The sequence below is a fragment of the Panthera leo genome, chromosome E3 (assembly GCF_018350215.1).
Source record: "Panthera leo isolate Ple1 chromosome E3, P.leo_Ple1_pat1.1, whole genome shotgun sequence".
Taxonomy (NCBI): Eukaryota; Metazoa; Chordata; class Mammalia; order Carnivora; family Felidae; genus Panthera; species Panthera leo.
In genome coordinates this window covers 17,413,531-17,521,523 of record NC_056694.1, presented here as the reverse complement: position 1 = coordinate 17,521,523, position 107,993 = coordinate 17,413,531, and the positions used below count along the sequence as shown (strand labels likewise).

At 48.0% G+C, this 107,993-nt stretch overlaps 5 protein-coding genes and 2 long non-coding RNA genes across 12 annotated transcripts; 3 read left to right on the top strand and 4 right to left on the bottom strand.

The window, feature by feature from the left end:
- Nucleotides 1-46,819: 46,819 nt before the first annotated feature.
- BCL7C (BAF chromatin remodeling complex subunit BCL7C) lies at nucleotides 46,820-50,850 on the bottom strand. The gene is made up of 6 exons (XM_042922141.1): nucleotides 50,588-50,850; nucleotides 49,997-50,075; nucleotides 49,563-49,671; nucleotides 49,301-49,462; nucleotides 47,572-47,657; nucleotides 46,820-47,015 (listed from the first exon to the last, which is right to left on the bottom strand). Exons 1-6 carry the CDS (start codon nucleotides 50,677-50,679, stop codon nucleotides 46,890-46,892), a joined length of 654 nt encoding a protein of 217 aa, XP_042778075.1. The 5' UTR covers nucleotides 50,680-50,850; the 3' UTR covers nucleotides 46,820-46,889.
- Nucleotides 50,851-50,945: 95 nt separating this feature from the next.
- Nucleotides 50,946-53,168, bottom strand: LOC122209921. 2 transcript variants are annotated; one of them, XR_006197833.1, is made up of 4 exons: nucleotides 53,089-53,168; nucleotides 52,530-52,699; nucleotides 51,414-51,525; nucleotides 50,946-51,280 (listed from the first exon to the last, which is right to left on the bottom strand). It is a non-coding gene; the product is annotated as an uncharacterized LOC122209921 (long non-coding RNA). The 2 variants fall into 2 exon arrangements; XR_006197834.1 differs by having other exon boundaries at nucleotides 52,590-52,699.
- A 107-nt stretch (nucleotides 53,169-53,275) lies between these two features.
- On the top strand, nucleotides 53,276-58,062 carry LOC122209379 (cardiotrophin-1-like). Its single transcript, XM_042921160.1, has 3 exons — nucleotides 53,276-53,348; nucleotides 54,523-54,641; nucleotides 56,161-58,062. The coding sequence occupies exons 1-3, from the start codon at nucleotides 53,324-53,326 to the stop codon at nucleotides 56,623-56,625; spliced, it is 609 nt and encodes a 202-aa protein (XP_042777094.1). The 5' UTR covers nucleotides 53,276-53,323; the 3' UTR covers nucleotides 56,626-58,062.
- LOC122210300 (cardiotrophin-2) lies at nucleotides 57,883-62,301 on the bottom strand. Its single transcript, XM_042922916.1, has 3 exons — nucleotides 62,286-62,301; nucleotides 60,100-60,236; nucleotides 57,883-58,439 (listed from the first exon to the last, which is right to left on the bottom strand). Exons 1-3 carry the CDS (start codon nucleotides 62,299-62,301, stop codon nucleotides 57,981-57,983), a joined length of 612 nt encoding a protein of 203 aa, XP_042778850.1. The 3' UTR covers nucleotides 57,883-57,980.
- A 9,375-nt stretch (nucleotides 62,302-71,676) lies between these two features.
- On the bottom strand, nucleotides 71,677-79,664 carry LOC122209380. The gene is made up of 2 exons (XR_006197576.1): nucleotides 79,185-79,664; nucleotides 71,677-72,076 (listed from the first exon to the last, which is right to left on the bottom strand). It is a non-coding gene; the product is annotated as an uncharacterized LOC122209380 (long non-coding RNA).
- A 592-nt stretch (nucleotides 79,665-80,256) lies between these two features.
- On the top strand, nucleotides 80,257-100,942 carry FBXL19 (F-box and leucine rich repeat protein 19). 5 transcript variants are annotated; one of them, XM_042921155.1, is made up of 11 exons: nucleotides 80,257-80,614; nucleotides 81,932-82,132; nucleotides 83,537-83,680; nucleotides 83,784-83,870; nucleotides 83,964-84,182; nucleotides 84,689-84,721; nucleotides 85,961-86,472; nucleotides 93,115-93,278; nucleotides 93,370-93,531; nucleotides 98,896-99,114; nucleotides 99,214-100,942. In XM_042921155.1, exons 2-11 carry the CDS (start codon nucleotides 81,956-81,958, stop codon nucleotides 99,390-99,392), a joined length of 1,896 nt encoding a protein of 631 aa, XP_042777089.1. In that variant the 5' UTR covers nucleotides 80,257-80,614; nucleotides 81,932-81,955; the 3' UTR covers nucleotides 99,393-100,942. The 5 variants fall into 5 exon arrangements, with proteins under 5 accessions (XP_042777089.1, XP_042777088.1, XP_042777090.1 ...); XM_042921154.1 differs by having other exon boundaries at nucleotides 84,689-84,850; XM_042921156.1 differs by lacking the exons at nucleotides 83,964-84,182; nucleotides 84,689-84,721.
- Nucleotides 100,943-101,396: 454 nt separating this feature from the next.
- Nucleotides 101,397-106,723, top strand: ORAI3 (ORAI calcium release-activated calcium modulator 3). The gene is made up of 2 exons (XM_042921159.1): nucleotides 101,397-101,841; nucleotides 105,235-106,723. Exons 1-2 carry the CDS (start codon nucleotides 101,614-101,616, stop codon nucleotides 105,892-105,894), a joined length of 888 nt encoding a protein of 295 aa, XP_042777093.1. The 5' UTR covers nucleotides 101,397-101,613; the 3' UTR covers nucleotides 105,895-106,723.
- The last annotated feature ends 1,270 nt before the right edge of the window (nucleotides 106,724-107,993 follow it).

The following is a 107,993-nucleotide window of genomic DNA, read 5'->3' as shown; positions in this document are numbered from 1 at the left end:
CCATTTTTATTCCCTTCATATGTATTTTATTATTTTTTTTAGTGGTTACCATGGGGTTACAATTACCCTTTTAAACTTGTAACAATCTAGTTTGAAAAATACCAACTTAGTTTCAATACTATACAAACATTCTCCTCCCATACATCTTTGTTCCTGGCTTTTATATGGTTATTGTCACAGTTTATATCTTTATACATTGTATGCTCATTAACACAGATTTATAATTATTATTTTATGCATTTTCCTTTTAAATCATACAGGAAAAAGAGATAAGTTACAAACCAAACCAAAAGTACAAAATGCTAGCTTTTATATTTATCTATGAAATTACCTTTATTAGTGTTCTTTAATTTTTTTTTTTTTTTTTTTTTTTTTTGAGAGAGAGAAAGAGTACACATGAGAGGGAGGGCTAGAGAGAGAGACACACAAAGAATCTGAAACAGGCTTCAGGCTCTGAGCTGTCAGCACACAGCCCGATGCAGGGCTTGAACCCACAAACTGTGACATCACGACCTTAGCCAAAGTCAGACGCTTAACTGACTGAACCACCCAGGCACTCCTCTTCAATTTTTTTCTTTTGCCTTTGAGTTAATATCTAGTGTTCTTTCATTTCAACCTCAAAGACTGCCCTCAGCCCTTCTAATAGGGCAGGTCTACTAATAATGAGTTCCCTCAACTTTTGTTTATCTAGAAATGTCTTAATTTTTTCTTCATTTTTGAAGATATTTTTTTTGAGTTTACAGGCTTTTTTTCCTGACAGAATAGAAAGAAGTAGACAATTCAACAATAATAGTTTGAGCCTTCAATATCCCACAATCAATAATAGATAGACCTACTAGACAGAAGATCAGCAAGGAAATAGACAACTTGAACAACACCATAAACCAATTAGACTTAACAGAAATCTGTAGACATCCCATACAACAATGGCAGAATATACATTTTTATCAAGTGTGTATGGAATGTTGTCCAAGGAGAGAACAAATTTGGGTCATAAAACATGTCTCAGTAAATTTATTTATTTATTTATTTATTTATTTATTTATTTATTTATTATGGTCTCAGTAAATTTAAAAGGATTGAATTATATGACTTTTGTTGAGATACAATTGACATATAACATTATATTAGTTTCAGTGTACAATGTAATGATTCTGTATTTGTACACACTATGAAATGAGTCACACAACTTTGACAAAAATAGAGTGATATTAGAAATCAATAACAGGAAATTTGAGAACTATACTCTTAGTCAATGGATCAAAGAAGAACTTACAATGAAAATTAGAAAACATTTTGAGATGAACGAAAATAAAAACATTACATACCAAAATATATAAGATGCAGCTTAAGCAGTGCATACAGGGAAATTTACAGATGTAAATGCCTACATTAAGTCCAATTTGCCTATTTTTTTCTTTTGTTGTTCATGATTTTAGTATCATACATAAAATTTCGTTGCCAAATTTAAGGTCATGAAGACTTACCACTTTGGGTAGCCTGGTGGCTCAGTTGGTTAAGCATCCGATTTCGGCTCAGGTCCTGATCTCATGGTTCATGTGTTCGAGCCCCGCACAGGGCTCTGTGTTGAGAGCTCAGAGCCTGCTTCAGGTTCTGTGTCTCCCTCTCTCTCTGCCCCTCCCTCGTTCATGCTCTGTCTCTCTCTCTCTCAAAAACAAACATTAAAAAATTTTAAACAGAAATTCTGTACCCATTAAACGATTCCCTATTCCCATTGCCATAATCCCTTGTCTATTTTCTGTCTCTGTGAATTTGCTTATTCTAGGTACCTCACATAAGTGGAATTATACAGTATTTGTCTTTTTTGTGACTGGCTTATTTCACCTAGCATAATGTCCTTCCTCCATGTTCATCCACATTGTAGTGTATGTTACAATTTCTTTCCTTTTAAAGGCTGAACAACATTCCATTGTGTGTGTATATATCACTTTTTACCAATTTGTTGATGGACATTTGAGTTGTTTCCACCTTTGGCTCTTGTGAATGGTGTTGCTGTGAACATGGGTGCACAGGTAAGCCATGCCTTTTTATGTCCACTGTTCTTTTCATCCAAGGAACTATGTGGTGAGCACCAGCCTTTTTTTCTGTCTAGCACCCCTCCCTTCTGCCACAGCCCCTCCTTCACCAATAATAGAAGAGAATCTATAGTCAGGAATCACCCCAACTGTGCTAAATATCTCTTTTGCCTTGATTGTGGCCCTTTGATCCCAAGCTGAACAAAGCAGGGCAGAGCTGAAGAAAGTGAGTTAGGACACTGTTTGCAGCCTTACTACCAGCTATTGGAAATGCAGCTCTTAGGGAATAAAACAAACCTGAGTAAAGCATCAAGAGATTTGGGGGTAGAGAATGCCCTGGTTCCAGATGCCTCTGTGGCCCAGGTGTACTCTTTTCCTTGTTGTGATGACTTGGGGTACTCCAGCATCCTTCTAACCTGCCCCCTCTTCTTGTCTAAGCCAGTACCTTCTGGAGTTATGTCTCTTGCAACCAAAGGGACAGAAACTCAAAAAAAAAAAAAAAAAAGGAAAAAGAAAAAAGTGACGTAAGTTCACCACTATGCTCAACCCGTATCAGAATTCCTCCTGTCATGAAGGAATGAAGCAGTTTGTCTTAGGTCGGATTCTCCCAGAAGCTTAACCCAGGCCAAGGATTAAAGGGCAAGTGATTTGTTAAAGAAGCGTTCCTGGGAGAAACCATCAAGGGAGTGAAGCGGGCAGGTCAGCAAGGTAGGCATGTGACGAAGACTAGCAAGTATGTGAGCAGCTCTCAAGTATAAATAGCACCGTGGACTTTGTCCTGCTGCAGCCAAAGGAGCTGGGCTTTGGCACTAACACACCGACCACTGACTGCAAGCCCCCCTAAAGCGGGGAGGGTGTGAAGACATAAAAGTTCCCAGGGATATATGCCTCCAGTGTCCAAGGGCAAACCTCTGAACGTTGCAGGTGTAAGCCATCGGCAGGGAGACATAGAGCATCCCGGCACACGGTGCTGGTGAAAGGGATCTGAGGATCTGAGGTGGAGGACACGGTGTTTGAAATGACATCTGGGGAAAGCGTGGGCCTCTCTCTCTTCCTCGTCTCCCCCCATGCGAAGCTGGAGCATGCCACTAACACTCACATGCTGATACTCGGGCTGACCCAGGGATCCCGCCATCAAAGCTAAAGGGTGTCACTTCGTGTTTGCATGCTGCAAAGCTAGCTGTTGGCTTTTTCCCCTTCCTGTTTTTCATTATGACTTCTAATGTCCTACACGAGGCATTCTGTTTACCAAATGTGTACTAGAGAAAAAGAAAGAGGTTCTCCAAGACCCTTTCTCCTTCCACAGCAGAGGCTTCGAATGCCAGCAACGGTCAGCCAGGAGGTAATAACACTGATCATAATAGCGAATTCTAGCTTTACTCAACACTTACCATGTGCCATCCTTTGTGTTCATCTCCTTTAATCCAACAATTATATAAGGGAGTTACCATTGTTATCTCCATTTTCTGGATAAGGAATCCAAGCTAATAAACGGTGGAGCTGGGGTTTAAATCCAGGAGGTCTTGACTCCAGAATGTGAGCTCTTAACCTCACTTTCTAAAAGATTCAATTAACAATAAAAGAATTTAATTTCTCATGTGTTAAACAACAAAGATCCATGAAATAAAATATTGAATAATACTAGGAGAAACATGAGAAACAGTTTTATTGGAAATATGCTAACACATTTTCTGAACAAGTAATCCAAAAATAAATAAGGATATGGAGGATATGAACATATAAATTGTTTTAACCTGAAAACAAATAGTATACCTTCTATTCAAGTTCCGTGGACAGTGACAAAATTCAATAAATAGTAAGCTACAGAGAATATTTTGGTAAATTTTGAAAAGTGGAAATTCTAAAAGTCAGTCTCTGATCAAAATGCAATACAACTAACAATAATACAAAACACACCACTTAGAAATGGAAAAACATCAATAGCATATCAAATCACCCTTAGGACAAGGAGTAAATCAAGAGTAAAAAACAAACTATTTAGAAAATAATTTTAAAAACAGGATACAGTCCAAGCTATCCGCGGAGGTAAAATTAACAGCATTAAGTGCTTTTAGTGTCAAGAGGAGAGAAATAAAATGAATGAATTCAGCACACAAGTTGAGATTTTGGAAAAGAGCATAAAACTAGGTACTCCCCCCCCAAAAAAAAAATTGGGGAAAGGAAATATTTGAGATAGAAAACAAAAAAAACCCAAACACCCAGAAGCCTAAGAGTAGGAGAGACGTGCCTTCCAGCCTGTGGACACAGAAGTATGCAGCCATGCTCCAAGTGAACTTGGTCCTCTGACCCGTCCTCAAGCTTCCCCCTTCTCACTGCACATGGTCTGCCTGGTATGCTCATCTATAGCCGAGGCTTCTGTTACCCCAGCTCCTTTGCCTATGTCAGCACCACATCTTGTACACAATGTGTAGTGTGGCATCTTCACGTGCTCTACGATAAATTCCCTCCACTTGTGACTCCTGTTCTGTTAGACTTGAGGTCTTTAGAACAGGAACTGTGTCCTGATCATCTTTGTATCTTCAGGGCCTGGGACTAGCGAGTCGTTAATAAACGTTTGCTGAATGAAACAATGAGTGGATGGGCTCAAGCACTGATTCCTGAGTTGCATTTGGTCCCTAGTTGCTTCTGTCCCCACTGCCCAGCCACAGACCCCAGGCCAATGTCTTGAGGCCCGGAAATGAATTATTCCAACAGTAAGAGGACTAACTATAAAGTAGCTGCCTAATGGGGTATTTACATAACCATTAACGATTGTGTGCACAATGTCAATAAAATATGAGGAAGTGGGGGCTTTCATTTTTTTTTTCTTTCCTGCTTGAATAATCAAATATTTCCTTCGTGAAATAGAAAATAGTCCTCGCTGTCCTCAAGGCCCAGTTCAAATGCCACCTTCTCCAGAGAACCTTCCCTAATTTCTCCAACCAGAAACAATCTTGCTTTCCTGGACTTCCGGAACATCTGTCCCTCCCTCTTGTCTCTTAAAATTCTGCCTTGCTTATTTGTGTCTCCAGTGGGCTGTTGACATCCTCTAGACAGGATCGTACGGCACCACCCCTGGGAGGTGAAGGATGCGCTAGGATGTTCATCCAGACTCAAACTTGTCTTCCTCAGCACGGGTAGGGGTGTGGAGGGGACAACGTACTTTGAATGGGAGGTTGCATGGTTGACAGAGACCACCCTGAACTCAAAGCATGCCAGGGCAGAGGATCACAGTGGCCAGATTCCCGCAAACCTCAGAGACCCGCTCCTGTGTACTCCCACCTACGATGTGGCTGGCTGAGAAAAGGTCCCGGAAACCATCTGTGCAGCTCCAGCTAAAATGAAGCAGGGAGATGGGGGCTGCAGTCATATTACTGGAGGCTGAGAAGTGCAGCTGAGGCAGATGGCTGATCATCTTTTTTGTGCCCAGGTGAACAAGGAGAGGGCATTTCAGACACAGGGATCCATCTGAGCAATCTTCAGTGGCCAGAGGATGGCAGATTTATTTTAGGAAGAACCATAGTGCTGCCTGGGTGGCTCAGTCAGTTAAGCATCCGACTTCAGCTCAGGTCATGATCTCACGGCTCCTGAGTTCGAGCCCCGTGTCAGGCTCTGTGCTGATGGCTCAGAGCCTGGAGCCTGGAGCCTGCTTTGGATTCTGTGTCTCCCTCTCTCTCTGCCCCTCCCCCAGTCACGCTTTGCCTCTCTCTGTCTCTGAAAAATGAATAAACCTTAAAAAGTATTTAGGAAGAACCATAACATTAGCCACTGCCATGGCCCTCCAAATCATCTTTACTTGGCTGTCAGAATCATCTTCCTAAAACTCAGATCATACCCTGTCACTCATTCCCATACTCAGAACCCTTAATGGTTCCCCATAGCCTCAGGATTTGGCTTGACATTGTAGGCTCTGTGTGATGCGCCCCCACCCCCCACCACGACCCCATGCCTCCAAACAGTGAACTCTCTTAGGATTCCCAGTCTGGCCCCTCTCTTTCCTCACTAGATATTCTCCCCTTATAGCATTTCATCCAGGACCATGGATTTCAAAATCATTCATATGTGGCAACTCCTGAATTTTCTTCTGGTCTGGATTTCTCTCCAGAGCAATATATCCAATTACTACTTGACATCTTGCCCTGGATGTCAAAGACATCTCAGACTCAGCTGCTGTCTAAAATACCCATCCCGCGCAGCCTGGGTGGCTCAGTCAGTTGAGTGCCCGACTCTTGGTTTTGGCTCAGGTCATGATCCTAGGGTCATGGGACTGAGCCCTGGTTCAGGCTCCCTGCTGAGTGTGGAACCTACTTGGGATTCTCACTCTTTCTCTCTCTCTTTCTCTCTCTGTCCCTCTTCCTCACTCCAGCTCTCTCTCTCTTAAAAAAGTAAAAAAATAAATAAAATACCCCAACTGACGCCCTTACTCTGCTTGTCCTCCCCATATCAGTAAATATCTCTGTCATCCACCCAGCTGCTCCGGTCATTAACTCTATGACTCCTTACACATGCCCTCCACTGCTAGTTCCTGCCAATTCTATCACCAAAGTTTCTTGAACATCCAACTTAGTTCCCTGGTCTAAGCCACATCTCCTACCTGGACTACACAAGAGCCACCTGCCAGGTGTCCTTTCTTCCTCCTTTGTGCCCCTAGAATTCATTCTCACACACAGTCAGGGCCTAATACGCAAATCGAACAATGTCACTCCACTGACGCTGGGATAAAACCTAGCCTTCTAGTTGTTTTTTTTTTTTTTAATGTTTATTCATTTATTTTGAGAGAGAGGGAGAGTGAGAGAGAGCAGGGGAGTGGCAGAGAGAGGGAGAGAGAGAGAATACCAAGCAGGCTCTTAGCTATCAGCACGGAACTGGACACAGGACTGGGTCTCACCAACTGTGAGATCATGACCTGAGCAGAAATCAAGAGTCGGAAGCTTGGTCGACTGAGCCACCCAGAAGTCCCCAGCCTTCTAGTTTTAAGGGGCTCCCACTGGCCAAATCTGGGACAATTTGAGCACCAAAAGAATTAAGGTCAATAACTAAAATTATTGGAAAATAGTAGAAACCCCAAAGTCCTTGCTAACAATAAATACGGAAATAAATGGGCAGAAGAATGTCAAGGGGAGAGAGAGCTGAAGTCATTTTGTAACCCTCCGGACACAGACTGATGTGCTTCAGGCAAAAAGCCTCGGTGGATGTTACATTTTATCTATTCAGTAATCTCTGGAATAGGATATCTGCAGGGTTTTAACTATCTCCCTGATCACATATCAGTTACGAGGGACAAACGGTAAATTAACCAGGCAAAAATTTCAATCACCAAGGAGGAGGAGACAGTGTGTGCCTTTTGTTGTCATACCACAAAGACACAATAACATTTATGTCGTCTTCTAGCAGGAATGTGTAATGAAGAAACAGCAGACAAACCCCAAAATGAGGAAGGGGAAAACTGAATTTTCCATAATGTCAGTGTTATAAGAGACAAAGGCTAACTATTCCAGATTAAAGGAGACTAAAGAGAAATGACAACCGAATGCATTACTTCATTTCTAGACTGGACCCTGGACTAGAGGGAAAATGCTATGTAAAGGACATTATTGAGATCATTGACAAAATGGGTGGTAAATGAGATACTGTATTGCATTAATGTTAAATTTAGTGGATTACTGTACTTGTACACATTGTAACTGTCTGGGGGTAAAGGGTGTGTGTTTGATGTGTAAAACTTATTCTCAAATAGTTCAGAATAAAAGTCACATGTAACATTCCACATATAGAAAGAACAAGTAATTTTAACAGATGAAATTAGGATAAAGGACAGACAGATCTCCACTGTACTATTCACTTTTCTGTAACTTTGAAATTATTTCCAAATAAAAAGTTGAACCAAAAAACCCAGTGTCCTTACCATGGCCTACAAGGCACCTGTCATCACCCCTAGCCAGCCTGTCCAGTCTTAACTTGACCACTCTTATCATGGCCAGCATACTCCGCTCCATCAACATGGCTGCCTTTCAGTTTCCCCAACATACCAAGTTCCTGCCCACCTCTGGGTCTTCGTGCCTGCACTTACTATTGCCTCAATATGGAATTTTCTTCCCTCAACTCAGTTCTCAGGGGTACAATAATTATCATTTCTCAAAATGGCCTTTGACCACCCACTCCAACCATTAGGCATTATATTCTTTCATAGCTCCCTGAACTTTTCCTTCATGATACTTATCACAGTTTGCAAGAATTCATATTTTGGGAGGATTCCTAATGCCCATCTTCTCTAGTAGCCCGAAAGCTCCCTAAAGCCAGGGATCCTGCCTGTTTCACCCCTGAATGTATCCTCCACCCCTGCTACTGGACTTGGCACACTGCTGGGCACTTAGGAGCCAGTTGATTAACTTCCACCCTCCAACTTTACTCCCAAATTGTTGGCAGCTCTCACAGAACACACTCTACGGTCCGCCTCTAGCTCCAGGAATGGATTCATGAGGCTTTGTCTAGGAAGGCTTCTTGGCTTCTCGATTGCTACACCAGTACTTGAAACTAAGAGGCCATGGTAAGGAGGAAGGGAGACTCAGGAGGAGACTTATGTTAAATAGGAATAATATTGGGAGAGAAAGAAAGAGAGAGAGAGAAAGAGAGAGAGAGAGAGAGAGGTCACAGAAGGCAAGAGAGGAGGCCAGTTAGGTGCTCAACTCCATACGTTTGTGTTTCCTTTTTCCTTGTTCAAGCTCGGCATCTGGCAGCTCGTGAGTTGAGGTGGCCTGGTGGGCGCTAAGGGCTTGGACTCTTGTCTGAATCTTGACTCAACAACAAATAGGCTGTATGACCTTGGGCAATGGTCTTAACTTTCCCAGACTCCAAGCCCCTGTCTGCAAAATGGGAGTACTGCTAGTATTTACTTTACGGGGCTGCTGTCAGGATTACCTGAGCTCATCTCTGGAAAGCGCTTTGATCGTGTTTGGTCTGTAGTCTAGGGAGGAATGAACATCATAGGTGCACGCACAGCAGGAGCAGGATGCACCGGTTCCAGCTAATAGGATTGTTTTCTAGGTTTAGGCAATAACAGGGCTTCAGACAATAGTCAAAGAGCCCCCTCACCACTCCCTATTCCACCACGCCCCCTGCCCCTGATTCAATCCCTATTAAACAAACCTATAGTGTGCAGGCTCCATCTACACAGTCCTTTCTCCGAGCATCTTTTGACAATCATCTTTTCCACTGTCCCCCACGTGTGCCCCAAGTCAGACGATGCCAGAGTTCACCTACTTGATTGCAGCTAAACCCTGTTTTCCGGGTAACCATGGTGACACCTCTTCCTCAACACTGCTACCTTCTGTGGGGATCGGTAAGTATTCCCAGGCCCCTTACTTGGAGATAGCTCTAATGTCTGCCAAGGAGCTTCTGACCATCCTATCTCTGAAGGAAAGACAAACATGTGGACACCACTTCACAGCTTGGAAAGCAACCCCACAACACGACCTCCCTTTCATCCTCACAATGGCCCTGTGAGGTAGATACAGCAGATAATAACTATACTGGCCCACGTTTATCCAGCATTTACACTGTGTGAAGCATTTACGTATGTGCTCTCATTTAAACTCACCCAAATCCTGTGAAGTGGGCTCCGTTTTTCCATTTTACAGAGGAGAAAAATGGGGTTCTGAGTGGTTAGCACTTGCCTCAAATCAAAGAGGTAGTAAGTAAACGAATTTAAACCTCAGCCCATCTGACTCTAAAGCCACACTTTTAACCTTTCTACAATACCGCCTCACAAAACACGCATTATTATTTCCAGGCACCATTCTACTCATTAAATTGAAACTCAGAGAGTTAAAGTGACTTGCCCAAAGTCTCACAGTCAGGAACTGGGAGAGCTGAGATCCACAATTGGATCTTCTGGCTCTGAGGCCCCTGAAAGCAGGAAGTATCAGTGACTGGGTCTGATGATATCCTCAGTAATTATTTCTGTAACAGACTTGCCTTGCCAATCCTGTTCAGCCCAGAATAGTATATCTGGGCAGGAAGTCCTTCCTGGTGTTTTCCGGGAAATTTATGTTTTTCCGAATCCCAACAAAAATCAGTCAAGAGATTGGGAAAACAGGAAAAAGTGTTATAACTCTCTTGTGAGAATTCGTGCTTAACAATAAATACAGAGGCATTCCTGGTTTGAGGGAATCCACTGACATGAAGTAGAAAGCAAGAGAAGGAAATGCTGATAAACGGCATCCCAGGTTAAGGGAGACATGTTGGGAACTTGGGTTAGAAGCACTAAATAGGAGAAAAGTGGTTCTGATCATTCTTTTTCATAGCCGTTGCCACATTACAAGTGTATCTGTGGCCCCGTCTGCTGTAAACAGTCATTCTCACAAATAGAATATTAATCTGTTTACATGCATCATGTATCTCATGCAAATCCTAGGAATGATGTTCCAAGAAGCAAGTTTTGGAAACAAGTCCTCAAATTGGCAATTTCAACACCTGCTTCTGTGTAATACAGTTATCTTGCTGAAGATTTAAACATTTGTTATTCAAATACTACCCAGTTGTGTTGGGTAGTTGGTATTTTCTGGTTTTTAATATTTGCTGTAGCCTACAGTTTTTTGTAACTACTCTTATTAAAAATATATGCAAAGTTATGAAAATACAGAATAACATGATTTCAGGAATTTCCAAGAATTCCAATTTTTCACTTCCAAATCCTGAAGATTAATATCTGTTGGGAAATCGGAAATCTTAGCCCAGGGGAACTGCATGAACTTCCCAAGCAGTTCAGTGGGATGGCAAACTATGGAGTGGCCATCTTTTGGCTTCCAGGAAGGCTCTGCCCAGGAGCAGGTCCTGGAGTAGAGCTTCCTTGGCCAACATCCTCTAAAGGCAGAGGTCTTAGAAGAGGTTACTTCAGGATCCATGGGCAGAGCCTGAAGCATTGGCCTTAGTGTGAAAAATCTGGAGTCTCAAGTTTCATCTCAATCATTGGTGTAAATGTTAATTTCATTCCAGAGAGTATCTGCTCATTTTAGCATAAAAAGTGTTTTATTTAATTACCATGAGAAAAAAATGGATGCTCCATAAATGAATGCCCTGTCAAACCTGCACCCTTAACTCTTGCGCCAGCAGAAGTGGTGCAGCAAGGCCGCCTGTGGAAGCAGGCGGGCAGACCTGGGTCTGTATGCTGGTCCTGCCACATACTGGCTGTGTGACTTTGGGCAGGTCCCTTAACCTCTCTGAGACTTAGTTTCTCCATCTGTAAAATGCTGATAATGAGAACACCAGTGTCACTGGGATATTGTGAGGATTAAATGTGATAATCGCTGTAAATCACAATGCCTGGCACAGAGTAAGCTCTCAATAAACGCGAGACGTTATTCCCTAATATGACAGGCCCAGCAGTGGAGTTGGGAGAGAAGAGCTTAGTGAAAGCCCTTGGAACCACTCACAGGGCCCATGTGCTCAGGGCCTTCTCCAGGTGGGGATTTTCCAGGGCTCTGGGCCCACCCCCCTGGCCCAGGACGCCTTTCTGCAGGCTGCAAGGCGGGCACCAGGGCAGAAAGGCCTCTGTCCCATGTGGGTTCCCAGGAGACTGGCGAGGTTGGCACTGGCTAGGAGCTCTTGAGGCATGTCCTCTGGCGCTTGAGGTAACCTTGCCGCAGGTTTGGCATCCGTGGGCCTGCCGGTGGACGGGGCTGGGGAGGTGGGGAGGTGGAGTGAAGGTGGGGGAGGTGGGGTTTGGGGTAGGGGTGGGGATAGGCCTTGGGGTAGATGGGGGTACGGTGGCGGGCGGAGGGGGTTTTAGGGTCTCCGCGCCAGCGTGGGCCTCGCGGGGCCTGGCCGGGTGTCGCGGGAGGCCGGAGGCCGGCGGACACAGGGTGGAGGCGCTGGTGCCAGAGGAGGTGGGCACTGCGCCCCGGCGCCCACCCCGCACCCCAGCGCGGCCTGGGCCTCTGGCGGCGAAGTGTCCTCAGGTGCTGGGTGTGGTCTGAGTTGTGCCCAAGCCCGCTTGACACTTGCGGTGCCGGTGGGCTCGCTCACTGTTGCAAGGGTCATTAGCGAGCAAGATGGGTGCTGTGACCTTAGGTTTGGGACAGGCTAGGGCGGCTCGCCGCCGAAGGTCCCGCGTTGGCTGTAGGGCCGGGAGGCTCTTTCCACCCCCGGGGCACGGGGCGGCCAAGAGAGACCCAAAGGCCTCGCCTTGCCTGCGGAGCCGGCTCACCTCCCCTTCCCCTGGGGGATCGTCCTGGGTGCCCTCGGGGCCTTGCTTCCTCCCCCGGGAGCTCTGGTGTCTGGCAGCACCGTGGAACTGGGCCTGGCATTTGTCCGGAGGCCTCTCCTGGGAAGGAGCCTCCTGAGGGGCTCGGTCTTCAGACCTTTCTCGTGGAGGGCTCTTCTGGTCATTCTCACTCCCGAATCCTGCAGGGGGAAAACAAGAATCTGGGTAGTGTTTTCTCCTCCCTCTACCCAAGACTAGGAAAACCCTGGCTTGGAATCTTAAACGGGGCAACCTGGTGGAAAATCTTTGCAAATGACAAAGTTGTGTGTTTCTGATGGCAGGTGGAGGTTGAGGCAGGGCCTTGTGAGAACCGGGCGGGTGAAATCTGACAGAGCTGGGCAGCTCTACAATTAGTTGTGGTGTGATTTTAGGTAAGTGTCATAACGTCTTGTGTCTGTTTGTTCCGCTGTAAGGTGGGGATAGTGGTAAAGGCAGCCTCAAAGGACTGTCAGTGTGATCAGGGGGTCTACAGACCATCAGGATGGCAGGGCACAGCAGTGATATGTTAAATCATTGATCAGATGTAAACTTGTGCCTTAAACAAAAATGTTTCCAACTCTGTCACCCCCCCTCCCCCCCCGCCCACTAACTATCGTGGATATCCCTAATGCCCAGATATTGGTGCCTTATATTATTTACCATTAAAATAACCGGAGTCCTTGGGGGTAGCTGATTCCATTTCTTAGACAAGAAAAATCAGAATGGGTCTCCCAGCATCCTGTTGATGCCAGATAATAAGGATATTTTCAAGGATGCCAGGGGTAGTGTTACAAAGACAAATATGCTTTTAGTGAATGGACTACTATTGTCAAAGCTGTAAGTGTTTGAGCACCTAAAATATATAACAATCATTATGCTTCAGGGAAATGTCTGAGAAAGGCTGTGAGTCCCTAAACTACTCAAAAGTATTAAGTTAACATAAAATCTTCAAAAAGGTAGTTAGTTGTACTATAAGTATACTATACTATACTATAGGTAGTTGTACAACAAAGGTGTGAGAATAGAGATGTAGAATTTTGATGATTGTTATAAATAGGAGAGTGTGAATGTGGTATTTTGTTACTTGCATTATTCCTCTACTTCTTTTCTTTTCTCTCTCACTCTCTCTCTTTTTAGAGAGAGCAAGCACATTGGGTAGAGGGAGGAGGAGGAGAGAGAAAGAATCTTCAGCAGGCTCCACACCCAGTGCAGAACCCGATGTGGGGCTTGATCTCACGACAATGAGATCATGACTTGAGCTGAAATCAAGAGTTGGATGCTTAACTGAGTGAGCCACCCAGGTACCCCTATTCCTCTACTCCTATTTATAAGGCATGAATATGAACTCATTTCTATCTGTGCAAGGAGGGAAGGATAGATCCAGGGAACTGTGAGCCCAGTGACCCTGGGAAAAGCAGGATTACCATGACTGAACAGCACTGATAAATACATGTAGTAGCCAGGTAGAAGGAGATGTCAGCACTGTTCTGAGATGATGATGTACCCATTTGTTGATGAGAAATAACTTAAATTTATTTGTTACCTCATCTCCTAAGGAAATAGTTCTCAACCTGAGGAGCTCTCAAAAATATCAAGCTATAGGTCCCATCACAAAAGATCCCCAGATTCTATAATAAATAAGGGATTAATATTCAGAACAAAGAACTCTCACAAATTAACAACAATAAAAGTAACAAATCAATTGAAAATGGGCAAAGGACTTGAACAGACATTTCTCCAAAGAATACCAAAAATGGCTAATAAGCACATGAGGATATGCTCACCATCACTATTAGAGAAATGCAAACCAGAACCACAGTGAGAAAGCCACAAAACCACAAAAATCACACTTGTTTGGATGGGTGCTATAAAAAAACAACAACACAGAAAATGACAAATGTTGGTGAAGATATGAAGATTTTGAAACCCTCGTATGCTGTTGGTGTAAAAGTAAAATGGTGCCACTGTGGAAAACAGTATGGCAGGCCCTCGAAAAAGAGGCAGCAGGGACACCTAAGTGGCTCAGTTGGCCAAGTGTCCAACTCTTGATTTCGGCTCAGGTCATGATCTCACGGTGCATGAGATGGAGCCCCTCACTGGGCTCTTCGCTAACAGCTCAGTCTCATGAAGTATGAGATCATGACCTGAGCCGAAATCAAGAGTCGGATGTTTAACTGACTGAGCCCCCCAGGCAGCCCAAAAACACAATCTTAAGGAAAGAAATGTTTGAACACCTGTGTTCATAGTAGCATTATTTGCAATAGTCAAGGGATGGAAGCAACCCAGTATCAATGGATGGATGAATGGATAAACATGGGATATTATAGACAATGGTACCCAGACTTAAAAAGGAAGGAAATTCAACACGTGCTACGACATGGACGGACCATGAATATATTATATTACATGAAATAAGCCAGTCACAAAACAACAAGTTCTGTATGATTCCACTTATAGGAGGTACCTAGAGTAGTCAAATTCAGAGTCAGAAAGTGCAGTGGTGTTGGCCAGGAGGGCTGGGGGTAAAGGGGAGAGAGGAGCTATTGTTTAATGTATACAGAGTTTCAGTTTTGCAGGATGAAAAGAGTTCTGGAGATGGATAGTGGTGATGGTTTCACAACAAGGTGAATGTACTTAACGCTACAGAACTGTCCACTTAAAAATGGTTAAATGATAAACTTTATGTTATGTGTATTTTATCACAACCAAAAAAAAAAAAAAAAAAAAAAGATTCCCAAATTCTAATGTGTAGTCAGGTTTGAGATCCTCTGTCAGGGGAAGGGCACAGACGGGTATTTGTGAAACTTTGGCCATCTTACCAATTATAAGTTAATAACGGATTTTATTAGTGCCAACAGACCAGGTCAATACATCATAATGAAAGGACAATAGCTCAGGTATTAATGGCCATACCAAAATTGAATGTACCATCTCTGAGAAAGACATCAAGGTTCAAAAATTCATATCTGTATAAAAATCAGTTACATGTATCAGATCTTATTTGGATTCTGATTCAAACTGGAAAAATTTTAGTTGGCATTTATGGGACATTTTCAAACTGAAAAATTGGAATATACTGGATAGTCAATATTAAGGAATGATTATAAAAAATTATAGTTGTGGGATGCCTGGGTGGCTCAGTCAGTTAAGCATCCAACTCTTGATTTCAGCTCTTGTGGTTCGTGCATTAGAGCCCCATGTCAGGCTCTGCACTGACAGCCAGGAGCCTGCTTGTGATTCTCTATCTCCCTATCTCTGCCTTTCCCCCGCTCATCTTCCTTCTCTCTTTCTCTCTCTCAAAAATAAATAAATAAGCATTTAAAGAAAATTTTAGTTGTAGGGGCACCTGGGTGTCTCAGTAGATTAGGCATCAACTTCAGCTCAGGTCATTATCTCATGATTTGTGGGTCTGAGCCCCACATCAGGCTCTGCTGTCAGCACAGAGCCTGCTTGGGATCCTCTGTCCCCCTCTCTCTCTGGACCCCCTCTCAAAAATAAATAAACATTAAAAAAATTTAGTTGTAGGGGCACCTGGATGGCTCAGTTGGTTACGCGTCTGACTTTGGCTCAGGTCATGATCTTGTGGTTCACAAGTTCAAGCCCAGCGTTGGGCTCTGTGGATTCTGTGTCTCCCTCTCTCTCTGCCCCTCTCCTGCTCTCTCTTGCACACTTTCTCTCTCTCTCTCTCTCAAAAGTAAATAAACATTTAAACAATTTTTAAAAATTAATTATAATAATGATACTGTGGCTTAAAATCCTTAATCTTGGGGTGCCTGGCTGACTCAGTAAAGCATGTGATTCTTGATATTGGGGTTGTAAGTTTGAGCCCATGTTGGGTGTAGAGATTACTTAAAACTAAAATCTTAAAAAAAAATAATAAAACCCTTAGTATTTTAGAGAATCATACAGAAATAATTCAGATGACATTCTATTATGTATGAGATTTGCTTCAAAATAACAAGGGAAGAGAGTCAGTAGCCATGAGTTGATATTGTTCAAGTTGAGTAGGGGGTTCGTGGAGATTACATATACTATATTTACTTTTGTATTTGTTTGTAATTTTCCATAATATGTTTTTCTCTAAAGCATGAAAAAGAAATAGAGAAGGAAGGAAGGAAGGAAGGAAGGAAGGAAGGAAGGGAGGAAGGAAGGGTAAGAAACAGAAAGAAAGAAACTTAAAAGCCACACAAGGTAACAAGAAAATTTTATACAAACAGGCCCAGGGGCTAATGATCAGCAGCTCAGTTTTCAGTCCTCAGAACTGTGCAACCTGATCCCATGTCTCTGGCCAGACCTGTAACCTAAGCTTATTCTGAGACAGTTTCCTTTTTCTTCTGGGTCTAGTAGGATTACAAAAACTCTAAGAAGGTATAAAAATAATAACTGGTAGAATTACTGGAACCCTAGAAAAGTAGAAAAATTAGAACCTCAGGAAGGTTGGAATAAGGACAAGGTGTTGGAATAAGGACAAGAGAAGGTTAAACCCATGGTTTTAGCACTTTTATAACCAGTTTTGATGGTGGGATTTTAGTAAATTCTGTAATTACTCTATTTGTATATACTTAAAGCATATGAGGAGTCAAAAGGATCCTCCATATTGACTTTGTATTTACAGTTAAATTATTGAACATAATTTAATTGATCAAATTTGTAACCAAAGCCTAAGGCCCTTTTGAAAAAAATGGTTTTCAATTTTTTTTTTTTGGTTATATAGAGTCTAATAATTTGAGCATTAAACAGAACACAGAAGGTATTCAATATTTTTCTCCCGCCCAGAAGCCTCTTAAATATGAAATCACCTACTCTGGGTTCTTACTTCACCTTAAACAAGCAGATACAGGTACAGCATTTGGCACAGGGCCTGCAGCATAGGACGATCTCAAAGCCAGTGCAGATGAGCTAATTCACTGGAAAGGGAAGGGGTGGTGGCAAGAGCAGACATCAGACAGGCAGAGCCACAGAGAGGGGCTCACACAGGCATGTCGTTTGTCTGGTTCATCGGGTAGCTATTCGGTCATTCAGCAACTGCTAACTGTGCACCAAGAAGGTGCCAAGCGCTGGAGATATTATGGTCAAAAGGACAGGACCTACCATTTTTCCTCCTTCTAAGTCCCACTGGCCATTCTTATCTTGAGGAAACAAAGTCCTGCCACACTTCTCCCTTCAGGCCATTCCCGTGAATACAGCTAAGACATTCCAGGCCACCGAGAAGCAGCCCTGGCTTCTGTTCAAGAGGCAGAGAGTAAAGGTCTCCATTCAGGGCACAGGCACTTAGCTAATTTCCACCTAACTGGTTAGAAGCCTGGGCTTTGGATATAGGTTTGAGTCCTGACTCAGCTGGGTTTTTTGTTTTAGTTTTGTTTTTTGGCTAGGTGGCTCAGCCTCTTTTATCCTTGACCCTGGGCAAGTGATATAACATCACTAGGCCTGTTTTTTTTGTTTTTGTTTTTTGTTTTGTTTTGTTTTGTCTACCTAGTCGGAATAATAATCCCTACTAGACAGGGTTCCTCTGAGGATTAAATGAGATTGCGTATATATGTGAGCATATGAGTGTGTGTATTACATATACAGCTCATCTATGTCTACACGTGGATAGAGACATAGCCACTGAGGAACATTAGTGGCTGCTACTATTACCTTAATATTGTTGTTACTTCAGGATTTGCTCCTTGGAAGATCTTGGGTATTTGTTTATGGATATAACCAAACAGGTTAGATTTCACTGGCAAAGAAACGTTTATTTTTTCTTAGTTTATCACCCTGTTCAGGCCAATTGATGGCTATTCCAGTTCACATTTCCCCCCAAATCATCAGCAGATAAAAATAGATGAAGAATGTCAGAAAGAAGGTTCTGGGAAAACATGTCTCCAGAGACAACAGTGCAGGCAAGGGGTTGGAATGCAGAGGGTGTATCTGATCCCACTGGGATTGGGGCCATCGCTCACAGCTGTGCCCTTCCCCTTCCTGGGAAACAGCGATCCGTAGAGTTATTACAACAAATTTCCAACAGATGGAGGTAAGTTGTTTTAAGAAAGGGGCACCTTTTTAAAATTCACATGATCTTGCTAGGAATTTGCGAACCATTTGAAGAGTTGATTGTGGTCTCTCCAGAGGAGAGAGCATGTAACACACTTTCTTGTTTTTTGTGCCAGGCAAGGATCTAAGAAACCTGGAGCAGGCTGGAACTGCCTTCTCTCAAGGTCTGGGGCAAAGATGAGGATTTCTTGTGTGGTAGACAGAATTTGAAAGATAACCCCCTAAAACTCCTGCCCCGTGGTTTTTCAAACACTAAGGGATTCTGCAGATATAACTAAAGATGTAATTAAAGTTCCACGTCAGTTGATGTTAAGATACAGAGATTACCACTCAATCCGGTAGCCACTTAAAAACAGAGTTTTTGGGGTGCCTGGGTGGTGCAGTCGGTTAAACCTCTGACTCTTGTTTTCAGCTCAGGTCATGATCTCATGGTTCGTGAGTTCCAGCCCTGTGTCAGTCTCCGTGCTGACAGTGAGGAGCCTGCTTGGGATTATCTCTCTCTCCTCCTCCCCTGTTCTCTCTCCCTCACACACAAAATAAATAAACTTTAAAAAATAAAAAATAAAAGCAGAGTTTTCTCCAGCTGGTAGCAGAAAAAGAAGTCAGAGACTTGAAGCAAGAGGAGGATTCTGAGCTATTGGTGGCTTGAAGATGAAGGGAGCCACGTGATGAGGAAAATGGTGGCCTCTAAAGAGCTGACAGCCAGCAAGGAAACTTCGAACACAACCCTACACAGCAAGGAACTGAATATGGCCAACAACCTGAATTTGTTTGGAAGTAGAATCTTCCCCCAGATTCTAGGTAAGACCCCAGCCCAGCCAACACCTTGACTTTGACCTTAAGAGACTCTAAGCTGAGAACCTAGCCAAGCCAAAACCCTGAGCTGAGAACCCAGCAAAGTCCCTAGGACCTGACCTACAGAGCTATGAGATAGTGAAGGGGTGTTGTTTTAAGCTGCTAAATTTGTGGTCATTTGGTGTGGAGCAAGATAAAATTACTGTAATATGCTTGGTGTCATGAAAGAGCTCAGCTGGTAAGAACCTGGGAACCTCTTCAGGAAAAGGCTATAGTATCCCTCTTGCATAACATTGGTGGGGAGGTCACATTTTCCCACCCCTAATATTTCCTTTTACGTAAAGGGAGGACTATGGGTCTATACTCCTGCCTTTCTCCATCTCCTGACTTACTTAGGAAGGAGAAATGTATCCACATACCAGTTCCTTCCTCTGGTTTCCCCTTGAGAGTGATTTGTTGGCTAAAACTTGGGTTCTGCTCTACTCCTCCATGTTCCACGTTTTACAAGGGGAAGGTGGTCATGGTCCATTGCTGCCAGTGACCATGAATAGATAAATAATTAATTCTGGGATTTAATAACATGGCTCAGAATGCAAGAACTAGGGTAAAAATATGGCATCCCTCCCCCTCCCCTGATGTGCAACCCTGGAAGAACCTATCTAATCTGCTCACTTTTTCAGACCTGGGAGGGAGTTATATGCGTAAACTGCTTACACTTGACTGCTTGATTACTGCCTGTACTTGAACCCTATAGGTGAAGCTTCCTCTTAGTGTCTTAGCAGTCAGATAATGGCCTTCAAATTTGTTCAGTATCAGTTCTTATGGGCCAAATTGTGTTCTCCCCCCACCAAAAAAGTTATATGCTAAAGTCCTAACCCCTAGTACCTCCAAATGTGACTGTATTTGGAGATCAGGTGTTTAAAGATGAAATTAAGTTAAAAATAAAGTCATTAGGGTGGGCCCTAAGCCAATATGACCGGTGTCCTTAATAAGGTGAGATTAAGACACAGACACACAGAGGGAAGATAATATGCAGACACAGGTAGAAGACAGCCATCTACAAGCCAAGAAGAGAGGTCTCAGAAGAAACCAACTCTGCCGACACCTTGATTTTGGACTTCCAGCCTTTAGAACTGTGAGAAAATAAATTTCCCACAGCCACCAGTCTGTGGCACTTTGTTATGGCGGCCCTTGCAAATTAATACAGTGGCCCACTAAGAGGAAAATGTTTCCCTATATCATTTGCCTGTTTGCAAGAGCCTAGTATCCTGTTCTTACTGCTAAGAGTAAATAAAATTATGGACAGTTAAAGAAAAGCTAACAGTCCATCTACGGGGACTCAGAAACCAAGCTGGGCCCCTGAATGAAATGGCTCTAACTGAAGTAAAATTGATTGAAGAAGACTATTTTTTTTTAAAGTTTATTTATGTTTGAGAGAGAGAGAGAGAGAGAGAGAGAGAGAGCATGAGCAGGGGAGGGGCAGAGAGAGAGAGGGGGGGGGGACACACAGAATCCAAAGAAGTCTCCAGCTGACAGCTGACAGCTGACAGCTCAGAGCCTGACGTGGGGCTGGAACTCGCGAACCACAAGATCATAACCTGAGTCAGACACTTAACCAACTGAGCCACCCAGGCACCCCTGAAAAGGGCTGTTTTAAAAAAAAGGTTGAAGAGCTCAAACTTCCTTGTTACCAGTCTTCTAATCCTGCTCCTTCCAAGTCCCACACCATCCAACCAAACCATTAGCAACTGCCCATGAATTAGTATACTTGTGTACTTCTGGCCCTTTCTGATGTCAGACAGAGTGAACAACTGTACTGCTTGAAGATCTGTCCACTGCAAGGACTTTTCTTCACCCCCGTCCTTCAGGTTCACCCTAGTGGGGTCGTGGGGCTAACAGCTGTCCCTGTCAGGCCATAACTACATATCAGACAGATGCATCTATACAGGCTTGAGTTTTTTCTTCCTCAGTTGGCTGGGAATAAGGGACATCTCAGGATGTCATAGGCATTGGTTGATTGAGGGAGAGAAGACAATGCAACAGGAACCATCTGCTCATGTACATGGGTCATACCTTCTGGATATTTCCAAGCCTGGTCTCTTATATGCCATTTTCACTTGATAATACACTACTGCTGTTCACGCCCAACCTTATGGTTAGGTTGGTCAGACAACACCCCATTCATGATGAGAATCTCAGGTGGCATGGTCACCTGAGGTCACCTAGGTAGCTGTTCAGTCCCTGCCAAGTCCCAACAGCAAACCAGAAACTGTTTCTCAAAAGTAGTATAGTTGTCTGTAGAAAATGGCCTACATTTATCAAATATCCCATGAATCTGTGCTTTAATTCTGCTATTAGTGAATACTCGTTCCCGCTAGAGGATCCATATGGCATCCCTGTTTGCCATGGACACTTTGGGTATCACTGGCTCTGCTAGATCATCAGCACCAAGTGGTAGGGCACTGCGGCCTGAACTGGCAGCAGAGTCTATTCTTGCTCTGGTCCCTACTCAAAACTGGCCCCCACACGTGACTCTGTTGAGGAGTTATGTTACCTCCAAAATCCATGGACCTACAACCAATGTGCCTCCTTGGGGGTGAGTAGGTTGTATGAGGTGCAATCTGTCTTTCACCTTGAAAGAGACATCCTTATATACTTCAAACCATTGACTTTCCAGAAACTTCACTGAGGTGGCAGGCCTCTGAATTTTTTGTGGGGTTTATCTTCCACTTTCTAATTGTGAATGTCTTACTAAGACAAGCAAAGTATTTGTTACTTCCTGCTCATTAGATCTAATAATACTGTCAATATAATGGACCAGAGTGATGTTTTGTGGGATGTTAAGATGACCAAGATCTCTGCAGATTATATTATGTCAGAGCAGAACTGATACAGCACTGAAGCAACCTGAAGGTACATGATGGCCTTGCCAGCTAAAAGGAGACTGCTCTAGTGGACGCTGCACACTGTCCCGGAGAGAAAGCCAGGTCAACAGCTGTATACCAAATTCCATGGGCTGTACTGACTTGCCCTGGGAAAGATACCAAATCTGGGATGGCAGCTACAATTGGAATCATCACCTGATTTAAGTTCATAACCATCCACAGCCATTCTCCAAGATCCATCTGACTTCTGCACAGGCCAGACTGTGAGTTAAGTAGGTATGTGATAGGTCTCACTGCAACTGCTTCTTTCAACTCTTTGACCATGGCATGAATCTCTGCTTTTCCCAGGGATGTATTTTTACTGGGTTGTTGTCTTTCTAGGGAAAGGACTTTCCAGAGGCTTTCACTTCGTCCTTCCTACCACATTGGCCTCCAGGCTATGGGTGAGAGAGCCTATGTGGGGATTCTGCTACTACATCAGTTTTCAAGGTATTGTCTCTTAGCTCCAAATTCACCCTCCAGTATCTGCTCTGAGATAACGGGCTGGGCTACTTACGGGTTTCTCGGTGTACGGAGCATGATGTTAAGCTTTGTCAGCAGAGGGCGCTGGAGGGCCATTTAAAGAGCAAGGAGATGCCCTTCCTGGTTCTAGTCCAGTTGAGATTTCATTTTTCTTGCTCTTGCCGCAGTTTTGCAGGGCTACTGTATGTGGGCACATCCAGTGGGCTTCTGCCTTAGGTGTGTGACCAGGGTGAGGAGTTCTTTGGTGGGAGCTCATTAGATCCCAGCTTGCAACCACCTTGCTGCACCTCCTGTACCTGGACTCCCAACACCACAAACCACAGACCACATGCTGCCTTTGTGGTAAGTGGATTCCTTGCACTTGGACTCCTTTTGCACACTCACCTACCAGTCTTCACCCTCACGCAGCTTTCTCTAGCATTGGACTTCTGCAAAGCAAGCTTCCTCTAGCACTTGACTTCTACAGTGGTCTGGTTTTCTCCAGCACTGTGCTTTACCAAGTGCGCTTTCTGTTTGACTCTCTACAGTACTTGATTCCTGCACTGGTGAAGCTCTCTCCAGCACTGGGCTCCTGCAGAGTATATACTTCCTATAGTCTTAGTTCCAGCCGTGCTCAGTAATTAGCAACTTCACCTGACACTCCCAGGGCAGCTTTCCAGGAAGCTGCATTGTTGAGGCACACGGCTGAATTTTCTGCCATGCCCTTTCTTCCTTCCTTCTTTCCTTCCTTTCTAAGTTTTCTTTTTCCCCTTAAGTAATCTCTACACCCAACGTGGGGCTCAGACTTACAACCCCTAGATCAAGAGTCCAAGGCTCTTCCAACTGAGCCAGCCAGGTGCCCCTCTACCATACCCTTTCAGATGGAGCCTGGATCTTAGACCTGGTAGAAAAGGACTTTTCCTTGGGTGTTTTTTCTCAGCCCTAGGGATAGTAGCTGTTGTTTATGTCTGCTACTTCGATATTCTTTAGAATTCTCTTTAGCTCTCATTAGCCTATTCCCTAATATTCCAAGCCCCTGTTAATAATTCTTTATGTTAAACTTTCCCATTGTGGCTTCTGTCTCCTGACTGGAGCTTAACTGATCTAATAATTGGTACTGGGAGTGGACCTAGGAACAAACGCACAAAGATGGGGTTTTGCAATTGATTTGATCATACTTCAGCAGTGCTGAGTTCTTTGCCAATGGGAAATGGTATGCTAGTAACCCACAGTATGCAATAGCATCACAGTTAAAGCTGTCACCTGTGGTTCATTGTGATGCAGCACATGCCTTGGGAACCCAAATGACGGCTGCCCTTGACTGCTTTTGGCAATAGTAATGACGAATGACTGTGGTGTAGCATGGATTCTTTTCAGTGCATTTGAGTGATTACAGAGAAAATGACAAGCTCAGGTCTACTAATGCCCAACACAAGTCAGTCTAAGAACCAGGGTGTTTACATGACACACCTAAAACAATATCTTACTTACCTAGACCCAGAGCTAATACTGCTAAAAGTCAAACACAAAATATGATTGTGTAGGTTGCTAAATTATAATAGCAGTTGATTCAGTATTATCAAATTTGTCATGAGATAACTAGGGCATTGATCAGGAAGGAATAGGATCTAGAAATTGGGAATGATGCATCTGGTTGGACCCATTTGAAGTGGACAGTATTGAACTTCCCTGCTATTTTGCATTATCCCTTGCCAGTGGAAGTAGCTTACCCTCCTGTCTGAAGAGACTAGCTTTCCTGTTTGAAAACTGTGATAACCTCACTTAGGGCAAATGCCTTGAAAAAGGGCATTCATTCCCCTTAAAATACACCACAAGTTCCCTGTTGCCAGTAGACCTTTTTTTTTTTTTTTTTTTTGAGAGAGAGAGAGTGCACATGTGCAAGTGGGGGGGGGGGAGAGAGAGGGGGGGGGAGAATATTAAGCTCAGCATGGAGCCTGGTGTGCAGCCCAATCCCACAACCCTGGGATCATGACCTTAGTTGAAATTGAGAGTTGTACGCTCAACCCACTGAACCACCAAGTGCCCTGCCATTAGGCCTTTAACTAGGATTAAATCTCAGCATGTTCCAGGTACAGTGTGTACAGGTACACACTATGGGCCAGGAGGAAACAGTTTATATATCAAAAAGAATTGCAATATGTTGCTAATATGTTGGCAGAAACCTAGGGAGTGTGTGAGAATGGACTCTAAGGGTGCTAAATTAATGAGAGTAGACTATGACACTAAAGGGCTAAATTCATAGAAATGGGTGCATTTACTAGGGAATCCAGACTTAACGGGCTAGCTCCTGTACCTGAAGTTCTAAAGTTCTAAAAAGTTATGTGATTCATTGACTGAAATTTGGGTCTGGGGTATCTGGCTGGCTCATTTGGTAGAGCACGCAACTCTTGATCTTGGGGTCATGAGTTTGAGTCCCATGCTGGGTGCAGAGATCACTTAAAAACAAAAGTCTTAAAACAGAAGAAGAAGAAGAAAGAAATTTGGATTTGAGGGTGGCCTACTGTAAGCGAAGTTGAAACCCCAGAGTTTTCCTGGCATTGCATGGAAGAAGGAATCTGAAGGCTTAGGGTAATAGACTTGGTTTATCATGTACAACCTGTCAACTGTATTCTGTGAGAGGATCCAGAAGATACTTCCTTTGCTAAGGCATTGAAGGGAGGATCTCCATCCTTGAAAAGTTCTATGGTTATTCTCCTTTGTAGGCCAGGAATGGCTGTAGACATATTATTAACAACTAATGAATACCCACATTGAGATAGGCTCCGTGATCTCAGTGGATATGATGAGATCTGACAAGGTGAACACATCAACTGTAAAGGGCAGCAAGGACTATCAGGCAATCTGATTTCTTGGCTTGCAGAGGTCTTTGATAATGGGCAATTAAAAAAAATTTTAATGTTTATTTTACTTTTGAGAGAGAGAGAGCGAGAGTGAGCACACACAGGGGAGGGGCAGAGAGAGAGGGAGACACAGAACCCAAAGCAGGCTCCAGGCTCTGAGCTGCCAACACAGAGCCGAACGCGGGGCTGAACTCACGAACTGTGAGATCACAACCCGAGCCAAAGTTGGACACTCAACTGACCGAGCCACCCAGGCACCCCAATAATGGGTAATTTTTAATATTTTTATTTTAGTAATCTCTACACCTAATGTGAGGCTTGAAGTCAAAACCCTGAGATCAAGAGTCACACATTCTGCCAGTTGAGCCAGCCAGGTGCCCAGGTAATGGGAAACTGATCACAGTGTCCCTAGGAATGAAATAGTTAGGCAACCTACTCTAGTATTGCTTGATCTATTTCCTTGTTGATCTTCTGTCTGGTTAGTTTATCCACTATTTAAAGTCAGGTACTGAAGTCTCCTACTATTATTGTTGAATTATCTATTTATCTTTTCAGTTCTGTCAGCTTTTGTTTCATGTATTTGGGGGCTCTTTTGTTAGGTACATATAGGTTTACAATTATTATGTCTTCTTAATGGACTGACATTTTTATCATTATAAAATTTCTTTTGTCTCTAGTAACGACTTTTGTCTTAGATTGTCTTGTCTGATTTTAGTATAGCTACTCTGCATCTCTTATGGTTCTTGTTCTATCCTTTTACTTTCAACCTATTTGTGTCTGCAATTATAAAGAGCATATAGTTGGATATATTGGTTTTTAAAAAATCCATTATGCTAATTCCTGACTTTTGACTGAAATTTTTAGTCCATTTACATTTAATGTAATTACTAATAGGATAGGATTCATGCCTATCATTTTGCTATTTATCTAAGTGTCATCACTTTTTCCCCTATATTCCTCCATTCTTGCTTTCTTTGGTATGAAATATTTTCTAATATTCCATTTTAATTCCCTGTTTCTTTTACTTTGTTCTTTTGAATTACCTTCTCAGTGGTTTCCCTGGGTATTACAATTAATGTCTTAAAACAATCTAGTTTATGTTAATGCCAACTTAATTTCAAGAGTATATAACAATTTTGCTCCTATATATCTCTGTTCCTTCACTCCTTTATGCTATTATTGCCGTATAAGTTAACATTATATAACTCCATAAACAGTTTTACAATTATTGCATTTTGCAGTTGTCTTTGAACATGCAAAAGAAAAAAATTATAAGCAAAATATTTATTCTGTCTTTTCTAATATATATAGTTTCTTAATGTTCTTTATTTCTTAATGTGGATTTTTAAAAATGTTTATTATTTTTTAATGTTTATTTTCTTTAAAAAAATTTTTTTTAATGTTTATTTATTTTTGAGAGAGAGAGAGAGAGAGAGCCAGAGCATGAGCAGGGAAGGGGCAGAGCTGTCAGCACAGAGCCCGATGTGGGGCTTGAACCCACAAACCGTGAGATCATGACCTGAGCTGAAGTCAGATGCTTAACCATCTGAGCCACCCAGGTGCCCCAATGTTTATTTATTTTTGAGAGAGAGAGAGAGAGAGAGAGAGAGAGAGAGAGAGAGAGAGACATAGCACGAGTGGGGAAGGGGTAGACAGAGAGGGAGACACAGAATCTGAAGCAGGCTCCAGGCTCTGAGCTGTCAGCACAGAGCCCAAAGTGGAGCTCCAACTCACAAACCGTGAGATCATGATCTTAGCCAAAGTTGGAGGCTTAACCGACTGAGCCATTCAGGTGCCCCTCTTCATGTGGATTTGAATTCCTGCCTAGTCCTTTTATTTCAGCCTGAGGGACTCTATATTTCTTGTAGGATAGGTCTGCTAGGAACAAATTCTCTGTTTTTGTTTATCTTAGAATGTCTTAATTGATTCTTTTTTTTTTTTTTTTTTTTCTTGAGAGAGGGAGAGAGCTCACATGTGAGAGCAGGGGAGGGGCAGAAGGAGAGGGAGAGAGAGAATCCTAAGCAGGCTCCATGCCTAGTGTGGAGCCCAACACAGGGCCTGATCTTATGACCATAAGATCATGACCTGAGCCAAAATCAAAAGTCAGACACTCAACTTACTGAGCCACCCAAGTGCCCCTAATTCTTTAATTTTGAAGGATGGTTTTGCTGGATATACATTTCTTGGTTGATGGGTTTATTCTTTTAGCAATTTGAATATGTGATCCCACTTCTGGCCTCCATAGTTTCTGATAAGAAGTCAGATGCTAATCTTATTGAGGCTCCCTTGTGCGTGAATTACTTTTTCCTCTTGCTGATTCCAGTATTCTGATTTCAATATTCTTTGTCTTTCAGAGTTTGACTATGATGTGTCTAGATGTGAATCTCTTTCAGTTTATCCTATTTTGAGCTTCTTGGATATGTAGATTAATTTTTTTTAAATCAAAGTTGGGGGTGCCTGGGTGGCTCAGTTGGTTGAGGATCTGACTTTGGCTCAGGTCATGATCTAACGGTTCCTGAGTTTGAGTCCTGCATCAAGTGAGCTTGAGCCCCACTTCAGGTAAGCTCATGCCCCACTTTGCTTGAGCTCATGCCCCACTTTGGGTGAACATGAGCCCCACTTCCAGTGAGCCTCATTTCTCTCTCTCTCTCTATCTCTCCCTGCCCCTTGTAGGATTCTCTATCCCAGTCTCTCTCCACCCTTATTCACTTGTGCCCTCTCTCTAATAAAAAATCAAAGTTGGAAGGTTTTTTGTCTATTATTTCTTTCAGTATTCTTTCTATCTCATTCTCTCCTTTCCTCTAGGGCTCTCATTATATGTATATTAGTACACTTGATGTTGTCCCACCAGTCTGTGGGGTGCTATTCATTTTTATTCATTCCTTTTTCTTTCCGTTTCTCAGACTGAATAATCTCAACTGATTTGTCTTCAAGTTTGCTGATTCTGTCTTCTTCTAGGTTAAATCTGATATGGAGCCTCTTTAATGAATCTTTCATTTCAGTTATTGTACTTTTTAAGTCCATAATTTTTATTTTTTATTTTATTTTTATTCTTTTTAAGTTTATTTATTTTGAGAGGGGGACAAGGGCAGAGAGAGATAGAGAATCCCAAGTAGGCTGCACACTGTCAGCTGCAGAGCCCGACATGGGGCTCAAACCCACGAACTGTGAGATCATGACCTGAGCTGAAGTCAGATGCTTAACCAGCTGAGCCACGCAGGCGCCCCCACCCCCCCAAGACATTCTTATACTCATGATTTTCACACATTTTCGTTTAATTATTTGAATATATTTATAATAGCTGACTTAAGGACTTTTTCTAGTAATTTCAATGTCTAGACTTTCTCAGGGACAGTTTCTTTTTACCGCTTTCTCCCTTTGCATGGGCCATACTTTCCTGTTTTTTTGTATCTCATAATTTTTTTGAAAGTGACATCTTAAATAGTGTAATGTGGCAACTATGCAAATCAGATTCCACCTCTCCCCAGACTTCGTTGTTGTTACTGTTTGTTTGTTTAGTGACTCTCCTAGACTAATTCTCTAAAAATTATATTCTTTACTGTGTGGCCATTGAAGTCTCTACTCAATTAGCTTAGTGATCAGCTAATGGTTGGAGAGATTTCCTTAAATGCCTTCAAACAATAAGTCTCCTGTGGGCCCTATCTGTGTGTGCAATACTGCTTTGATCTTTACTTCTTGCTTGTACAGAACCTCAAGGTCAGCTAGAGGTGAGAACTTAGGATCTCCTCAGATTTTTCCTGGGTATGCACACAACCCTAAATATGCTTGTGAACATCTAGGAATTCCCAAAATATGTCAAAAGTTTTCAAAGGCCTAAGAATATCTCAGTCCCTAGTTTTTCCTTTTAAGTTTTTTTATCAGCCTCTTGTTACCACCAACTGATATTGTCACCTCAGGTAGCTGCAGTGTTAAACAATTGCCACTGATTGTTTTCAACACATGCCCTAGGGTTTTGGCTTTTAGCACAGTGACAGTTCTGACTTAGGTCAAATAAAGACAAACTCTGAGAATAGGCTTTTCAGAGAGCTAATGGGTCAAATAGTGACACTTCTTTGGGGATGGAGAAGTTGTAGAACTTCAAACCTGTTCTGCCCCCTCTGGTGGCTACTAGGGCACTGGTTTTCACAGCTTCCTTAGTTATGAGGCTTTTAGTTTTCAAGGTTTCTGCGGACCTGGGGAGAGGAGAATGGGACTGTAGCAAGTTAAAATTCCACAAAATTTACTGCTCTCAGTAGGATACAGCTATTTTTTCTTAAAATAAACATTCCTTGGATTGTAACTAACCTTTTGTTAGTTTCCAGAGTTCTGAAAAAACTTATTTGGACAATGTTTTGCCAGAAGTTCTTGTCGCTTTTATGGAGGAGTGGATTTTTGGAAGTCTTTACTATTCTGGAAGTGTTTCTCTCCTGCTTGATCTACACAATAGCACAAATCCTAGGTCTGGAAGCCAAAAAAAGTGGACAGTCACAGACTCTTATCACTTCCCATACACAATATAGACCCGTAGACCCTGAGCCCCTTGATTGAAGGTGATGCTGAGTCTTCTAGAGGAAGGAACCTCCATCATTGCTGCAAATACTCATCATAAATCTTCCTGCAAGCCTTCTCCAAAGGGACCTATAGCCATTTAGTAGGGTATCTGTGCACTGGATAAAAGGACATACCCAGACCTTTCTGGGATTGTTAGACATTGGCTGTAAATGGATTTATTCCTGGGGACCTAAAATGCCACTGCGGTCCACCATTCCAAGTAGGGGCTTACAACAATCAGGTGATAGATGGAGTCTTTAGTCCAGGCCAATTCAATGGGCCCAGATGGCTCTTGGACCCATCCTGTGGTTATTTCCTCAATGCCTGAATTTATAGTTAGAATAGATACACTTGGTAATTGGCACAGACACTAATGAGAGACTCAAAAATACTGGAAGAAACCTTACAAGACATCAAACATATAAGCGAGAGGAAATCATGCCATTAAATGTAAATTTTAAGGACAGATCCAGAAGACCTAACATGCAAATAATAGGAGTCCCAAAAGAAGAGAAAAGTGACAGATGGAAAGGGAAATCTGAGACTGAAGATTAAAAGGACTGACATGAAGAAAGATAAGTATCTAGACATAGCCTGATGAAATTCCTGAACTTATGAAATAGGAAAAACAACAACAACAACAACAACAACAACAACACAAAAAAAACCTAAAAACCCACAAAAAAAGCTTCTGGACTAGGTTATTTATAAAGGAATGAGAATCAGACCAGTTTCAAGCCACGCATCTGCAATACTATAATTTAGGAGACAGTAGAATACAGACTCCAGGAGAAAAGAATGTAACCCGAGAGTCAAAAGCAGCAATCGTGTCACTTTCCAGCCAGGGCAAAAGGAGGACATCTGGCATACAAGATCCAGTGCATATATCACATGCCCTTTCTGAGGGAAGTGCTCAAGAAATTCAGTAGTGGTGGAGAGCCAAGATAATGACAGATGAAGAGGTGACGTAGCAAAGTGAGCAATGACTCTTGCAATCCGTATTTATAGAGAGAGAGTTCAGTTTAAATGATAGCAGTAGACTGGGAACTTGGGCTTTAAGTGTTAAATAAGGATTCCTTTGCATAAGTGATTAACTTTAATGAAAAACCTAGTAATAGATTAAATTAAAAAAACTAAGCTATCATAGTAAAACTCTAGGAGTAGGGAGAGTGAGGAAGAAGCATTCTAGAGCTATCATCTTTTGGGGGTTTGTGAAAGTGGGCAAGTAAAATATTTGATGAAGGAGTAGGATTATGACCATGCACAAATACAACAATTTAAGAAAAATTGTGATTGTAAGGAAAAAGAAGATAAACACTAGCAAGTTTACAAAGAGGGGGAAAGGTAATAAATAGAAACCAGACCAAACCCACAAAAGTTAAAAAAAAAAAAAAAAAGCAAACAGGAGAATATTAATGAAAAAATAAATACTACATGTAAAATAAGGTGGAAAGAAAAAAAGTGTATGGATTAACACAATAAATATGAACGGATTGAATAAACATTATAAGACAGAACCTGTCAGACTAAGCTACTTTTAAGATCTGCTATAAGCAAAAGAAATTTTATTTATGTATTCATTTTTATAGAGGGCACAAGTGAGCAAGGGGCAGAGATAGAATCCCAGGAGGGTCAGAGAGAGAGAGAGAAAGAGAGACAGAGAGGGAGAGAGAGAGAGAGAAAGAGAAGCAGGGCTTGTGTTTTTTCACCCAAAGCGGGGCTTGTATTCACTCTAAGTGGGGCTTGTGCTTACCCAATGTGGGTCTTGAACTCATGAATTGTGAGACCATGACCTGAGCTGAAGTCTAGATGCTTAATGACTGAGCCACCCAGGCACCCAGCAAGAGAAAAATTAACAACAACAACAACAACAACAACAACAACAACAACAAACTTTTAATCTGCTATAATCAATTTATAAGAAACACACATAAAATGACAAAATGTTTCAAATAAATAGATGGACAAAAAATTTTCAGGCAAATGCAAACAAAAAATATGATTAAGTGGGGGTTTGCTGAGATTCTTGCAGTGTTTATTTCTTGCTTTGGGTGATGGTGGTTAGGGTATTTTAATAATATTATATTAAACTATTTTTCTATGAATGTTTATGCATTTGCATGATATTTCATTACTGGGATAGGCAGAATAATGGCCCTTGCTCTAATTCCTAAAATGCCCATGCCCCAACCCCCAGAACCGGTGAATGTGTTACTTTACATGGCAGAAGGGACTTTGCAGAGGTGATTAAGTTAAAGACCTTGAGATGGGGAGATTATCCTGGATTATCCAGGTGGTCCAGTGTAATCGCATGGGTCCTTAAAATCAGAGAACCTTTTCTGGCCGCGGACAGGGGGAGGTGTGACAGTGGAAGAAGGGTCACAGGGAAGTGACATTGCTGCTCTGAAGATGGGGGTAGAGGATCATGAGCCAAGGACTGTGGGTGGCTTTTGGAAGCTGGAAAAGGCAAGAGAGTGGATTCTCCCCTAGATCTTCAGAAGGAACACAGTCCTGCCCACATCTTGATTTTAGCCCAATGAGACCCATGTTGGACTTGTGACCTATAGAATTGTGAGATAATAAATCTGTGTTGTTTTAAGGCACAAAGTTGTGGTAATTTGTTACCATAATAAAATACTAATACCACACACACAAAAAAAAAGATTTTAAGAATTTTCCTTCCTGTTGTGACTTCTGTTTCACCTTCCTTTTCTTCTCAGTATCACTTTTAAATTAATCTATAGTTTTTTCATAGCCATAGCTTTGGGGGGCAGCAGTCATGGGGAGAGAACAAGTGGAAAGGCATCGAGCTGAAGATTAAGAGACCAGAGTTGTAGCTCTGGCTTTGCACTAACTTGCTGTGTGACTCAGCGTACTGCTTTCCGTCTCTGAGCCTATAACTTTAATTATTTTAATTGAATTTGTGATTATAATTATATATTTAATAAAATATTTAGCTCCTATATATATTTAGCTAGGCATTGCTCAGGAGTATAATCCTTCCCCATTCACGAAGTCTACTTACACAAATTTCTTAAATATGTGGGTTTACTTTTAGGCAACTGTGAGAATTTCAGACCCAGTATATACAAATCTCAAGTCATTCTTTGTCATGACCTGGGGACTTGAAGCGGTAAAATTAAAAAGACAGGAAAAGAGGTGCCTGGATGGCTCAGTCAAAAGAGTATACAACTCTTGATCTCAGGATTGTGAGTTTGAGCCCCATGTTAGGTGTAGAGATTACCAAAATAAATAAATAAACTTAAAGGGGCGCCTGGGTGGCTCAGTCGGTTGAGCGTCTGACTTCAGCTCAGGTCGTGATCTCACAGTCCATGGGTTCGAGCCCCGCAATGGGCTCTGTGCTGACAGCTTGGAGCCTGGAGCCTACTTCTGATTCTGATTCTGTGTCTCCCTCCCTCTCTGCTCCTCCCCTGCTCACACGCTGTCTCTCTCTCAAAAATAAATAAGATTAAAAAAATTTTTTTTAATGTATACAAAATAGGGGCGCCTGGGTGGCCCAGTCGGTTAAGTGTCCGACTTCGGCTCAGGTTGTGATCTCATGGTTTGTGGGTTTGAGCCCCACGTCAGGCTCTGTGCTGTCAGCTCAGAGCCTGGAGCCTGCTTCAGATTCTGTCTCCCTCGCTCTCTGCCCCTCCCCCATTCATGCTCTGTCTCTGTCTCAAAAATAAACATTAAAAAAATAAAATAAAAATAAAAAAAGAGGGCATGCTACCTGTCCCAAAGTAACCTGTGGAAAGAATGAATCCTAAAATATTTCAAGAAAATAAGGAAGGGTATGCAGAATACGCATTAATAGACAAAATGATTTTACATTATTTAAAATGTCACTTATTGCCTCTTCACTGACTTTCAATAAAAGAAAAAAACATTTACAGGATTTTTCATAGGTCTAAAAACCATCTAGCTGCTGAATGCTCATGGTAGAGTCTTACAGACACCTGGGACATTGACCATGCCCTCTGAGGCACACGGAAGTTATGGGGTCCCTAGAACCAAATTAGAAGTGACACATTCATTGACAGAACGGTGACCCCACCAGACTTCTGATATGGACTCTCATGGTTCCCTGTTTCAGTCCACTTTTTCTGGGTCTGCTTTTCAAAGTTCCCAAGAGATCAGCCAATCAGCTGGGTAGGCACAATGCAATTAAGCAGTATTTCCAGGCTCAAACACTTCACCAGGTCATCAGGCCACCCATAGGAGTCCAGTGTCATTCTGGACAGGATGTTTATTGTGTGGGCTGCCTAGTGAGTTACAAGATGATCGATCAGCATCCCTTGGCCTGGCTCCCTGCATGCCTGTAGCGTCCTGAGAAATTATGACAATCGAGTCTGCCCTCGTAACTCTCCTGATGCTCATGCCCAGGGACCACCCCGTTAAGAATCCCTGCTATGGAAAGTTGGGTTCAGATGCCCATCCCTGGGCCTAGCGTGGATTTGAGACAAAGGTGGGGTGTCACGACATTTAATTCCTTTACTCAAGAAGGAAATGCAGATGTGGCTGTCACTTGAATTAAGGGGACACCTCTCTAATACAAGTTCTTGCTTGACTTCTTTAACTGGAACTTCAGAACTTTCAGAGGCATGTAATCATTTTTGAGAGAGAGAGGGGGACAGAGAGAACGAGCAGGGGAGGGGCAGAGAGAGAGGGAGACAGGGGATCTGAAGCAAGCTCCAACCTGACAGCAGAGAGCCCCATGCGGGGCTCTAACTCACGAACCTTGAAATCATGACCTGGGCCGAAATCAAGAGTTGGTCGCTTAACGGACTGAGCCACCCAGGTATGTAATCATTTAAATTGAAGAAAAAATACTATAACAAGTAGAGGCATTCTATGAGGGAAGAAAATTGATCTTGTATTATAAAAGCAGTATATACGCATTGTAGAAAGTTAGGAAATACAGATAAGCAAAAATAAGAGTAACACTATATTCATACCATCCTTATTGCTAACACCTGGAATTGGTCTTTTCTATCTTTTCTTAGAGCTTGGCCCGGGGCCTAGCAGAGAATAGAAGCTCCGTGACTGTTAAAGGAGTGAAATGATTCTTCACCTCTAAAGTAGGAGGTAGGATGAGGTGATCTCAACAAAACTCCCATCCAAAAATCCAGAGAAGTCAGGTGGTGGATAGAATAAAAACGTGACCTCTAGCATATGTGTGTGTGTGTGTGTGTGTGTGTGTGTGTGTGTGTGTGTGTGTCTGTGTGTGTGTGTGTGTGTGTGTGTGTGTGGAGAGACAGAGAGAGAGAGAGCGAGCAAAGGAGTGCTTAGCCCAGGGTCTGGCACATTATGAAGACCCAGTAAATAGGAGCCATTGTTACCATCATGTCCTTGCTCCCCACACAGGCTCAAGTGTCCCCATCTTTTCCCCAAACTCCAAGCCCCCCAGCCCAGTTGCTGTTCTATAACCCTAGGCAGAAAAGGTCTCCTTAGAGCAGACAGTATGACCCCCCCCAAAGAAGTGAAACTCCTTTCTTTATGAGAACACCCTCTTTTTTTATTAAAAAAAACCTTTTTGTAAAATGTTTTTATTTATTTTTGAGACAGAGAGAGACAGAGCATGAGCAGGGGAGGGGCAGAGAGAGAGGGAGACACAGAATCCAAAGCAGGCTCCAGGCTCTGAGCTGTCAGCACAGAGCCCGATGGGGGGCTCAAACTCATGGACTGTGAGATCATTACCTGAGCCGAAGTCGGACGCTTAACCGACCGAGCCACCCAGGTGCCCCGAGAACACCCTCTTTACAGTGGTCTTTGAGTCTAATTTTGAAACTGAAAACAAAACGAAAACTTTTCCCAAAATTTCATTAGGAAGTTGGGAATAGGAAGAGGGTAAAAGGAGAGATTTTGCAAATAAGGAAACGGAGCCAGAGTGTGAGACACTCGCTAGGGCACCACAGCCGGTCATCGCCTCCCAGGAACTCACTGATGTGGCCCTCAGGTCTGTAAGGTCACTAAAGCGTTAACAGAGCATGAGACTCAGAGATGAGCATCCAGGTTGCAATCCTGTTGCTCCATTCACTAGCTGTGTCATCCTGGGCAAGTCACTTGGCCTTGCTAAACCTATTTGCTTGTCTGTAAAATGGGGATGATTCCTTGTTGGGCTGTAGCAAAAAACAGAGAAATTATACATGTTCCTAGCCCCGCATGGACACCGGACACGTTAACAGTAACTTGGGGTGGCAGTTTTGGGGTAAGGGGAACAGCTATTAGTTAACTCATGTCCAGAGAAGCAGGAGCTGGGGAGGGAGAAATGTGTCCTGAGAGATCCAGGTCTGAGAGTAGTCAGACTCCTCTTTGGGAAGGAGAATCCTCAATCCTGCTTCCCAGGTAGCTACAGACTACTTTCCACAATATATGGGACACAGAAATATTACTGTAAATGGAGGAAATAGTCTGACTTCAGAGTGTGTGCTCTGTGTTTGAGAGCACATACTCTGAAGGCAGACTATGTGGATTGAAATCTGCCTTTACCTCTGTTGGGATGAGCACTGGGTGTTGTATGGAAACCAATTTGACAATAAATTTTGTATTAAAAAAATGAAATCTGCCTTTGTTATTTACTAACTGTGTGGCCTTGACAAGAAACTCAACTTCTCTATGGCTCGGTTTTCCCATCTGTAAAATGGACACAATAATAGCACTTACCTCACAGAGTTGAAATGATTTTTGTGAGATTATGGCATGTAGAGCTCTTAGAATATTACGTGGATCAACGTTAGTTATTTTGTTTTATATGGTCAAAATTACTCTCAGATCTAAGTTGTGTGGAGTTAGGGCTGAGACTCACTCAAGCTGAGTAACAACAGATGGACCCCAGTTGCCTTTGAAGGAGGACGGGTATAGTTAACTTCAAGTTTGGGTCCAAGTTGAATTGCACATCTATGAGATGAGAGGACTGAGTTACGAAGGTGATGACAACAGTGTGGCAGGATTTAGTTGTTCTGTCTTCCCCTTGCTACTTTTTGCTTAAGGTTTAAAACTTAAGCTCTCTCTCTCTGCCTTTGAGGAAAAGGAAACTAGTTTTTTTGGAAATGGGCTCTGAGTTTAACGTGCTATTGAAGCCCAGAGTGAAAAAATAAGAAGTGGAGTAAGGTTTTGTAAGGGAGGCAGAGGCTCTTAGTGAAGGTCCCTGGCCTGGAAAAGGGGAGAGAGAGTCCTGGTACATGCCCCATAGCCATGCTCCCGAAAGTAGCCAATCTTGAGAGTAGGTGGTTGCCTGATGTTTCAGGAAACACGGGACCCTACCTACAGGGAGTCTTGGCCAACCCAGAGATTCTGGTGCCCCACCTGTGATATAGCGCAGAAGTCACGAACTTGAAGGGAACACTGTGGGCGTAGACAGGGATACCAACATCAGTCAAGATGAACCAGAGATTAGTCTCCCCAGCACCAACACACACATGTGCTTGCACACACACACGCACACATACATCCTGGCTGTCCAGGCAACACCTCCTGGATTCCGGTGTGCCCTTAAGACAGGAAGAAAGCCCCAATGATGACTGAAATGAGATCTCTATTTAAAGTCACAAATTATTTATAAAAATATCTGCATACTTGTTTGAAGGGGTACCGAAAGCAATGTAACCAGCCTGGTCCCCACATGTTTTGCTATAGTGGCTAGAATCCTCCCTCAAGCCTGCTAGCCCATTCCTCACCTTCAATTTTATGTCCAGACTTGGTAAGTAGGTGGTCTTTGGAATTGGACAGACATAGGTTAAGTCTAGGTTCTGTCACGAGCTGTGTGACCTTAGACAGGTTACCATACTTAATTTTTTTGCACCTGTTTCTTCATCAGTAAGATGATGTGCTTCCTCACAGTAGTTGTGAAGAGAGTGAAATGGAATAGGAGGGTGGTTTTCAAGCCACATTCTGGAGAACCTCAAATCAGACAGTCTAGTGGTTTCCAAACTTCATTCATGTCCTATCTTCCCAACTTTGAGACATACTTATGTGCCATCTCTACTACTATTTACTTAATCTTGTCCTTTAGAAGTATCAACTCAGTTTTTTTATGGAAACAAATTTATTCAAAAAAGAAAATTTTATGTCACTACCACAAACAGGAAATACCTATCATTTGCTCTAGAGTGGTAAAAATAAATACAACAAAATCAAAACAATGCTGTTCAATTCTAGCTGGCTATGGCTTCAGGCCAAAGCTCTGAGGTCAAAGCCTGGACTTTTGTTTTAAAAAGGAGATTATCTTGGGGAGCCTGGGTGGCTCAATCAGTTAAGCTTCTGACTTAGGCTCAAGTCATGATTTCACAGTTAGTAGGTTCGAGCCCCACGTCAGGCTCTGCACTGACGGTGTGGAGCCTGCTTGGGATTCTCTCTTTCCCTCTCTCTCTGCCCCTCCCCCACTCAAGCCTACACATGCTTGCTCTCTCTCAACATAAATATTTTTTAAAAAGTTAAAAAATAAAAAGATTATCTCAGTCACAAAAGGCCATGTATGGCCTTATAGGAAATGCCCATAATAGGCAAACCGACAGAGACAAAGTAGATTAGTGGTAGTTTAGAGCTAGGGGGCAGCAGGAGGGTGATAAAAATGTTCTAGAGTTCACTGTAGTGATAGTTGTACAACTCTATGAATATACTAAGAACCACTGAACTGTGCATTTTAAATGGGTAAATTGCACAATATCTGAACCTTATTCTTCTTTTTTAAGTAGGCCTCATACCCAGCACAGAGCCCAATGTGGGGCTTGGAGTCAGGACCATGAGATCAAGACCTGAGCTGAGATCAAGAGCCGCTTAACCCACTGTGCCACCCAGTTGCCCCTGAATCTTATCTTAATAAAACTGTTACTAGAGAGAGGTGCTAAATCTGATTCTTTCACCTTGAGGAAAATGAAAGGACACAAAGACACTTGACCCAAGACCACTATTATTTAACTTAGCCAGGTCTGTGACATTGCCCCCATCATCTCTCAGCTTTTGCTCCTCTGTGAAAGGATTCAGTCGTAAGCGCTCAATATTAGCTAATATTCTCAAATACAGATCTGCCAGGCAAGTGAGACAAACCTGAGTTTATACGTCTCGCCACTCAGCACTGACCTGCATCATACCTGAAGAAAATCGCTCTGAGCCTCTCTTTTCTTACTTTTAAATGTGGATAACAGCACCTGCCTCTGCAGGTTGTAATAAGGATGAGAGGAGATACCTGGGTATGGCTCCTGACACACACAGATGTCCTCCCCCTCCCCCTGCAGCACCCGCCAGCGCAAGAATCAAGGGATATGGCCTGTAAGTAGGCTTCTGCCCCGACTAGACAAGCGAGTGGGAAAGCATGCCTTTGCTATTCCAAAGTAACTTGGCCTTCCTGAGTCTCAGTTTCCTGGACTGAACAATGGGGATACAGTGCATTCCAGGGTGCAAGTAATTTAAAGAAACCTATTGTCCTCGGCCAGTCCCGGGATCCCCACACCCGCACTACAGCAGGGGAACCCAAGGCCAGAGGGGCTCAAACGCGGCCCACCGTGGAACACTGCTAGTCCGGAATTGGGGGGAGGGGTCACGTCGGCCAGGGGCCCGGCCTAGGTGACCCCAGGACGCCGACGCAGCGCGGGCCGAGCCTCAGAATGGCAGTCCTCCACCCGGGCGCCCGCTGCCCAGAAACAAACCGCGACCCCGCGCGCCGTACACCCGCCCAGCTCCCTTCCCGAAGCGCCCGTGTGCCAGCCCCCGAACCCCGAGCGCCCCGCGCCGGAAGTCCGCCCGCGCCCGCTCTAGGACGGCAGCGCGGCGCTCGGTGCCCTTAACCCCTGCGGTTCCGCGGCGCGCTCCCCCGCGCTCGGGCCGTTTCGGAGGCACGCGTCCCTCCTTTGTTTCCTCGGAGCGTCACAAAAGGCTGTGTGGGGAGAGGGCCTGGGGATCCCATTCTACAGACGAGGCCACTTAAGTCACACCGCAGCTGAACCAGAGCCCAGGCATCCCTTTTGGAGAGGTTCTCATTTACCCCGACCGCCTCTCTCCGCTTCCCTCACTGTATCTTAAAAATACATACGTTAAAACCTCAACTCGGGTTGTTCCAGATTACCACGGGCTTTTACTTTTCTTTGGCACTGCATTTCCTAAATCCTAGAGAGCCTGCAATCCTACCGGTGATTCTAAAAATTAAAGGTTGGAAATAACTATTCACTTCACAAAAATTTGGTTTACATACAGCTTCTCAGGTGCTCACTCTGCACTTGGTTCACACTGTTCCTGACATGTTTAAAGATGTTAGACCCCAAAGACGAGGAAACGATTATTGGCTCCATGTTTCAGATGAGGCAACTGAAGTCTAGGTGGGGAAGTGACTTGCCCAAGATTACACAGTTAAGACAAATCAGCTGAATCTGAAAAACCTCCATTCCTAGACTGCATCCTGACCATTGCTACACCACAGCTGCCTCTCAGAGCTGACAGGAGAAACAAAGGAAGGGATTGGCAGAAAGGCCATTGCCAGCTGAAAATCAACAGATAAATGGAATAGAAAGTTAGTTATTATACTCTACCCTTGTGCCTGCTCTGTATGGGGCCCTGGGTAGCCAACCATGCACAGCCCTGCCTTCACAGGCATGCAGAGACCCAGTCAACGGATGTGGGGATTCTGTCCATTGCTGAGTATACCTATTGCAATTACGCATTATGACCTTGGGGAAACAACCGCAAAATGGGTTTGGGGACCCACTGGATTGTGAGATAGACCCGAGCTCAGTGAGATTTGGGATCTCCAGGAGAACCGAGTTGAATATTACAGTAGAAACGCAACCAGAAGAGTAGAAGTTTTGCCAGTGGAGAAAGGGACGTGTGCTTCCTTTTGTCATTAATGAACACCTACTCTTTCCCAGGCACTTCACAATTTGCCTAGACCCCAGGGGGACAGAGATGAACAACGTGGCCTTATTCTAGCAAGGGAAGTGAGATGTCAGGCAAAAGAGGAAGTGCAGTGACTAACCAATGACCTGACCTAGTTTGAGGGTCAGGGAAGCTTCCTGAAGAAGGAGATGAGATCTAAGGCAAGGCCTGAAACGTAAGTAGGCATTGACGAGGAAGAAAGAAAGAAAGAAAGAAGAGAGGAAGGGAAGAGTTTCCCAGGAAGAGGCAGCAAGTGCTAGGATAGGAACTAGCCTGGCAAGCCTCAGTGTGTTAGAAGTTTGGTGTGGTAGATGAACTTGGGAAAGAGGGCAGACAGAGGCTGAAGTGGCCAAAGTGAGCAAGGCCTTGTCTGTTTTGATAAGGAGTTTGGTGGGAGGACTGTGCAGGCAAAGGTGGGTATGAAAGGTACCCTGAGGCCCATGTGGCTGGAGGGCGGGAAGTGAGATGAATGTACTGGAACAGTTACGGAAGAGGCTGAGGACGTGAGAAGAAGCCAGCACCTGGAAGGCCTCAAATGCCTCGCTACAGAGCTGGGAGGTTAGCCTGTAAGCTGTGCAAATGAACATAAATGAGCAGAGAAAGAAACTATGGAGTTGTAAGGATTGTGGTAACCAGAGAGCACACGTTTTGTCTCCAGGTGCAGCTGGTGCTACACACCCCGTGGTGATTACCATACTTGGAGGCACTCAGTGTCTCAGATCTTCTGCTTTGTCAAAGGTAGCCGGGAGTCTAGATTTTTATATGAAATCATTTGATTTTAAATGTTGGCAACATATTCAACACCACATAAGGGAAGCAAATCATATATCCATAGGCCAGTGGTTCCCAAACTTGGAAGCATATCACTGTCACCGGTGGAGCTTTTAAAACTCCTAATGCCCAAGTCACATCCTATACCAATTAAAATGTCCGAGGTAGAAGCCAGGCATCAGAATTTCCCGAGCGATTCCATTGTGCAGCAAAGATTGAGAACCAGTGACACAGGTTGAGTACATCTCTTGGGTTGCCAGGTAAAGCCATGGGGAGCCCTGGGAAGTTTTAGACCAGGGAAGGAATAGATCAGTTTAGTTTACGGAAAATCAATCCTTAGGAGGAAGGGGTCAGAAAGGGCCTGGGGCCCTAGGGGCAGTGTTGGGATCCTGCCAGGGCCATCAACCATCCCAGTTTTCCCAGGGTTTCTCAGGAACAGGACTTGAAGTGGTAAAACTGGGAAAGTCCTGGACAAACCAGGATGCTTGCTTGGTCACCCTACATACTGTCCCTGATATAGTTATGTTTCCCCAGATTTCTGGGGGACTGATGTCATAGACTACATCCTAGAAAGGTCCTAGGGAACAAGCTGTCTGTCTCCCTAGATGCACTCATCCAGGGCTCTGAGCCCACAAGGCTTGACAGGCTTGTGCAGGGAGCTAGAAACAGGGAGAGGGCTGTTCTCCACCCAGTAGAGCGTGCCTAGTCAAAGCCAAGTCTACAGACTATAACCTAGCAATAGAAAGGAACACACTATTGATCTAAGCAGCAATACAGATACTCTCAAAAACATTATGCTGAGTGAAAGAAAGCAGATGTGAAGAAGTAGATACTGTATAATTCCATGCATATGAAGTTTTAGAACAGGTTAACTTAATCAAAACAAAACCAGAACAGTGATTGCCTCTGGGGGCTTGGGAAGGGTTGGAGAGGAGCACAGGAAATTTTCCAGGAGGATAATGATGTATTTGATAAGAGTTTGCATTACGCAGATGTGTGCATTTATTGAAACTCACTGAATCATACAATTAATACCTGCGCATTTCACTATATAGATATTTTGTTTCAAGGGCAAAGAAAGACAAACCTGTAAAGAAATACTGGACTCTAGTCAATGACCTGCATGCTTAAGGACTTAGAGGGAAACATACCAGTGTCTCCAACTTATTTTGAAATGTATCAAGAAAATAAGATAGATTGATAGATGGATGAATGGATATGGATACGTGATAAACAAATACAGTAAGATGGTACAGAATCTAGGTGGCGGGTATATATACATATATATACAATTCTTCCAACTTGCTGCATGTTTGAAACTTTTAAAGGTTTTTTTGTTTTGCTTAAGTAATCTTTACTCCCCATGCGGACTTGAATTCATGACCCAGAGATCAAGAGTCACTTGCTCTTCCGACTGAGCCAGCCAGGCACCCAGAAACTTTTTATAATAAAATATTAGGAGGGAAAAAAACCCTAAGTCTGGTCATGTCACTTCTCTGCTCAGACCCCTTCAATAGCTCTTCATCTCGCCCAGAATAAAAGGCAAAGTCCTGACAATGGCCTCCAAGCAGGATTGATTTTGATTGCCATTTTATGATTGTGACCTGCCTATGAGGCCCTACAAGAGCTGACCTCACTTCCCACTGCTCTTTCCCTACTTCCCTGTGCCCCAGTCACACTGATCTCATTTCCAGGGACACTCCACCTCAGGGCCTTTGCACTGGCTATTCCTTCTGCCGGGAATGCTCTCCCCCGGGATATCTGCATGGCTCTCTCCCTCACTACTTCAAGCTTTTCTTCAAATGTCTCCTCAGTAGGGCCTCCTCTGATCTCCCTATTTAAAATTGCAATCCGCCCTTTTCCCATCTCCCTTGCTTTATTTTTTTTAGAGTGCTTATAACTTCCTACAGATGATACAATTTATTGAAGGTAAGCTCTGTGAAGGCAAAGACTTTTTTCCATTTTGTTTATGCTTTATCCCCAGGGCCTAGAATAGTGCCCATCAAACAGTAAGTGTGGAATAAATACATGTTTCTAGGAATAAAGGAATTCTCCTCCCTCCTTGAGCTCAGTCTGGTGCCAAAGACCCAAGTTAACACAGATCATCACGAGGCAACACCTGATGTCCCATGAAATGGCAGAGGAGGAGGCAGGGGGCATGACAAAAGAAGTCACCAGGAAGCCAAGGTTAGAAAAAAAAAGAATGCATCTCCCAGATGAAGAGAGGATAAGAAGAGATCTGCTAGCAGCGTAAACAGCATGAGCAAAACCCTAGACTCAGAAACAGCAGAGTGATTATCAGCAGTTCTCAGGGAAGCAGTGCAGGGGTGGGGTGAAGCGGCAGGAGGTAGCCCCATCCTGCCAGGAAAGGGAACTGCAGGGTTCTCGCCAAAGGCAGTATCATGGGCAGATGTGAGTTTCTGAGACTGCCCAGCTGCTGGGTGGAGAATGGATTGCGGTGGGCAAGAGTGAAGCAGGAAACCCACCAGGAGGAACCTAGCAAACAGAAGGGCCCTAAAGAAAGGGGTAAATGGGAGAGTTATTCAGGACAGAGACTTAATGAAACATGATAGTTGATGGGACTCTGACTTCTGGGTGCTCCAGTCTGGGATTGAGGGGCCATTTCTGGGTACAGGTGATGGTAGGAACAGGGTGGGAGGAGAAGGATGCTGAGGGTCTGGACATCCCAGTGGAGATGTCATGCAGGCATCTGGCTGAGTCTAGAGGTAGGTGCGGAACCTGGATGCAGAGATTTGGGAGCCCTTGATTAAAAGGGTAGGTGGACCCAGCAGGGAGTGTGCATGAAGAGCTAGGCCAGGGCAAGAGATATTTAAGGGATCAGGAGAGAGTGACAGAGCAGAAGAGAATGGGGGAGCACTAGAGGCCAGAACCCAAGAGTCAGGGGTGGAAGAATTTCCAAAAAGAGAGTGTAGACATCCTGAGGGGGTGGGAAGCAGGGAGGCAGGGAGGGCATTATAAAGGTGATGAGTGGGGGTGTGGCTGTGGAAGAAGTGGACTTTAAACCAGGTCACAGAGTGGACCACAGAGAGGGTGGGTGCAGGCCTGGAATAGGGGACAGATGCCTGGGGTCTGGGGCCAAGTGAGGAACAAGAATGGGGGAGACTCAAACTTTAGCCTTTCAAGGCTGCTCAGATATGGACTCCTCCTCCCCAGTCTCGCAGACAGGCAAGTCTCTGGCCTCTATCCCTACACCCTTGTATCCTCATCTGCGAAATGGAGTAATAGGGAAAACAGCTGTCATTTATTGAGCACTTATTATGTGTCAAGCCAAGGACACTCTCTCCATTATTTCCTCATCTAATCCTCACAACACTCTCACCAGGCTGACATTAGTATTATCGCCAGTTTACAGATGAAAAAACTGAGGCCCAGACAGGTTAAGTCACTTGGCTCAAGGCCACAAGCAAACGAATGGAGATGCTGATATTCAAGCCCAGAACCTATTTTCTGGGCTTTAACACTGTACGACTAACCCATACAAGGCACTTCACAGTTTACAGAGCACTCCCATCACCTCATGGGGTGGTCAAAGGGAATCATGAGATGACCTCTATGCCCAAGAAAATGCTGAGATTATTACCACAGGTAGCAGGCTGAATAATGGCCCTCCGCAGATGCCCACAACCTAATCCCCAGAACCTGTGGATGTTACTTTATGTGGCCGACGAGATTTTGCAGGTGTGATTTAAGTTTAAGGGTCTTGAGATGGGAAGAGTCACCTGCATCATCCAGGTGGGCCCAATGTAGTCACCGGGGCCTTAGGAGAGGGAGGCAGGACCCGAGATGTGAAGATGGAAGAGACAGGGAGACCAGGAGGTGCCATGCTGAGGACGGAGGGAGGAACCCCAAATCATAGGACGGGCGGCATGGAGGAGCTGGAAAAGGCTGGGAGACAGATACTCCCCTGCAGCCTCTGGAAGGAACCAGCCCTGCTGGTACCTTGGCCTTAGCCCAGTGGGACTAATTTTGGACCTCTGGCCTCCAGAACGGTAAGATAATAAATGTGTGTTTCTTTAAATCACGAAGTAAATCTGTGGTAATTTGTCGCAGCAGCAAGAAGCAGCAAATATTCCACATCACGATACACCTGGCTCCCCTGGCCAGCCTTGGCTCAGCTGTCACAAGTTCAGCTGCTATCAGGAAGCATCCCTCTGTTTTTAAATAGTTCTTTAAAAGTTCCAGTGTGGTCCCTCTGAACCTCAGTCTCTTCCTTTGTTAAAAATAAAAGTAGGGCTAATACACCTGACTCTACCTCTTTTGCAGGCACAGACTGAAGGTGCCGTATATCATTTGAAGGTTCCCACAAATCACTAGGGCAGATGAGGCCTCATTGTTGTCCCCATTGCTCAGATAGACAAACTAAGGCTCAGAGAGGGGAAATGGCTTGCATGCAGCCACACACCTAGTGAGTAACAGAGCCGGGGTTTGAACCAGGACCACTGACTTCAGATCTACCACACTGAGGTTCATGTCTCACATGCCACCGCCCTGTCAGAGAAGCCTTCCCAGATACCACGGCACATTCATTTACTTGGTCACTCATCAAACAGTTGCTATAACTGCTCTATGCCCAACATGGTGCTAGATAAGACTGGGGACCAAGTTCTGCACTCAGGAACCCACAACCTAGTGGACAAAACAGACAAACAAAACAGCCATCCTAAACAGCCTGATAAATGTCTGCTGAGACAGAGGGGAGGAGGCACAGTGGGTGATGGAAGCCCTAAAGAAGGGAAACCGAGCCAGGGCTCAGGGAAGACTTCCTGGAGGAGGTAGTGATTGGGCTGAGGACAAGCAAGACTCAATGAGAAGTGTAGGCAGGGGTTCCAGTGGAGAAATGGCTAAGCAGAGGCCGGAGGTACAAGTTGTAGCTTCTTGAGGGCAAGGAATGTGTTGGGTCACTTCAGACCCCAAAGTCCCTCTGGGCTGTGTTCCTATGTATGAATGGGAATCATGGGCCAGGGCTTTGGTAATTGCTGGGCCCAAGGGAGAGCTGAACAAGAAGTGGGGTCCTGGGATTCCCAGAGGAGGGCTGAAGGTCAGGAAGGGTCCAAGGTAAGGAGGACAGGGCAGGGTGGAGGGAGTTTTGGGGAGGAAGCGTCCTGGCTCAAGCTCCCATTCCATGTCTGACTTATGGTATGACTATAGGAAGATCCTCTTTGAGCCTCAGTGACTCCATCTGAGAAACAGAGCATGAGACAAAACTGTCTCCAAAGACCCTCCCCAGCCCTGACGGGGAAATGACATGACACAAAATTACAAAAGGGTCTTTATTTGTAAAAAGCCAAAGGGGCCCCTGGGGCGACAGGACAGGCAGGCCGGCTTCTCAGGGGTCAGGGGCATTTGGGCAGATGCGCTTGAGTGGGGGGGCGCCCTCCGAGTCCTCTGTGTCACCCTGGGCTGCCTCGGGGACAGGTGGCACTGGCTCAAAGACGGGGTAAGCTTCGGGGGCCTGGAGAGGAAGGGCGGACAGGCGTGAGCTCCACCCAAACCCAGGAGTACAGCCTCCTAGCCTCTGCCTTCTCCAGCGCCTCCACTCCACTCCCCTCCCGGACCTACGAGTCTAGCCCAGGGCCAGGGACCCAGGAAGTAGATTAAGTGGGCACCGGAAACAACAACAACATCGTCTGGGGGGAAAGAAGCTGATACTTGATATTTCTGGAAAATGCATCAAGGTAGTCCTTGTGGAAAAAGTCAGAAGTCTGTCGGGGGACTCTCTTAAGCTAATTTTATAGTTTAAGATTAAAATAAAATAAAATACTTGGAGGAGCACCACGATCTTTCCAGGCTTTTAATGGTCTTAAATCAGCCCCGATCCAGCCCACAGGACTTTGTCTTAAAACACCCTTTCCTTTTCAGCCCTAAGAACCCAGCCTCTGAGACTTGAGCTGTGTCTGAGGTCTACATTTCCTGCCTGGACCTCAGCAGTGCAGCCCCCAAGCCTTTGGCTGCCCCAGAGCCCCCATTGCCTTAGAGACCCAGGAGTCCAGCCCTTTGGCTTCTCTCACCTCAGCCTCCAGCAATTCTGGAACAGGTTCCTCCTTGGTCAGCATTGGGGGTTCATCCGTGCTGCCTGCAGTTATGCCCCCAGGATCTGGAACATCAAGTTAACAGATATTCCCTGAGCAGCTGCTCCATGCCACAGCACAGACCAGGGCTGAGGGACACCGGGGAGGGAGCTGGGGACCTGGCTGCAAGCCAGGAAGAGAACATAGGAAGGACATTTAAGTGGGATCTTGACAGGTGAGTAAGATTTCATCAGGTAGACAAACGGGGAGTGGAGCACATTTTAGGCAAACAGGACATATATTTAGTGAATACAGATTCTGATGTTGGACTCCTGGGTTCAAATCCTGACCTTGGGCAAGTGACTTAATTCCTCTGGGCCTCAGTTTCCCATCTGTAAAGTGGGGAGAATGATAGTAATCACCACATGGACAGTTGTGAGGATTAAGTGAGATAATACAGGTAAAGCCCTTAGTAAAGCATCTGGCACATAGTAGGTGCTCAATAAATGCCTGTTATTATTTTTACGTTAGTAAAGGTGCACAAGTGCATGGCACAACCTAAACATAGCCCATAAGCCTAAGTCATGGTATTCTTGGAAAGGAATAATGAGACCAGCAGGGGTAGTTCAAGAAGGGCCCAGAGTGCCAAGTGGAGGAGTCAAAGGTATAGGGAGCCATTGAAGGCTTTGAGGCAGGAAAATGAGCCTGGCAAACTTGTACTTTAGAAAAAGTTGCTCTGGGGGCACTTGGGTGGCTCAGTCGGTTAAGCGTCCGACTTCAGCTCAGGTCACGATCTCGCGGTCCGTGAGTTCGAGCCCCGCGTCAGGCTCTGGGCTGATGGCTCAGAGCCTGGAACGTGCTTCCGATTCTGTGTCTTCCTCTCTCTCTGCCCCTCCCCCATTCATGCTCTGTCTCTCACTGTCCCAAAAATAAATAAACGTTAAAAAAAAAAAAAAAAAAGAAAGAAAAAGTTGCTCTGGCAGCTGTGCAGAGGTGACTGGGGGAGAGGAGACCCATAAGGAGGCTGGAGCCAGGTGGGGGTAAGAGCTCTTCTAGGAAGGCAGACACATTTGGGACATGGTTCAGACCAGACAGGGGATTGTGCAGAAGAGAGAGGAGGTGAGGAGGAATTATGCCCAAGATATGGGCTCACTGGCTGTGTGAGCTTGGGGTACTTCTCTGAGTTTCAGCTTCTCATCTACATGAGGGGGTGATAGCCCCCATAGGGTTATAATGAGGATTACGTGACCTACAACACATTCAGAAGGGCATCTGGCACACAGTCAGAGCTCGATAGGTATGGGCTGTTATTATCACTTATTAACCACCTTCGGGAATATTGCTATTATTTAGTCCTCAACAAATATTTATTGAGCACCTTCTATGTGTCCCACATTGTTCTCAGAATTCAGTAATGAACAAGATCAATGTGGACCCAAGGTTCAGGAAGCTGACATAAGGTGGGGGTTGTGGGGAGAAATATTAGTAAAAAAAAATTTACATGAAAATCTCAGACGATGATTAGTTATCTAAAGACCCAAAGAAGCCAGAGGAATGAGACAGACAGTCGCTGGAGGTAGGATGGTGACTTTCTGTGAGAGTCAGGGAAGACTTCCAGGAGAAGGTAACACAGGAGAGGAGTAGGTGTTGGTAGATGTAAGCTGGTGGCTTCAACTTTGCAGAGGACAAGAGTCAGAGGAGAGGGCTCTAGGGAGGCACCTGGTCCTACCTCTTTCTTGGCCCAGACGTGGGGGCTGAGCATCCTCTGGGACCCCTTCTGGTGGTCCAGCAGGTGACACAGGGCGGCTGGGCTGAGGGGTGCCCCCAGGGCTGGGCTCAGTGCCCTTTTGCAGGGAGCCTTCCGAATGGAAACTCTGGTTACTGTTCTCATCTGTGGGAGCAAAAGCCGAGAGGGTTGGGCCTGAGGGCCCCAGTTCTCTCCCTCATCTACAGCCCACACCTCCCCCTGAAATTCCACGATCCCTACATACCATTGAGATCCAGCAGGATGAGAGGGCCACCCCCTCGGGGACTGGCGCCCCTGCCCCGTCGCTCCCGGCCTCGAGATCTCTCTGCCCCACCACCTGCCCTCCGCCGCTCCTGGGGGTTAAAGGGGTGAGGGTCAGTGGCAGCTTTCCAGTTAGTGCTTGCAAAGCCCCCACTGTACAAATTAGTAAACTGAGGCACAGAGAAGCAAAAGACCCTGCATGAGGTGACAGAGTGTGGCACAGTGAGTTAGGTCTTGAACTCAGGGGTGGGAAGCAGGAAAAAAGGAGAAGGGGGTGGAGTTGCTAATAATTGTTAACATCTGTCTTGGCTGCTGCATTTGAGGTCTCAGAGCGGGACTGGAGGTGGAGGCCCCGGTGGGGAGGGGCTCGCCTGAGGTTGCACAGATGAAGGGCCTGGTGTGCGAGAGCTTGCTCACCTCCTCCTGGGGGTCCACCACTGGCACCCACTTGAAGATACGAAGGGAAGTGTCGCCCACAGTCACCCAGCGCTTCTCCCTGTGGGAGGGTGGGGGGACTGGGTCAGAGTTCTGAGGAGAGAGCCCCCCAGGAGCTGAACACATCTGGGGAGACCTGCAGAAGTAGGGGTGGTGCAGTTTTGCTAATGGGGCATAGTTAGAAGAAGAAAGTCCTGCAGACCCCAGGCCTTACGTGGGGGTGCCTCTAGAAAGAGAGTGTGGCTTGGGGCCATAGCTCTGCAGACCCCTGGGGTATACAAGAGAGCAAGACTAATGACCCAGCCGGGGACCACACCAATGAAGATCCTGGGCATACTTGAGGGAGGAGTGGCAAAGCTTTAGGGGGCGGGGCATAAATGAGGGTACGGCTTGGGAACACGCTTTGTAGACCCTAGGGTGTAGCCAGAAGGGGGACAGAGCCCTATAGCTCCAGGGCGCAGCTGGGGGGTACACCTAACACCTGGGGGCCACGGCAGGCGAAGGGAGGGTAGACGCATTTGGGAGAGGAGTAGCCCCGCCAGGTCCCGTCCCTGGCCCCGGGGCAGCGCTCACCATCTCCGGACCTTCTCGATGGTCGCCATCACCTTCTTGATGTCATCCTTGGCCCGGCTCCGGGTCTCGGCCCGCACGGTCCGGCCGGCCATGCTGGCGGGGCTGGGGCCGAGGCCGAGCCCGCGGCTGGGCCGCCTCCCGTCCGGCGGGCTCAGGCTCGGCGCCAGACCCGGGCGCCGCTCTCTCCGCCTGCGGTCCCTCCGGGAGTTGGCCGCGCCCTCCCTCGCTCCCCAACGCCTCCGCGAGTCCCCGCCCCGCTTCCTGCCGCCGCGCCGCGCCCCGCCCCGGCCCGTCCCCGGAGCGGCCGGGCGGCGCGGGCGGCCAGAGCCCAGGCCTGGAAGCCGGCCGGCCCCGCCCCGACCGGGCCCGCCCCCTCGGGGCGCCCGGACGCGCAGCGCCCCCTACCCGCCACCAAGAGGGAGGGTTGGGGACAGCTCGGCGCCAAGAAGCGCGCAGCTGGGTTGAGGCGGTGCGTTCAGACCACGTGGGCGCCAGAGGGCGCGAGGGGGTCACGGTCCCGGCGAGCTGCGCGGGGGCGGCCCCGAATGCTGTGCGCAGAGTATGTGTCCAGCCTCCCTTGGCTCTCGCTCCCAGACTGTTTTTCTCCAGCCATTCATTCAGCTGTCTCTTCACTGACTGCCCATTACCGGCCAGACGCTGCAAATATGAGTAGGTCTCCACCTACCAGAATGGCTAAAATGAGAACAACAGACCATATCAAGTGTAGACAAAGAAGTAAAGCAAGCAGAGCTCTCATTTCTGGGGGAGTGGAAACTGGTAGAGACGCTTTGAAAAACTGGCAGTTTTCTAGAGAAGGTGAACTTACACGTTCCAGCAATTCTACTCCTAGGTCATCAACACTCAACAGAAATACACAGGTATGAGCAGGAAGAGGTGTGTACTGGAATGTTCATAGTACTGTCGATAATGTCCTCAAACTGGAAACGGCCCATCGAGAGGAAAGTGGAAAATGAATTGTAGCCTGTTCACACAGTGGACACAGCACAGAGTGATGTCTTGCTACACATCCAACAATAGGGACAAGTCTCATGAAAGAAATCAAATACAACAGCACACACTGTATGATTCCTTTTATATGAAGTTCAAAACAGACAAAACTGATTTGTGGTGTGAGAAGTCAGGATAGTGGTCACCTTTAGGGCTGAGGGGCTCAAAGGGAGCTCTTGGACTGGTCATGTTCAGTTTCTTAATCTGATGTTGGTCCCCACCCCCCAACATATTTACTCTGAATATTCACTGAACTGTACACTTTAGGATGAATGTACTCTTCCCTATGCATATTATACTTCAATTAAAAGTTTACTTAAAATGAGTGTGTTTAGGTTGATTTTATTTGAAGCTGTGTTTGCCAGCAGATATGACATGGGTTGCTATGTGTGTGTGTTGCAAGGGTGGGACTCTGGCCAGAGGGTTTAAGGTATAAGAGAGTGATTATAACCAAATTTCTGGAGCCAAACTGCCTTGGGGAAAATCCCAGTTCTGCTTGTCCAGTGACCTTAGACAACTCACTTATCTCTCTGTTCCCTCAACTATAACGAGAGTAAGTTAGTATGTAATGTAGCTCCTGGAACAATGCCTGCACATAGGAAATGCCCAATAAATATTCGCTGTTAATAAGTGTGTGATTGTGGCCCCTACCAACAGTTGGCTTCAATTGTACCTGCTATGGCCTCTGCCCGTTAATGCCTTCTTTTATTCTAGCAATTATCTGCTTCTGGCAATACTCTCACAGACACACAGGCCTCCTTCCCAGTCACTCACAAACCTTCACTCACAAACCCCATTACCTGCTCTGGTCTCCCACATCAGACCGAGCTCCTCAGGGGGCCAGAGACCAAGTATGGATCGATCATTCCTGGGTCCAGGAGCCCAGGGCAAGTAGGTACTTGGGAACAATTTATGGGTGTAAGTGTGTACAGACCTTTCATCGTTTATCTGCATCAGGTGAGTGGGGTGGACATGTCGGTACGACCCCCCGTACCTTGTTCCTGGGTGAGAATGAAGGTCTACATGCAGTAGATGTGTGTAAGTCGGAGGGGTTCTCTTACTGGGCCTGGTAAGGTGAAGTGAGGCGGTGTATCTGTTACACTCCTAGTAGGTGTGATAATGAGAGGGGGGGGGGGGGGGGGGAGAGAGAGAGAGAGAGAAAGAGAGAGATAATGAGAGAGACACAGAAAATATCTAAGACCAGAAGGTATTTGTCTGGGCAGGTGTGGCCCAAGCCTGAGGGCCCTCATCGCGGTTTCCCCTCCCTTCCCCCAAACAGGAGGTAGGACCAGCACATTCCTGTCCTGCCAGCTCCACCCTTTCCTATCCCTCCCCACCCCCCACCCCCATCCCCCATCCCCCCATCAGCTTTCTCGGAAAAGAAGCTCCGGCCCTAAGTCTTGCACCGAGTCAGAGCCTGAGCCTCCTCCTCCCCGCGGGACCAGGGCTGTCTCCGGGCCCCGGCACACCCAGCCTCAAGGTCTTAAACCCACCACGCAGACAACCTGCTAACCCTTCTCAGGCCCCTTTCCTGACTGGGCTGCGCAAGTAGGGAGCTGAGCTCAGAGCCAAGGAATCCTGCCTGGGGCGGGAGGGGCGGGGGGGGGGGGGAGATTGTTTGGGGTCTGAGCCCTGATTGGCTGAGCCCGGGCCACGCCCCTACCCCTTCCCCTTCTCCCCCCTTCGGAAGGGGGGCGTGGAGGCAACCGGGATCAGCCAGGGGCCAGCATGAGCCGGAGGGAGGGAAGTCTGGGTAAGGGGCTGAAGGGCCGGAAGTCGAGTGTCCGTGGGGAGCAGGGGTCTGAAGGGCTGGAAGCTGGGGTCAGGGTCCCAGCCACCCCGGGTCCGGGATGGGAGCGGCCTGAACTGGGGAGAGCAGGGCCCCGGTGTCAGGTAACGAGCGGGTGAGCTGTGAGTGAGCTGTGGGAAGGGACAAGAGCCGGAGTTTAGCGGAGGCCTGGGCTGTGCCTTCACAGGGACTTGGGCTCAGGGTTTCTAGATCACGGGTTCGAGTACACCCTGGGAGAGAGGACTGGGAGCTGGGTTTGGACGCCTGGATCCTCTGAGTATTGGGAAAGAATCAGAGTTGGGGGCCAGAGGGAAAGATAGAGTTAGGGAAGGAAGTTTCTTTGGACCACAGGAACCAGTGAGTGACAACGGGAGATGAAAGTCGAGGTTGTTAAGGATAGGGACAGGCGGTGGGAAATTCAGACTTGGGGTGGGGGGCGGGGCGGTAGTTGCCGGGCCAGGACTACATTCCCCAGCATGCCTTGGTAGGCGCGCTGTGCAGCTCGGGAAATGTAGTCATGCTTCCGGGGCTCCACCCTCTAGTTTACGCTAGGAAAGGCTAGTCGTGAATGATGCGGGTTTCTAGCTTTTTGCACAGAAGGTCCTTTGGGGAGGAAATGGGACTTCAGTCTCCCAGTCTGTAGAATGGGCTTAAAGGAGCATTCCGACTTGAAATTCTGTGCTTCAATGATGTTAAACTTCACCATCACTGAGGTACCGAGGTATGTGAAACCTATCCTCAAAGGGCTCCCAGACTGAGGCAGATTAACACAAATAAAGGAGCCATTAAAAAAACTACCTTGGAAGTATGAGTAAATGGCCTAAAATAAAAGGAAAAAGTTAATTTAAGGGAGGGGTGAATCCAGAGGCTGCACTGAGGAGGCAATATTTGAATTTGGCTTTAATAGGATTTCAACAATGATTTGGCATCAGAGAATACATTTCAGGTAGGACAACTGTTTGGCGAATGTCTGGTGCCTCATTTACCATTGGTGGGAATGGGACATAGCCTGCCCAGCTTAAAAGTTGGAGAATTCAGAGCAGAGCTTGTGGATTCAGGAAGGAAGAGCCAGCCTGCAAGAAGTGGTCAAGGCGTAGGGGTTTGGGCTGCCCTCATCCCTCCCCCTTTTTCCCACCAGAAGACCCACAGGCTGACTCCTCAGTCTCACTCCTTCCCCACTTGGAGGCCAAGATCCGTCAGACACACAGCTTTGCCCGCCTCCTCACCAAATATGCTGAGCAGCTGCTCCAGGAATATGTGAGTGGGAATGGGGATGGGGGTGCCAGAGGCCTGAGGAGTGGGGAAGTACAGATCACAGAGGTTCCTGACCACCCTCATTTTTCCACCCTCATTTCCCAGCTGCAGAAAAATGGGACACAATTTGCCATGCTGGCAAATTGGGGAACTGGCCCCTCTCTGTGCCCCAAATGCCCCTGTGTCTGCCCCAGCTTGGAGGCTATCCTACCACACTGCATTAAGACAGAGGCAGAGAGAGTAAAGAGAATTGAGTGAGTGAGTCAGGAAACCTAGGTTCTAGGCTCTCTGTGATCTTGTCACCTTACCACCATGGGCCTTGGTCTCCCCAGCTATTAAAGGAGGCAGTTTAACAAGATGAGTTGTAAACTCATCTACCTGTGCTATACAGAGAGACCAAGAAGGGGTTTCAACATGGGGCAAAAATTCCAGTCCAAGAAGGGACTTTTACAGAGGAGGGGGGATCTGCCACCATCTTTGGTTAGGCATAGGGCGCTACCCAAGGAAGGAGGGTATTTCCACCAATTACTCTGGTGTAGTGGAAGGAGGGTATAGCTTTGAATCAGAAAGACTGTAGGTCTGCTAACTTGCTGTGACTTTGGACAGTAATGGTAACATGAAAAAAGAATGATGTAACAATTATGAAAGTGGAATAAGAGAGAGAACTAGCTTTGTAATTCTGTGAACATTGGTTCAAAATCCAGCTCTGTCCTTTCCTAGATAGATGACCTGGGGCAAGTCAGTTTACCTCAGCAGCCTCAATATCCTCATTTATAAAATCAGCATCATCATAATCATCACATCCATTATTGGAAAGATTAGGAAATAGTGTGTTTAAAGCAGCAAACAGTGCCTGAACCAGAGACAAGATGTCAGCAAAGGATAAATGGTACAGTTGTAGCATGTTTGCAAATTACAAATCTCTTTTATCTTTCATTTGTTCATTTGTATGAACAAATGAGCCCCCTGCAGGTGCAGAGATAGTGGAGGATGAGGGGAGAGAGAAACAGATGGTTTTCAGCAGTCTCTGTGTGATTCTCAGGAAATCCTTAGTAGAAAGACAGGACAGGGAGCTGATCCCGCATTTTACAGATGAGAAGAGTAAGACTCGGGGAAGGGAAATGGTATTGCATGAAACTGCATTGCTAGCAAGTGGCAGAGACTGGATTTGCGCCCCGGTCTGAAAGATGGCATTAATAAAAGAGCTAACATTTATTGTGCCCTTCCAGTGGGCCAGGATCTGCTGGAAGCATTTTACCATGCTCGGAAATACCCTATGAAGTGGATACTGTTATCCATTTTAGAGATGAGGAAACAAAGGCACTGGTGTAAAGCCCACTTTTGGGGGGGGGAGGGGGTCGTGTTGTCGTATCAAACGCAACAGTTGTGTTGGAAGGAATGTGTCATTTGCGAGGTGGGGAAACTAAGGCCCCAGAGAGCGGGAGGAGTGGAGAGTGGAGGAATTCTGTCGCGGCGCCTCTCGGGGAAGGGCGGGGCCCCCCTGACTGCCGTGTCTCCGCAGGTGCAGCACCAGGGAGACCCCTTCGGGCTGCCCGGCTTCTCGCCCCCGCGGCTGCCAGTAGCCGGCCTGAGCGCCCCGGCACCGGGCCACGCGGGCCTGCCCGCGCCCGAGCGGCTGCGGCTGGACGCGGCGGCGCTGACCGCGCTGCCACCGCTGCTCGAAGTGGTGCGGCGCCACCAGGCGGAGCTGAACCCGCGTGCGCCGCGCTTGCTGCGGCGCCTGGAGGACGCGGCGCGCCAGGCCCGGGCCCTGGGCGCCGCGGTGGAGGCCGTGCTGGCCGCGCTGGGCACCGAGACTCGCGGGCCCCGGCCCGAGCCCGCCGCCGCCGCTGCCGCCGCCGCCGCCACCGGCGCAGGCGTCTTCCCTGCCAAGGTTCTGGGGCTCCGCGTGTGTGGCCTCTACCGCGAGTGGGTGAGCCGAACCGAGGGCGACCTGGGCCAGCTGGTGCCCAGTGGCCCGGCCTGAGCGCGGGGCTGCAGCTTGCTGTCACCCCCTCCTAGTCCGTCTCTGTCGGTGCCTAATAAGGGCGGACTGTCTGCGTCTCTCTTGTCTCTGCCACCTCTCTGTGCTTTGTAAGCGCTCCGTGTCTCTTTATCGGACCTCCTTGTGTCTGTGACGTCCCATGTCCATCATTTTCTTGCTTTCCCCCCTCTTTTCCATTGCTTGGGCCTGCCTCCGTCTCTCTTGGTCTCCCCCTTCACCTGTCTCTGGGGGGGGGGGGTCTCTTTGTTTTCCCTTTTCTCCATCTCTTGTCTCCCTTTGGCCCCATGTGAGCAGGTGTACCTCTCCGCCTCATCTCAAGGAGGGGACACCTCATCAACTCTGTTTCTTTCACTGCCTCTCTCTGTCCTTTCCTGGCCAGGGACCTGGCTGCCAGCCCTGGTGGGAGGGCTACTCCAGACAAATTTCAGCCACCTTCCCACAGTGCGTCACTCCCCCTCCTTGCTTCTCCATTTGATGTCCTTTCCCTCCTTCACCTCCTCTGCCCTATCCCCATACCTCCCCCCACCAAGCCAAATCTATGGAGAGAAAAAAAATCAACACCTTAAAACAGTTTTATTCCTGAGAATAAATTAATTTTTTGTAAATAAAATGTTTAAAAATAAAAAAGAACACTAAAGTTACCAGTATATACAGTTGCCGAAAATGGGGAGACACCTTTGGGGAGAAGAGGATCCTTGGGGCACAATCTGGTCCCCCAGACATACCCAAAAGCCACAGTATAAATAGGAGATTAACAAATGCCCCCAGGCCAGGGATATTGTCCATCACTCTAGAACAGGAAGTAGATGTGTCCTGAGCTGGAAACATCTATATGAGTACTTTTTCATTTGGACTTCCATTGATTGGGAAGAAAGTTGGAACAGTGGCTATAGTCAGGGAAGTAGACTAGGGGAGGCAATGAACTCCAGCAAGAAGAGGAGACCTATCTGCTCAGAAAGCCCATAGCTTCATACAGAAAATGAGGTAGAAACAAAAAGGCAGCCCCTGGACCTCCTCAAAATTACAGGAAAAGGAAGGTCTCAGGGAGAGCCCTGGCATTCTTTCCACCCAAGATGGGGGCAACCAGGACCACTGGATTGAAAGAATCCACAAAATGATACCCATAGAGTCCCACCCAGATCTGGAAGGGAGGTCATAGGACCTAGGCAGGAAAGACCCAGGCAACAGGGACTTGAGGCCTGGTTCCTAGGAAATATTCCCAAATAAACAAGCCCTGTCTGCTAGACAAGATGTGTCTCCTTTAGCGAAGAAGCAAGGCAGGAAAGAGTCCATTGGGAAAGAAGTGTTGCAGCCTCTGGCAGGAAGTCCTGCCTCGTCTATCCAGGGTATTTGGCCTTGAGCAGAGCTAAGTCCCTCACAGCTCGGTCTGTCCAGTGGCCATATTCCCGGGTCACTACATAGCCTCGACATTTCCTCTCAAAGGCTGAAGCCCCAAAGGCAACAACACCGAGAGTGTCCTCTTCCGGGGGGATGGGCAGGCCCAGAGCAGTCATGATTGCAGCCATGTTGCCCAACAGGCCTTGGGCCCTGAGTCTTGCGGCGCCGAGCTGAGCCAGCAGGATAGGACTGCCAGGGTTCAGGTCTCTCTGGTCATCCCCTACGAGCTGGAGGTGCTGGGTCAAGGCCAGGAAGGCCCCCTGGGCATGGCCCAGCCGCTCCCCATCATCCAGGGCATGCCAGGTCTTGAAGGAGACAGCGGCAGGAGGCAGGCTGCTGAGCTGAAGCTCAGGGGCTGAGAAACCAGGGTCGCTAAAGGGGCTGCCCTGGTACTGGAGCTGCATGAGAAACAGAGACAGATAGGAATGCGGGGACGGAAGTGGTGCTGACTTCACATCTGCCTTCCATAAGACTGACATCTTCCCAGGGGGAGGAGTTAGTGGGATGTCCTAGCACAGAGCCTGGGCTCTGTTAGGTTCCAGGTTCATGTATAAATTGTACAACTTTGATTCACAGCTTCAGTAATTCCCATGCGTGAAAATGATAAGAAGTAGTATATATAAAGCACTTAGCACAGCACTTGGCATACAATAAGGGCATGATAGGCCACTATATTACATTAATATCATGACATCATGACACTATGATTGTGTTATTTATTATACTATTTTCAGTCTAAATATATTATTGACCACATATAGTCTATATGTATCTTTTTTTTTTAATTTTTTTTAACGTTTATTTATTTTTGAGAGAGAGAGAGACAAAGCATGAATGGGGGAGGGGCAGAGAGAGAGGGAGACAGAATCGGAAGCAGGCTTCAGGCTCTGAGCCATCGGCCCAGAGCCCGACGCGGGGCTCGAACTCACGGACCGCTAGAGCCGAAGTCGGACGCTCAACCGACTGAGCCACCCAGGCACCCCTATATGTATCTTTTTTATTTATAGCATTTAGTTGTTTATGCTTATTAGTTTTATTATAATCATTAATAAATAATTGTTAACATTAAATTTAGTTGAGTGCCTTCTCCATTAAAGTTCTTGCCTCCATAAACCTAGACCCACAAAATCTTAGTGCGCACTGATAAATCCCCAAATTGGTAGCCCACCTAGACCTCCATCACTATTTTAGGTGAAGAAACTGAGGCTCATGGTGCCCAAAGCCACCCAGGGAATGATGGCAGCTATGGCACGAGAAACTAGGTTTAGTAAACTTGACGTGGGCCTGGAATATAGCACAGGGGAGGAGTCACAAATCCTAGGGCCTCCAGGAGCCAGATGGATTGTATAACTGGAGGAAGAAGGCAGAACCAAGATGGGGTGAGGAGGGGCCAGGAGGGTCCCTGTGCCTGTTTTAGACAGGCAGTCATGTTCAAAATTTGAACAAGTATTTCATGGGCCAAACAGAAAACATCTGCAGGGCAGATTCAGCTAGCGGGCCGCTGCTAGTTTGAACTTCTAGACAGTGTGGGGGTGGTGCGGGAGGATTGGCACTGCCAGTGATTAGCTGTGTGACCTTAGGCAAATTATTCACCCTCTCTAAAACTCAGTTTCCTTATCTGTAAAGTGGATTATGATTCTATCTCTCAGAAGTGTTTGAAGAGTCAGCAAGATAATGGGCAGAGTGCCCAGCCCGGGCACATGGCTCAAGTAAGCACATAGCGCCAGGTGATTGTAGAAATAATTATGACCCTGTAAAGTCTTTCTCTGTATGTGCTGTCTTTGACTCTTGTAACAGTCCTGAAAGGTCAGCAAAAGCAGGATCACAAATTCCATTTTGCAGATGAGGAAAAGAGAGAGAGAGAGAAGGAATGACAGCCCAAGGTCACCAGCTATCAGTGACAGCGTTTGAGTGAGTCTCTAGTTGACAGAGCCCCTGTGCCCTCAGACTCATGGGGGAGCCTTCTCCTGGCCTTGCTCTGCTTCTCCTACTTAGAGTTGAGCAAGGAGGGCACTTTCCCTCTCCCCTCATCCCCTGCTTGTGCCCAGTGTCACTCACGTAAGTCTGCAGCAGTGTTGATGTATTCTTCTGCATGTAGAGGGCCAGGCTGTAGGCTTGACTGATGGGCTCAGCTGGCGAGATGGGAGCCCCCAGACTGAGGGGTAGCAGCAGTAGGGTCAACAGGCAGAGGGGGGCTGTCAGAGAAAATCGGAGGTCAGATCAAATTCCTGAGCCTGCCTGCTGGTTCATTCATTTTTTAAAAATGTTTTTTTTATTTATTTATTTTGAGAGAGAGAGCAGAGGAGGGGCAGAGAGAGAGAGAGGGAGTGAGAACCCAAGCAGGCTCCACCCTGTCAGTGCAGAGCCTGATGTGGGGCTTGAACTCACAAACCGTGAGATCATGACCTGAGCTGAAACCAGGAGTCAGACACTTAACCAACTGAGGCACCCTGGCGCCCCAGTTCATTCACTCTTTGTAACAACTCTTCAAGTGGCCACAGACTTTGTGGCCTGCAACAATCTTGTGTATCCAAGTCAGGACAGAATCACCCTGTAAGTAGATTATTTCCAGCCCAGAACATTCCCCTGAACTTCAGACCTGTGTATTCAACTTCCTGCTTGACATTTTCCCTTGGATATTAATAAGATTCTCAACTCAAAATGTCTAATACTCAACTCTCGATTCCCCTTCTACCCTCCTCCCCCAGTCTTCCCCCTCTCAGGCAAAGCTGCTTCCGTTCTTCCAGTTGCTCAGGTCAGAATGTGGGGTCCTCTCTTTGATGCGTCATTCTCTCTTGCTCTCCACATTCACCCCCACAGTAAATCCTATCGGCTCTGTCCTTAAAAGGTAGCCAGTGCAGGTCTGTGTTTCTTGATCTGAGTGCTCATGACAAGGATATGATCACTTTGTGAAAATTCATTGAGCTGTACGCTTAATGAGTTGTACACTTTTATATTTGTTATTTTCAATAAAAAGTTTTAAAACTTGAAAAGATGGATCCAGCATCTACCTACTTCGCCCCTCCTATTGCTACCACCTGAGTCCCGGCCACTAGCACTTCTCACCTGGACTGTTACCGCAGCCTCACCCCTGGTCTCTGCTTTCACCCTTGCTGCCCCTCCCCCCTTCCAACTCCTCAGTCCAGCTAAATCCCTCCTCTGCCTGAACACTCCCTCTGCTCCCACCTCACACTGTGAAAGTGTGTAAGCCAAAGCCCCCAGTGGTCTACAAGGGCTAGCCCCTCTGTATTGGCCTCCTATCTTCTCTAAGCATTCATCCTCAGGCCTTTGCCCTTGCTGGGCCCTGCAGGACCACCCCCAAACCTTTCCAAGGCTGGCTCCTTCTTGTTCTTCAGGCCTCAATTCAGATGAGCTGTCCTGACTGCATATCAAAAGCCCCTTCCCTCTCCCCGATTTATAGTCTTCAGAGATTTGCTATTTCTCTTTATTTATTTGTCTACTTGTTTGTTACTGTCTCTGCCCCTAGAATGTTGGCTCCAGGAAAGGAGAAACTCCCCCTGGTTCATTCGCTGCTGGTTCCCCAGCATCTAGCACAGAGCTTAATAAATATTTGTTGAATGAATGCTGCCATGAACATCCTTATCCCAGGCTCTTTGGGCACTTTTTCAAAGAGGGAATGTCTGGATTGGAGGATGTGCTCACTTTAAATTTGAGTAAATGCCGCCAATTGTCCCCTTAAAGGGCAGGCCCAGTTGTTCCCAGTGTGAGGCTGAGAGAGGAGGAGAATTACCTAAGGTCACCAGCAGGAAGCAATGGAGAGGAGAGGCAAATCAGGATGGCCTCCTTTGTTCCCCTTTCTACATTCCCGAGTTCCCTAAATTCAGAACTTAAGGGAAGACTGATAGTGAAGGCCCATTCATTCATGCATTCATTCAACAAGCTTGGATCTTAGCACTCACCTTCGATCACACAGGCATTATAATTTCCTTACTTAGGACATTATTGTCTGTCTGCAGAATGAAATCTCCATGAGATCATAGATTTTTGTCTGTTTGTTCACTGCTGTATCCCCAAGTGCTAAGAAAACTACCTAGCACATAATAGGCGCTCAATAAATATTTCTTGAATGAATGAATGATCGATGAATGAAGCCTTCTGCATGTAAGGATCTGGCAGTTCCTAGCATGCAGACTGCCAGGTGCATGAGTCATATGGGCCGAGGGCCAGTGAGTACCCCTTCCCTCCTGGTCTCTAGGCCCTGGCACTCTGTCCCCCTCACTCACCTAGCAGATAGCTCATGCTCCCTCCTTGGTTCCTTCCTCTCTCCAGTCTCTGGGTTCTTCTGGGGCACCTATCCTCCTGCCCCTCAGGTGGCTTTATACCTGGGCTGAGCCCTGAGACCGCCCGAGAGGGAGGGAAGGAGTCACACCCTGGGGTGGGTGTGTGTTGGGGGCGCAGGTGCAGAAGCCCCAGAAGCAAGGGACAGCAGGGAAGGGGACACTAAGGTGACACCCTAGTCCCCTACAACCCCCAAACTCGACCTTAAACCCTGGTTGCTGGGAGGGAGGGGTCAAAGGCGGGGAGGGGATTATCGGGGGACAAAGGGGCCGCCCTGCTCCCTGCTGCTCCTCACGTCCTGGGATCCAGTTTCTCGTGAGGAGGCGGCCTCCTGCCCCGCCTCATGGGGACCGGCGCTGCCCGCTCTGGCTCCCTCTCCCCAGGAGTTTGGAAAAGGGATGGGAGTGGTGGCATATGAGCAGCATGGCCAACACCCAGGTACACCCTTAGACAGAGGAACATGTGCACGTCTACACACAGGCTGGCACACGGGTGCACACCAGACGTGTGAGCACACTTGGATACATTCATTCATTTAAGTACGTGTTCACACCGACTGTGCTGCTCCCTCCCTGTTCCAGGTGCTAGGATAGGACCGGAACAAGTCCAACAAAACCCCTGCCCTCAGAGAGCTGACACTCTAGTGGACATGGCTACACGTATACTGAATCACACACACCCTGCCAGGCCTACACGTTACACAGGGAGAATCAGACACACAAGTGCGGACGTGTCCTCACGAATGCATGCAGACAGGTGAACACATAGCCACACCCAGGGGCCCCACCAGAGGCACATGCGTGGAGCAGACATGTACATATATGGGGTGTACACACACCATGGTCACGTGTGTGCACACAGACACACATGCGGCTGGAGGTCAGGAGTCCTGAGATCTAGCCACGTTTTAGTCTCCGCTGTCCTGGAAGATCTTGGGCCAGTGGCCCTCTTCTGCCCAGACACAGCGCATACCAGACACATAGACATATACGTAAGGCCTTTTCCAGCTAGGGAAGGCTTGTGGCAGAGAGGAGTATGGGCAGACAGGTGCTGGGTTCTGGTTCTTCTTCAGAGCTTTCCCAGTCTCTCCATAAGGAAGCACTGTTCAGTTCTAAGCACCTGCCCACCCTCTGGGTCAGAGTGTTCAGGCAGGCCCCTACCCTGCTTCTATCCTGTTGGGGGATGGAATATTGCTCTACCTTCTTTCCTCTTGTGGAGGAAGAAGGCCCATACCCTTCTTACAAAGGCAGGAGATACATCTGTTCACTCATTCACCCATGTATACATTCAATCAGCAGATATCCATGGAGCCTCTACTGTGTGCTGGCACCAGGGCGAATCGTAAGATGGGCTGCACCCCCACCTCACAGGGTGCACAGCCCAGAGTTCACAACAACAAACATGTGAACTGATAAAAAACAAAATTTCCTGAAGCAACAAAGTGCTAAGAAGAAGCCAAAATAGGTTGATGTGATTAGCTTGGGGAGTGGGGGGGTGGGGGGGGTGGGGTTGAGGAGATTTAGATAAGGAGCCTGAGGCCCAGAGAGGGACAGCTACTTACCTGGAGTCACACAGCAAGGCCAGAACAGATCCTAGACTCCTGCCCCCCAACTGGGGACCAGATCTGGGTTGTCCCCTCGGAACTGTGAACTGAAAGAAGGAGGAAGTTGAAGGAAAGATGGGCCTTGGGGTGGGGGATCCTAAATTGGGTCTCCGAGGCCAGGACCTGCCAGGGCTGCCAGAAGGGGCCTGTGCTAGGCAGACAGTGATGTCAGGGGATTAGCCTAGGCCCTTTGAGTGGGTGCACTGAGGCGTAGGCCAGGCCAGGTAATGAAGGGGGGGGTGGCAGAGGAGGAGGGGAGGAGGGGAGGAGGGGAAGAGGGAGGCAGATACTCGATCTGGTGCTATTCACAGGTGGACAGTGGACGTGGGGCTGGGCCTCACTCGAGAAGGCAGGCTCACCCTCACCCGACCTTATCACGTCCTGCTTCTCTTGGGGATTTCTCTCTCTGGACCCCTAGTTTCCCTTCGCAGCTGGAGGAACTGGCCCCCAGCCCAGGCCTGGCTTTGTCCCAAGGCGTCTGTCTTGGCAAAGGTCATCAGCTCTGCCACCCTGTCCGGCCCCACCTCACAGGCCATCTGTCTCCATCTCTGTTTTGGTCTCACCAAAAGCTGCTGCCCGGGGATTCCCCCCAACTTAGGAGCCAGCAGACGTGGGTGCAAGTCCTGCCTTTGTCCCTTGCTAGTTGGGGCCAAACCCCCAACCTCTCTGAGCCTCAGTTTGTTTCCTCATCTGCAAACCGGGTAATAATTCCCACCACCCGGGCTCTCACTGACCCCACCCACCAAGTGCCTTGACTCCTGCTCCTCCCAGGCCTCTAACGGTTACCCCAATGGCACATAAAGCCTCCAACCAATGGCAAAAGACTTGATGCTGCACAACCCCATGTTTGGAGGCCAGTCCCCACAGGCCATACATATGCTCCCAAGAGATCTGTCCTGTCCTTTTCCCAGGACACTGAAGCATGACCCTAGTGTCACCCAGCAGGTCACGTAATGAGACCTATTCAGAACAAATAAATGTGAACTTCAAACCAGATCCTCACCCTGACCCCAGTATTAAGCCCAACCCCATTTGTACCCCTACCTCTTCAGGCAAAGAGAACAGTAAGTACAAAGGCCCTCATGTGGGAGCAGGCATGACCGTTTTCAGGAACAATCAAGGCCAGCAGAGAGAGCAAAGAGACTGGTGGTTGGTGAGGTATGACAGGTTGGGGAGGAGCAAGAGTCACCTTGCCCTCTCCTGCCATCTCCACATCTCCCTTGACTCCTCAGTGCCCTCAGGACACAGTCCAAACTCTGCAGCCTGCCCTTTGAGGCCTGCAATCCCCTAGTCCCTGCGCAGCCTTGCAACTCACTTCTTGCTTTTTCCTACCTTCTCCCTCAGCTCTGCAACCTACTTGCAGGCCTGCTCAACACCAGGCCTTCCTCATGTAATTCTCCCTAGAGAGCTCTCCTGCTCCCTCTTCACCAATACAATCTCATATTTTAAACTTTGACTTGGGTTTTACCTCCTCTGGGAAGCTTTCCCTGTCTCCTCTGCTCCCTCTGGGTTTCCACAGGCCCCGAGTTTCCCCTGTCCATTTACTGATCACCATATGTTGTGATTCTCGGTCTCCCAGTGTCTCTCCCCAATGTAACAGGACGCAGGGACTTGTCATCTCTGCAGCCCCAGCACCAGGCCATGTACAAAGGAGACACTTCAGTGAGTGTCAGGTGAAGGAAGACAAACATAATGGTTCCAGTTCCAAGGAGGCTGGTCTACTGAGAGGAGCACCTGATCTCTCGGAGCCCCCACGTCAGTGCCTCATCCTAATGGAGTGGCAGGATGGAGGGGTGTTGAGGGCTCTTGGAAGAGAGGCCCCCAGTGCAGGGATCATCAGGGTGAAGAGCACAGCCCATTCCATTCAAACCCCATGGCCCTCTGCTGCACTGTTCCAGAGCCCCAGCTGGTAGCCATTGAGGCTGGGCACCTGTCCTCCCGGAGCACACAGCCCGGCAGCTCAGCCTCATCGCCTCCAACATTTCTCCAGTGCTTCCTAGGGGTCTGGTGTTGTTTGAAGCCCTTGTATACACTACCTCATGCTTCCTTTATAGAACTGTCTTCCTCTTTCACAAATGAGGAGATTGAGGCACCGCCAGGTTAAGTGATCACCGCAGGGTCACATGGCTAGCAGGGAGCAGTGCTAGTATTTGAACCCAGGCTCCAGAGCCAGGGCTCTTTATTGTTATCATCACCTATAATCTCTGGGGCTTGACAGTTTCCAGTTCATGAGCCCTTCCCACAGCCCCTGTTGCCCTGGGTTCCCTTCAGGGTTATCTGACAAGGGCTGGCATCCCCATTTTGCAGATGAGATCCAGGAAGGAATGTCACGAGAAGGTGAGAAAGAAAAGAATCCCCCCCCCCTTTTTTTTTTACCAGTCACTCTATACCTAGACATTATCTCACTTAATCCTGTAACAACCCTGGGAAATAGGTTTTATGGTTACTAATGAGGTTTAGAGAGGTTCAGTGACTTGCCAGGATCAGACAGAGAATGAACTGTAGAGACCTTGAACTCAGGTCAAGGTCTGACCCTGAACTCAGGTCAAGGACTGGCTCCAGTGTCTGGGCTACTCCCTGCCATCCCCAGATGAATCTCCTTTGCTGTCTGCACCATATCTGCACCACCAACCGTCCCCAGGCTGGTGGGACACCATGATGGCCAAGTGAGAGACACAGATCCATCAGTGACCTAACTGTATGTCCTAACCCAGTCCCACCCCAGTCGTTGGCAACATCTGCAATCCAGCCAAACTTTGCCTTTGCTTCCTGGACAGCCCTATGCTTGAGGAGGAGGGCCAGAGGAAGAGGTGTAACATGAGGTGTCTTAGTAGAGTCTGACTGGGGATTAGGATTAGGGTGTTGATTTAAAAACTGGGAGAAAGTGGAGAGCCAAAAGGGCTGTCCTCTGTTCAGCAGTTGCATATTGAATCCTCTCTGTGTGAACTGAATTTCCCAAAGTGACACATAAACAGGGTCTGGTCAAAGGAGCAGACTCTCCCAAATAAGAAAAACTTCCCCAAACTCTATTATATTAAACACTATGTGACAGAGATGTGGAACTGGACAAGTAGGTCAATGGAACAGAATAGAAAGACCAGGAATAGACCCATGTATACCTAGGCTATGATAAAAGGGGCATTTAAAATAGGGGAGGGGAGGGGCGCCTGGGTGGCGCAGTCGGTTAAGCGTCCGACTTCAGCCAGGTCACGATCTCGCGGTCCGTGAGTTCGAGCCCCGCGTCAGGCTCTGGGCTGATGGCTCGGAGCCTGGAGCCTGTTTCCGACTCTGTGTCTCCCTCTCTCTCTGCCCCTCCCCCGTTCATGCTCTGTCTCTCTCTGTCCCAAAAATAAATAAAAAACGTTGGAAAAAAAAATTAAAAAAAAATAAATAAAATAGGGGAGGGGGCATCTGGGTGACTCAGTTGGTTGAGGGTCCAACTTCAGCTCAGGTCATGATCTCACGATGCATGAGTTCGAGCTTGGCGTCAAGCTCACTGTTGTCAGCACAGAGCCCTCTTCGGATCCTCTGCCCTCTTCTCTCTCTGCTCGGCCCCCATTTGCATGCGCTCTCTCTCTCTCAAATAAATAACACATTAAAAACAAACAAACAAGTAAATAAACTAATTAATTAGCTAATTGAGGGAGGATAAGAATAAACTATTAAAAGGCATTAGGACAGCTGGAGGAATGCAAACGGGTACAGCCACTCTGGAAAACAGTGTGGAGGTTCCTCAAAAAATTAAAAATAGACCTACCCTATGACCCAGCAGTAGCACTGCTAGGAATTGACCCAAGGGATACAGGAGTACTGATGCATAGGGGCACTTGTACCCCAATGTTTATAGCAGCACTCTCAACAATAGCCAAATTGTGGAAAGAGCCTAAATGTCCATCAACTGATGAATGGATAAAGAAATTGTGGTTTATATACACAATGGAGTACTACATGGCAATGAGAAAGAACGAAATATGGCCCTTTGTAGCAATGTGGATGGAACTGGAAAGTGTGATGCTAAGTGAAATAATCCATACAGAGAAAGACAGATACCATATGTTTTCACTCTTATGTGGATCCTGAGAAACTTAACAGAAACCCATGGGAGAGGGGAAAGAAAAAAAAAAAAAAAAGAGGTTAGAGTGGGAGAGAGCCAAAGCATAAGAGACTCTTAAAAACTGAGAACAAACTGAGGGTTGATGGGGGGTGGGAGAGAGGGGAGGGTAGGTGATGGGCATTGAAGAGAGCATCTTTTAGGATGAGCACTGGGTGTTGTATGGAAACCAATTTGACAATAAATTTCATATATTAAAAAAAAAAGGACAGGTGGAAAATTATACGTGAACGTTTGGATGAGATCCTATAATGCATGCAGCTGGTGCATCCCTTTTACTAGCAGTGCACCTATCTCATGGCTGATGTGACTCCTGCTACTAGTGACTCACAGCTGCTTCCTTCTCCCCCTGATCCAGGGACCCATTTACAGCAAAGGAAGTGCTGTGGTGGACACACTGCCATTTGCCGTACCATCAAGAAGCCGTTGGCCTGTTAAGGTAACGGAACGGTCTCTGGAAGGTGCAGCTGAGATGCTGGCGTGGAGACCATATAGTATTATCTTTTAGAATGCAACATATGCCTTAAACCAATGGCTGTTTCATGGTGCTGTGCCCAAGAACATAGGTATATGAGTCTGGAAACCTAGGATTAGAAGCAGGAGTGGTCCTGTTTACCATTAGTCCCAGTAACCTCCTTGGGGAATTTGTGCTTCCAGCCCCCTAACTTTAGGTCCTATGGGTCTAGAGATCCCAATTCCCAGAGTGCAGAGGGACATTTCTGCAAGGGGACATGGCAAGAGTCCCGGTGAATTTTGAGCGACACCTGCCGCCTGGTCACTTCTGTCTCCTTGTGCCAATAAACCAAGAGGCAAAGAAAGGACTTGCCAAAGGTCATCACCAGAAGGTAGGACAGCTGCTATGGAATAGGGGCAGGAGGACCATGTTTAGCACGCAGGCAATCGATCCATTGGGACATCTCCAGATACCTGTCCTGAGTTTTATTTGTAAATGGGCAAGTACAATAGCCATGGCCTGACAGGGCATGGTAACTAGGGACTCAACCCTTCTGGGATGATGGCCAAGGTCAACTTACCAGCAAGCTATTGAGACTAGCAGAAAGACTAGTTGAAGCCCAGGGTAGAAGGGAAGGGGAGAGCTAGAATAAGTGCGTGGCAGAGGAAGGAGATGATGACTATCAGGGGAGGAACTAATTCTCCTCTTCTAAGTTTACCCAGAAATTGTGACCAATCAGAATGCTAGAGAAGCTGTACCTGGATGGAGTGAACTTCAGGGGAAAAGCAAGTAGATCTGAGCAGTGCAAAGGTGAAGTGTCGTGCGTGCTGCTGCTGCCCCACCAGATCCCTTTATCAATAGTACACCCATCGCCCAGCTGCCCCCATCTCTGGAGAACTGCCCAGCACTCCTCCTCCTTAGCCAATGGCCGACTGGCACAGATGTGTGAAAGGCCTTACCTCCAGGTGGCACTAACCTGTTAGTACAATGTGGGCTCCAGAGCTTTCTCTAGCATCAAACCAAAGCTAGTCAACAGCCAAGACCACATTCTTGCTCAGTTTTCCTCACTGCCCTAATCCTTATGACCTAATTTTTCTTCTGAGAACGTTGCCTATGTCACTTGGTCAAGAATCCCCATCTCAGGCTGTTTCTGGGGACCCTACAGCATTTCCCCTTCTAACACCATTAAGAATAAATAAATGATAAAGACTTACATGTGAAAGAGATCTCTGAAATTATGAAGCAAAAATATAGAAGAATACTTTTAAGTCTTCGGTTTGAGCATTATTTGCAAGAGCCAAGACAAGGCAACAACCTAAGTATCCACGACAGATGAATGGAGAAAGAAAATATGGTTTGAGGGGAGCTGGGTGGCTCAGTTGGTTGAGCCTCCAACTCTTGATTTCAGCTCAGGTCCTGATCTCATGGTTCCCCTATGTCGGGCTCTGTGCTGACAGTCTGACAGTGCGGAGCCTGCTTGGGATTCTCTCTCTCTGCCCCTCCCCCCCACTCTCCTCTCTCAAAATAAATGTATAAACTTAAAAAAAGAAAGTGTGGTGTGTGTGTACAACGGAATACTATTTAGCCATAAACAGGAAGGAAATCCTGATATTTCAGGATGGACTTTAAAGGCATTATGCTAAGTGAAATAAGTCAGACCAAGAAAGATAAACACTGTATGATCGAACTTATTTGTGAAATCTCAAAAAACCAAACTCATAGAAAAAGAGATCAGATTTGTGTTGTGAGGTGGGGGTTGAGGGTGGAGAATTACGTGAAGATGGTCAAAAGGTATAAACTTCCAGTTATAAAATAAATAAGTACTGAAGATGTAATGTACAACATGATGACTATAGTTCACAGTGCTGTGTGATATATCTGAAAGTTGCTAAGAAAGTAAATTCTAAAAGTTCTCATCACGGTGGCGGGGGGAACATTTTTGTGTTACTGCATGAGGTGATGGATGTTGACTAAACTTATTGTGGTAATCATTTAAAAATATGTAGATATATGACATATATATGTCAAGTCATTATGCTATACACTTTAAACGTGTACAGTGTTCTATGTCAATTACATATTAAAACTGGGAGGGAAAAATAAAAGAAAACCTTGGGCTAAGAGAAAGCTTTCTTTTTAAAAGTATTTTTTAGGTTTATTTATTTATTTTGAGAGAGAAAGAGAGCACAAATGGAGTAGGGACACACAGAGAGGGAGAGAGAATTCTAAGCAGGCTCCACACTATCAGACTGTAAGACTGTTAATTTCTTAAACCTTCAACATTTCATATGCAATTGAGCTGGTTTTCCCATAAATAGTTTTTTTTTTTCAATTTTTTATTTTAGAGAGAGAGAGAGAGAGAGAGAATCCTAAGCAGGCTCCAGGCTCAGTGTGGAGCCTGATGTGGGGCTCAATCCCATGACCCTGAGATCATGACCTGAGCCAAAATCAAGAGTCGAACACTCAACTGACTGAGCCACCCAGGTGCCTCTTTCCTGCAAATAGTTCAAGTTGCCTTAGCATGCAGAAGGGACTTTTGTATGGCAAACTGAAAAACCAAGTTGGTTCTCCTGTGCAACGATTTGAGTGTGTATGTGCTTATCAGTAACACTGAGTGTGTGAAAATATCCCAAGGCCCATTTCCCCCACCTAATCCCTTTCTCGTGAAATAGGGCAAATCCATGAATCAAGAGAGTAGGAAAGGAAACATCTAGGTACAGCATTTTACAGAGTAAATACTGTAAGGATCATATCCTACAGATGAGGAAACTCAGAGAGGTGAGGTCACACAATGCTCCACAGATAGTGTTAAAACCAAGCCTCTAAACCAACTCTATCTGATTCCAGACTTCAGTAGACAAATGAATCCCCTGGGATGCTCTTAGAAGTACATATTTTTGGTCCCCACTCAGAGATTCAGTAGGTTCCAAGGAGCCCAGGCATCTGCATTTTTAGTATGGGAGCTATTGCCACCCCATCTCCTGGGGGATTCTGGGTCCCACTTTGAGGGATACTGAATATTACATACAACTCTGTCTTCCAAACAGGACCAGGGCTGGCAAGGAAAAAACCACAAGAGGTAGGTGAACTGTTGTAGATTAAAGAGATTCAGGAGACATAACAACAGGATTAGTTATCTTTTGCCGTGTAACAAGTTTCCCCGGAACCTTGTAGTTTAAAATAACATTCATTATTTCCATTTCCATTTCTGTGGGCCAGAGGCTGAGACTCTCAGCAGCCTGCAAACATTGTCAGGGTGCAGTCATCTCAAGGGGCACGGGTATCTGCTTCCAAGTCCACTTATGCGGTGTTGGCAGGATTCAGTTCCTCAAGGGTTGTTGGTCTGAAGGCTTCAGTCCTTCCCCCGCTTGTAGCGGGAGGTTGTTCTCAGTTCTTGCCATGTGGACCTCTCCTTGCGGCAGTTCACAACAAGACATCTTGTTTTATCAGAGAAGCAGAGAAGAGTGCCAAGATGGAAATCACAGTCTTTTGTAGCCTTATCTTGAAAGTATGGTCCCATCACTTTTGCTGATTCTATTCATTGCACAGGCAAGTCACTAGGTCCAGCCTTTGTTAAGGGGAGGGGAAGACCAGAAGGCAAGGATCATTTGCAGCCATGTCAGAAGCTCCCTATTTCAACAACCAAATGTATGAAGTTGGTTTGGGTTCTGATTTCACTAAGCCAACTGTACAGACACATTTATGAGATAATCCAGGAAATCTGAACATGGACTATGTATTAGATGATATTAATTAAGGAATTACCATTATTTATTTAGAAGTGACAAATGTCTGCGGTCATGCTAAAAAAAATTCCTTAGGTCTTAGAGACATACCCTGAAGAATATCATAAATTAAATGTTATGATGTCTGGGATTTGCTTTAAAATAATACAACAGGGGTTGGAGGAGGGGAGGAGTGGGGTTATAGTTGAAACTGGATTAGTTATATGTGGATAATGGTTACACGGATATGGGGGGGTTATTACACTGCTCCTACTCTTACATGTGTTTGAAATTTTCCACAATAGAGAGTTAAAAATCAAACTGAATTGAAGCTAAAAATGGTACACCGCAAGTTGAAAAAACATACAAAGCCTAAAGCTGTTGCATACTGAGTGTATTTTAATTGGTGGAAAAGACAACAAGAGTAACATTTCAGATGGGGAAAGATGACCATAAATATGAAAAAGAGGGGGGGAAAAAGGAAGGAAGGAGTGGGGGGAGGGTGGAGGAGGAATGATAGAATTAAGCTTGGCAGCCGGCTGGCTACAGGAGGTGGCTGATCCCTGATCTCTGCTTAACCAAAGCAACAGGGATTCAGGTCATTCTAGTGGAACTGAGAGCTTGGGGCAGCAGCAAATCCAAGCCCTCAGGGCTTTTAGTATCTGTGAAGGACTAGCTTGAGTTTAGAGTTTGCCTTGGGCCTAGAGGGATGGGGAAGCTGGGCCCATTTCAGCAAGGGCATAGAAGCAGGAGGCCCAGTATCAGCTGGTGGGGATGTATTATATTGGGGTTCAAAGTTCTCCACAGTTCATTACAAGGATGCAGTACTGTGCAGGAGGCCACAGTCTTGTCTTACAGATCCTAGAGGGTGGGGAGAATAAATCCCAAACCCTCATCTCTAGACATTCTGGATTAGGCCAGGAAATTTGCATCAAAGCTGCCTAGCATGGGGCTTGGCATACAAGAAGTATTTACTACCCATTTATTCAATCTAGTGGCAGTGGTAGTGATCCTCAACCAATGAGATGTGTACTTCAGAATTTTCTAGAAAATGTCATTTGATTCTTTACAATTGTGGTTCTTTACAAAGGTAATGTAGTCATTTGGGGACAGATAACTCATTTGGTTCAACACGCAAAAGGGCCGAAAAGGCATCTGTTCAGTGCAAAGGTTTTCTCCTACCTGTGCTCCCCAGCCACCCAATTCCCCTCCCTGGAGGCAACCAAGGCTACTTGTTTCTTCTGAATATTTTCAAGGACATTTTATGAATCTGTAATCAAATTTGTATGTTTGGATTTTGCCTTTGTAAAACAAACAGTAACAAACCACACACGTTATTCTGCTCCTTGCTTTTTTCACTCAATATTTCTCAACTATTTGCAGTGACATGGATAGAGCTGGAGAGTATAATGCTAAAGGAAATAAGTCAGAGAAAGACAAATACTATATTATTTCACTAATATGTGGAATTTGAGAAACAAGACAAAGGGGAAAAAATAAGAGAGAGAGAGAGAGAGAGAGAGAGAGAGAGAGAGAGAGGCAAACCAAGAAACAGACTCTTAACTATAGAGAACAAACTGATGGTTACCAGAGGGGAGGTGCAGGAGGGAATGGGTGAAATAGGTGATGGAGATTAAGGAGGGCACCTGTCCTGATGAGCATTGGGTGATGTATGGAAGTGTTGAATCACTATATTGTATATCGGAAACTTACATAACACTGTATATTAACTGACTGGAATTAAAAAACTTAAAAAACAATGTTGCTCAAAAATCATCTCATACTAGTTCTTTGTTTTAAACCACAATTTTATCTGTTTGTTCTACTTTTACAAGAAAGTGGAAGAAACTGAAATATGTCTGAAAAGGTTGCAAGTAATATTCTGAGTTCATTGCATAATTTAAACCCCTAACTTCTATATCCATTCTAAGCTAGAAGACTTGTCACAATTGTGTTCTTCTTCCCCCCCTTATTATAGTATAGTGGTTTGTTGTTGTTTATTGTGGTCAAATACATATATACGTATATATTTATTTATTATATATATATATTTATTATACATATATGTATAATACATATATACATAAATACATATATGTACTTATATATGTATTTATTATATATGTATATATATAATACAATTTATCATTTTAAAAACTTTATTTATTTTGGGAGAGAGACATAGGAGGGGCAGAGAGAGACAGAGAGAGAGAGAGAGAGAGGGAGAAAATCCCAAGCAGGCTCCACACTGTCAGTGCAGAGTCCAATGTGGGGCTTGAACTCGTGAACCATGAGATCATGACCTAAGCTAAAACCAAAAGTCAGCCACTTAACCGACTGAGACACCCAAGTGCTCCACCATTTTATTCATTTTTAAGTGTACAGTTCAGTGGCATTAATTATATCCACATTCTTGTGGACCATCACCACCATCTATCTCCAGAACTTTTTAATATTCCGACTGAAACTCTGTACCCACTAACTTTCCATTCCATTTCCCCCAGGCCCTGGGTAACCACCATTCCACTTTGTCTCTATGAATTTGAGCACTCCAGGTACCTCATATCAGTGGAATGATACTGTATTTGTTCTTTTTTTCTGGATTGTTTCACTTAGCATCCTGTTTTCAAGGTTCATCCATGTTTTAGTGTGTCAGAATTTTATTCCTTTTTAAGGTTGAAAAGTATCTCATTGTATATATATATATATATATATATATATATATATACACACACACACACACATAATTGTGTATATATATACACACACACATATGTATATGTATATGTATATGTATATGTATATGTATATGTATATGTATATGTATTTGTATTTGTATATGTATTGCTGCAGGAACCCACTTAGTGCATAGATCCTGGCTCCTGAACGGAAGTGGACATCTGCAAAAAGAAATGTCATATATCTACATGATAAATTTCAAGAGGTTCAGGGAGAAATTTCTACTGGTAGTCCATGCTACGTGGTAGTCCATGCTACCAGTAGAAACTCAGCTTACTATGGACATCAGATTCTCTGGGAACACTAGCAAGAGCTCTACTGAAGGTTTCTGTGGCCACGTGAAGCCACACCCATTGCCGAGCATTTCACTTCTGGGATCTTCATTAATCAGATCCAGGCAGCCTTGGGGGAGCCTTGCTTTTTGTGATGATTGATCCCAGGGCTGACTATCATCCTCTCACAGAGGCATTTTCTGTTCACTTGTCCATTATAGTTCAGTGTATATCAGACTCCTTCCTACTTCATATGGACGATGCCAAACCATAAGACAATAAGAGTTTACTCAGCAGGTATCTCGTGCTGGGTGCTTGCCCAGAAAATCCCCTATATGGTGACACTAACTTTCCCTAGGACCCTTAAGAAGCTGTATTTGTCATTAAGGTTTCTCACAAGTATGCCAGTTCTTCTCCTAGGCATGTGAAGAGATCTCTTTTCTGCCCCCTTTGAAGTTAGGCAAAGTTATGGACTGGTCAATACAACGTGAGCAGAACTGTCACATGGAGTCACAGACACATAGCAAGATGGAGCTTGTTTCCTGAGTGACGAGAATGAGCAGACCCCACTAGACATGCAGAATGAGCAAGAAACAGACCATTTTTGTTATAAGCCACCAAACTTGGGTGTTATTTGTTACTACAACATAACCTAGCCTATCCTGGCCGATACAGAAGCTATGAATGTCTACAGAGATCCAGAAGAGATCCAGAAGGAAGACCAGCCACTGCTAAAAAGGAACTTCGGGATAAATGGGCTGCTCCAGCTCCTGAATTCAGTGCGCTCATTCCAAGGTTGCAGATAGTTCTGAAGGCAGACAGGTGCCCTCCATTCCTTTTTAGCAGTTCCTCACTAGAGACTGAGTGGTTCGACCTGTTTCCAAAACCGGTCTGTAGTCCTATAGCCTAGGACCTCGGAATGAAAAACACCACCACTGAGTGGTCTTAAGTCATCCTTGCAAAGTGTCTTACACAAAATGCATAAATAAGGTTGACAGAAAACAGCCATCATTTTTGTACAAATGAAAAGGGGCTCATGAGTGCCGTATTCCTTGACTTTACTGATTTTTGAGGTCTGTCATCTTTTTTTTTAATTCTTTTAAAACATTTATTCATTTTTGAGAGTGAGAGAGATAGAGTATGAGTGGGGGAGAGGCAGAGAGAGAGGGAGACGCAGACTCAGAAGCAGGCTCCAGACTCTGAGCTGTCAGTACAGAGCCCGATGCAGGGCTCGAACCCCCGGACCGCGAGATCATGACCTGAGTGACGCTTAACCGACTAAGCCACCCAGGCACCCCTTGAGGTCTGTCATCTTTATATTTTAATGTCCACATGGTCGACATTTAATGTCAACATTGTAGTCTTTTCAACTCCTGTAAATGTTAACAATATCTGCTCATGGTAAAAATGTCAAACTGCAGAGTAGGGTGTAAAGTGAAAAGTAAAAGTCCTCCTATATCTTATATATGCAATCTCACTCTGCCACCCCCCACCCCCACCCACCCAGCTGGGGGCACAGGCACAGAGCCTGGCACTGGGGTGTTATACATATAGTGTAAGAAATGGTCTTGACCCTCAATAGGCTCTTTCTGGTTGTCTCAGTTAATGGAATGGGGCCAAGAATGCTTACATTCGAACTGAAGCAAGCTGGGAGGGGACTGTGTTGCACTGGTGAGTACATGTCTTATCCAAAGCGACAGCCTTTTGCTCAGGTCCAGTTGTTTCTTGTTCAAGGAACAGAGACTCAGTGTTACTAGATTTCAGGATTTCAAGTGAAAATGGAAATCCATTTTTGCAGGAGATACTTGTTGCTATGCCAAACTAAGCACACACGTTTGGCTGGATTTGATCAGTTTGCAGATGTTGCAGTAGTCCTCAGGATGGGCTCTGGAGTCTGGGTTTGAATCCTGGTTCTACAACTCATCTATCTGGGCCCTAGTTTCCTCATCTATAAAAGGGGATTCTACCTCATTGGATTCTTCTGAGAATCAAGTAAGATGCTGAAAGCACTTAATAACATGTGAGGTGGACACCTCATAAAGCTTACAATGTAGGGAAAGAGTCAATAAATGAACTTCATGTGGGAATTGCAGGAAGACTTCATTGGGACAGTGGCATTTAAACAGAAACCTGAAGAATGAATAGTTAATTGGGTAGAAAAGTGGGAAAGAAGGGGAAGGAAATAACAGGCAGTGGGAAAAACCCGTGAGAAAGCCCTGAACAATCATGTAAGCCAACGCTAAAGCAGTGAGGACATAGAGGAAACAGCCGTCTGGAGGCCAAGGATTTCCTGACAAAGTGGTAACTGGAAGGAGCTTCAGTTCAGCCTGAGGGAGTCCCTGCAAACTTAAGATTTCATACTACTCTGGCCACTGTTAACTTCCCGGACAGAAAAACCACACACACCAGGTCTTCTGCAGAGCCCTCTAACCCTCTTCTCTCAAACGGAGAAGAAGGCAGGCGGGGGTAGGGTTTGGCCTTGGGGTCAGAAGTGAGTAGTTTTCCAGCAGAGAAGGGAGATCAAGAGGGCAGGTAAGAAGGCACAAAGGTGGGAAGCAACCCTATTTGCTCTGGCGGCTGAGATGTTTAGAGGGATGCCTCCAAGGCTGGCTGGGCGGGATGCAGAACCTAGTTTCAGGCTGAGCAATCTCGCCTGCTGCAGGACCTCAGTCAAATGGAGAATGGGCGCCCCCTGGGAGCAGTGTTCGGTAGTGGACGCTGGAGAACCAAGATGAAGTGGGCGGGGAGAGGAGGGGGTGCGGCTCAAGATAGGGGGAGACTGCCTGCCACAGTTTTCTTCTCACAGGAACTGACCCCTTTCGCATGATGGATTCCTGGGATCCCAGAAAAGCTGGGCAGGAAGGGACCTCGAAAAAGGAACTACCAACACATGCCCCGTGTCAGGCCCTGAGCTGGGCACTTTCGTGAACATTGTCCTAGTATACCTAACTCTACTTGGAGATAGGTCTCCTTATCCCCATTTTTCAGATAAGAAAACCGAGGTTTGGTGATTTCCCAAGGAAGGGCGGAGATTTTGTATGACTCCAGAGCCTTTTCCCTGGAGTCCTCAAGACTTGGAAGATACCTATACCAGGAGGTTTGGGGGAACAAGCATCGGGTGTGAGGCACCCAAGCTCTCCAAGAGACAACAGCACGATGGTACTTTCGGCGAGAACCACGCCTCCCTTGTCGCGACAATACTGATTACTGTTGCTTTCCTTTACGAGCCTTACCATCAAATATGAAGTCCTTGCCATACGCGAGGATAGACATTATATATTACTTAGATCGCCCGACGTGTTTCTCCCTCACCTACATTGATCCCCACTGGTGACATAAATTCTCCCCCTCCACTAGCAAGACAAGGCGTGGGACTACATTTCCCGGCAGGTCGTTCAGAAAGAGGTGGTGGGGAAAGGAAGACAGAGACTCTCGCTTTCCGTAGGCTCGCAATTTGGCGTGTCCGCCGTGATGCACATTTCAACAGCCCACGTCCTTTCTCTGGAGAGCTAAGGAAGGGACTACGTCCCCCAGCAGGCACTGCCGCAGAGAGCGAGTGATAGGCAGCCATCATTACTGTAGTCAATTTTTCCCGTTTCCACAGGGAGCAGCCTCAGTGCGCGGACTACAAAACCCAGGTCGCCGTCTCCCCTTCCCTCCGGCCCGCATCTTTCTTGATTGTCCCCGCCCCTTTCCCCTTCCATTGTCTCGACCACAGATAATGGAGCGGAGCTGGGAAGACTGCAACTCCCGTCAGGCTCTGCGCCACAGGGAGGGGGGGATTTCGATATTACAGGCAGGCGAGGAGCCCAAGGTGGCAGAATGAGGCGACGGGGAGAGGCCAGGTAGCCTGCCATCTTTATAGTAGTCTCCTTATTCTCGCGGTTCCGCCATTCTTAAGGCACACTAGAAGACTAAAAAACTACTACTCCCATCGCACCTCATAAGACCGACTGCTAGTCAGGTGTACGCCCCTCTTCCGCCATCTTGTTTGTAGTCCTCATTCCTTTTCACCTTTCCATTGTTCCTGACGAGTAGAAATGGCAGCGGGAAGGCAGCAGATGGACTGCGACTCCCGTCAGGTACCACACACGCGGAGGGTTGTGGACAGGAGGGCGTGTGAGTGCCTGGGAAGGAGGTCGGGTCGGGGGAGAAGGCCATCTTGTTTGTAGTCATCGTTCCCGCTCCTTCTCTATCCTCTGCAACGGGGAGCCTCGGGGCAACCGGACTATAACTCCCGGCATCCTCGGCTCCCGGCTTGGCACGCCCTCCGCCATCTTGTTTGTAGTCCCCGCTGGCCCCAGCGTCCCATTGTTCCTACGGTATCACCGGCGTCCGCAGGACTACGATTTCCGTCGTGCCCTGCGCGTGTTCGCCCTGGAAAGTGGAGGTGGTGGGGAAAGGAGGGGGCAGGGGGCGGGGTTCCTCTGGGAGAAGGAGGGAGTAAAGAGGAGGAGGAGGAGGAGGGAAGGAGGAGGGAGGGGTGGGGGAAGAGAGGAGGAAGGAGGAAGGAGCTCTGGAGGGATGAGAGAGGCGGCCAGGGCCCCGGGCCGAAGCAGCGCGGGGCTGGGGGACCAGGGGGGCTGAGGCACCCCAATTGCCCCCTCCCCCTTTCCCTGCCCCCTTCCATCCTTTCCTTCCACCTTCCAGCTTAAGGAAGGGGATTTATTCAAATTTTATTTAAACCCCTATCTCCGGAGGGTCGCGCGCTGGGGGGAGGGGGCGAGGGCGGGGGCGCGCGCAGGCTGGGGGGGCGGGGCCGAAGCAGCTTCCTTCACCCCCCTCCGCTCGCCCCGTAGCCCTAGGGCAGGGGGCCGCAGTCTAGGGGCGGGCCCAGGGGAGGGGGGCAGGTTACAGGGACCCCCCCCTCCCCGGGAACCGGCGGTGGGCGGGGCTTGAACCCCGGAAACGGTGGGGGGGCCCAGGCCTGGTCCTGGACCCCTGGGCAGTGGGAGCCGGGAAGGGGCCAGTTAAAGGGCCGGGGGCACTGTGGAGAGGTGGGGTGGGGGGAGGGGAGCTGTGACTCAGACCCCGGACTGAGTGGGGCCCGGGCAGAAGCTGAGCACCCTGCGCCCGAGGAGCCCCCGTTGGCCTGGGGGGGCTGAGGGACTGAGCCCCCCAGAGCAGGACCTCCCCCTGGAAGGGCCGCGCCGCAGCCCGTGGGAGGGCCTCGCCCCTGGCGCCCCCCATCTCCACTCGCCGCCGTCCCGGCCTCCGCCGGAGGGAGGGGCCGAGCGCCCTCGGGGGGCCGTGGACCCCGGCGTTCTGAGCGTTCCGCGCCCCGCGCCGCCCGGCCCCCCCGCCGCCGATGGCCGCCGACCCGCCGGGAGCTGCCGAGAAGGGAGAGATGGCTCCCGGGACACGTGTGAGGTGGGTTCATGCGGCTCCTCCTCACCCCCAGACCTGGGCAGCTCCCACTCCCATTCATCCTCAGCCCGGCCTCTCTCTGCCTTCCCCGCCCCCAGCCTCGCCCTCTCTTTGCTCCAAACTCCTCATCTCCAGCCCTCCTTCCTGTTACCTCTCAACCCTGGGGAACTGGCCTTCCTTCCTAGACCCTGCTTCCCCTTGCAGACCCCCATCCCTGCCTGCAGTCGCCGCCCTCCAGGCCCCTCCCCTGGAGCACTGGAGGGCCCCTTCCCCCCATGGATGGGTCTGGAAGTCCCTGGAAAGGGGGAAGCTGGGGTAAGACTCTGGCCACGAAGAGACCCTCCAGGCCTGCTGAGTCTGTATGGGATCTTGGAGGATCTGGTTTCCATGGGAAGGGGAGCCCAAGGGATTCTAGACAATTAGGAATGGAAAGCAGCCTGGGAAGCTTGGGGGTTGGGGGGGAAGACATGTAGGACTGAGCCCATCCTGAGTTCTGTGGAGATGTCAGGGTGGATTCTAGAATGCCAGGGAATCTGGGAAATTGCCCAGATTGACATGAGAGATCCAAGAGGAGGGTGTCTTGGGGCAGAGGGAGCTCTGTGGGGAGCAGAGGAGTTGAGATGTTGGACTGAGGAAGAGCTCTGAAGCAGCATTGGGGGGAGGGGTGTCTCAGAGGCCTGGGCAGCAGAGTGAATCTTTAGGGATGGGGGAGGGAAGCATCCCATTGGATGTGTTGACAATGTATAGGTTTTGGAGGAAGAGAGATTGGGTGGTAGTTGTGTGTGTGAGAGAGAGAAAGGAGGGAGGAAGAAAGGTCTGGAGCTTCTATCCAGGAATCTGTGGGTATTTTGGAGGTAAGTCTGGGAAATTTTAGGTTGGAGAATGCATGGGGTGTATTACATTTGGGTAAAAGAGGAAAAGTTGGGGCCTCTCTAAGGTAACTCCACAGAAAAGGAGCCCCTGGCTTTCCAGGGAGCTTTGGTGTGGGGATGTCAGTGCAGAGGCCCTAGTCCCTTCCTCATCTCTGGGCTAGGCAAGAGGACACTGAGGAAGTGTTAGAGGAAAGAGGAGTGAGGTCAGAAAGCCAGTTCTCAGACTCCCAGAGGAGCCAGGTGAGCTGCTTTGGAGAGAGAGGCCTTGAGTGGAGGGAGTGTTGTTCCCCCCCCACCCCCACCCACCTCCCCTGCAGGAGGGATGACCTCCTTGTCTCTCCCTGGGTAAGAGGGCAAGCTCTGGTTGCCTAGGAAAGGGGGGATCTGCGGGAGTTTCTCAGGCCAGGGCCTCAGTGGTCTCACCTGACCTGCCACCATTTACCCATAGCCCTCGGCGTTGCTGACGCCCCCAATGTCGTCGAGCAGCCGGGGGCCGGGGGCCGGAGCGCGCCGACGCCGAACCCGCTGCCGCCGCTGCCGGGCCTGTGTGCGAACTGAGTGCGGGGACTGCCACTTCTGCCGAGACATGAAGAAGTTCGGGGGGCCCGGGCGCATGAAGCAGTCGTGCCTGCTCCGGCAGTGCACTGCCGTGAGTTCTGACCCCACCTCATCAAACACCCTTGGGGCTTTGGGTACCCTTCCCCAGCTGGCCCAAGGGCCTTTCTGGGGGTGGCTGCTTCCTGGCGTGTACTGTAGAGTTGCTGTTTATTCATGAATTTTTTCACTGTGTTGTTTAAATGTCCACCAGGCCCATTTTCGCTCCAAGCTGGGGGCAATGTTAGGAAACCCAGGAGAATCTAACCTAGTGCCTGCTTTCATGCTTTTCCCAGCTTCAGAAGCACAGACCCATAGAGAGCTCACCCTGCCTTGGTCTTGTACCCCTCCCTAGAGGAATTTGTGTACAGAGGCCCACTTCCAGAGCCAGCCCCTGTGAATAGGTCTTAGCCTTCTTTGGCCTCTTCCTCACCTGCCAGAGTGGTCCTGAAGTTGAGGCCAGGCTTACCCTTTGCTTGACCTTGAACAAACACTTTGAACCTCAAGGTGTCTTTTCTGTGAAACGTTTTCTTTGCCGAGTGTAAAGATTAAACAGTGGCATGGACGTGAGTGTTCCTGCTACTGGGCCCAGCACACAGTAGGTATCTGGAGAATGTGAGTTTCTTGCTTTAAGCTTCCTGGGGCTCCAGAATGTGGCCCTTCTCCAGCAGCCTTAAGGAGCCAGCTGCATCCTGCGCCCCCTCCTGGAGGACCACCACCTCCTTTTCCTTCCAGCCACTTTTTGCTGCTGCTTTACCCCACAGCACTCCCTTCTCTCCCTTTTTACCCAAACCCTTGCCTCGCTTTCCTGTTTCTCCTTTCCCGACCTACTTTTTCCTTGGGCCTGTCTCCCGACCTTCAGCGTCCCTCAGATGACTATGTGTTACCACTGCCCTTCCCAAAGTCAAGTTGTCTCAGGGCTGCTCTCTTTCTCATGGGACTTTTTAGTGTTCCCAGGAGTCTTGCCAAAACCTGGTTCATTGTAGGCTCCAGAGCAACCCTTGGGCTGCCCATTGAGCAAACTCAGAATCATCCCAAGCTGTTGCCACGTCCTCTGCAGCTCTCTCTCGGTAGTATTGTCATATTTCCCATGGTTTCTCTTCTTTGGCAAAGCCAGCTACAATTTTCAGGGTCACACACACAGACCCTGATTCCAGCTGCAACATTTCCAACAGCGATAACAACTATGTATCCGGTGCCTCTCATGCATTATCTCATTCTTCCAATAGTCCCACAGAAGAAAAATGCTTAGCACCATTTTACAGATGGAGAAACAAAGACATAGGGAGGTTAAGTCACTTGTTCAAGGTTACACTGCCAAAAAGGAACAAATTCAGGATTTGATCTCTTGGCCCGTGGGTTCTGAATTTCATCCAGCATTGGCCAGGCTCCCCAGACGGAAGGGTTTCTCCCCTGTTGCTTGCTTTCAGGGTCCCTAACACCCTCTCTTCCCCAACAGCCCGTGCTCCCACACACAGCTGTGTGCCTCTTATGTGGGGAGGCTGGGAAGGAGGACACAGTGGAGGGAGAGGAAGAGAAATTTGGTTTGAGCCTCATGGAGTGTACAATCTGCAATGAGATCGTCCACCCTGGCTGCCTGAAGGTGATGGCCCTGGGGGCCCTGGAGTCTGAAGGTGATGGCCCTGGGGAATGCTGCCTCTGGGTTTACTGGCACCCTACATCCACTCCCTGCCCTCTGCCTACAGATGGGGAAGGCTGAGGGTGTCATCAATGCGGAGATCCCTAACTGCTGGGAGTGCCCTCGATGCACCCAGGAAGGCCGGACCAGCAAGGTAAGGATAGGGGCTGGGCTGGGTGCTGGACTCTGGGTAGGCAGTGGGTCGGAGAGCTGGATAGAACCTCACCCTCAGCTTCCATCTCCCCAGGATTCAGGTGAGGGACCAGGCCGCCGCAGGGCTGACAACGGCGAGGAGGGCGCCAGCCTGGGGAGTGGATGGAAGCTGACGGAGGAGCCGCCGCTTCCACCACCCCCACCCAGGCGCAAGGGCCCCCTACCTGCTGGGCCCCCCCCAGAGGACGTGCCTGGGCCCCCCAAAAGAAAGGAGAGGGAGGCAGGGAATGAGCCCCCCACCCCAAGGAAAAAGGTGAGCCAGGGAGCATGCTCACTAGGTCTAGCACAAAGGATTCTGGGAGCAGTAGTCTTGTTCCTTGTTGGGGAGGGTGGGCCTGGGACGCTGTGCTCTGTGGGTTCCCCAAGGGGTTTTTGGGAGATGTAGTTCAGGAGGTATTGGGAGGAGGATGGAGCATGCTCAGTGGGGAGGAGAGGTACAGGTGAGGTGCAACTGGTACTGGGCAGGGAAGCTTTGGGAGCTCAGGGTGCTTCAGGTAGGAGGGAGAGAGCCTGCTCAATTTAGCTGCTACAGAGGAAGAAGGAGGGGCTGGGAAGGGCCTGAGGGGGAAGAAAGAGAAGATGAGAGCATGCTCAGTGAGCCAAGACACTGTTGGGGAGGTGAGCATGCTCAGAGTTCTTCCTGAGATGGGGGCTTCTGGGATTTGTAGTTTAAGAAGAGAGCATTGATCTTAGCTTTGTGGACAATGAGGGGCTAATGGGGTCTTTCCCTTTCCCCATATTTCCCTCTTACTCTGGTAGGTGAAAGGAGGCCGAGAGAGGCACCTGAAGAAGGTGGGTGGAGATGCCTGCCTCCTCCGAGGATCGGACCCAGGCGGCCCCGGCCTTCTGCCCCCCAGGGTTCTGAATCCAAGCCAGGCTTTCTCGTCCTGCCACCCTGGGCTCCCTCCCGAGAACTGGGAGGTGTGCCGGGGACCTCCTCCCTCCCCCTCCCACCTTTCCTTGCCCCACCCTCCACCCTGGAGACAGAGATCTGTCCCTTCCTGCTCACCTTGTCTGCCCCTGCCCCATTTGGCCACAATGGGCATCTGGACCCCTGGGAAGAGTGGAAGGGGAGAGGTGGGTTGGGGCCAGGCTTCAGAACTTTCCAAGAACCCTTGGGGTGTCATCTGATCCATTTGCATCATCTTTCCACATCTTAAAGGGAAAAAGAACTGAGTTCAGATCCCTGCCCACTGACTCCCTGTGTGGTCTTGGCAACTTGTCAGCTGTTCTGAACCTTGGTTTCCTCATGTGTGAAGGAGATGATACTGCCTACCCTACCCACCTATCTCACAGAACTGTTTACATCTAATGAAAGTAAATGAGTTTTGTGAACTGTGAAATGTACCTAGGGTTGTGGAAAAGGAGGCCCAGAAAGGTTAAAAGACTTGCCCAGGGTCACACAGCAAGGCTGAACTTCAGGTGTCACTTTGCCCTGACACACAAATGCAAGGGTCTGCCTGATTGTGTTCAAATCCTGCTTTTGCCATTTGTCATTTTGTAATCTGGGCTAGTCACTTAGTCTCTCAGAGCGCCTGTCTCCTCATGTCTAAGAAGAGTGGCCCAGGTTGCCATTCCATGCAAGCACTGTGAGAGTATGTTGAGTTAGCGTGAGACGCTCTGTCACTCTCACATCCTTGAACAGATACTTGGAATCGTCTAGTCCAGCATTCAGTGTTGCAGGTGATGAGCCAGGGGTTTCCAAAGGCCACAGAGAGTTCAATAGCCAAGCCAATACACAAAACTACATCTCTGACTGTTCTCCATATTTCACTGCCTTTGGAAACTCATAAGCTGTTGAAACCCATAGGGCTTCTAATTCTTTGAGTCAATGCCTTCATGTGACAGATAAGGAGACCAAGGTCCAGAGGGACATGGTGTGGCTGAGGCTTCACATCGTTCGGGGGCATAGCCACGACTGGAACTCGGGACCGTCTCTTGGGCTGCTCATCTCCTGCTGACTCCTCAGGGGCAGGGAGGTGGGACAGTGCACCCCAGGCCCTAGAACAGCCTCCCCCTATCTCCTTGCAGAAACCAAAGCCGCCTTTGGCCTCTGCTGAGGGCCCGGCAGTGCCGTCCCCATCGCCACAGAGGGAGAAGCTAGAACGTTTCAAGCGCATGTGCCAGCTGCTGGAGCGGGTGCCTGACACCTCCTCGTCCTCCTCAGACTCGGATTCTGACTCCGACTCTTCAGGCACATCGCTGAGTGAGGATGAGGCCCCTGGCGAGGCCCGGAATGGGCGACGGCCAGCCCGGGGCAGCTCGGGCGAGAAGGAGAACCGCGGGGGGCGGCGGGCTGTGCGCCCTGGCAGTGGGGGGCCCCTCCTCAGCTGGCCCCTGGGCCCCGCCCCACCGCCCCGGCCCCCACAGCTGGAGAGGCACGTGGTACGGCCCCCGCCTCGAAGCCCTGAGCCCGACACGCTGCCTTTGGCTGCTGGATCCGACCACCCCCTGCCCCGTGCCGCCTGGCTTCGTGTCTTCCAGCACCTCGGGCCCCGAGAGCTGTGCATTTGCATGCGAGTCTGCCGGACTTGGAGCCGCTGGTGAGTGACCTGGACAGGCCTGGGTTCTCACTGCTGTGTGACCTGCAACAGCAGGTTGTGATCTCTTTGGCTCCTGGTCTGTAATCTGTGCACATTTTAGTCTGATACTTTTGTATTTGCTGTATGCAGGCTGCTTTCCATTTGTGAGCTCGTTGAACTCTCATAACAACTTTGTGAGGTGGGTACTATTATTCCCTTTCATAGATGAAGCTGAGGTCAAGGTCATGGAGGGGACGTAGTGGAGCCAGGAATTTGAACCCAGGCCCTGTGGCTCCAGAATCTTTTCTTTTAATAACTATCGTTTACGAACGTTCAGTATGTGCCAAGCATAGTGCTGACTGCTGGACATGCGTCACCTGACTTGTTTTTCACACAGTCTTTTTTCTGAGGACAGTCTCATTATAGGTCCTATTTACAAAGAAGAAAGGTCTTTGCTGAGGTGGCCCCTGCCTTCTCAGAGGCAGCCATTCTTGGGACCCCTGGCTCCCTTGGTAATTTCTTTCTGCCCCGTAGCCACCACCAGCTCCCTTTGCCTATCCTCCCCTCATCTCCCCACTGCTTTCTCAACCTTGTTTGTTCAGAAATGTCGGTCATCCTCCCAAGCCCCTGGTCTTCCTCTTTGATCCTGCCCCTGACAAAATCCTCCCCCAACCCCATCAAACTCCCACTGTACTCTGTTCCCTCTACAGAGCACATAGAGGTCTTTTGCCTGCTGATCAGTTTTCACTCAATGATTCATTTTCATGTTCATGTCCCTTGTTGGCATGGTACTTTGTCTGTTTTATCTGTATGTCCCCACCATGGGACAAGGGCAGTGTAGGTGCCCGAGAAATAATTCATTAAATGAGAACATTCAGGCTCTTTCCCAGGCACTTACAGTAGACCAGGCATTGTTTTGGGCACTTGGCAAATTGTTGGCTGACTTGTTCCTCGTAGTAGCAGCCCTGTGAAGGAATGAGGGACACCTGAAGTCACAGCGCAAGTTCGTGGCTGAACTCAAACTTCAGTCCTTTTCCTTTAGACTCTGGGGCATTAGTTCATGCCTCTGGTCCCTGTGGAGGCTGTAGAGCTAAGAAGATGGGAGTACAGGCTCTGGAAGCAAATTGCCTATGGTTGCATCGTATTCTTTCTCTGATAAGCTGATGCTGCTGGGCTTAATTTAGAAGTTAAGTTTCTTAACTTCTCTGTGCCACAGTTTTTTCTTCCATCTGTGAAGCCAGGAGAACCAAAGCATTTACTTCATAGTGTCTTTGTAAGCTAATATACTTAACGAATTGAGGATGCTACCTAGGAAATAGAAACTACTCCATGCCTTAACTGTAATCGTTATTATTCACTCAGTTGCAAATATTGACTGGAGGCACAGACTTTATATCCTCAGAACACAGGTCTGTGCCCTTGAAGAGTTCCCAGTCAACCCGCAACATAGAAGCAAATAGAGCAATTACTGGGGATCATCACCCCAGCTTGTGTAGTGATTGTGTAGTGATTGAGGCCACTTTGCTGAGGCCTCCTCAAAGCCAACTCTGCTGGGCACGTGGGATCCAGAATTGAAGAGGACTTGATTTCTGCCTCAAGGAGAGACTTGCGACCAGAAGTGGACGAAGCAGAGAGGCTGGACTGCACAGTGATTTCTAGCTGGGGTCCTGGAGTCTGGCCTTCGTGGGTGTCATCCACTGGGACTTCCGCACTTCCTGGATGTATGGCCAGGGGTGGATAGCGATACCTTTCATGGCCTGTTTTCTCATCTTTAGTCTAGGGTTCATACTCTTACCTTGTGGGGATTAAATGAAGTGGTCCTTGCAAAGCACTTAGCACACTACCTGAAAGGCACTAAACACTATATAAAATGGTGGCTTTTGATAAGGTCGAAGGTAGGGCGGAGCAGAGGTACAGTGGGACCAGTCAGGAGGCTCGGTCAGGCCCGGGCACAGAAGTAGGGGCAGGAGGGGTAGAGAGGAGGGACTTGGAAGACGGCTATGCTCACCACTATACCACCAATGCTGGCAAGAGAGGAGGCACTTGGGCTGAGAACTTTTTAAGAAGCAGAATGGCTTGCACTCAGTGACTAAATGGCTATGAGAGCAGCAGGGTGACTCTTTGCTGAGTTTCTGGCCCACAAGTTTCTGGGTGGGCAACAGTGCCGTTCCCTAAGCTCAGGAATACCAGAGGAGGAGCAGGTTCCAGGGAAAGCAAAGTGCTCAGCTCTGACATATTTGGCCCAAAACTTCTGTGGTCCAGTCAGGAGCTAGCGAGACAGCAGATGGATGTACAGGTCTGATGTTTGAGAGAAAGATCCAAGTTTGGAAGTTTTCATCCTATAGGTGGCAGCTTCCAGAAAGGACAGAAGACGGAATGTTAGTATTTGTGAATTAGACAAAGAGCAGCCAGAGACATGGAGGAGATGGTGGTGGTATCCTGAAGAAGAGAGATTGAGGAAGGAGTAAATGATAAAGTGTAGGATGTTGGCGAGAGGTGGTAAGAGACCAAGAACCAGAAATGGCAACTGGATTTGCTATGAGAGGCCTTGGTATCCTTGGCTGTGCTACAAAGAGTTAGGGGGGACCAAAGCCAGGTTGCATGGAATCAAAGATGTCAGCTCCAAGGGAAGGACTTAATCTGTTTTCTTATGTGTCCCTAGTTTCTAAGATGGTATCTGGCATACAGTAGGTTCTAAGACAGTACTTGTTTTTTTTGTTTTTTGGGTGTTTTTTAATGTTTATTTTTGAGAGAGACAGAGCATGAGTGGGGGAGGGACAGAGAAAGAGGGAGACACAGAATCCAAAGCAGGCTCCAGGCTCCGAGCTGAGAGCCGGATGCGGGGCTCAAACCCATGAACCGCAAGATCATGACCTGAGCTGAAATCAAGAGTAGCATGCTTAAACGACTCAGCCACCCAGGCGCCCCTAAGATAGTACTTGTTGAATGGGTGAATGAATGAATGGAAGTGAGGAAATCAGGATGGTGTGTGGAAAGAGGTAGTGAGGGTGGAGCTAGAGAGGAATTTGTAGGTGGGAGAGCAGGAAGTTGTAGGCTTTCCTGTCTGGTGGCTTTTATCTTTTGGCACTGGGAGGCGAAGTCAATGTACCAAGAGCGAGGGGAGGGGGCAGCCAGAGGAAGTATGGTGGAGTTGTTGAGTCACAGGGAAGAGGGTTGGAACTTTGGAGGACATGGGCAGAGAGGGTGGCAAGGAAGGGACTAGAACACAGGGTCAGGACCAGTTGGGGGCTGGGAATAAAGGCCTGGAGATGGGTGGGTAGGAGGACAGTGGTGGCATCAGGGAGTCCAGATTGCTGAGAGGGAAGAACCAGTTTGGGCTGGTAAATCTGCATCCCCAAAGGGCCTCTGCAAGACAGAGGTTTAGAACCAGAATTTCAGATTTGGGAGGTGGGCTTAATGGGGTGCTGACTCAGTCGGGGTGGCTGGGGTCTAGAAAGAAGTGAACGGGTTAGGGAACTCACACATCAAGCCCTGACGCCCCTAGATGAGCACATGCGGTGCCTCTTAAGAGTTCTTGCCTCTCACCTTAGGCGTCCTTCCCCAGCTTAGAAAGACCGTATCCATGGCTCCCTGCTGCCCTCACAACAAACTCCCCCAATTCTGTTGGACGTTTGGACGTGTACAGTACCTCACCGACGGCACTAAGTATTTCCCACACTTCCCCCGTACGGTCTGCCTTCATCTTTGCAGCAAACCTTTGAAGTACCGCCTTTACTCTCTTATGGTTTGGAGAATGGAGGCCCAGAGAGGGTGACTCAAAGCATGGAGCTGGCAGAGCTGGGATTCAAATTCCTATCGAGCTCACACACTTTACCTCTAGGCTCTTGTGGGCATGACAGTCCAGCCTGGCATTCCAGCCCGCCTTGACACGGTGGGTCTCCCCTGGGCCTCCTCTGAGGTCTTCCCCCGGGCTTTAAACCAGTCACAATTCAGGCTCTCAATCCAGACCGGCTTGGTTTAAAGCCTGGCTTTGCTGCCACTTGGTAACTCTGGGATCTTGAACAAGTTTCTTAATCTCTTTGCCTTAACTGTTAAAAAGGAGATGATAACAACAATATTTACCTCCTAGGGCTGTTGTGAGGCTAAATGCCTTATCTATAGACAAGTACCTGGCACATAGTAAACTCTCAGTAAACACAGTTGTTAGTACCATAGACATCATCCTCACCTTCCTCATTATGGTGAGCTGATGAATTGCCCTTTGTTCCTGCTGCCTGAGTTTCTCAGGGTGCTCTGTTTTCTCTCTGTGTCCTAGGCCTGGACACTGGTTCTTCCCCATCTGGAACATAACACCCACTTTCCTCCCCTCACTAGAATAACTACTGTCTTCTTAAAGTCTCAAATCAGGCTGTCTCCCTGGGAGGCTCCTTGTCCAGTCCTCTCATTGACCCTTATTATATCCTTTGCTGCTTCAGTTACCATGGACTGGCCGTGTTTCCCCCATTTTCTGATAGCCCAGTGGAGGCTGGGCGCTTAGGATCAGTAGGGCAATCGGTGATTGTTGGCTGCCGTTCTTAGGTTTAAACCCAGTGTCCTGGTCATTCAAGAGTAAAGGGACCAATTAGTTCAATCCCAGAAAAGTCCTGGGAGACTTCCTGGGAGAAGAGGCACTGGAGCTGTGTGTTGAAAGCTCTGGGTTGGTTGGCATTTCTGGCAGAAGCACAACATGTACCAATCTATGTTGGCTCCAGGCAGCATTGTATGTCAATAAGCAGGCAGGTCGTTTGGCCTGGCTATCGTGAAGTGGGATACAGAAACAACTGGGGGGCCCGTGTGTGCCTCCAGGGAGAAGGGTTCCCTTCCAGCTGTGGAAGATCCAGGAGGACTTCAAGATGATAGTGGCAGTTGAGCTGAGATTCAAGACTGGGTTGGAGTGGGCAGGATTTCACTGAGTAGAAAAAGAAAAAGGGCAGGACCTAGGGGCAGAAGCTGCGTTGAGGATAGGTTGGGTTTTTTTCTTTTCTGTTTTATAATCGGAGAGATTTGCAAATGTTTATTGGTTGAGTGGAAGGAACCAGGAGAAGTAGAGGCTAGAATGCCAGAAGAGGGGGGGAAGTGGTAGGAAGCAGCAGGCGGGAGTGGAGTTGTTTGGATTGAAGCCTTCAGTGTCTGTGCCCCCAGTATTCCCTAAAATGTCATACAGGGCGCTGGCGGTTTCAAGTGGCACAAAAGCATGGCTTAATCCTTCTGTTAGTTTTGAAAAGGAAGTCTCTCCATTGGGTGCTATTGTATCTTTAACACTTCTCAATACTTATCTCCCTGTTTAACAAAAATAGTCTTCAGGTGGTAGCCTAAAGCCACAGCAACACCTGCCTAGAACTTAATAGCCCTGGTCTGTTTTTATTGTACATGTTTCTAAGGTTAACATATGTATGTGAAATAATACTGCCTTTAAGTGCGAAGTGGGGATCAATTTAAAGATCAATCCATGTTCTGCACAGAAGGGGATAGCAAATAACCGGAGTTGGGAACCACTCTCCCAGCTCAGGGCTTCTTGCAGGGAAAGCCCTTCAGTATGAGGGGTGGGAAGCAGGGAAGACACAGCCTCCTGGGCCCTTCCCACCCCTGCTGCTTCTGACACAGTCCATCTAGCCCAGTGAGAATTTCCTGACATGCCTCTGAAAACTGGAAGAGAGTTTTCTAACTAAGTCTCAAGGAACTTTAGTGTGCCACAAAGTGTTTATAGGTGACCTGGGGAGAACACTGGAAGGGTTCCTGGTAAAATAAGTTTGGGAAGCCCTTCTCTGGTTTTGCTGCATGTTGGACTAGTCAAGGCTCTCAGAAATGCTGGGATCAGGAATTCAAATTCAAATCAGGATTTGAAACTGAATCCTGGGCCCTACCAGGCCTTCCATAAACACTGATTAAGTGAATAAATGAAAAGCTGAGATGAAATGTGTTGTGGGGGAAGGCCCGGTGGAAGCTTCAGGGAATTCACACTGGCTTTGCACCATTCCTTCATTCAACAAATGTGCAACAGATCACCTGGGTGCACCTGGCACAGTGCTGGGTACTGGCCCTACCAAAGGAGAAAAGCCAGACCTGCCCTTGTAGAACCTCCATTCTAGTTGTAGAGACACAATGATCAAAGAGAACAGGGTTGTAGGTCAAGCCTCAGGCAGTTGGCCATCAGAATGGGGCAGATGTGGCTCAAAGGCAGAGATTAATAAAGGATATGGGAAATTCCCATGAGTCATCATAACTTAGCCAGGGAGAACTCCAGAAGTCCAAGGTGGGGTGGGGGTGGGGTGGGTAGGGGCTGCTGACAGATCCCTATGGTGTTACATTAAATACACCATGTAGGGTGTTTGTGTCTTTGCTAAAATGCTTTATAAGCTGTAATGCCTAAAAACATACAGAAGCCCTGTGGGGCTGACTGAGTCTGGATCATTATCCTCATTTTATAAAGGGAGCATCTGAGGCTCAGGGAGAGGAATGGACTTGCTTGGGGTCTCACAGCCAGTAGGTGATGAAATAGAACCCCAAACCCAGTGCTCTTGTCCTGAGGAGGGGAGCTTCCTGCCACCCCCTGCTGTCTTTGTGGGCCAGCCAGGCCAGAGCTGTCTGTGGTGGACCCTTAAGTAGGGAGTTTTGTGGGTTCCCTGAGAGCTGAGAGCTCTGTCTCCCTCTTGTGGCTGATAGGTGCTATGACAAGCGTCTGTGGCCTCGAATGGACCTGAGCCGGCGAAAGTCACTGACCCCGCCCATGCTCAGTGGTGTGGTTCGTCGCCAGCCCCGAGCCCTGGACCTCAGCTGGACAGGTGTCTCCAAGAAGCAGCTCATGTGGCTTCTGAACCGACTGCAAGGTAGGGTTGGATGGCAAGGTAGGACAGAGTGAAGAGGGAGACGGTCCTGGGATGGAGCATCAGCTTCCTGACCTTCCCTCCAACCCCCCAGGCCTGCAGGAGCTGGTGCTCTCCGGCTGCTCCTGGCTCTCCGTCTCTGCCCTGGGCTCAGCCCCACTGCCGGCCCTGCGGCTCCTGGACCTTCGCTGGATTGAGGATGTTAAAGACTCCCAGCTGCGTGAGCTGCTGCTGCCTCCACCAGACACCAAACCAGGTGTGGCCCCTGTTGGCTCATTTGCAGAATGGGTTGGGCAAGGGGAGGGAGTGGGTATGAGGCCTCCAAGGCCTCTTCCAACTCATGCTGGATGTTAAAAGATTTGAAGAAAGGACGAGCACAAGTTTGATTAGAAGGCCTTACTTGGCCATTGTTCATCTGCTGTGCGTTCCACCGTGTGATAGGAGCTGTAAGGGAACAGGGATGAAGAGGAAGTAGCCCCCTAGAGGGGAGATGGTTATGTGATGAAACACGGTATAAAACAGGAGGATGATGTAAGAATTCTGGAAGAAGCTAGGGGCATGGCTGATGGCAGATATGAGTGAAGTCACTGGGTGTGGTGGGCACTATTGGAGAGCCTCCAAAGGGAGCAGCGGCAATTGCCAGGGAAGAATGCAGGCCCAAAGAGCCAGAAGTGGATTTTTCTATGAGATATCCGTGATTTTATTTTATTTTTTAAATGTCTGTTTATTTGGGGAGGAGGACAGAGAGAGAGGGAGAATCCCAAGCAGGCTGTTAGCAGGGAGCCTGACTTGGGGCTTGAACCCACAAACCGTGATGTCATGACCTGATATCATGATGATATCATGATGACCTGAACTGAAATTAAGAGTTGGGCACTTAACTGATTGAGCCATCCAGGTGCCCTGAAATATCCTTGATTTTAAATGATGGCAGTTAATTTAACATTCTTTTGCTTATTTTATATATTTTTAAATGTTTATTTTTGAGAGAGAGAGAGAGAGAGAGTGTGTGTGTGAGCAGGGGAGGGGCAGAGGGGAACAGAGGATCTGAAGTGGGTTGTGTGCTGACAGCCGTCGGCCCAATGCAGGGCTCAAACTCACAAACTCTGAGATCATGAGCTGAGGTGAAGTCCGATGCTCAGTCAACTGAGCCACCTAAAAGAATGTCACTAACATTCTTTTAAAATTCATGTGTGGACCAGTAAATATATGGCTGAGCAGTAGATTTGGCCCTTATGCCCCCTTGCCCTGTAATAAAAGGATAAGGGTTTTCCTGAGAGGATGGAGCAGAAAGAGGGAGCCAAATGACTTGGAAGGTTGCATAGGGCTGGTGGTATCATCTCCTGAGTCAGGCCAGGTACTGCCAGGGAAAGTCAGCTTTTGTTATTGAACACATAATCTGGCCCTGGCCCTGTGTAGGGCCCTGGAGATCTCAAACTGAATTGGTCCCATTCCCTACACTGGTGGAACCCTAGTAATGCAGAAGAAAGAGAATCAGAAATGGAAAGTTAGGGTGTGATAATGGTAGTGGCTATGGTCAGGGCAGGGGTGGGGAGCAGTGAGAGAATTCCTCCCTGAGTTGGTGCTATTTAAACTGGGTCCTGAAAGGGACAGGGTTGTCCCAGGGAGTGTGAAGCAGGAATAAACAGTTTCTTAGGGCATGAGGCCCATACTGACAGAGGGGGGTGCTGGGAGCTGAGGCTGGTCAGATGAACAGAGGCTGGTCACAACAGAGGTGTGGGTTAGGAGCACTGAGGCCCGGAGCTTCCTTGTCTAGCCAGGAGATGTGATGCTAACAACAGCTTCTCTGGCCCCCGCTAGTCTGTTCTCCACACTGATGCCAGGGGAACCATCCAGAAGGGCAAATCTGTCCATGTCTGCCCTGTGCTCTAAATTATTTCTCATAGCCCCTTGGGGCTCTCTGGATAAAGACTAATACTTTGTCGCTAAGGCATGGCATGGTCTGGCTCCCACTGACACAATACTATCCCTGCATTTCAGCCCCTCCAGCCCCAGGACCTTTGCCCAGTCTTCTTTGTCTAGAATGCTGTATCCTCCTTTGTCTAATTAACACCTAGTCATCCTTCAGGCTTCAGCATAAGTGCCACTTCCTCCTGGAAGCCCTCCAAGATCTGCGCCACCCCCCACCCCGCCCCGCACTGTGCACTAAGATCAGAGTTCCTTTAGAGCTTTGAGAGCAGGGGGGCCCTGGGTGGCTCAGTTGGTTGGGCATCTGACTTCGGCTCAGGTCATGTTTTCATGGCTTGTGAGTTTGAGCCCCGCATCAGGCTCTTGCTGACAACTCAGAGCCTGAGTCTGCTTTGGATTCTGTGTCTCCCTCCCTTCCCCCGTGCGCGCTCTCTCTCTCTCTCTCTCAAAAATAAATAAACATTAAAAAAAAAAAAAATTTTAGAGCTTTGAGAGCATCCACTCCCAGCTATCACTACATAGTTGTGATTTGATGAAAACCCATTTCTTCTCTTAAGCTCCAGGAGGGCAGGGGCTGTGCTCACTCTAGCCCTTTGCTTTCACAGCTCACTTTTCAGCACCTTTCTCCCCACCCCATTCCCCTTCACAGCAGTCTTGGAAGGGGGTAGACAAACATCTAGAAGTCTCTTACTATCTGGACAAGCCACCAGAGGCCCAGAGGGACTGAGTGACTACTGCAAGGCACACAGGCAGAGCTAGCCCAGAGAACTTCCCTGTTGCCCACTCTTACCAGCATTAGACTGAATCAGGAAAGTGGGGTGAGGGTGGGCATTGGGAACTGTTTAGTCCATGAAGTGAGAAAGTGCTGTTTGGCTGGCACACTGACCCCAGCTCCTCCTGCCTGAACTACCTGAGGAGCTTCCAAGGATGAACCTTCCAGGTCCTTAAGACCTGTTACACCCACGTTTCTTTTTTTTTTTTTTTTTTTAATAAATTTTTTCTTTTTAACATTTATTTATTATTGAGAGACAGAGAGACACAGATCATGAGCAGGGAAGGGGCAGAGAGAGGGGGAGACACAGAATCCAAAGCAGGCTCCAGGCTCTGAGCCGTCAGCACAGAGCCCGACACAGGGCTTGAACTCACAAACTGCGAGATCATGACCTGAGCTGAAGTCGGACGCTTAACCGACTAAGCCACCCAGGCGCCTCTACACCCACCTTTCTTATCTTGGCTCCCTGGCTCTGTGTAGCATTCCTGAAGCAAAATTTCAAGTTCTTCTATTTCCTTGCTTTCGTCCCGCTGTTCTCTGCCTGGCGTGTTCTTCTCTCACTTCTCTGCATGTTTAAATCCTTGAAAGCCCAGCTAAAATGCTGCCACCTCAGTGAAATCCTTGTAGATGCCTACTTCCCCTGCCCAAGCCAGGAGTGACCTCTCTTTCCTCTGCTTCCTCCTGATGGCTTTTAGCTGTGGCCCGAGATTGAAGGCATCTGTAGGTGTATCCCCTTTCTAGGCTCTCTACTCCTTAAAGGAAAAAACGAGGTAGAATCCAGTTTGCCAAGTCAAGTGTCCACAAAGGTGGCCTGGCAGATAACAGAAGGGTTGCGCTTGGTGAATGACTTTAGGGAATAGCATCTTGCAACCCAGCTCCCAGCTAATCATTTTCAGGTGAAAAAGATAGCCCAGTGGTGCCAGATCTTATAATTTTTGAAGGAAAAGCTCTATCTAAATTTCTTTATGGAAATGTCCTTTTTGTAGCATTAGTCATTAATTTAAGAAAATTTTTAGCACTGGGGCGCCTGGGTGGCTCAGTTGTTTAAGCATCCTACTCTTGATTTCAGCTTAGGTCATGATCTCGCAGTTTGTGGGTTCAAACCCTGCATTGGGCTCTGTGCTGACCATGCAGAGCCTGCTTGGGATTCTCTCTCCCCCTCTCTTTGCCCCTCCCCTGCTCTTGCTCTCTCAAAATAAATAAACTTAAAAGAAAAAGAAAGAAGAAAATTTTTAGCACTGTGCAGACTCCATAAAACACTTGTGAAGGCTAGTTTCATAAATTTGCGACATCTGATTTAGTTTATCTGTGGGCTAGGCCAGTGCCTGGGAGGCAGATAGTGTTGTGGTATGTGGTCTGTTGTCCTACTCTGTTACTTCAGAGTCATGTGACTTCCGACAGATTGCTTAATGATTTTAACCTCAAAGTTCTCATCTGTAAGCAGGAGTGATAGTCACAGTCTCCCACAGCTGTGGTTCTTACAGTGCAGTCCAGACCAGCAGCATCAACACTACTAGAAAACTTGTTCGAAAAATAAACTCTAGGGGTGCCTGGGTGGCTCAGTCGGTTAAGTGTCTGACTTCGGCTAGGTGGTGATCTCACTGTTCATGAGTTTCAGCCCCGCATCGGGCTCTCTGCTGTCAGCACAGAGCCCACTTCAGATCCTCTGTCCCCTTCTCTCTCTGCCCCTCCTCCACTCACACTCTCTCTCTCAAAAATAAAAACATTTAATAATAATAATAAAATAGAAACTCTGAGGCCCTACTATCTAAATTCTGGTGGCAGGGCCAGCAACCATTCTAGGCAGCCCTCCAGGGGACGCAGAAGAGTCACTGGCCTTGGGGCAGGCTGCCACTTAGCCCACCTTAGCTGGTGCCTGGCCCACACTGAGTGCTCAATTAATGATGGCTAGTGTACCCTAGGCACTTAGTTTAAAAAGCAAAAAAAAAGTAATGCAGGAATGTGGTAGATACAATAAAAGAAAAGCAGGCCACATGCTTTGGGTGTAGAGATGAGGGGCATGAGTTCTTCTACCCTGGAGATGAAGAAGAGGCCTCTAAGCTCAGACCTAAAAGCCTGGGACACCAGCCAGGCATAGGATTGAACTTCGGTGTCCACAGGCAGAGTCTCAGAGCAGGTCACCTATGGAATTTGGCCCAGGTGTTTGGGAGCACAGGCGTGGAGTTAGGAACTGAGACAGGGATGAGACCTAATAGGAACTGGAATGTTGTAACCAAGGAGGTGCCTTCAGGGTTTTTGGTAGAGGAGCCTGTATTTGAGAACAGCTCTCTTTGGATGCGAGGAAGGAGAGGAGAGACTAGACTGGGTGAGGAGGCTGTGGCAAGAGTTCAGGCAGGAGTGGTGTTACCCCAGAGGGGTGTCTGGGGAATGGAGAAAAAGGGATTCAGCTGATGATGTTACTAATGGAAGGAGAGGGAAGTAGGAGGGGAGCCTGGGATGGCAGTTCCATTGGGGATGGCATTTGTTGGATGAGTGAATATATATTGAGCACCTATGTCCCAATTGTTAGGGATAGAGCAAGAACAAGACACAAACTCTTGCCTTGGTGGAACTTACATTCTAGTGGGAGGAGAGAAAAAAAGATGTCACATGTTAGAAAAGGGGAAAAAATAATGCAGGGAAAAGGGAGGAGTATGTGGAATGTTACCGAGTCAAATGGAGTAATCATGGAGGGTCTCACTAGGGAGGTGATGTGAGCAGTGAACAGATTAGATGAGGTCAGGTTGTGTGGTTGTGTGGGTGTTTGGGAGAAGAGCAGGTGGTGCAGGTGGAGGCTCTCTTATCTCGGAAGCAGTTTATGGATCGGTGAGGAATAGGTGTGGAGACACAGGTAGGCTAGATGCCTAGGTTTGGGCACAGGAGCGGCCAGGAGTGCTGATCTCTCACCTGCCTGCCCAGGGCAAACAGAGAGCCGTGGGCGGCTGCAGGGGGTAGCAGAGCTGCGCCTGGCGGGCCTGGAGCTGACAGATGCCTCCCTGCGGCTCCTCCTGCGCCACGCACCCCAGCTGAGCGCCCTGGACCTGAGCCACTGCGCCCACGTCGGAGATCCCAGTGTCCACCTACTCACAGCCCCCACTTCCCCACTCCGGGAGACCCTGGTGCACCTCAATCTTGCTGGTAAGCAATCTGTCCATCCTGCTAGTGTGTTTGTCCCCGAGACCGGTGGCCACCCTCTGCTCACCTTCCTAGTCTCAGTTACCTCTACCCCACCCCTAGGTTGCCACCGCCTCACGGACCACTGCCTCCCGCTGTTCCGCCGCTGCCCGCGCCTCCGCCGCCTAGACCTGCGCTCCTGCCGCCAGCTCTCACCTGAAGCTTGTGCCCGGCTGGCAGCCGCTGGGCCCCCTGGCCCCTTCCGCTGCCCAGAGGAGAAGCTACTTCTCAAGGACAGCTAGTTGGGTGCCCCCCCACCCTCCCCCAGGACTCATCAGGAGCCTGGACCTCGGGCCTTCATTTTATCCCTGCCAGGAGGCCAGGTTACCCACCTCATGACTTGGGATTCCTGCCCAGGGACTCGAGCCAGCCTCCCCCCCTTTCTGCCCCCTGCACTGATATCTCTGGGGGTCTCTCCTTCCCATCCCCTCTCCCTTCCACCTGCTTCATTGTCCATCCCCTGGGGGGAGTGGGTCAGAGGTACTGGGGGTTGCTGAGCCAAAGGGATGGTGGGAGGGGGGTAAGGTGCAAGTTTGAGGGAGGGAAATCGGGGAAAGGGTATCTGCACACAGGATACTGGGAGCCAGGGGGCTGGGGGAGGTGGAGGATGGGCTGGGGGAGGGGGGACAGAAAGCAGACCACCAAGGGTTCAGGGAACAAAGACCAGATACTTGGAGTTGGGGGGTGGGGGGGGGCCAAAAAGGGAAACCAGAGGAGTAATTGGGGATCCACATGTCAGAGATGGGGGGGAATCGGGGAAACAGGGGAAAGCCAGGGCTGAGCGAGGGGTGGGGGCAAAGAGCAGGTGTGGGGGCAGTAGTACCCCCTCAGGGGGTCACACCCCTCTCCTAACTCCCTCCCCAGATTTCAGTTCCTTCCCCCACAAGCCCTGACTCCTTGAACGTCACTGACAATGGCAGCTATTGCGAGGAGTGGGGGCCCGCGGGGTTCAGCGCGGCCCAGGGGAGTGGTGAGGGGTACCCCAGCCCCCTGCCTGCCTCCCCACACAATACTTGAACATTCATCTGTACTGAAGTGTTACTTGAACCGGGGGAACCTCGGACCTGGGGGAGCCAGAGTGAGGGGACTGATCCGCTTGGACTGAGACTGAGACTGGACCAGTGGGCACCCTGCTTGGACTGCGCCACCCCCAGGCTCTCTCATGCTTTACTGTATTGAGCAGCTCCACCCTCCTGACCGGGGGTGGGGGAGGGGGTGGGGTGCCAGCCCAATGATGGGAAAGATGGGACTCCTCCAGCCTGGCTCTTCCCTCTCTTTCATCGTCATGGAAACTTGTATCCCATTTGCCCAGGGAACTGCCACTCCTGGTTGCCATGGAAATAGCAGCCAATGGACACCTCCCAAAGCCAGTGCTAAGGCTGGAAATGGCCCCTCTTAGTTGCCATGGGAACTTAGTAACAGACTCTTGGCCCTCCCCTGCCCCCCTCCAGGATGGGGGCGGGGTTTGAGGAGGCAGGGGGAGGAGTTGGGGCCAGGTCCCGCCCCTCAGCCCCGGCCTCCCGGGGCAGCCGGGTTGTACCATGTAGGGGAGGGGGGATCTATCCACATACCTCAGGTAACAGGGAGGTGCGAGGGTGGGGGGAGGGACTGGGCGGACCAAAGGCCGGAGGGGAGGGGGTTCTGGGTATGGCGAAAGGCTTGATAATGGGACCGCTTGGGGAGGGGGAGGAGGCAGCCCGGCGGGGGCAAATGGGGGTCCCAGCCGGGCTGGGCCCCTGGGCCCCGGGTCTGTACAATACGGTTTGCTATAAAACTCAAAATCTTCCAGCCAGTGCTGCCGCGTTCGTGTGTGTCTCTTCGGCGTTGGGGTGGGGGTAGAGCTGGCCTGACTGGAATGCTCATGCTTTGGGCCTCCCGAAGGGGGCTGCTTGGATGGATCTGGGAGTTCTTCGCGTCCCCTAAGCTTCCCGGAACTGAGGATGCCGGACGTCCTGTGATCCCTAAAGGTGGATAGGTTTACCTTTCGCCAGCTCATCATTTAGGGGGGAGGGGATTGGAGGTCTGGACATCTAGGGGGTGTCCAGATGTGCCTCAATGGTCCAGGGCTCGGGGACCCCCAAGTCACACGCTGGGGCTAGGCGTTTGCCTCCTCGGGGTTCCGGCACCTGGGCGATAGTGAAGTGGCCTTGGGTCGCGGGGTCCCTCGGGATCTCGGCCCACAGTCCCCCGGCTCCACCCCATCATGTGGCCGCTCCGACTCCGCCTCCGTCCTAGTTCCGGTTTCGGCCTCTGCTGTCCCGCTTTGGCCCCGAGGTCTCCCTGCAGACGCCTGCTCTTTCGGCTTCGCCTGGGCGCCTCTTCGTGGGAGCCCGCCGCCCGCATCCCCGCTAGCCCCGCCGTGGGATGGGGCCTTCTGCCGGCCGGGGCCTGCCCTCCTGGGGCCCCCAGGGCGACTCGGGGCCCCCGTGACCGCCCAGCCCGCCCAGTGCTGCGGCCCCCAGGATGAAGGGCGGCGAGGGGGACGCGGGCGAACAGGCCCCGCTGAACCCGGAGGCCGAGAGCCCCGCGGGCTCGGCCACGTACCGAGAGTTCGTGCACCGGGGCTACTTGGACCTCATGGGGGCCAGTCAGCACTCGCTGCGGGCGCTCAGCTGGCGCCGCCTCTACCTCAGCCGGGCCAAGCTCAAAGCCTCCAGCCGCACGTCTGCCCTGCTCTCGGGCTTCGCCATGGTGAGGGGAGGGAAGGGGCGCACAGGGTGGGGGTGAGGCACATGGGGGCATGGGGTCGTGGACGAAGTAAACGGGTACCCACGGGAGACGGGACAGAGGAAGGGGTTTTTAAGAGGTAAAGGAGTACAAACAAGGTCCCAAGGGACTACTCCAGTCCCTTTTTCTGAGTGTGTGTGTGTGTGTGTGTGTGTGTGTGTGTGTAAGTAAGTGTGTAAGAAGACCCCTAGCATAAACCGGGCCAGAAGGAGGATAAACAAGCCCGAAAGGTGTCCTGAGGGGAGACAAATCACCAACGGGGATATATATGCAAGGGTGGGGCAAAGAGGTCCCAAAGGAGCACGGTCCCAGGCAGAAGTCCTTACTAGGTTGCCATGAGAGATTCAAAGGCAAATCAGAGTTTGGTGGGAGCTATAAAAACAGGGCTGGGAGAGTCAAAGACAAAAAAATGAATAAACGTAGTCACCCAGCTGAAGGTGGCCCCATCCCAAGGAGGGTGGCCAGTTCCTAGCAATCACAAAGAGTGCTTGGTGTAACGCAGGACAGCTCTGAGCAGAGAGGATGCCTGTGAGGAAGCTGCTGGGGAAAGAAGCTGATTAGGAAGCTGATATGTGATTTCGGAACTGATAAACTGCAGGTGTGGGAGGATGATATCAGCCAACAGGCCCAGCGGAGGAAATGGGACTGAGGGAATCTCAGGGTCAGGAGGAGTCAGCAGACACAAACCCTGGCTCCTCCCAGCCTGTGGCCAGCTGTGTGACCCTGAACAGGCATCCTCCCCCTCGCAGTCCAGTGGGAAACTGAGATCATGGAGGGTGCGCTCTCTGTAGCTTGCAAGTACCCGCCCCAGGATGAGCTGATTCTTGTCATCAAACTCTAGATCCCAGCATGTCAGAACAAGACACGCATCAGAGATGGCTCAGCCTGTCTGTTAATTGGAGAGGCATGGAAGCCAAGGCCCAGAATGGGGCAGTGCCTCTGCCAAGAGCACTCAGCAGATGAAGGATACAGAATGAACTAGGGCCCAGGATCACTGGACTCTGTTAGTCCAGAGTTTCCCCACCAACACAACAGGAAAAAGCAAGCAAGCTGGTGGGGAGTCTTCATAGGAACATACGGACATGGGGATAGAGGAGTCACAACACTAGGTGATTTGGGTTAGTCTCTGCCTCTTTCTCTTTACCATAGCCTATGTATTTGAATGATGAGAGGAAAAGTCTACCCTTAAGGGTCATCCGAGTTCTATCATTTTCTGTATAGGGACCCAGTATCCATAGGCCAGTCCAGTTTTCCTGATGTGGGGTCAGCTAGAGACAGTGAAGTGGCTCTTTTTCTCCTGTACAGACTGGAGAGGGAAGGAAGCAACTTCCTGGACCTAGCTGAGAGAGGTCCCTCACCCCCATCCATCCCATGGTCCAGCCTGTTCCCAAGGGGACAATCTGGCCTGCTGCTGGACTTGCATGTTGCTGAGGTGACAGCTTAAGCACCAGGACCTTCTCTGCAGGATCAAAAGACCAGATGAGTAGGTTCTGGGGGCAGACTGGCCCCACTCTGGCCAGGGGAGAGCAAGACTGGGTCAGGCTCTGGGAGAAACCAGGACTAGGCCTGGCCCAGATCACTGTCAGTGGAAAACACCTGCTAACACTCACCATGGCCCAATTTCCCAAAATACTTAGCCTTGTCTTCCTACCACCACCTTCCAGGTTCTGTACCTTCTTTCTCTCAGCCCCAGAGCAATATAATGGATCCTGTAAGAACTAGGCATGGGGAAAGATCCAGATTCTGGTATCTGGGTAGCCTGGGTTAGAATAACATACAAATTGTATTACACTGTCATGCAGTACCAGGCAATGTGCTTAGAGCTTTTACGTGCATCACGTTTATTATTCTATGAAGTAGGTACCACTACTATGGCCATTTTACAGATGCGAAAACAGGATCAGAGATGTTAAGACACCTGCCCAGGATCCCACAGCAAGTAAGTGGCAGAATTTGAACTTAGGTAGTCTGACTCTAGAATCCAAATTTACACAAGCCTAGAACAGGATCACCAGCGCAAATGTTTGCAAAGGACAGGCAGTTTAATATGGACTCCAAGTTGGCTGGGTGGGGACTGTGGCTATCAGGAGACCCCATGACCTGTCCAAAGGGAGCAGGGGAGCAGTCATGACTCAATTCTAGCTGGTAGTTGCCATGCAGGAATGTGGGCCTAGTGTAACCAGATCTTCCAAATTTTCAAGAGGATCCAGAAATAGAGATATTTATATGAAATCTCTAGAGTTAAAAAAAATTTTTTTTTTTTAATGTTTATTTATTTTTGAGAGACAGCATGATCAGGGGAGGGGCAGAGAGAGAGGGAGACACAGAATCTGAAGCAGGCTCCAGGCTCTGAGCTGTCAGCACAGAGCACAATGCAGGGCTCAAACTCACAAGCCGAGAGGTCATGACCTGAGCCAAAGCTGGACGCCTAACTGACTGAGCCATCCAGGTGCCCTGAAATCTCTAGAGTTTTAAAAGTTCAACCTAATTCCTTAAAAAACACAGTGTATGAGCCAAGCAAAACATGTGCAAAGCTGGCTTGGATTCATGGTATACCAATTTGCAGGCACTAGCCTTAGACTTCGGTGTTTTTTGTTTTGTTTTTAATTTTTTTAATGTTTATTTTTTGAGAGGGAGAGAGAGAGTGCAAGTGGGGGAGATGCAGAGAGAGAGGGAGACACAGAATCTGAAGCAGGCTCCAGGCTCTGAGCTGTCAGCACAGAACCCGACGCGAAGCTCGAATCCATGAGCCATGAGATCATGACCTGAGCCAAAGTTGGCCCAGTTAACCAACTGAGCCACCCAGGCACCCCAGACTTCAGTGTTAATAACACTATTGACAGTGTTAAGAACACTAGTGTTAATAACAGTTAATAATTAATAATAACAACACAATTAACTAGCACTTACTCTGTGCCTTATACTATTCTTATTACTTGGTGTACATTATCTCATTTAATTTTTACAACAACCCTGTAAGGCAGGTAGATATTATTATCAATCCCCACTTTCCAGATGAGGAAATTAAGGCATTGAGCTATATGTCACTTGTCAGCTTGTAGAGCTGAGAGTGAACCCAGTTGGCCCAGCTCCAGAATCTGTTTTTTAACCCCTAGGTGATAACAAGGTAAGATTTCCAGAAATGTGTCATCCAGCTCTCTCAATAGCCAGGTGCAGAAACCAAAGCCAGTACAGGACAGAGCCTTACCGAGGCTACCAATTCATTCACTCAACAGAGACTAAGCACCTTCTTCCTGCCAGGCACCTAGGGATACCTTGGTAATGTATACCAACAGGTAAAACAACCCTCTACTGCCAAAGAGGTTATAGGCACTCAATCCATCTCTGTCCCCACAGGTGGCCATGGTGGAGGTACAGCTGGAGAGCAACCACGAATACCCGCCAGGCCTGCTGGTGGCCTTTAGTGCCTGCACCACCGTGCTAGTGGCTGTGCACCTCTTTGCACTCATGGTCTCCACCTGTCTGCTGCCCCACATAGAAGCCGTTAGCAACATCCACAACCTCAACTCTGTCCACCAGTCTCCACACCAGCGACTCCACCGCTATGTGGAGCTGGCCTGGGGCTTCTCCACTGCCTTGGGCACCTTCCTTTTCCTCGCTGAAGTTGTTCTGGTTGGCTGGGTCAAGTTTGTGCCCATTGGGGCACCCTCGGGCACACCAGCCCCTTTGGTACCTGCCTCCCAGGTGCCTGGGACTCTGTCACCAGTGACCACCTCCCTTAGTCCAGCTTTCAAGCCATCCTTTACTTCTGTAGCCCCATCACAGGCTGAGCCATCTGAGGCCTGCCCACCCCGGCAAGCATGTGTTGGTGGAGGAGCCCATGGACCAGGCTGGCAAGCAGCTATGGCCTCCACAGCAATCATGGTACCTGTGGGGCTTGTATTCGTGGCCTTTGCCCTGCATTTCTATCGCTCCTTGGTGGCACATAAGACAGACCGCCACAAGCAAGAGTTAGAGGAGCTGAGTCGCCTGCAGGGGGAGCTGCAGGCTGTGTGAGGCTGATGTCAACCACTACTGTAAACACTGCCTCCCTCCGGTCTGCAAGAGGACCCAGGTCCACAGACCCCATTCCTTGCCCCTGCCAGGAGCCACCCCTGTGGCCACTCCCAGGTAGAGACCAGACTCCTGGTTTCCGAGTCCTTTGGGGTGTGCCTCGGGGGCAGCTTTTACATTCCCAGGGATTCTCCTCGTTGTCAGTCTATCCCAGTCTGTCTATATCTGGGCTGGGAGGAGCAGAGGAGGAAGTAAAAGGTCTTCAGTCCAAGTCTCATGTAGCTAGAGGGGAGGCAGGGAGACCCTGGTCAGACCTTTGGTGCTGACCCTTAACACCTTAACCCTGTACAGGATGTGGAAGTCAGAGGTTACACACCCACCCAGCTGCCTCAGAAGGTAGCTAACTCTTGCTTTATTTTTGTAGAATCTACTTTATGGTTGGCATTTTGAGAAAGCTTTTCCCCATCTCCAGATTTTGATGGGTTCCACATTTTTGCTTTAGTTGCTGAAGAGAAGGATTTGGGTGTTTCTAACCCAGACATAGGTCCACTCTTTCCTAGGAGGAGCCTCGCTATTTTTGGAGGTTCAAGTGCCTGCCCCACTGCCCTAGACCCACACTTAAGCTTCTGCGTCTGGTTCTCACTCTCCTGGGCCAGGGCTGGAGATCTTTGGAGACTGAGGGCCTGTGTGCCCAACCTGACTCTCTAGTAAGGGTTTGGGGTGCGGAGGTTTTAAGGGAGAGGATCCAGTCACTAGCCCTTGGAATACAGAGCTATTCTCACACTGAATTTTTGATGCACCTTGTTTTGTATAATAAAATGTGTTTCACAGATGTCCCTGTGGCTGTGAATGGGGTGAAGAGGGGGCCTCCTTGGGATCAGGTGACTTACTCCTAAGAGCCAGGTGGAAGCAGGTGTACCTGGGGGTGGGGGGTGGGAAAATGGTTCCAGATATGATCCCCTTCTGGTGCTGGCAGGGACCAGTATCTTCGGATTGGAGACTGAGTTATTCCAAGGCTAAAATTTTTGCACTCTTGTTCTTGAGTCTCCATCTCTTCCATTGATGATTTAGTTTCTTTCTAAAGTGTAAGTTTCTTTCTTGAGTGACTACTACATACTAGGAGCAAGGATATCTTATTTAACCCTCACAATGACCTCAAGAGACAAGTCTTCACCATTTCCATTTCAGAGATAAGGAAACAGGCCCGACAAAGTGGAGGATCTTGCCCAAAGCAATGAAAACTTGGACTACCTTTACCATAACATGGGAAATCTCCTTCTGTCTGATATAAGAAGCCGATCAATACCTTTCAACTGGGGCAAGAGAAAGGAATCTGCTCTTATCACCAGTGCTTCCATATAAAAATTAGGCTTTCATGTAAGTCTAATTTTCCTCAAAAATTTAAGGGGCTCTAATCCTCGCTCCTCTATTCTTAGCATGAGACCTTGGTCCAGTTCCTCTTTTCTCTTTTCCTGTAACTTAAAATTGTGAATTTGTATGAACCAGGCCTCAGGGTCCTTTCCCGCACTGTTTTTTTTTTTTTTTTTTAATGTTTATTTATTTTTGAGAGATAGCTTGAGCAGGGAAGCGGCAGAGAGGGAGAGGGACAGAGGACCGAAAGGGGGCTCCACGCTGACAGCAGAGAGCCCTATGCAGGACTCGAACTCGTGAAACGCAAGATCATGACCCGAGCGGAAGTCAGAAGCTTAACTGACTGAGCCACACAGGCACCCCTCCTTTACTGTTCTGACTGCTATAACATTCCTGTGAGACAGGATTGAACATCAATTTTTCAGAGGAAGAATCTTAAATTTTGAGAGGTCAATGGCTTGCCCAAGGTCACACAGGGAGGAACGAATGTAGGTAGAGATGTCTGAAACCTAGAGCATCCTCAGCTCAAGCAGGGGGGCCTTCTCAGAGTGCGGTTACCCAGAAACCAGGATGCCCTGCGTCCAAGCGAAATAAAAGGGTACCCAGCCTCGGCGACGTTAGCGCCTGGGCTGGTGCTGCCCTCCAGCGGTGGGACCACGTAAGCATAGCCCCCCGCCCCGGCTCCAAGCTGAGGGCACTGGGAGCATGGTGCTTGGAGAATCGACCAGCCC

Excerpts from the sequence above, each read along its gene's own strand:
- BCL7C (XM_042922141.1), bottom strand. The coding sequence starts at position 50,679 with ATGGCCGGCCGGACCGTGCGGGCCGAGACCCGGAGCCGGGCCAAGGAT. Across the intron at positions 50,076-50,587 it reads ATCGAGAAGGTCCGGAGATG|GGAGAAGCGCTGGGTGACTG; the intron begins GTGAGCGCTGCC and ends ACCCTCCCACAG. Across the intron at positions 49,672-49,996 it reads TGGTGGACCCCCAGGAGGAG|GAGCGGCGGAGGGCAGGTGG; the intron begins GTGAGCAAGCTC and ends TTTAACCCCCAG.
- LOC122209379 (XM_042921160.1), top strand. The coding sequence starts at position 53,324 with ATGAGCCGGAGGGAGGGAAGTCTGG. Across the intron at positions 53,349-54,522 it reads CCGGAGGGAGGGAAGTCTGG|AAGACCCACAGGCTGACTCC; the intron begins GTAAGGGGCTGA and ends TTTTCCCACCAG. Across the intron at positions 54,642-56,160 it reads AGCAGCTGCTCCAGGAATAT|GTGCAGCACCAGGGAGACCC; the intron begins GTGAGTGGGAAT and ends GTGTCTCCGCAG.
- LOC122210300 (XM_042922916.1), bottom strand. Across the intron at positions 58,440-60,099 it reads CAACACTGCTGCAGACTTAC|CTCCAGTACCAGGGCAGCCC; the intron begins GTGAGTGACACT and ends TTTCTCATGCAG.
- FBXL19 (XM_042921154.1), top strand. The coding sequence starts at position 81,956 with ATGTCGTCGAGCAGCCGGGGGCCGGGGGCCGGAGCGCGCCGACGCCGA. Across the intron at positions 93,279-93,369 it reads GCTTCTGAACCGACTGCAAG|GCCTGCAGGAGCTGGTGCTC; the intron begins GTAGGGTTGGAT and ends CCAACCCCCCAG. Across the intron at positions 93,532-98,895 it reads TCCACCAGACACCAAACCAG|GGCAAACAGAGAGCCGTGGG; the intron begins GTGTGGCCCCTG and ends CTGCCTGCCCAG.
- ORAI3 (XM_042921159.1), top strand. The coding sequence starts at position 101,614 with ATGAAGGGCGGCGAGGGGGACGCGGGCGAACAGGCCCCGCTGAACCCG. Across the intron at positions 101,842-105,234 it reads TGCTCTCGGGCTTCGCCATG|GTGGCCATGGTGGAGGTACA; the intron begins GTGAGGGGAGGG and ends CTGTCCCCACAG.